The 140,448-nt window shown below is 49.8% G+C and overlaps 11 protein-coding genes across 17 annotated transcripts in view; 6 read left to right on the top strand and 5 right to left on the bottom strand.

Moving 5' to 3' along the window:
- Positions 1-5,587: 5,587 nt before the first annotated feature.
- LOC131211170 (nicotinamidase) lies at positions 5,588-58,139 on the bottom strand. Of its 3 annotated transcripts, none has more exons than XM_058204543.1 (9): positions 57,966-58,139; positions 34,851-34,933; positions 18,516-18,702; positions 12,645-12,749; positions 9,454-9,588; positions 9,223-9,351; positions 8,966-9,134; positions 7,797-7,939; positions 5,588-7,465 (listed from the first exon to the last, which is right to left on the bottom strand). In XM_058204543.1, exons 1-9 carry the CDS (start codon positions 57,996-57,998, stop codon positions 7,295-7,297), a joined length of 1,155 nt encoding a protein of 384 aa, XP_058060526.1. In that variant the 5' UTR covers positions 57,999-58,139; the 3' UTR covers positions 5,588-7,294. The 3 variants fall into 3 exon arrangements, with proteins under 3 accessions (XP_058060526.1, XP_058060525.1, XP_058060527.1); XM_058204542.1 differs by lacking the exon at positions 57,966-58,139 and adding an exon at positions 46,023-46,162 and having other exon boundaries at positions 34,851-34,936; XM_058204544.1 differs by lacking the exon at positions 57,966-58,139 and adding an exon at positions 35,657-35,694.
- LOC131211172 (peroxiredoxin-2-like) lies at positions 34,027-34,716 on the top strand. Its single transcript, XM_058204545.1, has one exon. It carries the CDS (start codon positions 34,027-34,029, stop codon positions 34,714-34,716), a length of 690 nt encoding a protein of 229 aa, XP_058060528.1.
- Positions 58,140-58,375: 236 nt separating the features above from the next.
- LOC131208250 (uncharacterized) lies at positions 58,376-62,991 on the bottom strand. Its single transcript, XM_058200903.1, has 6 exons — positions 62,820-62,991; positions 62,185-62,569; positions 61,985-62,118; positions 60,531-61,205; positions 58,802-58,950; positions 58,376-58,713 (listed from the first exon to the last, which is right to left on the bottom strand). Exons 2-6 carry the CDS (start codon positions 62,431-62,433, stop codon positions 58,559-58,561), a joined length of 1,362 nt encoding a protein of 453 aa, XP_058056886.1. The 5' UTR covers positions 62,434-62,569; positions 62,820-62,991; the 3' UTR covers positions 58,376-58,558.
- Positions 62,992-63,370: 379 nt separating this feature from the next.
- On the top strand, positions 63,371-65,658 carry LOC131208393 (26S proteasome non-ATPase regulatory subunit 11). The gene is made up of 4 exons (XM_058201128.1): positions 63,371-63,479; positions 63,782-64,474; positions 64,546-64,815; positions 64,877-65,658. Exons 2-4 carry the CDS (start codon positions 63,938-63,940, stop codon positions 65,318-65,320), a joined length of 1,251 nt encoding a protein of 416 aa, XP_058057111.1. The 5' UTR covers positions 63,371-63,479; positions 63,782-63,937; the 3' UTR covers positions 65,321-65,658.
- A 450-nt stretch (positions 65,659-66,108) lies between these two features.
- LOC131209145 (monoacylglycerol/Diacylglycerol O-acyltransferase-like) lies at positions 66,109-68,256 on the top strand. Its single transcript, XM_058202141.1, has 6 exons — positions 66,109-66,619; positions 66,749-66,908; positions 66,972-67,110; positions 67,174-67,277; positions 67,347-67,708; positions 67,773-68,256. Exons 2-6 carry the CDS (start codon positions 66,836-66,838, stop codon positions 68,079-68,081), a joined length of 987 nt encoding a protein of 328 aa, XP_058058124.1. The 5' UTR covers positions 66,109-66,619; positions 66,749-66,835; the 3' UTR covers positions 68,082-68,256.
- A 765-nt stretch (positions 68,257-69,021) lies between these two features.
- On the top strand, positions 69,022-70,300 carry LOC131210292 (monoacylglycerol/Diacylglycerol O-acyltransferase-like). The gene is made up of 5 exons (XM_058203519.1): positions 69,022-69,083; positions 69,148-69,271; positions 69,327-69,424; positions 69,496-69,857; positions 69,929-70,300. Exons 1-5 carry the CDS (start codon positions 69,077-69,079, stop codon positions 70,238-70,240), a joined length of 903 nt encoding a protein of 300 aa, XP_058059502.1. The 5' UTR covers positions 69,022-69,076; the 3' UTR covers positions 70,241-70,300.
- Positions 70,301-70,750: 450 nt separating this feature from the next.
- Positions 70,751-72,014, top strand: LOC131212481 (protein HGH1 homolog). The gene is made up of 3 exons (XM_058206360.1): positions 70,751-70,848; positions 70,906-71,640; positions 71,721-72,014. The coding sequence occupies exons 2-3, from the start codon at positions 70,991-70,993 to the stop codon at positions 71,815-71,817; spliced, it is 747 nt and encodes a 248-aa protein (XP_058062343.1). The 5' UTR covers positions 70,751-70,848; positions 70,906-70,990; the 3' UTR covers positions 71,818-72,014.
- Positions 71,866-73,432, bottom strand: LOC131212479 (probable cytochrome P450 313b1). Its single transcript, XM_058206358.1, has 3 exons — positions 72,892-73,432; positions 72,760-72,829; positions 71,866-72,703 (listed from the first exon to the last, which is right to left on the bottom strand). The coding sequence occupies exons 1-3, from the start codon at positions 73,430-73,432 to the stop codon at positions 71,866-71,868; spliced, it is 1,449 nt and encodes a 482-aa protein (XP_058062341.1).
- Positions 73,433-75,356: 1,924 nt separating this feature from the next.
- Positions 75,357-104,256, top strand: LOC131212480 (heparan-sulfate 6-O-sulfotransferase 1). Its single transcript, XM_058206359.1, has 5 exons — positions 75,357-75,560; positions 78,159-78,434; positions 88,766-89,099; positions 101,782-102,181; positions 104,118-104,256. The coding sequence occupies exons 1-5, from the start codon at positions 75,357-75,359 to the stop codon at positions 104,254-104,256; spliced, it is 1,353 nt and encodes a 450-aa protein (XP_058062342.1).
- Positions 104,257-135,816: 31,560 nt separating this feature from the next.
- On the bottom strand, positions 135,817-137,251 carry LOC131210123 (SPRY domain-containing protein 7). The gene is made up of 2 exons (XM_058203324.1): positions 137,027-137,251; positions 135,817-136,949 (listed from the first exon to the last, which is right to left on the bottom strand). The coding sequence occupies exons 1-2, from the start codon at positions 137,127-137,129 to the stop codon at positions 136,330-136,332; spliced, it is 723 nt and encodes a 240-aa protein (XP_058059307.1). The 5' UTR covers positions 137,130-137,251; the 3' UTR covers positions 135,817-136,329.
- A 502-nt stretch (positions 137,252-137,753) lies between these two features.
- The window catches only part of LOC131212216 (glutamate dehydrogenase, mitochondrial), a 10,360-nt gene continuing 7,665 nt past the window's right edge, over positions 137,754-140,448 (bottom strand). For 2 of the 5 annotated variants that reach the window (XM_058205995.1, XM_058205992.1), the window contains one exon: positions 137,754-139,031. In XM_058205995.1, the coding sequence (XP_058061978.1) occupies positions 138,760-139,031 (272 nt within the window). In that variant the 3' untranslated portion in view covers positions 137,754-138,759. Of the gene's footprint in view, positions 139,032-139,930; positions 139,976-140,116 lie in introns of those variants that run through there. The other 3 variants (XM_058205993.1, XM_058205994.1, XM_058205996.1) reach the window with 3 other exon arrangements.

Below are 140,448 nucleotides of genomic sequence, written 5' to 3' on the forward strand. Positions count from 1 at the left end.
ATTAATCAAACAAACAAAGAACTGGTCCGCTTGGTCGCCGGTTTGCTCCTCAAGCTTTAGAGTTCTTCCATCGGCCATTCTCATTAAACTACTGTAATAAAGCGGCCAATATGTTTGAGAAAGTTTCATCGATATCGGCACAAGACCTTACTTCTGCCCAATTCGACTAGCTTACGAATACACAGATGCTGGTCTTGCTGGAAATTGTCCGTCCTCGGTTCTCGGTTGCAAAACATTCTTGGCCTTTAAAATCACAAAGATGCCACGGCCACACTAATTCACCCCGAACGAGCAGCTCGCTGGCCAGCGCTGGCCAGCCATTCACTAGCTACGCCCCCCAGGGGGGTCGTGAGGCGCATTCCGAAATGAAGTGCCACTTACTGGTTGCGCTGATAAAGTGGCCGTTGTTGTTACATTCTGTTGCTACACACGACAGGGTGTAGTAAAAAAAAACATAAGCAGGACACCGAAACGATAACGTCCACCCACAGGATTGGGGGCCACCGGTTTGGCCGGACTGCAACACTTTGCCGGCAACAACCCTCCGCAAAGTGCACTTTGGCCTCACACAATTTGCCTTCTATGCTGACCCGGCCATGCCCACCGGCGACGACGACGACGAGCCCATATAAATATATATGGTACACGGTGGCAATAAAACTTTGGTTCAAAAATTCAATGCTCGGCCCCCGGGTGGCAGAGGGCGGCCAAAATTAACTGCAACATAACTGAGCAAAGGCACCGGCGGCACTAAACTTTGCGGAGTTGTAACTAATTGTAGCGACGCGCGCTGTCCCGACACGAGGGCGTCATTTGTCTTGCGGCTGCCGACTGCCGAGTGCCGCGAATGATGATGGCACGCATTAATCATTTTGAGTAATGAATATTTTGTCCCGGGGCTCACGGTGGCGGCGGCGGAAGGATTGGCCGTAGCACCGGAGCTATCCGGAGAGCGGTTTTTTTTTGCACGGTCCAGAGCACCCTTAAGGGCGAACCTCACGGAAGGGATTTCCCGCGGCGAGAAAAGTACAGCCAGATTGAGAGCTGGCACCCAGGACTTTGATCCTGGTACCGGACGGCATCCGAAGCTAGCTCCGGATTGCCATTCAATCGATTGCGGGCATCGGAACCGCGCGATGGATCTTCCAGGAAATACGCTCCCATCCAGCACGGGCGCGCACGGCCCCCATTTGCTTGATTGGGCTACACACAAACGAAGGACCTCCCGGACGACGGCGCCCGGCGCTGCTGCTGCTGGCACTGCACTTCCGGTGAGCGACCTTCTAACAGGGGAGGACGAGGTACCGCGCGGTTTGTTTTATTTTCTTCGTTAGCCCGCGCTGCGGTGCCATGCCCGGTGTCTTGCGTGTTGCTGCGGAGAACCGAGGGAAGACTTGAATCTGGACGACGCGGGATAAAAATCCACCCATCTGCCGGAGCTCGGGCAGCACCATCGATCGCGAAGGACGACGACACTGGCGTCATCATAATGGAATAAGCAACATAAAAAATAATTGAGATTGATTATCTACTTCCACCGAGGGCCGCACACATGCCCGGAGTGGCCCGGATTGAAAAACATGGTTTTGTGTTATTTTTATGTTTCTTTATGCTCGCAGCCCGCCATCAGCGGCTTCTTCTTCATCGGGCGTCTTCGGGCCGCTAAGATGCACACTGCATCACTCCTTCAGGACTCGTTCGTTGAGAGGAGCGCTCAGTGCGAAAAGAGCGCCCAACCGTTTCAAGGGCGGTGAAAGGGTAGAAATCATTCCCCGTTCGTCGTACGGGTGTCGCTTGTCGGCCGCGCGCTGCAATTTGCAACATACTGCACCGCACATATTTATTTGCCAGCCCTGGCCGGGCCGGCCGGGCTAGTTATGGTACCGAAGACAGCCGGGGCCGGGCAAAACTTCATCGACGTGCTCGGCCAGAAGGCGAGCTCGACGAGGCCGCGGTGGGAAAGATGTATCTCGCCCCTCGGTCCGGAAAGTTTCGTCGCCGATATGTTTATCTTACGGCCGGGGCGCTAGCGGTGGCGCTGGCTGGCTGGCTGGTGTCTGGGCTGGCGTTAGAAAGAAAACCCGCACAAAAGCCGATGAAAGCTGCACCGGAGCGTAACGGAGGCCCCCGAGTAACTGTTTTCCTAGCGCCGAGAAAGGGAATATCAGCACTTCCTTCCTGCAGCACCATTTCTCTCTCGCTCGCTCTAGCTCTGTTTTCTCCCTGCCGATCAGGAAAGAAAACATGTTTCCTTGTGCTACAAATAAAGTGTATCGCCGCCCACCGCCTTTGAGTCACGGTGCCGGAAGCGGAAGGCGGCAGGGCGCCGGCTATAAGTAATGAGCACAATGTGCACCACCACCACCAGCGGGTTTTGCACCGAGCTGCAGGAATTAAGCCAACAGCGCAGGCGGAATTGAAAAAGTTGGGCCCCGTTGGGCGTTCCGTTGGGGCTTTAAAATTTATTTTCTCCATTCGACGAGCGACGCCACGAACACCGGTTGAGGTGCTAGCTGGGGATGCGGACGGAGATGAAACCTCATGATGATGAAGCCACGTTTACGCTTCTCTGCTCCATTTCGTGGCTGCGTTCGGCCTATCGGGATGTTCAGAATGTTTGGCGAGCAAACATGACGCGTGCGAAGCGCAAGAAGCGCTGCCATTACGTAAACGAATGAGCGCCAGCTGGAAACGAGGGGTTCCCTGTTCCGGTTCCGATCGGCACCACGCTAGGAAAGCGGTGTTTTGATTTCTGTTCACTTACACTCCCGTTCCCTTCAATTACCGAACAAATATCCGGGACCGGTGCCCAAGATCGAAGCGGATCGAAGACTCGAAACGCCTGGAACAGGTATCTTCTGCGTGTATTGAAAGCCGTAAGTTGGTGTCCCGAGGCGTCGGCTTTCGTAGCCGAACGCCAAACTGTCAATCGATTAGATCGTATCGTCAGCCGCATCGTCTTATTGACCGGAATTGGCAAACATGACCGGAATTGGCTTATACGGGGTTGTTCAATAAGCTTTGCGCTTCAATAACAGCCTAAGCTTTTAACATTAGCCTAAATTTATTTTACTATGTTGGTACACTCGTCTTATGAGCGTATGGGAAGTTTCATTTGAATATGCCAATTAATTCCTAATTAACAAGCATCTTAGTATCGATGTGTCATAGTATTTTGTTTAAGATGGAAAAAATCAAGTGGAACAGGATTAAATTTCAAGATATAAATCAAGATTAAATTTCTATTTTTGCGAGGTTTAAAAGTAAAGAAAATTTATGAACGAGTGTAGAAAGTATATAAGGACTTTCAGTTAACTACTCAATTAAAGATGTGTTGCTGAATATAAACTTGCTCATACAAGCCTTGAAAACGTCAGGGACGTGCAAAAACATCTACAGTACATGATATCGTAGAAATAAATCAGGATATCGTATTTGTAAATCGTAAATCTCATTGTTCAGTATAACGCAAGTATTGGGTTTCAAAAAGCTGGTAGCCGCATTCGCTGAAAATGGAACAAAAACGCAATGAAACTTTCTCGGCAACATTAAGAGCTTTTTCGAAAGGAAAAGGTGGATTTTGGGCATTGAATCATCACTATGGATCCTTCCATCTGTTTTCAGACCGAAAGAAAATCATGCCTGGAAAGCGTTTTACATCAAATGGTGACGTCATAATAGCTGCGGAAGCGTATTTTGCAACCCTTTAAGATTTTCGCTTCAGGGATGAAACTCATAAATTCATCAATCTCGTTGGAACAAGTGTATTAATTACGCTCAAATAGTACTCTCAATAGTACTAAAGATAACTGCTTTCCGATTTCTTTGTCCACAGTATTGTTGCGGACCGTCGCAGTAGAACCCACCAATAGATGGCGCACCAAGCATGAACTAAAATAATTCTCTAGTCGGCTCAAAATCTCTGAAAAACTGTTACTAATACATGAAATCCCACGAAGTTTAGGAATATTTCATACATTTACTCAAACTGTCTCTAAAATACTCAATAATTGGCGCGTTTCGACCATATTGGATCGGAGATCGGATGGATCAGAATTTGCTTCGAAATCGCCATGAATTGGAGTTACTTTTGGCCAACGATTTTACCAAAATCGCAGACTCCTGCTATCGGCATTTCTCGAATAACATGAATCCATTCTCGAATTAAGCGGGATTAGTTCACTACAGGGAATGTCAGCCATTTTGGCTCAGCGTCCAGTCGGTGTTCCGTTTACCTCGAAATGCCAACACAGCAGCTCACTGTGTGTTCTCCTGTTACTTTTAGGATATTAGTTTTCAAATTGAATCAAGTGAAACTTGGGAGCAGAACGAACCTTTTGCACATTCCCAAATCCCGCCCGAAGTTGAAACAAAACCGCCAATCCCAACCCACCTTTTGCCGTATTGACCTTTCAGGTGTCACTTTCCTAATTTGGCACAAAATTTACGCTGCAAATTGTAAGCCGGTGAAGTAAAACTAATGCACGGCATACCAATTAACGTGAGCTCACCTAAGTTCGGCTTCCTATCGTCGGTCGATACGTTTATTTTGTGCATGAGAAAACTCTGTGCAACAATTAAACCGACACCGAGAACGGCCAACGCACCGGCTTCGGGTGCACCGGGGCCACTCCACATGCCGGCCGGGTTGCCGGCTTTATGGGCCGACGAGTGCAGCACCGTTTGGCCTTTCGGAAGCAATCCACTCTAGTTGCATCAATAATTTTATCAATCCCACTTCCCCTTTCGCTGACCTCCGACCCAGCCCGGGCCGGCAAGATAGATCATTGCATTGGCCTGGTGGGCGCCCCTCTTTCTATCACGCGAAAGGCCGATGACGTACCGAGAGGCCCCCTTTACATCTCGGCTGGTTGGCGATGGTGCACCCTTTGTTAAGCCACCCAGCCCCGCACCGGAGCCCAGTCCCGACGGCCGGATGCGGCTTCGCAAAGCTCTCCTGTAGGTCAAAGTTGAGCCTCCCGTCGGTCAGTCAGGCCGAACCGGGGCCGAAGCGAATGGAATCGTTCCGTCGTCGAACGCAGCGAACATGCCGCCGCCTTCCTCGGGTAGATCCGGAAAGCGTTTGGTCGGATTACACATGTCGCCAGGCCAAGGTTGGGTTGGGCTGGGTTTTATCGTTCCCCGATGGGCCGGGTTGGCCCACAGTTGGTTCCGCTTCCCGGAAGCCGGTAACCTGATTATTGGAATGTCAAACAATGCAAAACAAGTTTACGAATCATTGGTTGGCTGGGCGGGCTGTAGTTTGTAAACTTTTGCCCCCTGGGTGGGACTTGCTGGCTGGTAACGACGTGAGCCAGGGCACCGTGGGAACCTTGGTGGCTGGAGAAAACTAACACTTTTGCAACTTTCCTCTTGGGCCAGGGCCACTTAATTACTTACGCCGTGGGGGGCGGGGACCAGAATTAATCAGCCGCTGAGTGCAGCAGACCGGGCGCTACTTACGTCGTGAGTTAGTAAAACATTTTCCAGCTCCATCTCCAAAGTGGCTGAAATGTTTAAGCAACCTCCCCTGTTCGCCATTGAGCTACACCAGATGCACCGTTTTATTAGTGTTGCGCTGTAACTGTTTGCGTTTTACTTGTTTTACCTACAACAAACTTCGCCATTCTATGTTCACACTCCGTTTCCAATCAATCACACTCGGACGCTCCGACCGACCGATACCGATTCTTCATCTAAAACCAATTGGTTATTGTTTCCTGTTGTTGCATGCTTCCGCCTAAGTAACTGCTGCTAACTGTGGGGTTTATGGGGCGTCTGAAGGCAGCCGGCGCGCCTATCTACACATCGCTCCAGAATTTTACGTGCCGTGAGCCTAACTAACTAACTGGTGCTAAGGCTCGCTGGGAGGCAAATATTGAAATGAACGCGACGCAAAAAAATCATAACACACACAATCACACGCTCCACACACCCTTGCGCTGTGCACTTTGTGGCGTTGTTCTTGTCTTATGCTCTCTTGTGGTTTCACTGAATTCGCTCTCTTTCTTACCGCTGCGGCAGCCTGTTAATGGTAATTGGTGTGCCTTCTCCGCCTGGCAGCGCATCAGAGCGCGTGCCCTAAGTTTCTAGTGTAGCGAGTGCGATGCGCTAGGTGGGCCCCCCCGAGCACCACCAAGCCCTTTGCTAAGCCCTTCACCGAACTACGAACTAAGTTGCTTCTTAAAAACGTAAACACCTTAACCGGCTTAAAACTGGACTGGAGACACCAATGCACTTGAAGTCCCCAAGCATCACGCTCGCTTCGGTGGCGCTCACCACAGCGCGCTGGCGGGTGTTCATAAACCCGTCCAGTCCATTGACATTCCCAACCTGGCGACGGTTCATATATCGCAGACGGTTGGTCTGTGGTCAACCCAAAATTACCATAGAAATCGTATGAAACTCCAAATGTCGCCCTTTCAATTCAGGGGGCAATAAACATAAAAAGGATAAAGGGACCCCAAAGTCCCGGCACCGGGGGTCACCCACAGTAAATCGACAGTAGTTTACACCTTGAATCACTACCCGGTGCCGGAGGAGTCTCTCCGGTCTCTGGTGGAGCTCTCATCAACGTTCATCACCCGCACCGGACCCGGACATAAACTTCGATGACCGCCGTGGGTGTATGTGTCCGTTAAATCAAATCCCCAACACGGCAGGGCACCCCACCCGGGGCGAAGATTGCGCCCCTGGAGCGCCCGCATAACCTCATAAAACCGGGTAATGGATTTCGGAAGCGGTTTTATTTTCAATTTTTTCTGAATCCCCGATTCCCACATGCCCGGATCGGGTGGCCTATTGTTCTTGGGGCAGCAGCATAAATTGCTTCCCACCCAAGGAAAAGAGAAAGCAATCATTCGGCAGCCCGGTCGGGGGGGGCACAACTGCACAACAAGCAGCCCCGCTAGGGAGTCGCGGCAGATGTGGCACTATCGACTTCCGGTGCAATAAACGATTAAGGACCGACCCCATAAGGCGTGAAAGCGAAGGCAATAAACCACCGTTCGGTGACCGGTTCGATCGCAATCGCGACCGTCGGGCGGTCGGCTTTGAACTTGACCCTTATCTCAGCCCGTCCCGACCCGTCTGTTAACGTTGCTGGTTGTGAGAGGAATCTTAAAGGACATCTTGCGGCCAGCGGCCCCCTAACGAAGAATGGGGCACAAAAACAGGGTTGGGAATGTCACGGAAATCGAACCGACCCGTCGAAGTCGGGCCGGGTCGGGCATCGTTACTCCATCGCTTGTGGTGACGACCGAGCCCGAGCCCGAGCGTGGACGCGAAGGACTTATTACTGGGACGACTGTTGCTGTTGCTGCTGCTGCTGCTGCTGCGCCTGCTGTTGGGACTGTCGTCGGCAGGCGTTGTTCTTCGAAAGGTCCGATTCGGAGTTTTTCAGCTCCATCGCCAGCTTGTAGCCGAGCTCCGGGCGACGGTCGCGCCCTTCGACCATGGCCTTTATCTGCGGGTAGGGCAAGAAGAGTGAGTGAGTGAGTGTGCATGAGTATAGATTTCCCGAACGCGATAAGTGATTGAAAACCGTTTTCGGCCCGCCCTGCGGATGCTGCGCCGCACATTCGTTGGTCCGCAATCCGCAATTTCGCTGAGTGCTCCAGGTCCGGCTCCAAGTCCGATCCGTTCTGATCCGGGCCCTCCCCGGGGGAGTAATTAATTTCGTGTGAAGACCGTGAGCCGCCCTCGGGCAACTAAACCGGGCAGACCTTTCAACCCCGAACCGAACGCGGGGCGCAGCAACATGGCAGGGCCGCCGGGCCGAAAATCGGGCTACGAACCTCGCGCGATGACACGATGACGCCGTTGCTGGAAATCACCGTTTGCTTGGTGCTCTCGATGTCGTTCAGGTCCACGCCCCGGCAGCAGTCGTCGATCAGGATCGTCCGGTAGCCGGCCGACAGCGCATCGATGGCCGTTGCACCTGCGGGAAAATATTGAACGGTCGAAAGGTGAAAAGAGAAACACAACCCAAAATGGCCGGGCCGCGGAACAGCAGCGGACAGTGACAGTGACGTGGCACAGTCGGTCGGCCGGCCGGCCGGCCGGTCGCTCTATTAGCAGATTAATTTGGTCAATTTTCATTTATTTAATGAAAAATCCCCACACAACGCCCTTCCCGCCAGCCTTGCCAGCCGATTTCGGGCGTTTGTTTTCAATTCCCCCGCGGAATGGCTCATTATATTGGATGGGTGAAAAAACGCGTTGCGTTGCGGACTGGAAATGGTTTCGCAAACGTAGCACAATTTAAAAAATTCCACCTTCGATTCTCATAAATCTCCACTGCACCAAACAATGCACGGGCCCGGGAGTGGCCCCGGAAATGGCACTCAAAAGTAGAGCGGTAATTAAATAAAATGGCGCAGAATATTACATGCAGACAGTCTCATATTGACATAAGTCCACCGCCCGGACCGAAGGGCGCAATTATTTTGCAATCCGGCGCGATTCCGGGGCGAGCGAACTGAAATCCGAACTTTAGTTTGAGCCCGAAAAAAAAAACGGGCCGGATTTTTGTACGTTCCGTCATTAGTTTGGCTTTATACCACCAGTTAATGACGTGAAATTGAGTTCTCGGCCATTGAGCCAGCTTTACATGCAGAGTTTCCGGTTGCCAAGGTGAGCACCAATTTGTACTGGCCAAAAGCTTTGCACATAATTAAAAAACCAACTTGGTTTTTGGCCGTATGAAAGACAGCGGTGGAACGCTGCCTGGAACAGATTGAATTGGGTTGTGAAGTTACAAAAATTATGGCGAAAAGATAAACGAAAAAAATATCAACGAGAACGAAACTATCAATAGAGCGCAATGTACGAAACTATCATTCACGGCTGATTGGTGGTAAATGTGAACCGGAGCAGAAAGAAATCAATGCTTCGCCGTTGCCGGTGCTATTCCGATGGTGGCCGATGGTGTTGCCAGGGTCAACCAGCCCGGCAGCCCACTTACCAACGCACACGTCGTACGCCAGGCCGCACACGTAGATATCGGTGGCACCCTTCAGCCGCAGCTGGGCGCACAGTGTCGTGTCCGAGAGCTTCTTGTTGTCCCAGAACACCGAGTACGAGTCCACCTCCGGGTTGGTGCCTTTGTACACCTTCACGCCATGCTCGACCACCTGCGCGCGCGTCGCCATGGGAACGAGAAGAGCATAAACCGTGAACCCTACACTTCCGCTTCGCCACGGACCGGACACCGCCGCTTACCTTCAGGTCCTTGTGCAGCTCCGACCCCCACGAGTCCTGGACGCAGTGTCGGGGCCACAGGCGCTGCTTCATCGGTGGTGGGCCGGCAAAGATGACCGTATCGTAAACCTGTGCATTGTCCGCATTCAGCTGCAAGCAAAGAGCGAGAGACAGAGCAAAAACCGTTAATGTGTTTCAGCCGATCGAACCGCGGCCGCGGCCCGCCACGGTTGAAAACTACACTCGGCCTACCGGACTGGTCGGATGGATCGGTCGCTGTTTGATGTTGTCGATGAACGAAACATGATCGCTCGGGTGCCAGTCGAGCGAGTAAAACACCGCGTCAAAGTCCACCGTGTCCAGCAGCTTGTTGATGGGCTCGATAACCTACGGCGGCGCGAACGAAACGAAAACCGGATGATCAAACGGGTCGCGAAGCACGCTGACAGGCTGTCCACGTGGTGCGTTTTCTTTTGTCACGCGGGCACGCGGGTCTCAATTTCAGCTCGCCCATCAGCCCCAGAAGTAATTTAATTCGCCACTCGAACACGTCCACGGTCGGCCGGCCGGCCAAGTGACCAAAACCCACCCCACGGTCCCACGGAGGCAATCTCGGCCCTGTCATACCAGTCTGTCCGCGTGTCACGCAAGTCACGCAAACACGCACCGCACACACAGCCACACACACCTGGAGCTCGGGCGGTTCCCGGACTCCATTAAGCAAACGCTACAATGGCCACTGCGCTTTGGTCCGGGAAGAAATGGCAACTTGGTTGGTGTGTCGATAAGTGCGCTGTTTGCGAGTCGCAGCACTTCAGCCGACCGTCAGCCGGCGTCCGATGGGCAGCAGCCGCAGCGTTGGGAGCAACAGGTTTTCGGAAGTGCTTTCGTTGTCCTGGCCACAGCCACAGCCATTGTCGGTTGCCAGTCTGCCCGCAGATCCAACAGACTGGAAGGGTGACAGCTTTTATTCGCAACAACGTGGCAACGTTGGGAATAAAATGTACAGCATCAATCGATAAATTGCCCATCATTTTTCGTACAAATCTGGCTCCAATAATCCCCGTGCTTCGTTTGCATCCATGCAGAAGGTAAGGCTTTTAGTGCTAGACTTCACTTCGAAGTTTTGTGCAAGTGTCGCGATAGCAAAATTTTGTGCCACACAAAAACAGCAGAAAACCCACCAATTAGCAAAACATACATTTGACTTTGTTTCGCGAAGAAATATAGAAAATATGAATTCGATAACGGAATCCGGTGTAAATATCCGGTGTAAGCTACCCAGTGCACTGCATACGGCATATTTTCAGGGGGATTGTGAATATGCATCACGCATTGCATACCTGCAGGCGTAATGAAGAAGTTCCTCAACACTATTGAGCGAAAAATTGATTCTCAGAAGTAACGTTTCGTTGCAGCAGCAGCATATCGTGAACATTAAAAATGGCGTCCGTTTGGGCCATTCGTTGGTGCTTCCGTCTATTATTTATGCTCCCATTTAGTTGCCAATTGAAGCGGGCGCTTTGGGAAATGGAAAGCCCCCCCAAAAAAATGTGTGCGTTCATCAAATTTATCAAACAACACCGATGTTTTCTTCGACCCCGTCGAACCAAAAAGGTTGAACCGCTGCCCGCTCACTGTGGCTCCCTTGGCCCCGTTATCTGATCGGAACTGAGGGGCGCCCCAACGGGCGGGCGTTATAATAACGTTTCATTAAAACACCCCCACCTCGCTGTAGTATCATGTTTCTAACCGATTTCCATTTATCATGCTGCGGTTGCGGAAGTGCGGCGTCAATAGTGGCCCGAGTCACCCTCATCGAGGCCACTGCCACGCTGGCTGTGGCTGGGCTGCAGGCAACATCAATCTTACCTTCTGCCGCCTGCCGGTAGAGAATGGCATTAAAATATTTTCTGATATTCCGGTTTTTTCTTTTGCTGGAACAAAACCCTATTCTTCGGCCAAAATGAGGGACCTTTCTCTCTCTCGGTCGCATAGTTTCTTGCCACACGGGCCCAGGCTCGGAAGCTTGGGCCCCCCCCACAAGAAACTATCGAAAGTTTCCTCAAACAAAAGGAAGTTAATTAACGACTCTCGCCCAACTCCACCCAGGCCCAGCGTGTCCATTGTGTCCAGGCGGTACTCGGGTGCCTGGGACCCCAGGTCCGCCCCGGCCCCCGAAATAGACCGAACGGTTGCCAAGCCGACGGTGGCTCATCTTTATCTGGTCTTGCACAGGCCTTCTTCTCGGTCGGTTCACTCCCGCACGGAGGGCACACCGGGTCATTTTCTTCTCCGGTTGACAAACTGACCTCGCAGGACGCCTGAGCCATGGGCCCGGCAAGCATGCTAGGGGTGACCAGGGGTATATTAAATTTCCGTGCACGGATTGGCATCCGGTCGGGAGTGTATCCTTTCAGGGCACGTCCCCGAACACTCTGCGCCTGTATGGCTGTGTGTGTGCGTGGTGATGTGGTAGGCTTGTCTCTCGCTCCTGCACCAGTGGCAAGGTGTGTTGAACAAAAAAGACCGCCTCGGAGAGCAACAGCACATTCTTCGGTTCCACTTCTGGCGAGTAAACACCGGAACGGTGTCGAGCTGGTAACCCGAGCTCATGAGCCCGTCGTGTGTGGGTGAAGGACAGGGCTCAAAAGTAGCAAACCTGATCATCTATCTCTCGGGCCCGGCTCCCAGGGCGAGGCGAGACGAGGCCCGCACCTGTGGTGGCGCCCTTTCACCGACGCCGTCACCGCCATCGGCGTGTTAATGTGTTGACTCTATCCTCGGCCGGTCCAGGAGGACCCAGAACCAAGGGCCGTGTTTAGAAATTGAAAATAGCTTTCGACTTCCTGGCCGCCCGGGGTCGCTGGTCGCCGTCCTTGCGCCGTTGGGATAAGAAATGCTGTGCATTCCACGGCCCCGGACGTCAACCGGCCTAACGGGGCATGGGTTGCGAGCGGAAGGAAATGTTCCAGCAAATTGAGGATATTGAATGCCGTTGCGCCATCAGCACGAAGCACCGGGACCACCGGGCGCTGCATAGGCTCAACCGGGCCGTAGTGGGGCCGTCTGCCTACAAAAAAAATCCATGGTCAAGCTTATGAAGTTGTCACTCGAGCGGTCCCCACAGCGGTCCAGGAACCGCAGCGGGCTGATCGAATGCTAATAAAGCGCCACATTGTTTCACAGTGGTGCAGCGGCGTTTCCCCGAGAGAGGCCGAGGTGGGGCACCGCACCGTTTAGTATGCCCGTGTTTTCCGTTCCGTGTCTTCCATTCGGCTGCATTATTCAGCGCTGCAGCACTGCTTGGTCCGGCGCACAAGATGGCGCCCGGCTTGACCGCGTGCAGGAATGTGCTCGGCGGATGCAAATAAAATTAACTGCAGGGCCCCGCCTGGGTGTGGCGGAAAAAAGGTCCATCCAAAGGGCGCGCCTGATCTCACCTCCAGCCCGTTCTGCTGGGCGCTACAGTTGCTGATGTTGAGCGAGCCGCTTATGAAATCGTTCTGCACGTCGACGATGAGAAACGAGCTGATGGGACGGACGATCTGGAAAGAAAGTGAAGGGCAAAGAATTTTAATTACTTCGGAACCAGGGTTGAGCAGGGTCGGTTGATTACGAATGGGGGCTGCTACACAAATAAACCAACACGGAACGTTCGGGTGAGGGCCCTGTGAAATGATTAACATTCAGATAAACATCGATAAATTGACAGGCTTCGTAGCCACGTCGAGCCACGTCGAATTGTCAACTCAGTGAGAGCTTTGATTGGTGGTCAAGGCAAAGGAACGATCCATTTGACCACATGAAGGTGAATGAGAGTCATGATGGAGTGAAACAAACGATCCATTTTATGAGCCTCGCCGTAGCTTGTGAAACAGTTTAGCAGGAAAATACCAAAAAAGTGTCTCACTCCTAGAGCGTGCCCGGAACCGGTCTAGGACCGATTCAGACGCGGACCATAACCAATGGACCAACGGAGAACTTACACGACAGTACCATCGATGACACATTTACTAAGACGACATAAAGTCATATCAAGAAGTGACGAGTAATTGTTATACGTAAGACAGAGAACAAGTAAAGGGTCATTGTGTCCTGTTACGGACAGCCGCGTATCAATTCCGAGTTCCAGGTTGAGTCGTCGTCTCAAATCAACGCTACTCAGAATGGAGCCATCTAGTCTAAAGGTTCGAGTTGTTTTTTTCACAAGTTTCGCAAAGATTTTCAGTTTGCTGGCGATTAGTGAATTGTAATCGAAATTAAGGACACCTGTTAAGGCTCATTTGGCCACCTCTAATACGTAGAAATTGCAGCTCGTTCGTAAGTCATCCGTCGACCTCACGTTGGCGTTGCATACGCTTCATCGTCCGTCCCAAGAATAATAATAAAAAAATGTCAACATTAATATGCATTTCTGTTGGCCTTCGCCTTCCCCAATTTGAGCTCCACAAAAAGCACAACCAACAGCGAAAACACGACACGCCTGGGACCCAGATGTCGTGTCGCGGATCTTCGCGCGGATTTAGCTTAATGGGTGTCGGTGAAAACCCAAAATGAAGAAAAATCTTCCGAAAACATAAACCTCGCCTGCCGCCGGCCACCAGCCGCTTGCCGAACGGGGATATCAATCTTGTTTTGCATGCTCATTTCCACACCATCGGCGCAAACAGGCCCTTGACAGGGTGCCCGTCAGCTACTCGGGCTTAAGTAAATCTTCACCGGTGACGTGATGGCCGCCGGCCGGTGGCGGGCGGGTTCGTCAACGGAAGCCATCGCGCCGAAAAAGGACACACCGTTGGCCTTCCGGGGAGGGGGCTGGGGCGCAAGTGGGTGCTACTTGTGCCGCACTCGAGCCCCAAGTGTAGCGAACGCGGCCTCTCTCGCTCACGTAGAGAGCCCGTGCCGCTGCCATATATCCTTCCGGCAAAATTATCATCAATCAAAACCGCTTATCCAGCCGTCGGCAACATCTCGTCCTCAAGTGCAGCGACCGCCCATGCCATGCCACCGGGCGCCACGGCCCACTTCCTGGCCCACGGAGGAGTCACGTTGGCGTTGTTTGACTAAACGATGGCAAGAAGTCCGCTGCAGGATGAAGGCAAATTATCGTCCCTTTTTGGTGTCGCCCCCGTGGGGAAGGAAGATTCGGACCCCGGGAGTGCATCCCACTCGGGATGCGTCCCGTGCACAAGGGAAACACTTCCGCCCTTGTGAGGACCGGGCAATACCGACGGCTTGGTCCAGCTATTGTTACACATTCCCTGTGTCGCTCTCTCTCTCACTCTCTCTGGCTTCTTCGAGGTTCGGGGCAAAAAAGGCGGCCAAATGACAATCGGCCACTCGAAAGTGCTCTACATACGCCGGCTGTCTCGGGTGCCGGTGCCATAAGTCCGGTGCTAGATGAATGGCTTCATGTTTTTGGCTCGCGGCCCCTACAACGATAAGCAACGATCCTTGCTTCCTGATTATGTGACCCATTTTGCGGGCACTCGGGGACTGCAGTAACACCCTGGCCGGAGCGCAACATAATCGGCACCATCGTCATCATCATCATCACCACCATCGTCGTCCTCGTCGTCCTCGTCGTCGTCATAAGTAGTCAGGGTGTTATCGTGACGCAATCACCAGCCCAGCCGATGGGAACCTTCCCGGAAGTCGGCCACCAGCGTGACGCAGCCTTCGCAGCCGGGGCTGGCAGGTTGTTCATTTCGAGCCCGGCGTGTCGACGTTCCCACGGCGGACTTTGATACAAACACCGCGTAACCCCCACTAGGATCTAAAGGGAGTTTAATACCCGCGTTCAATTCCTTCGGAAGGACCCTCCAGAAGGGGAGCTCACGTTCGATATCAGATGGCCGCCCCCTCACCTCAAACTAGGGCCGGGGATGGAGGGGGCGACGCTAAGCCGAGCAGCCGGAAACGTCGTCAGCCAGATATTCCCGAACGTGCGCTTAATCGCGGCACGGAGCCCACTCACGCCCCGGCACAGGGTGGCCATAAAGAAATCGATTATTGAGGACGCACACAGGCACACAACAACAAAAAAGCGGCGCCAACATCGGAAACAATCGGAAGGCAGCGGCAAAGTTGAGCACAGGAGACTTCGATTGGCATGACACAGTTCCTGTTCCGGTTTGGCGTGTTTCGTTGCCCGCGCGCGTGTTGTTTGCCAACAGCGCCTCGAGGCAACGAGTGGGCGGCGGCTGAACGCTGCTGAAGAAGTTAGTTGCTTAAACGGTGCCTAATGGAGCCAATGGATGGCTTCATCAAGTTATGTGATTCCACTTCCTGTGCCAGTTCCGATTCCCGGGGCCCGGGGAAGCCGACCAATTCGTGTCGGCGAAGCGCTTTTTTCCGCTTACTCGGCTCGCCTGGCTGGCTGCTGATCGTGTAGATTTTAGGCCGGAGCTTAGGGCAGTCCATCAATCTAATCTGTTTTGCGGGGTGCCACTCGGTGCCGCTTCTGTAGCCTCGGTGGCCAGCCAGCGCCGGAAACTAGTGCCAGATTCGTCAATCAATCAACAATCTGTCAATGGCGGATTGTGTAAGTTATGTTGCGTCGGCGATGTCTGCGCGAGTCCCCATCCTTCGATCCGTGCCCGGTGGGGATTAGTATTCAATTTGGGAATTACAAAACTATTGAGATTAGTGTTCATGTGTCAATCTGGGGAATCAAAGCATCGTGCGGCCAACGCAATTCACTTAAGCTACGTACATAGTTTCAGGATGGTTGTTCGTGCTTTTTTTTATTAAACGGCCAATAATTCAGGGCTCGTTAGATGGAGAACTTAGGGCGATGGTCGAAACGACCGTCAGAGAGACTTTCAAAAACATTCCAAAACTTTGTTTCGAGATCATTCTCCATCATGATACATTTTAGCCAAACTTAGCTTTTCTACAGCCGTCAGGTATTATTTACCAGATTATTTTAATTAATTGAGCTGATTTTGTCAAATTACCCGAGGTCTCCTCAGATAGTGCAAGGTCCATCAATACCCGAATGTTCTCAATGAAAACTATAGAAAGACTAGCCTTAAGCATTGATATTATCATCCTCGAGAAGATGCATGAATACGAGAGCTAATCAAAAATTTTCGCCACATTTGAATTATCTCGGGCTACGTTTTCCGATTTCTTTTTGTGGCGTTAGGTTGCTATACATGTCAGTATGGTGTGGTGAAAAGTTAGGTCATTTTGAGTTATCAGTCAATTTTTGACAGCTGTTTTGCTTGGACGTGTTTCGGCTCATCGTCGATTTTTGTCTACTCCAAAAGTAATTGACCACGAAGCGGTAATTTGAGTTTTGGAAAAAGATATAAAAACAGGAAAAAGTCACAGTGGGCCAGATCAAAGAAATAAAGTGGCTTTTACATCACTAAAGTGTTGTTTAGGCCAAAAATTCTGGCAGAAACAACGATGTTTGAGCAGGGGCGCGATATTCAATTTTGGGTTTCCTATAAATCCGGTCATTTGTAACGGATAACATGCACAGAACGGATATTTATACCTATTGGTTGCAGTTTTTGATTAATATTTTCGGGCAATAAATTTGAGGCTAAGATATTGACTAGACGTTTATCGATTTGTTTTGGTGTTATTTTCTAATTATCGCAAGCTTGATTGAGCCGAGCTATCCTGGGATAAGGGAGTCCTGCAGTGGACGAAACGCCACATGTTCTTAAGTTAATCTTGTTAAGTTAGAATAAGTTAATTATTAAGTAAATTTAATCAATACTGCCCGGTCCGTTCTTCTAAGACTAAAACAACCCTTGATTCTTCTTCTTATCAGGCCACAGCCGACGAACGATGGAACGAACGAACGATTGGCCTGCATCAAAGCCAATGATAATCTCTGTTTCTTTCTGTAACTCTTCTGTTTGGTGTGTGACAACGACAAGCACTATCAACTGCTCTATCAACGGGGGCGATTATCCCCTTGATTAGTTAGCCCATTCTTGCCTATGAATAATCGAAAGTTTGAACCGGTTCCAGCACACAAGATTGAATCAAATTGTAATTTAATCGTCATTGCTCTTAGAATGTTAAAATAATGCTTTGAATGCTTCTTCGTCCCTGTTTCAATCCGTCAATCGCTTTTACAAAGCTAATGTAGAAAAATAATCGTTGAAAGTCAGTCCTGGTGTTTGTAACGATTGCTCAAGTCCGGTACGATCCACAATACAATCGTTTTTGCCATCTTTACCGTAATCTTGTGTTAGAGTGCAGTAATTTGCTAATTTGAGCATTAATTTCATCACACTTTGATTTGAGACGTGACACAATGAAAGAACACGTACGGAATAGTCAGTTTGAGTTCGCGTCAGTTCGCGATGAGTTTTTGACCGACGTGACGCAATTAAACTGTAACTGACAATCTTTAAAGCCATTTTGAAAAATTGTTTCTAACTGTTTTGTCACATCGATTTGTCCTAATACCGAAGACCACATCTAGATCAGAACTATTCGGTTACCCACCAACTGCATAAAGCGATGCTTCGAAGGTTGGTTAGTAGTTTTCCCGAAAGAAACCGTCAACATAACCCATAATGCAAAACCGAAACACGGTACGGTGCCCCTGTGCCTGGAATCGGAGCCAAATCGATGCAACACAGCGGGCCACGGTGCGCTCCAAAATAGAAATTTAAATTTTACTAACTCCACCTCCAAGCGCGGCAAACTCGCTGCCCGGCGCTTCGCACGACCCCCATGAAGGGTTGTTTTTCCAACTGTTTTTCCCGCAGCTGCCACCTTGCCGGAAGTGGAACGGAACCGCCCCCGGGTTCCCGGGGTAGGAAATGTAATGTTGCAATCTTGCAACCGTGGCCCAATCCCCGTAATGATTGATTTTCTTCCACACGGCACCTCGGTCCCCGGCACCGGCCCGGCATTTCACGGCGCATTTCCCATTTCCCGTTCCGCTCCGGAGCGGAAGCTCCTTTTCGCTGCCGCTGCCGCTGGAACCTTGGTACCGCCCCACCTTGGGCGGCCTTGGAGTGCGCTGGAACGTACGATTGAAATCGATTGCCATTTTTGCACGTTTCCGGTTTGCCGGTGCCGGTGGGTTCTTCGGAAAATGCTGTTCGCGCGATTTTTCTTGTGCCCTAAAAAATGTGTGCAAAATTTTGAAACAAAGAAGTACCGACCAAACGAATGAAGAGGATGACTGGGCGGCCCCAAACCCACCCCGAGAAGGGCACGCGAAAACTCCAATCAATTAAAGTTGCAAGTTGCATTGGAAAACTTGGTGAGGAAAACAAAGGCAAAACCTGTGCATTAATCAACACACGGGTGCAGGGGCGAGGGACGCTTACCGTTTTGATCCACTGGTTCCAGCAGAACTGGAACTCCTCCCGGTCGATGTAGCCGTCCTCGTTCTTGTCGAAGACGGCGAACATTTGTTCGAGCCGGTCCGACGGCACCACGTAGATGTGTCCCTTATCGTTCCGAAACAGTGCCCGGCAGATCAGTGTGAACTCGTTCAGCGACAACCGATCATCTCTGGAAAATGAGAAAACCGAAAGGGGGAGGGTGATGAAAAATACTATCAATTTTCCGCGTACAAAAAGCTTCTCGAGGCACGCTGACGGTGAAAGGCCTCGAGCTCCATGGCCGGGCGATTGGCAACTTTGGGCGTCGAAGGTTTTGGTGTCGACCTTTCGGTGGAAAACTTTTCGCTGCCCCGAGCGGGAACAGGCTCAAGGCCACTCTGTGGCATGGAGGGAGGAGGGGGTGAATCTTTTACGGGCGTGAAGCGGGCCGCTAGGTGAAGGTTCTCCTTCGCGGTTGGCCGATGAGATCCGATGTGAAGGATGCAAATTAAATAAATCAATACGCCACCCGGAGCCCTTCGAGCGACAACCACATCCGACAGTTCGTTCTCCCCCTCTCTCTCTCTCTCTCTCTCTCTCTCTCTCTCTCTCTCTCTCTCTCTCTCTCTCTCTCTCTCTCTCTCTCTCTCTCTCTCTCTTTCTCGCTTGTTCCATGCGGGGAATCAAACACACACACAGACTCACCCACAATGCACCTGGTGGCCACAACCAGGGCCAATATGCGAATAGTTTTGTGTGAATTTCCAACCAAAAGGAGTGGAAATTTAAAACCGTAAAAACCGAACGGAAATCTTTCACATCTTCCTGACAGCTGTCGGACGTCCAGCTGACGTTCGTCGACGAGCCCGTTGGCCACGTGGCCAGGCTCTCGTCGCCGTGCGGAGGCGAAAGGGGAATTCAATTTTTATTGCTCACCATGAATATTTCAACTTTATAACTTTATTAGCGTCAGTTTCCCCGGGATGTTGACGGCGGATCGTGTTGCCGCATCGCCGGATCGCCGTGCCGGACACATACCGACCGTGGACGGTCCCGGTCCCGGTTTTCCCGGTAATCCATCTCCGAGCCCGAGCCACAACCACAACAACAATGTTTGCAATCATCGCCCCCGGGTTATCGACGCAATCCGGTGCCAGTGCCAGGCCCACAGCAGCCCGTTCTTCGTCGTCGGTGCAATTTATGGGTTTGATTTACATATTTTTATTCGCTTCACCAAGCTCAGCGACACCAATTACAGGACACCACCCCGGGACAGGAAGAATTGGGAGGAAGCGTGGTGCGTTTCCGATTGCGACGGCCAGAGATAGCTTACTTTCTGATCCTGGAACCCACACTTTGCTCTCTGTCTCTCTCTCTCTCTCACGCGTTCGCTCACTCGTCAGGACATAAAACACACCATTCGACCATAAACAAGGCTTTGGGCGTTTTTTTTTTGGCCCACCGAACACACCACAAACGGTTCGACATCTCATAACTTTCGGGTGGCTCTTCTACCACCGGGTGACACGACACGGTTCGAAGGAGCCGCGCGCGCCAACGTTTGAAGGATGACCCCACCGCACTCGAATAACTTTGGCCAACAAGTTGCGGGTCACTTGAAACGGTGCCGCGGTTCCGATCGGGTCACCGCGACCCACACCAGTGACTAGATCCCGGCATCGTGCTTGCCAACTTTTTTTCCGCCTATCAGTTCGCAGAACAGCGGGCAACCGGGGAATCGATAAACTCGGAGTAAGTAATTAAGTTAGCGACAGCGCCGATTTAATGAATTTTAAAACTTGATTACACTGTCTCTCTCTCGCTCTCTCTCTCGCACTCTATTGGTCTCGTGGCTCGATCTCGTGGGGTATTGATTACGGTAGTAAAAGTTTATTATTATTCTCAAGACGAATGGTTCGGTGCGTAACTAGGACGGTCTTAATGAAAATTGTATTAAGTGATTAGGAAAGTAAGAACCGAAATCGATATTAGGTGGCGGATCGTGACGTCGTCGTGACGTGGAAGGTGGAACATGGCAAAAACGCTTGCGGCAGTCAGAGTTTAACCAATGGGATATTATTGGAAAGAATATTAATTAACATTAATATTACAATTTGTTTGCGACAGGTTTAGAAATCGTGCAGCCAAATGGCAGTACGAAAAGGTTTAAGTTGGAAAGAGAAACGGGAGGATAGAACACACAAATTTGCCGGGCGACTTGCACCATACGTGTATTTGACACATATTTGAAAGAAGTTTGTGGAATATCAAGTTGAAGTTCTCCAGCGTTCCCCAAGGAAGCAATTTGGGGCTATTTGTCAATGATCTGACACTTCGATTTCCTTCGAAATATCACTTACGTTTTGTAGACGATCTCCCGACGGGTTTATAATCCTTAGTCTGTAACAGTTCTTCAGTTCAGTTCAGTTCTCTTAGGCGTGGTTGGTTCGTCGTTGATCAATTACCTCATTATAAGACGCATTGCTCTCTATTTAGTCTAGGGTTTCTTAAGTATCGTAAACGGTCGACTCAAGCTGTTTTCGCAGTCAAGATCTTGACTTCCCGTACTGACTGCCCTGAACTTGATTGAAATTTTTCGCTCCTGCCTGATGTTTCAGACGACGACCTGACTTGGAACTCGGAATTGGTGCGCGGTCGTCTCTCACCATACATAATGATCGGCTATTAAGCTAGAACGATTTCTCGTCACTTATTGAGTTTGATATGTCCCTTACTCAGTGTCGCAGTGTATTTAATTTCATGCCTTCATAGGTTCTTTGTCAGTCGTTTATGAGTTCCCAAACCGGCTAACTGCTTTCATTTTCGCCTCTTTAGCTGCTATTAGTTGTCTTATTATTTCACAGGTACTCCTGTGAACTGCCAATTAGGCTACGCAACCCGCTGACTCAGATTTTAAAATCCAAAAGTTAAATAAATAGATATGTTAAAAAAAATAAATTAAAGCATGACAGACAAATATTCGCAAGTTGAAAAGAAACCTTTCAAAAGGCAATACACAAAGGCAATCGAAAAGAAAATGGAAGCCACCGCTTAAAAATCATTCGAGTTGAAGACCAAAAGTAATCAAGAACCAAAAATTAAAAGATTAGAAAGAATTAAGAAAGTAAGCCAAAAACTTCGCACTGAAATTGAAACCCGAAAAAAGAAATTCAATTTGCGAGTTTCACTTTGGCAAGCGGCAAACGTACATCTACCATTTCCCCATTAAACGGTGAAGTATCTTCATCAATCAGCTCGTTGCTTGGCGTGCCGCTTGCCGAATGATTTACCGCATCCGAAATCCGGTCGCGTGTCCCACGTGCGGCCCGTGTGCGCCACAATCCGATAGCCCGTTATCAGACTCGGGCAAAACCGGAGAAACTCTTTCAGAACCTAAAAACAAACTCCCGGGACCCGGGCAATTCTCGGAACCGAGTCGTCGTCGTCGAGGTACACGTGCCTCTGACTTCGCGTGGGCCTCACATTGTGTAATTGTGCCGGCCCCTCGACCGGCCACGGACCGACTCCCGACTAATCTTGCAAAAACGCCGTAAATGAAAAGAACGACAAACGAGCAACATAAACGACCTTGTGCTTCGAGGCTTTTTTCCGTTCTCTGAGTCCGGGCCGGCCGTGCCCTGCGGAGCAGATTTGGCCGCACGATTATTGCTCAATTATCAAAGCTCAAACTCGTATAAATCTTAGGGTCCACCCCAACCCGGACCCGGCCCCCAGGGGGTGCGTTTGCATGTTCAGCACAAATTTAAAACTATTGCCACCCGAACGCTCGCCCATCGCGCAGCGTTTTCGGAGTTCCACTTTTGGCAATCTCAGCATAACAGAGCGAGACATGAAGGGGGGGGGGGGCACGGGGTGGCCAGCGGCCCCGTTCCCTCATTCCGCCACTTGAAACACTATTTTGACGTATCGCTAAAAACGTCAGACTGCGGAGCGAGCAGATACTTCATCAGCAAGAATTCAATATTTCACATCCGAGAGAGAGAGAGATAGAGAGTAAATGAGAAAGAGAGAGAGAGTTGTTTGTCGGACGCTTGTTTCTTCGCCGGCGCACTTCCGTCGTCGTCGGCCACCCGCTTTTCCGCCCCACTGCGCTTAATCCCACCCACTCCCGTGACGTAAGCGTTTGTTTTATTCTTCCTCCGGAGCAGGCAGCACTCACTCTCGAGAGCTCGAGAGGAAAGATTCGGAAGGAAGAAAATATGAAGCTCCGAAGCAGCAGCCACCCGACACCCGATATTCCATCAATATCATCGGATTTTCATCCTTGTTTTGCGCCACCATTCCCGCTCACCACGCTTGGCACCACTTTCGCGTCCACTTCGCGTTCGGTGTGCCTCCCTTCAAGGGCCACCGCACCCCGCAACACAGCGGCGGCACGTTTCTCATTTTGCGTGGATTTGGCCTAGTCATTATTGGGTCCGTCCCGGTTCGCGTGCGGTGCCGTACCTTCATCGGGGCGCTTCGATCTAATACACGTGCCACGTGGACGCTCCCGGGTGGCGTGCGCTCCACCGAACAACACCAAAAAAAACGGGCGTTTAATTTGAAAATGGACGCCTCGCGGGCCAGGTCGGTCGAACGATTTATTTTCGGACACACAATCACCTCTATTCTATTTTCCCCCTCCGCCGTTCGCGTTATGGCCTGATGGAGGCGCCTGGTGGCGCACAAAAATAAAAGCCGCTCTCTACCGAGTGGAGCGTGGGCCGTTAGGTTGGATGACAAAATGTAATTATTTTAAACATTGTTACAACTGCACCGGAACGGAATGGAAGCGGATCACAGAACACGGAATGGAATAAGTCACAAAAAATATCCGGAGATCTGAGGCTCCCGGTTTATGCTGCACTGGCATTCATTTCAGTGGCAACCAGCAGCGAGCTTCAAAAGTCGCCATTTTAATTAGAAAATAATAGACGCTCAATCATCCATCCTTTCGCCTGCCGCACGTCCCGTGCCGTCGGTCGTCGGGAGGGATTTCTTTGAAGAATTGCGACCAAGCGGGTGGGCCAGAGCTGGGGTAAAAGAAATATTTAACGAGTCGTATACATTCCCCATGGGGCTCCCAATGGGCCAGTTAAATCCCCGCCAACCCCGTCGGGTTTCGGGTTCCGGGCCACCGCCGGAGACACACCCACCGTAACGCACTCACCGAAGGCGCACACAATGCATTCTCCCGGCCGGCGTCGGCATTCTGAGCTGAGATGGTGGTGCCAAAGAAAAGTTTAATTGGATTTACCATCCGGCCACAAGACTTGCACGCCGTCGGAACAGCCCCTCGGATCCGCACCACCCCGGCGCCGGCCACTGGCCGGGACGACAGGGCACGATGTGAATGGATGTTGTTAATTTTCCCGTACTTTACGCCATTTCCATTTTACTTTCCTCGTAGCATAATGCGAAAGCATAATGAATTGTTGGGTAACCGGCCCGGCCCGGGTCGGGGATGAATAGTTGCTCCCAAAGGCCAACGCCACCGGCACTGTGGCGATGAAGGCGCGTGGTACGCACCCCCACACCTTGTTTGTAGTCGTCGCTCCCGGTCGGGGGTCGGCTTCAAAGGCCCCCAAAGGTTGAGTGGTCCTTTCGAGCGCCACTCCAGCGGGCGCTGCGCGAAAAGCTTGATAATTAACGCTATTCACACCACAATTATGCTGTGCGCACACAACAACTACAAAAGCTGTGTGCCGACTCTGTGTGACACGCGCGTGGAAATCCGCCTCCCGATGACGTCAATCATCGAGGGCGGCCCAAATCCTAATAACTCGCGGTTTTGCCATCAAAATACCATAATCATTATTGTCTGCGCGCGCTGCGGCGACGCTATCGCTAATTACATTCGAATTAACCTCCCACGGGGCGTTGTTTGGGCGGCCCTTTCGAGAAAACTGTGTCCCCGCCCCGAAAGCCGATCGATCGATTTCCTGCTGACGATGACGTCTCACGTTTTGCCCCGGGCGCTGATTAATGCCAGACAATTGTTTCCGCCATCGACACACACAGACGACACTGTGCTCGGCCGTGTTTGGCGCGCTCCGAAACAATGTCTTCCCTCGGGCCCACCAGCCCGTCGTGCCGTGTCTATCAGCCCCGTGACATGACAAGAAACTGTAACATACGTCGAGTGCGTTGCGAATGGCAGTCGCGGAGCCGACCGACGACGACGACTGACGACTGACGACGAGTAATTGCATCCGGATGGTATCGACGGAAATAAACATTGATCTAATAACGGTGCGCTCGGTCCGTTACCGAGGCTGTAAAAGTCAACGCGGAGCAATGATTTTCGAATCCCTCGGCGTTGTTAGTGTCTTCCGAGTGTGCTTTACTTTAATACACTTGTAAAACGGGATCAATGGCGATAGCGAACAGCTTTGTGGTAGAAATCGGTCGGCGCTCTTTGGAACTTTGACGTCTTCAAAGTAATGGGGTCTTTTCCCCTTAACTGCATCCATTCCAAAGCGAAGAATTGTTTCATAAAAAATGACGACCCAGTGCACTATCATGTGCAATACTGTGTAGGATTGAGATGTCAAATGGATCTTGGGTTCTTCCTTTCTCTAGTAAATTATTTCCTGAATTCAGTTACGCGATCGTTAGCCCTGCTACTTAGAGCTGTAACTCGTGTTTGCTATTCGAAAACCTTAAATTGCAATAAAAATTATTGTTTGTAGGGTTTTTTTGCACCATTTGGAAAGAGTTTTGTGACTATTTGGCATCGTTTTATGTTGAATGTAGTAACATTTTAGTTCAAAGTAGATGCCAATGCCACTATACCACTACTATAGTCCACACTATGAGAAAACTGGGCCAGTTTTTTTGCTACGCTGGCGTCCACACTAGCAGCTTCTAGGTGAGCTCCAGTGAGTGAAAAGACAGTTCGTTTTTTTTTGTTTTGATTTTTCAGTTTCCTTTCCTTCTCCTTCTATTGCTGACTTTGTCATAATCTGGTCCGCTGTCGAAAACCTGTTCCTTTTATTGGACAGCGAAAAAATGTGGCCGAAGTTTGGCTCCAACGGTCTACGCGTGAAATATTTCATAAACAGAAGTACAACTCAAAGTAGCTTACGGCACTCCAGAAAAAGAGTGACAGTTGTTGGGCCTACCCTACATCTTTGTCCAGTTTCTCATACTGTGGACGCCGGGTAAGACTTCTGAAAAAGGTCGTGGAAACTGAACAACAACAAAATTCAACGAAGACTCGCGGATCAGGCCAGGGGAAGATACGGAAGGTCGAAAAAAGGATGCCGCAAAAACTGAACGAAAAGCAGCAGGAAAACCCAAAAACCACACGAGAAATACTGCAAGGCAGATACCAAAGGAAGAACTTTCTCCATCGAATTGTGACAGGTGATGAAAAGTGGATTTATTTTGAAAATCCCAAGCGTAGAAGGACTTGGATCCAATCCTGGAGAACCTCGAACCTACTATGGACGGCAGATCGCTACGGACGGAAAGCAATGTTCTATGCTTGGTGGGATCTGAAGGGTTTAATCTACTATCAGTTACACAGACCTGGTGAGACGGTAGAAATGGTGGAAATCGCCTTTCATCAAACGTACCCCAGAAAATAGTTGTTTCAGTTATTGACACATTAATCAAGCAAGTAACAAGGCACGGCTTCAGCGTAGCAAAAATAGAGAGACGCATCGATTACAAGTGACGCACAAACCTCACTGCGCGGTACGATTTATCGTTAAACGCATACTAAGAACCGGTAAAAAAACAAGAATCCTCCACAACACAGTCTTCGGGCGGACCATCATCCATCAGCGGCACATTATCGTGGCCCGGCCCAGAAACATGTTCACCATAAATTCATTCCGCGCGTCCATTCGGCCGCGCGGAATACTTTACAACACGCCTGTTTGTCACTGACAGTGGTTGCCCGGGCGGGGTTGACTACAGTGGACCTAAACATCGTGGCCCCACCGTGGGGCCTCATCTCAACGATCTGGTGGGCTGATAATGTGCCCTATGAACCCCTGCCAAATTGTTGGCGCGCAGCGATGCTCGTTTATGAGTGATTTATGCTATCGCGCCGTATCGCGTAGCTCGAAAACTATTTCCAGCACCAGCCCCAGCCCCGGGGGCCGGAGAATTTTGCACCATCCTACTACGGTCAAGATGGAAAACGGGGGGCAGGACGCTTCGGTAAAGCATACTTTCCCCGGCCTGGCGGTTAATCGCTACTCATTCGCTACCCTAACCGCCGAAACAGAATGGCGACCCGAAAAGGCCGGCCATTTACAGTAAATAACGAGCGAGTTCATCTTTTCGATAATCCTTTCCGACACAAATGGCAACCCACCGGAAAGGAAGCATAATTTTCAGGTCACGCAATACACACACGTGGACCCACACCCATCTTGGTGGACGTGAGATGCGAGCCGAACCGCAATAAAATGCCTGCTGTAAAATTTTTCCGGCACCCAGGGATTTTCCGGCCGCCCATCGCCGTGGGTGGTGCGGAAAATTTTCCTCGTTTGAGCAAGAAAAAGGCATCGAACATAATGCCCGGTGGGCGGCAGAGGATCATAGACCCGAGCAGAAGAAAAAAAGCGGACAAACAATTGATGCGAAGATCGATGAAAACTAACGACGGGGCCTTCGCGCATAACCGCAAATGAGAAAACATAACTCGATTGCGATTTCATTTAAGTTGTTGCTCCGGGATAACGGGTGGCCGGTGGGGTCCACCCAGCACCACCGAAAAAAAACCGAAATGAAAGCGAAAAAAGCACTTTCCCTGGGCGATTGCGGTTAAGTAAGGGCCCGTCCCCGGCCCTTACTCGGAGCTGGCGCTTTTTTCTCCTCGCTTCGGGCGCCGGCTCCTTGCTTCGTTCGTTCATGAATAAATTATCCAGATGACGTTCGATACGTCACGGGCCGCCTCACAAGAGTCGTCGGAGCGGAGCCCCTATCGGAGCGAGCTTCCCACTCGATATCGGTTTATTTATTTGATCTGATCACCGGGCGCTACGAGCTGACGGATGGTCTCCAATAATACCCCGACGCAACCCGGGGGCCTCGTCGAAATCTCAGGTGTGGTGTGACCGTCCGGACCGGACCCAAACGGGCCAGGGAACCGGGGGACGAAAAAAGCGAAAGGTAAAATCGAAAAAAAAGGGCGCACCTTTCCAACCGTGGACCGGGGTTCCGGTTCGGTTCCCGTTCCGAACCGAAAGGACCATCATCGTGGGCAGAGACAGGTCGTGCTTGCTCTGGTTGCCCGCTGGCCCACGGCCCGCATCGAACGAAAAACCCATCACCAACGCTACCGAAATTTATCAACCGACGTCCTCAGCCAAGCGACGTCACGAGAGCCCAGTCGATCCACTCCGGTCCTGGTTGCCGCCCGGTGCGATGGAAGTGGCAGAGAAAAATAAATTATTTCGGATATCCGGAAGCACTGGCTGGCTGGCTGGCCTCTTCCCGTGGCGCATCCGTGGCGCACCGTGCGATGCGCTGGATGCGGTTGATCGATCGATCGATTTTAGAGAGTGTTTACGGGTGGCTAGGCCAACAGGCGAGCGGGGCGGAGTCTCAGGGGGCTCGGTCGGAAAAGGTCGACACAACCGACCACGACCCGTCCCATCCCGACCCCGGTGGTTGAGTAATAATTGAGATTGTTTTTCATTTCGGCCCGACCGGTGTGAAAACCCATCATCTGCACGCTCCGTACAAGGTTCTGCGGGCGGATTCGGCAACAGATTGGCAATATGGGACGATGCACAGGCAGAGTAGTGATCACTTTGTCCTGTGTAAGAGCTCGTTTTATCATCTGATAGAAAACATTATAAAAAACATCAACTTGCTGGCGCAGTCTTTGGCTGCAGTGGAGAAAGTTGCGCTTAGAAGGATGTCTCTGAGGGCCATCATTCGGTTTTCGTTTGAGAATGAAATTAGACCAAATCAGTAATGGGATTTACAAAAATAATCAGTAAAGGAGTTTTAGGGAGAGGGAATGATAACAGTAACGAATCTTGAATATAAAAGTACAGTGACTAGCGAAACAAAATTTACTTCAACAAAACAAAAGGATTTGGTGTAGGAATCGGAGTCGATTATAAATAATATTTCTGCTTTGTTTGCACATGAAACGTGTTGGCCATATTTAGCCATAAATTACTCGCGCTCAAATGCGCTCAGATAATATTTGCCAAAGCGCATAACATATTCATGCAGTCCTTTCTACAGCCCGCACGTATTATTATTAACGAAATTGCTTTTAAGGAGTTTAGTTAATTTGGTTAAATTACGTAAGGATTTCTCAGTGACTGCAAGGTTCGCCAATGTTGGTGATGATAGTCTGAAACCTTAATATCATTTTCCTCGAAGCACTGCATGACTACTTGGGCCTTGTCGATTCATGCATTATCAGTGTCTATCGGGTAAAACGTTGACCCGAAAGATGTTTCCGGTTATGAAAATATTTTCCTTTCATCAAGCTTTAGTAAGGCTTCCGAATCCGATCTACCTAGAAAAGTCCCTAACATGCTCTGAAGTCACTGGTGCATAATGCCGTTGTAATTATTGCTGTTGTTGAGCCCTATCAAAAATGCACCACTCAAGAGAACCCAGAATAAGGGTGATTTCAGAATGTCGATGGTAAAATACCATTCTTTCAACATGGTTTACAGGGGTTCTAAAAAATGTTAAAAGGCCAGATTTACCTGCACGTATCACAAAGACTACGTCGAAAGACATACACAGCAGGACTTATTTACCTTTTGATCGAAATATTTGTTGAGTATTTTTGCCGAGTTCTTACGCCTATGAGCTTTGAGCATTGTGCCCTATATTTAGAATGACGCGTGTTTCCAACACTATTGCTGATAACACGCATAGACAACTACATGCCAGCTTCTCAACGAAGGTAAGAAATTATTATTATTATTCAAGGCCTTACAAGGGGCCTAGTGTTGGCCCAACGATACCAACGCATACAATATAATAAAGTAATTTTTATAAAAAGAGTGAAATAATAGATAAACAATCACAGAATGGCCTAACAGATTATGAGGTGGATTACAAACAGCTAGCTTCACGTAAGTTCGACTACGTCCAGTCTCACAGGCGAGAAAAGCAGTTCATTCAACCACTTATAAATGCTTTCTAAAGCTGCTATTTCAATTAACGAATCTAATTGAGTCAATTTAAAGTCAAGTTTATTCCAATGTGGCCAATGTGATGAACATTCACAATTCTTCACAATTATAGCGGAACCGGAAGATTGAGTTATCCAACCGAATTAAAGCAATTCAACTTCCGTCGAAACGATAACGGCACCGCCATATTCGATGATGTGCTAATTTTATTCTTTTTTATTGCAACCCTTTCGGCACACGCTTTGACGAACGGGGGCCCCGATCGCGTGCGGGATTTTCCGGATGCAAAAACAAACGGGAAACTATATCGCAGTGCTCGCCGTGCCTGCTCGGGGATACGATTTCCCACCGAGAAAACACCGTCAAACACACGTACCGGCACATTAACATGTGCTCCGTGTCCTAGCGCACACGCTAGCAGCCGGGGCTCGTTGGCCCCACAGTTTGCATGTGCCGAGGGCTGCGAAAAACGGGATAGAACCGGCTCCGTTCCGGCCCGTGGGCCGACCGAAAATTAGTCCAAAAAGGCCAGTCCCAATTCACGCCACACGCCAGACTACACGTTGGCCATTGTTCGCCTGGCTGGTGTCAGTGCTGCCGCCTGTCAGTGCTTGATGTGTGTTCCTCGGAGCTAGGCGGTGGTGCGGGCTTCACTATCTCACCCGAGTAAACGACATTTCGGCCCGAAACGCCCTGCCTGTCAGTGTCACTCTTTGAAACCCCCGGACCCGGCACTCGGGGAGGCGGCCCTACGCCGGGCTGCCAAATCTAGCCACTTCCGGGGCCACCACACGCCGAAAAACGCGAGCACCGATGTCGGTGCAACGATCCAACGATGCTTTTTTCTCCCTGGGCCGTCCACAACTTTCTCCAAATCATTGCCAGCGCGAGGGAAGCAAATTGTGACGGCAAATCGAGTGTCGCTCGTTGTTCCGTCCATTGTTGTTGGCATGTTGTTGTCGGCAGCGTTCACTCGGTTGCCGCCGACCGTTCCCTCCCGAAGGGCTCCTTCATGGCAGTGCGCCAACACCTTCGAGCCCAAAGGCGGTGGGCATGTTTTTTTTTTGCAGATTGTTGCCCATTTGTCGCCCGGCTTTCCATTAGGACCCCGAGGGGCAGCGACAAAAAACAGTAACCAACGAAAGAAAGAAAGACGGAAAAAACAAAAATGGTGGACGAGAAAATGGAGGTGAAATTATCGAGCCATCCGCACTCGGGCAAATGCAAAAACGCGCCCGGAGATGCGCCCTAGCGCCCTGAGCCCTGAAGAGGATGCACCTAATGTATTGCTACTACCCTCCGCGGGCAGCTTGGTACAACAATAGAGACGTAGGGGATTGCCTGGGAGGGGGCCAGCCCGAGAGGACAAATATAGAGTGCGATACCGGAAGCTTGATGTTGACACCTCTCTCGAGAGATAGAGAGGGACTCCACCCCAGCCAGTGACATCTTTTTACCGGGGCCCTATGTTGCGTGCTTTTCCGTGTTGTTGTCGGTGAATAATGGCGGACCACGCTGAATCGGCGGCAAATGAGAAAACCCTGGAACGTTCCTCTAGACGGTGGCGAATTTAATGAATCTTGTTAGTCAAACAAAAACTAAAAAGAGCGTCGTGTACAGAGCGTCACAAACAACCGTGGATTAAGATGATCCCACCAGTACGTGGAAAGGATCATTTTAATTTGAAATGCAGAAATTATTGCTTCATTCTTTTATCCAAGGTCGTCCAGTCTAAGGTAGAACTTTATTCAGTGGTTTATAGTTTTAATACAATCGAAATATTGTGTACAAAGTGTTTTGAAACTTTGTGTTAAAACTATTTCCATAGTACTGATATATTTGATAAAAAGCTTCCCACTTCATGTAGGAATCTCAGGCCAAATTCCTGATCCATAGTATCGTTCACTAACTGTTTCAAACGGCTCTGATTTCTAAGACAAATTTGATACCCCTTGGTGTACCCAACAGACAAAGTTGATCCTATTCACTTGAAACGCTTGCATTTTTTCAACATCCATATGTCAAGCGATGCAGATACAGCAATAAATAATTGATGAGCTATGAACAAATGCGGACGTTCTGGTCCGTCGCTTTAAGAAGAAGAAAGCACCTCTCTACAACACACACTAAGCACAAGGGACCATATTGAACACACCGTTTGAGAGCCAACCAAATTGAAACGAATGAAAATCGGTAACGGCTAACACAATCAAATCAGCATCAGCGATATTAGTTCCATAACCGGTTACGGCTGCAGCGTCTTTTATCGCTCGCAAAACGGAGCTTCCGCGGATTGTTTCGTTACAATAACGATAAAAATTGATATAATCACCGTGGCTAACCGCGGCCCCGGTTCTACTCCTGCTCGGTGCATCGCTGCACCGCGGTCGAGGTCGCTGCACCAGCCACCGAAACCAGATTAAAGTTTATCTTCCGGACGTGTCACAGCCGAAAGACAAGGGCACTGGCGCCGCTCGACTATCGCGGCCACCTTTTATGAGCCGGAATGTACAATCAAAAACTCCGACCTCCGGTCGCGGGACTATTTGATCCGGCCGCACCGTGGCGCGCGCGGAAGAAGCTCGTAAAAGTTTCCCTGCCTACCTCTGCAGCTCCCGGTATGGCTAGCTGGTGCCGACCCTGGGCCATGCCTGTGCTGCCACAAGCCAAGACGAAACCCGGAAACTTGTCGTTAAAAGTCTTTTATAACTGCGCCCCGGGCGAAGGCGAATTCCCCGTGTGTGCTTGTGTGTCTGTGCATCCGTGGGCATCCGGATGCATCCTGCATCGACGCCCCCGTGGAATGGGCCATAAATTTTGCGCCACCGTCACCACACAGCATCCACCGGTGGGGGCGATTGTAAGAGCTGTAAACTTTGTGCAAAACTTCGACAAGTCGATTTCACGTTCAAGGTTCACGGTTCAGATGTGCGGGGCGCTCCGGAAGTCAGCGACAACGGCGCCGAACGGTGCCTTCTCGCCAGCCGACGCCGGGTTTAAACTGTGAGAAAATTTGAAATTTATTGCCCGATCAAAAGGTAATACATTTTGCCGGGCGGGCGGGCGGCCCCCGAATAGTGGTGGCACAGGAGACGTGGCACAGGAGACGTGGCACCAGAGACAGTGGGGACCGTATGATTCGCACCTCTTTACCCTGGGTGACGCGAAACCCGGACAATTCCTGATACACCTGATCGCTATCGGAACACGCATCGCGTTGGGGTTCCGTCGCGATTGTATGCAGATGATGTAGTACGTGCCGAATCGGGCCGCTCCATACAACCCGGGGGCCCAGCTTATCACCATTGGCCCATCGAGCATAAATCGAGGGGCGTAGCACCCACACACACAAAAGAGAGAGACAGAGAGAGTCCCATAACACGGTCCGTTATCCGTAAGATCCATCGGCGATGACTCCATAAATCACACCGAAAGCCAGCATCGTTATGCTATCGGAATCGGGTACCGGATCTCCGGAGTCACAGTCCAATAAAAGGCACGGTTTTGAGTGATGGGCTTTAAAATTTGTCTACATTTAGGCGCAACGTTTCATCCCAAGCCAGGCAGTTGAGTGTTTAAGGAGCGAAATAAACCGGAGCCGAATGGAATCCGCGTACCGACTCTGGTTTATACCCTTTTAATCGACTTCCATTTAAAATGGTTCAAAGCAGTCAATCAAGGGGCGCGCTGCTCTATTGCCTTTTAATATCTGCAGCCCACATCAGCGGGACGTGCCATCTCGGCACCAGCAACCAAGCGCGGCGCTTTATGGCGCCTTCGGGAACGCAAGGATAATAGCTACGCGAAGGCCAAGAGAACTCTCTGCACACACGCTCGCACGCACGTGTACTGCGCCATTGTCATGCGAGCACCATAAACCGGGTTGTGTGTGGTCTGAAGGACACGCGCACCGAATCCTGGGGCCACACCACACCGGTGTGGCCTCCGGGGATCGATAAGCAATAGTGCATTTTATTGAATTGCCGTAAACGGATTTATTTTTATCCACTGCGAATGTGTAGCACAGCAGACAGGCTGCAGCATCGTAGCAGGCTGTGCCTAAGCCCACTGCAAACCCATGAATGTTGCGGTTGTGTTGGCCGGAAAGGAAATTGCTGCGGCGGAAGTGAAGGAATATTGTGTTCCATCGGTTCGCACCAAGCAAAGGCAACGAAGCGTTCCACGGGGGAACGGTTCCATAATTGTCTCCAAAGCCTACGGCTCGCCCGGCGTGTTGCTGTTCTGTCAACTGTCGATTTCTCCAGCTGTCAGTTGGTACACCGCGGACCGCGATTGAAGATACGAAACCAGAGACCCAGACTGAAAGCGTAACCAGCGTGAGTGCGAAAGGTGCACAGTGAGTGTTTGCGGTCACGCGCGAAATGGCATCACTGGTGCGTGGTTTACCTCGGGCCACGGGCAGACTAGGGCACGCCGTGAAGGGTGCGTCACCCAGCCTACTGCACACCGGGCGCCCCGTCTGGGCGAAGGTACAAAAACCGGCTCCCCCGTTCCAGGGGAAAGCCGTGGTGAACCACGACTTCCGGAACATCGCGCTCGACGATTACCGGGGCAAATACTTGGTGTTGCTGTTCTACCCGCTCGACTTTACGTTCGTCTGCCCGACGGAGATCGTGGCGTTTAGCGATCGTATCCAGGAGTTCCGAGCGCTCAACACCGAGCTGGTTGGTGTGTCGGTCGATTCCCACTACACGCATCTCGCCTGGATCAATACACCGCGCACGGCCGGCGGTCTGGGCCCGCTTAACTATCCACTGTTGGCGGATCTGACGAAGAAAATCTCCTCCGACTACGGGGTGCTCCTCGAGGACGGCATTTCACTGCGCGCATCGTTCATCATTGACACCGGCGGTGTGGTGCGTCAGATCACCATCAACGATTTGTCCGTCGGACGTTCGGTGGACGAGACGCTACGGCTGATCAAGGCGTTCCAGTTCGTGGAGCAGCACGGTGAAGTGTGCCCGGCCAACTGGGACCCGGACAAGAACGCGGCCACCATCAAGGCGAGCCCGGTCGGGGCACGCGAATACTTTGCGAAGCACCACAAATAGGCAGCCGGCCGGGCGATGATCTCCTTGTCATTAATAAACTGCATCAAATATAGCGGCTATCGCTCAGTGTTCTATTGCTTTCGAGCTTTTGACATTCATCAAGTTACCTTCGAATGGAATGCCCAGCAACTTACCCATCCTTGTCGAAAGCGGTGAAGCAAGCGTCCATGGCCAGCGAAGGATTCGTCATAAAGTCCTCGTCTGGGAGCTCCGTCGGCTGCTGGGATACGGTTTCAGGGATACACGTTCGGGATTTGCATCGGATTTGCGATGAGATTAGTCCAGCCATCGTCGTAGCAGAATGTAAGTAGAATGAAGAACAACGGTTAATGGAGATAGGACCAAGCGATACAAGCAAGGGCTTAGAAACAAAAAAAAAACATACAAAAACACAAACACACTTCTTAAGAAGCACACAAGAAGAGATACGGCTGTGACAGGTCCTAATAAGGGTGGATGGGTGCTAAAGAGTTGCTAATCTGTGGGAAGAGAGAAAAAACTGGAAAATGGTTCTCAATCGACAGCAACAAGAACAGAACTACTTCTGCGATACAGTCGCAGGAACTTAAGGCAGACATTAACGCAAGTGCGGACATTAAACGTAAGGAAACAAGCAAACGTGTGTGGGATGGTGGCCAAGGCCAAGTCAAGGTAACAACCATAACAATCGCAAATCGACGCAAGTTCGAGATGGAACGATTTCGTCGCCGCTCTCCTTCGGAACACCGCCTTCTTTCACACACTTCAACCACTCGCCGTCGAATGTTACGGCCTTCTGGTTACAGGTCTAGTCCACTTGCGAATAGATTGCGACACGCGTCCGGCGATGAGTCCTATCTGGAGCACCTCCGGAGTACCAGACAGCTTCCTGTTATGTTCTTTCCGTCCAAACGTTAGACACAACCACCAAAGGGACAAAAGAGCGCCGTCCACTGCGTACCGTGAGCCACTGGAACGAACACTCCGAACAACGCACAACGCACAACACTAGCCACACCGGACGACGACTCCTCACACGCTTCGGGTCACGGTCGAAACAAGAGCAGACCGCCACCAGCCACCAGACGGAATGGACCACCTTCAGGAAACCTTCCGTTCGCTCAGATCCTTTCGCTCGAAGGGAAGCGGTGCAAATGCAACTCCGACGACCTGCCGTCCGGATGGGCACCGTTGTTTTGGCGGAGAACTGGAATCGGTTCTGGCCGCAAGCGAAAAAACAAAAATCAACGGTGGATCCACACGGTGGAGCAGCAAAAATGGCAGCCCCGAGGGCCCGTGGCAACCGGGCTTATTGAAGAAACCTGGGCCCCATCCAGGTCCCATGGCAACGGGGTAAACAGCGGTCCCGGCCGTTGCTACCCGGCGCGGGTTGGGCGCGCTGAGTGACGCGAAGAACGCGACGTCGATGACGTTAGCTGGCTCTCAACACAAGGTTCCGACAAGAAAAGGTTGCGTTTCCTCAAATATTTTCGGCCGCCAGATTGACAGTTCGGCCGCTGTGCTGTGTGCTTAGAGTAGGTCAGGAAGTACGTCACGGACGGTGATCCCGGACGGGGACGGGTGTGCCGCGGAAACCGGGAGAATCAAATTACTATCCCCGAGGGCTACCCTCCCTGGGTGGTTCCTGGGGCCAGGTTCGTGTGAAGTGCGATTTCAATTCCGCACTCCGGTGCGTTGGCGTAATCGAAATGGCAAACGGAATCAAATTATTCATAATCTTGGTCGAAGCAATCGGTACCGGCCAGGGGATAGATATTTATTTATTCTGGTTTTCTTTTCGAAGCACTTCGGATCGTGCATCAAACGATGGAAAGGTATTCAACATGAAAAAACGGTTAGAAAAAGATTTTACAATATGTGAGAATAAGCTGGGGATTTCAATAAGTTCGTAGCCTCGATAACTCAGCGCGTTGCTACGAGCCTAATTTTTTTGGTTATATTGATACATTCTTTATATGAACGTATGAGAAGTTTCATTTCAATCGGTCACCTAACTTTTTTACAAGCCATTAAGTATCGACGTGGCACAGTATTTTTTACATAGAAAAAAAAACTAGTGTCATGCAGTGATTTTTTTTTTGAAAGGTTTAAAAGCAAAGAAAAATTAAGAATGAATGTTGAAAGTATCGGATGAATGTTGGAGCAGGTAAAGACCGCTCGGCGGTTGTAACCGGATTAAGTAAGTAAGTAAGTTGAAAGTATATAAGGACTCTTCGCCTTCAGTTAGTACATTACATGAGGGATTTATAAGTTTTAATGTGGTCGTACTAGCCTTCAAGCTACATGCACAATGGGTACAGCATTCGCAAAAATGGAACAATGCACCCGGTCACAATGGCATTTTGAAAATGACAAAAATCCTTGAATCAAAGTTCCAATTGTTGCAGCATCCACCGTATTCACTAGATTTGGGTCCTAGCGACTACAATCTGTTTTCCCCAGACCTAAAGCTATTATGCATGAAAAGCATTTTTCAATAAAAGATGACATCATAACGGCTACGGAAGCGTATTTTGAAGCCCTTCCAGTTTCTCATTTCAGGGATGGAATTTACAAATTGTCGATCGATCAAGTGTCTCGATGGATCAAGTGTATTGATGTTCAAAAATGGTGACCATACTGAATAAAAAAGTGTATTTCAAATAATAAAAATGTGTCTTATCCAGGCTACGAACTTATTGAGCAGCGTACTAATATCTCAACACCTGTGAAAACCTACGGAACTTCTGTTGGGAATCAAAGTAGTCCCTTGTGAGATGTAGTTTCTCATCTCACACTCATGTGCTCGCCAGCCAAAGTTCGATCAAAGCCTTCTTCAATTGCGATACAATCCCGATGTGATCTGCCAAACGAACCGAAGTAGTCTGCAAAAATTCGAACGCCAACTGACATTAGAATATTTCACACTCTTGAAGCTGGACCCGTTTTGACTAAATGTCTCCACATAGAACGCACAGAACCACAAAGTTTACCACAAATTCCAAAAGCAAGGCCAGTATTCGAACTCACAACTTCGGACCACATAGCAAAGATCGATGTAACCTGTACGGGTGAGCTGTTAGATGGATGCTCTTTGGATGGATCCTTATGCCTCCAGCATCCATAGAACCCGCTAGTTGCATACTCCGCTCCTCCGAAAGCTTTTCCGACTCCTCGGCCAGCAGACAACAGAAAATCCGATGTTCGGTCCGTTCGAAAGCATAACCAAAATCAACCCCCCATTCTCGCCTAACCAATACTCGCCGGCAAATTGCGGATTACAGCCGGAGCCGAAGCGGAGATCTTGTAAACAGCGAAATTAGTGCCGAACAGCGAAAATCCGTTCACGTCTCGCCCGAACTTCCACACCGGAACGCGCTGCAAGGTAAATTGCGTTTTGATTGCGTGTGAAAATCCACAACCAACCACCGGGCACCAACGGCTAGGCCAGACCAGTCCAGCGGAAGGTTCACACAACCTTCACACCGGTTACTGTGGGGCGAGGCGATCGAGCCCAACATAGCCCACTAAACAGCGGGGCCATGGCCACAGGACGCAGCTGCGCCCGGTCGAACGGAAGTACCGCACTCCTACGGCGGCGGCGACAGCAGCCACGGCGTTTCTCGGCGTAATCCTTTTAGCATTAGCGCATTCTGTGAATTATCCCGACTCAAGAAGGTTGCCCGGAAGTGCTTTCTCCAGCCAGCCAGTCAACCTCCAGCAGCTGCCGTACAGGACACAGCCGGCTCTTTTCTCAAAGTTCTCGAGTTCTCAATCCACGGGCGCCCCACCCAAGGAGATCGGGAGCCGGGGCCGGAAGTTTCTCATTGGGCTTTCTCGGGGTGCACGGCTCGGGCCTGCCAAACTGCCGGCACACCGGGGCTCGGAATCGTTTCAGAAAATTAAATACTCCTTTAATGCGCGCCTTCCTATAGCTGCTGCTGCGGCTCGTGAAGCTCTCTTTCGGCTCTTTGCCGGGACTTAGAGCCCCGGCACTCGGGTACTTCTTCACGGCCATGTGAGTGGATTATGTGCAGCGCGACCCCACCGGGACCGGCAAGCGGTGTAATGATCGGCGTCTGGATCAGCGTAATGAAGTCGCCGATGTAACGATACCCTCGTCGCCCGGTGTCGAACGGTGTCTACGTGTGTTTCGCACAAGGCAAGTGCCGAAAACAAAATCGTGCCCCAAGAAGAACCTCGAACCGTACAAACGTCGGAGGCGCTGATACCTTGAGCGCTAAAGTGTTGGACTTTTCCCCCCACATACACATCACACAGAATACAGGGAAAACTCGGTGTGAGCGAGTTGAAAAAAAAGACGGAAGCGAAAGAAAAAAAACAAAACTAATTTCCATCACACTGTGGCGTACGCCGGTGGCAGCGCCGCGGCACTCACCGGTCGGTTCGGTGACGCTAATGGTTGCCACTGCAAAAAGGTGATGGGGGCCTTAAAAGGTTGTGCTCTGGGCTAAAAATATTCGCGAACCGGCGCAAAAGGGTTTGCGCCAAAGTTCGATGGGCCCGACGCCGCCGCGGCCGGGACCTGATTGAAGGGTTTTTTGTTGGATGTAATTGAAAATATTTGACACGCAGCTGGGGCGCAGTCGAACTTTCGGAGCGCGTTAAAAATAACCTACGGGACTACGGACCACGGTACGGTGAGTGCGTTCTGGGCGCGTGTATTATTATTTTACTCTCGAATCACCTGTTTTCTTGTACTATTTTGTGGACGTTTAATTACTTGGCGAAAGTTAATTACTACGAAACGTTAATGTGGTCTTCTTTGTGGTTGTGAACGGGGCATCATCAGACGGTACAATGCATTCAGAGCTCGAGTTGAAGCTTTAAAATCTTTTTTCAAGGCTCGTAGCAACGAAGCTTTAAAAGGTCCGAAGCTCGAGGGAAGTCGATGTGATTTCTAGCGACTATCACCTAACCACCAAAATTTCAGCGAAATCTTCGATGCACTAGGAACTGACTTCGATGCAATAGGAACTCGTTGCATATTAAGCAACGAACTCAAGATCAAGGCTTTGCTAGTACTTAACAGCTACCACAACCGTACGGCACGGCAAACAGAAGTACGACTTAAATCAGCAAAGAAGTTGCAGCGTTTCCCCGAAAGTGATGAACTCTGTGATGAACACAATTTCCCAGTGCATGATCTTGCTGGCTTGAGCCAACGTATGATCCCTTAAACATATTGCAATATTGACGTCGTTGAGCACAGTGATTAGTCGTAAATAAATCCAAACACCACAGGATCACAATTGTTCAACATGTAGCTCATTTTCTGACATGCGACAGAGGGAGTCAACTCAAACGACTTGGTCTTTTAGTAGTCATTCGTAGTCTATCGTCAGCTAGCCGAGTTCTGCTGCACACAAGAAATCAGCTTTTGAATAGTTGTGTTGACTACTTATTGGCCGACCCTCTGAGTACCAAATCTCCTGGACCAAAAGCTAGGATCCGTTACGTGGCATTCTAAATTTAATTGGGCACTTGGCCAACAATAGATTGAGCCTCGAAGTATGCCACTCAGTGCACTGAATCCTAATTGTAACTCACGTCTGAGCATTGTAAATTTCCACTCGGCACGAAAAGATGAGCCACAGTCAATGATGCCATATTAAAAATGATGTCTATGTCTACCGCAAACGAGACACCGGGTACCGTTCATCGGTGCGCCATAACGTGTAAGCCGCCAACAAGACCCGCAGGACCGCAGGCCGCCGACTGACACAAACGTCGTACGTCAACCGTGACGGCAAAATGAAAATAAACTCATTACATAAATTCGCGAAGGCGAATCACTGAACCGTGCACGATGAAAGACGGCGCCCGGACCCGGATCAGTACACGTTCCCTCTAATGATCCTCATTGATTCCGGGAAATCTGGGTGCCTCGCAACAGGACCAGAGCAGCAGCAGCAGCAGCGCGCGCGGTCGTCGTCGTCAACCTGCTCAACATCAACTACTACTATAAATACACACCGGAAGCCGAACGGAATCGGGCGGGTAGGGATTGTTTCGACGGCGGCAATTAGCCAGGCAAATTGGGAAGCCAGCGCAGAAGGATCTGTGTAAGGATTTGCCAGAGCTCGGTCGCTTACGTCACTCATTTGGCATCTGGAGTAGCAGGCACCGCCGACGCCGGATTTGGAGGCGACCTAAATCGAATATTTCACTTTCCGAAGCTCGCCGGGACCCGCGGCCCCCGCACGCAACACGTCAGCGGTGGCTTGGGTGGTGGCTTGGACGGCGGTTTTCCGGCACTGGCGGCAGAGAGGATACTTTGGAGAGGATTTTCCATCAAAATGGAATCGGAAGGCTGCGTGGCGTGCGTGGCGGGCGAAGAGCGTAGACCGAAACGAATTGTGATTGCGTTCCATATTTCTTCCGTGATTTGTTTCTGGAACCTGTGGGGTGCGGGGAGTGGGGGTAGCGGGGAACTCCGAATGCTGGGCTCCTGGCGCTTTTCTCCCCGGGGACCCTCGGGCTTGCCATTTGCATCCCGTTCGCCTGGGCGAACCCCCGGGCGAGGGTTGAGATTTGTTGCTGTTCCAGCCAGCCAGCCCTCCAGAGCAGTCCCGGTACCCTCCCCCGCCGATAGCCCAACGCGTCCCACTCACCTCCCCCTCACACTCGGTACTGCTGGCAAAAGCTGGGAGCTGAAAAGTTATTTGCACGATGAACCCAAACTGCCACCGCCATGCATAATTTATGAGGTCTGAGCTTACGACGGGGCGCAAGGATTGCAGCTTCCAATTCCGCTTTCTCGTCGCTCGCACCGCCGCTCAGGGCCCCGTCCTGTCCCCGTGCCGGCCCTCCTCTTTTACGTACTATCATTTACCAGCGTAGCGCCCGACAGTTCGACAACTTCGCCCGCCAACATAGCCCACCATCGTTTCACGGCTCAGTGCGGTGCCAAATTTGGTGGCCTTCCCGGGGCCCACAAGGTGCAAAACAAGAAACAAAAAACCGTAGAAGGAGCACACAAAAAAAACTCATTAAAATTCATTAAGACGTCGGCCAGGCGGACCAGTGCTCGCCTGCGGCCGCGTGACCCAGACCAGCGCAAGACGATCACGGGGCCCACCGATTGTGGTTTGCAGCCACTTTTATGCTGAGGTTTTCTGACGCATTTGACCTCATTACCACACCCGGCGGCGAGCGGCGGCCAGAGCGAGCGAGCGAGAAGATATTGGCATTTTCCGAAAAGTTGACACGTGAAGTGTGGTTAAACAGGTGGCAGATTAATTAGCATAAAGCTTGCCGGAATGGCCGGCAAGCCGGTACTGTCCGATGGCGCCGGACAGTACCGTTCGGGACGATTTGAGCCGTTTTTCATAATTCAATGTTTCCGTGTGGCGGCTGGAAGTTGTACATAAATTGAAATGAAAAAGTTGCCCCGTAATGTGAATGCCGCCGCCAAACCCTGGGGTCCCTGAGGTTATTGAAATTTATATTGTAACCAAGGCAAGCCAGTGGGAAACTGAATGCTTTCTCGTAAATCGCTTGAGACACTGTTGAGTGTCGTGTGCGAAGCAAAACTTTCAACCTGTTTCGTTTTTCATTGTTTACTTTTCATTTTATACTTTTAAGTTTTTATTTTATCCAATTTATGTTTTTTTGAACATTGGGTCCATTGGGAAAACTCTGTCGTATGCAATTACATTTTGTTTACGTTTGTTAAAAAAACGGAACAAGGAACAAAGGACGAAAATTAAGTAAATCGCAGGTTGGTCAGTTCACGTGAAAAACAATCGTATAACTAATGCAGGTAAATACGTTTTCCTTGCTGTATTTTGTAGAAATTTTCACATTACAAACCGGTTATTATATTTTAAATTATTGACGTAGAACGGAGAGAATCGTTGTAAGCGGAAACCTAACGTTTCCTTTTCAAACTATGCACTGTCACGGGTTAAACTGACGTCTTGTAGCGCACAAGCGAGCCAAAAATGGTTAAGGGCACATAAAACAATGTTTAACGTGAATCCAAATTTAATTTTAATACACGCTCCATGCACAAATCGCTTAACAATAAAAACCATGGAAAACGGTACATGGAACACTTCTATAATCTATTGCTTGTAGTGACAAGTTATGTGAGCAAAGTAAAATATGAAAAAGGGCCATTATGCTGCACAAAAAAATACCAAGAAACGTTCTAAACTAAAATAATGTACATTAGGCAAGGTGTGTTAAATAAATGTGTTTCTATTACTTGAAAGTGTCTATGTTCTATGCATTAACGTTAAACACCGGTGCCGAAAGTTAGGTTTTTATTGCACATTAGGATTGTTTTGTAAATAGTTTTAAAAAATTTCTTTTCAAATCAACAACCGTATTAGGTCATATCCTTCTCGCACATAACACCTTATCTATAAATCGGTAAAATGCAAAATTCCACAATTTTTTTTAATTTTCGCAACAAGACTCGAACATTCCAACCCAACATTGAAGAGAAGGTGCATCATCGTCCCCCAATTATCGTCCAATTTTCTTCATTGGCCCGTGTGCTCGTAACTAGGAATGATAATTGTGCGGCTCACGTCAACAGTCACGGCTTGAGCTGTGACTCAACAACACTCCATAAGTATCCTCCCCGGGGTGTGTAGTAAATGGCCCCAACGTTGCACACCGGCCGCTGCAGCACGTTGGGGATTTCTAACACTCTCGACGCGGCGACGTGTCGATTGGCACCACTCGTCGCACATTAAACACAAATTAAGTCACTGCACCACGAGTGGCTCGCCGAAAGAGCACACCTTCGGGAGCAACAAAAATCACACTCCTCACATCTAATGTTGCGTCGACACGCATAAGCCAGGGGGCCAAGCCCGAAACCCCCGGCGCGGAAAACAACAAGAAAAAAATCAAAATCAACCCATCGGGAGTTGCATGTCGGGCACGGCGTGTTCTCGATTCGAGCACCCTGCGCCGGCAATCACTCGCCAAGGGGCAACGGCGACGGACCATTCCAACTGCTAAACGGTTGCATCGGTCCTTACGTCAACTGCGACGACGGTGCAGCATAACGCAAGGACAATGGAAGGAAACAGGCGCGCAAACAGGCGCTGCACGAGGCCCTCCAGAGGGCTTCAGCGCCCGGCAGGAAGCCGGAATTACAATAACGAACGCAAACTCCGAAAGTGCTGCGAAAACTGTCAGCAAATATGTGAGCAAATATTTATCAAGCAACTCGAGTGCGGCCAGCACGCGCGCGCGACGAACCGGCAGAGCTCTGGGCGCGCTGGAAAAGAAATAAACGGCGGCCTTCTTCCGGTGAGCCCCGCGATTCTGCCGCCTCCCTTCTGTTGACTCAGGTTTGATTGCACTCAGGTCCGGGCGAAACCTAAACCCTAAAGCGTGTGCATGTGTGCCGCCGTGTGGCCCACATCGTCGTCGTCGTCGTCCTCGTCGTCAGAAGCTAAACAATGTCCCTTTTCGTGCTCGTGACGGCTCCAACGGAGCTCCAACACCCCTACTTCGACGCTCTGATGGCTCTCGGATGGTGCCTACTTTTTCACGAGGTTCCTCCAGTAATGTTGCCTGTCGTTGTTGCCTCGTTGATGGGTGGTGCAAAACAATAGTGGCCAGCCAGCAGCAGAACGTCACTTTCGGTAACGAAACACGGATGGCTTCAACGAAGGTTTTCGGTAAACTTTTCGGGCATTCCATGGTTTGCCAGGGCAAACCCCGGGCAACGTTACACCCGATTCGGGCACACATTGTGCCATTCAAACCCGGTCCTGGCCCAGCCCAGAGTGGCAACCAACGGAAATATATTTACATGCTTTTTTCCCCACCGATACAACTTATTGCCACACAGGAGATGGTGGTGCCCTGGTGCCGAGCTGAGGGCGCTGATGAATGTGATGATTATTACCCGTTAAGACCGCCCGAAGGCCACCTTCCTGCCTAGTCACAGCCCTCCCGATGATTGCCATTCCCCGGCGTCGTCGTTGCCGAGGCAGAAGCCAGGGCCCCCGAAAAAGCATAGCCCGGCTTCTGGTGGCTGCAAGATGGTGCACAGCAGAACAACTTCACCACATCAGACCAGAGCAAAAAAAAAGCGGGCAAATGAAACTTGAAAGCAATTGCCGCATGTCGAGAGAAATTCATTCCGAATCGTTAGACAACCGTTTACACAACACTCCGCGTGCAGGGCGGGTGCCCACCGAACCGGTGCTAATGTGTGAATATTTAATAAAATTCCTTCCAACAACTCTTGCGCAACGTCACCGGAAGCGATCACGGCCAGGGGCTAAAAATTGTGAAAGACTCATTCCGGAAGTTCCTAAAATCAACAACCATCGAGCACTAACGACTCGAAACCTCCGTGCAAACACAGGCGCGGCCAGTGTCAGCAGAACCTAATGAACCGTACAGCTCAATTAAGTCGCCCAGCGAGAATTCGCTCCGGGGACTCCACGGCCCCTGGAGCGAATCCTGCAACTAATTGTGTGGGAAGCAACCAACAACCAACAACAGCAGCAGCGGCGGCAGCAGAAAAAAAGACGCAAATAAACCAAGCACAACAATACCTCATTGGGGGTGCAAACATTTGCAATGCAAATTATTACCGAACACGATCAGTGTTCGATGCGCCGGGGATGCGTTGTTGTTGACACAAAGCGGTGCAACCGAGCGAGTGGCTCGGCAACTCTCTGGCCAACAGCAAACCACAGACAATGGAGATGTCCCTCCTCGCCCGCTCGCTGGGAGAAACTCGTCCCTTCCCTCAGGCCGGGTCGGACCGGGCTGTAAATTTGCAATTCCTAATGATATCCTTTCACCGAAAGCACCGGAAGCGTCCCCAATCCCCAGGAGTCCCTGGGCATTCGATGGTGGCCGAAAAAACAAAAACGCCCCCGCCGTAGGGGGGCGTCCTTTTCCAGCAACTGACGCCGTTTCCGGGCGGGGGGTGAGCACATCTGAGCAGTTCACGGGCAATGGAGCACCACGTGTCCAAGTTCTCGGCCAGGGTTGAAACATGGGTCTACGTGTTTCAATTGCGCATATGCCACAGGCTGCCTGGGTTGGCAATGATTAATTGGCTGATTGGTCCACGCGATTGCATGCAGAGGGCCACTTTACGGTAGTGACGTAATCGACGTCAAGGGTTTCGTCGACCAAAACTAAAACTTCATTAGAACGGTGCAAATTGGATAAAGATAAAATCATGGCGAAGTCCGATGCTGTGGCACCAGAATCGTCGCACCGATTCCTAGGATGCTGTCTCCAAACTCGATTCACACTATTTAAAAGTCTTTTCTTTGAACCACAGCTACCGGACACTGCAGATAGTAACTCACCTCAACCTCGACAACGGGACTATTATCTGCGGAGGACATCTTGATGTTTCCAGACGCGGGTTTTATGTTGATTACGCCAAACAACACTACGGAAACCAAAACACAACCGATCGCACTCGAATGTCTCTAATCGATGGCGATTGATCGGGTCGACGCCGAGAACTAAGAAGCGGTCGAAAACTATGCCGCCTGTTGTGTGATGAGTAACACTCTGAGCTCAGTGGAGTATAACGCCAGAGAGGTAGAGAAACCCCCTAGTGGTCGGTGAGTCGGCATTGGGAACGGTATTGAGTTTTGATTAAACTACACAACGAAACACGAACTCGATTCATTTTGACACAGCGTGGGGTCCCCAAAATAAATAACAATTGTCAAGTCAGAGTGCTCATATCGAGTCCATCCGCTGAAAGGAACAATAAACCTCAGCCCAATTTCCCGAAAATGGCAGCACACTCTGGATGGCAAATTAGATTCTATGCCGCCACCGATTATCGTTGCACCGTCGATGTGGGCTTTTGGAATCGAATTACACATTCAAGCGCATTCAACAAACGCACACGTGTGGCGCGATGAGTCGATAGTCGATATTGAAAAACGTGCACGCCACGCCGAGCACGGTCAAGGCACAAAGCACACATCAAACGCCTATTGTGGCAACTTGGTGAAGCTGCAATGGCGCGGAACAAAGTGCAATCAACGGGGGTAGCGGTGCTAGTGGTGGTGGTCCGGACTCCGGAACGGAGAACGGAGAACTTCAAACGTACATTTCCGGTGCACGGCCAAACCCACCAGCCCCACCGGGGAAAAACAAATCGGGTCACCGAAGAGTTTTCCGAGAAACGTTTCAGGCGTCGAAAAATGGTTACAAAATGGTCTCCGTGACCCATCCGAGAGAGTGGGGGTGGGTTGGCGTGCACGGAGGAACGGAGATTCACATCAACTGTCACATCCAACGACCGCCACGATCGCAGGAGCACGCAAACGGCCAACCCCTAAATCAAAGCCATCAGGTGGGTCGATAAGTAGCGAAGCAGCGCAAAAGTAATACGAGAACCTTCAAACATCTATTTGTTTTTCTTTATTTCGTTATTGGTGATACTATTTTGACTAAGTTGCAATTAATTTTAATGAGGTTCAACACACATAGAACCGTTGGGGATTGGTGTACTCAACTACCTTAGGAACATCGGAAATGATGGCTTTTGAGGTGTTGGCATACTCCAAAGAACACCATTTCACGGGACGGTGAACTTGTGTTTTCCTTATTTGAGTATCATTGGCCTTTTGAAAAGAAATAAACCAAATAATAAAAGGGATCAAAACCACCTGGATTAGTTTGGAAAGTTGGAGAAGGTCGAAATCGAACCGAAGTCACTGCGAATGAAGCCCCATGCGGTTCCTTTATGACGAAATGCAAGACCGCGATGGACTTGGGACTGCAAATAGACGCTATATACACCGATCTGAAAGCGGCCTTCAATCGTGTCTCACATGACATCCTAATCGCAAAGCTAACAAAACTGGGACTACCCCCGGATCTATGTCAGTGGATACGCTTGATACGCACAGCGGATTGTTGTTTGGTGTCCGTTCTCTGTCTGCTGGAGTGAGCGAATCGAGCGTATCCAGAAAAACATTTTAGTGGTAATAAGTGAACATTTTAGCCATCTCTTTGACATTTTGTGGAGACCACACCAAAATTAGTAATTGATCGTAATCATGCAACAAAATTTCTTTGCTTGTTACCTTCTTTGATATTGTGGCCTTTATCCATCCAAACCTTCCTTCAAATGGGTAGCGTTGCGTATCTACCGTTTCACCTCAACTTTGAGTAGCTGATAGTAGATCGAACCCTTCCGCTCCCACCAACCACAGAACATTGTTTTCCAGAACAGTTTAAACGGGAAACCGATGTTGATAGTTAACCAAGATCCGTAAAGTACATCAATAATGGTTGGTAATTTTAAAACTATTTAAAACCAACACACTTCACTACTTATCGACCACCGTCCTGCAGGCAACGGCAGGAAACGGTTCACCTGCAAATGGCGAACGGCACGGAAGTTTAAAATTCCAAAATAGGTTACTGTGCATGAGCTTGCGTGTGCGTTGTGTGCGCTGTGGCCAAACATCCTCGATTCCCGATATTGGTTCCGGTCCCGGTGGATCCCGGTAGCGGTTTCGTACGTGTGCCAGCAGCAGCAGCAGCAGTGTGCCACTAGGCCCAGCAGGAGTCAGTGTGCCGCTCCGGATGGCGCTTATTGCAGCCATAGGTCACGCGTTGTTATTATTATTTATGGTCCCGTGCATCGATGGCTCGCTGGCCACGGCGCAAACCCCCGGTCCAATCTGGCAAAAACCGGGCGGGGGACCGATTTCGCGAGACAACCTAAACTTTACGGGCCCACCACCACCCGGGGGGCGGATAGATCAAATTAATTATGCACCGGAGTGCATGAAATCATAACCTTTTTCCTTTTTTTTTGTTTTGGTTTGTTGCCGTATCCGATTTTGCCGTTTCTGTACGATGCACCCTGTGCGGGAAGCGATAAACACGAACCGGGCGCTCCGACTCGGTCCGACTTTTGTCAATAAAGTGTGCCTCGGTGACAAAATGCGTGCCAGGGATGCGCTAGCGTGTGTGGGTGGCAGCATCGAGCATATGGTAATTACATTTTCATGGCCCCAGCCAGCCACGGTGCGGCCACGTTGGCGTGTGCAGCAGTAGTGTATTTTTATGTACTTATTTATAACCCATTTTTCATGTCCAGTAAGTTGGCCGTTCTGGAGGGGATGTTGACCGTTCGACCACCCACCCCCGGGGGGTAGCTGGATGGGGAAAATGAAAATTAAATGAAGATTGATATGAGCATGTTTGATTGAAATGGAGTGCATATTGGCTGGGCTGGGTGTCTTCACAATGTGTTCGTTTTTTATTGGTGGGGTTTTAATACAGTCCCGCTGCGCTTGTTCCACTTTGTCCCCGGAAGATTACGGTGCGGGTTGTAACAGAATGTTAAGCTTGTTAGGCTTCGAATTTCGCCCCATAACACTGCAGATCCTGAGGGAGATTCTTTGTTTTCCGTCGTCGACCAAATGAGTGCCGCACACTAATCCCTTTTCTAATGTCGAAAAATCTCTGCGTACCGATCTCGGTCCGGGGACTTAAAAGGGGGCCGGTTAGCCCGAGCCATGTCCGCCTGTCACGGTGGACAATGTAAACCTGGCGTGGCGTGCGTGACCTGTAAGGATGGATAAGACTCCTGTCGGCCTACCCTATTCATGCTTCAAACTAGGTAATGCACACACAGTAACGAGCTCTGCACTATGCTGGGTTGCGGCTGCGGATCCACCCGGATGTCCCACGATGCCCCAGTGCGGCCCGATTGCGATTGGCGCAAATGGCGCATATATTGATCACGGCAACAATGGAGAGTCCCGTGCGGTCCCGTCGACGATGCGTACACTCTCCATTCCGTCTGACAGCTTCGGAGCATCCGAAGCAACCCCAGGGATCGAGGTGGCCGCTCTCAGTGCGCACGAAATTAAGTACGGCCGGCGCCCGAGGCTTCGAAGGGCGGCCCAGCTCGATTACGGCCGTGGTGGGGTGTGTCGTGCGAACCGATGAAGCGAAACCGGGTTGGTCCGAAACGGATAGCACTTGCTTCGCTCGGCGGTCTGCCGGAAGGCAGAAGAAGAACGGGTCACGTTTGGCCATTGTACGCCAAGGAAGAATGGGGCCCCGGGCTCAAGGTACACTGGGACGCCGGGAGAGCAGCGGGCATTAATCTGCATAATGCAGAAGCACTGCCCGCCCCGAAAACCCTCGGCCCGGCCCTCGGATATACATATTTTATTGATCACGAATATGCGTGTGCCGGAGCACGCTAGCAGGCAGCGGCGAGCACGCCAGGCGCTAGTGCAATGGGCTAGAAGCGAAATAGATTCCGGTAGAAGTTTATTGAATAATGTAGCCCGCGGTCGCCGTCGCCGCCGTGGTGAAACTGCGCTGCAGAAAGCTTCACCATAACCGATTTGCCTTTCACGCGCCGAATTAGCTTCCTAAATTTTGCACTCTACGACTCAGTTGTCGGTGGTCGGTGCGACATTCGGAGGCCGTGGAGAAACTTTTGGAAAAAATAAGACACAAAAAGTAGAACGAAAAAAGGAACCGTAAGCGTTGCGCCTAGATGCAGACATTCCGCGCTGCACGGGCCAATCGATTCGATTGCGCCAAAAATGGCTCTTTTTAAATAGAATCAATCTCGTGCGTTGGTCCTACGATTCAATGACTGTTTGGTGAACGATTAAATTGTGTGCCAACACTGTTGACCCCCGGGGTGGGGGGGTTGGTGTCCGGGCCGGGCTTGAGTGAGAACATTTCACGCCACACCCGCCGGGACCGGACTTTTGTCGCACTCCGTAGCCAAACATACTGCAGCCATTCGAGCAGCAGCGAGCCATTATTTTCGATGGCTGTGTCGCTGCGTCACCCGCGGCCGGGGGGGCCGTGAGCATGCAAACAAACACGTGGCCTGAAGTACCTGAATCAACAAAGTTACAATGGTGCGCGAGGGCGCCGCCAGCGCAAAGCCCGCCCATCTTGCGTGTCACCGTCACCGTCGACGAAGACACAGCGCTTTTCGCACGTCGTGTGACATATTCGCGAAGTTTGCCGATAAAAATACCGAGAGGCCACAGTAAAAAAACAAAAAGAATGTAAAACAGAAGCAGCAGGTTGCAGCCCCACCGTATTCGCACGCACACGGGCACAGGAACTGCTGGGCGCGATTTGCGCCATTCGCATTCAATTTGGAAAGCGGAAAATCGAATTTTCCTTGCGTCATGCCATAACGATGGCGGCTTTCACCGCACCGGTGGTGAGCCGGCTGTGCCACTTTTGTTCCTCTATTCGATACAACCTGCTGCTGGCGGGGGGTGGCCACGTGACACGGGGTGGTTCGATCGCAGCGCCACACTTCCGACAGCCCGATTCACACTCGACCTTTCACATCGCTTCATCACCTCGTCCTAAAATCAGGCCCCACCGACGTGCGACCACGTGTATGTGTGACAGGCACACTCAATGAAGGGACCAAGTGGCCCAAAGGACGCAACCATTTAATCGAATTGTATACGCAATTCAGCAGCATCCCATGTGTGCGCGAAATAAAATTAATGCCACTGGTGACGCAAATAAATCGTTTTCTTTGACAGTGTGCCGGCAACTGCGTGTGTGCGGCACCCTTGGTGACGATTTTCCCCCGGGGCAAGAAAATGACGCATAGAAGGACAGCGTGACAGAGAGAAAAGAATAGAGAGAGAGAGAGACCGGACGAATGGAAAGCATCTCCTGAATGTGTGGCGCTTGAATGGAACGCGTCTGAGTAATGGGCTGCCGGAGCCAAAATTCCTGCACCAGGCGAAGACTAGGCCCCCGGAGGCTGGTGGCCAGTAAGTGTGAGTGTGTGTGTGCGTTCGAGGACCACATAAAACAATCGGCACCGTACGAAACAATCGGACGTCTTGAAACTCCGTCAAACGGACGGGGTATTTTGACAGCTGGCAGACATTCCACATGCCCCGGCCAAGAACTTCTTCGAAAGACAGAAGATCGAACTATCCGAGAATCCGGTGGTATCCTGGGAGCTTGGTGCTGCTGTTCTGTGGCTGGTTTGCCGGGAGGCCTTCTAGAACCGCACAACGCAACGCACACCCGGGGACTTGTAGAACGTCGAACGGGGGAATATAGAATCGAGTTTAATCTGCTGCCTTATTCCAATTTCCCAATAAAACCACCCAATAACTATACGGTTTCGCTCTCTCTCTATCTCTCTCTTTCTCTCTCTCTCTCTCTCTCTCTCTCTCTCTCTCCATCTCGCTCTCTCTCTCTCCTCCCCTGAGATCCGCTGGACTCAAGCATTATGTTTGAAAAATAGTGAAACTTTAGAATATATGAATGTTTCTATATTTCGAACTTCAATTTCACAATACATTTTTTTAATTCACAATGGAATTTTCTTTAATTTTTAAAATGTTCAAAAGACAGTTCCTGACATTTAACAAAACACCAACAAAGAATACCAACATTGAGAATACCGCCGAAAGCCTTTATTGAACAAGGCTCGAGTATATGAAAAAGTTTAAGACTGGTAGCGTCCAGAACGTCTTCAATTTGTCAACAATTTGTTTCGACACGTCAACTAAATCAAATAATTTGTGCAGCGAAAACCCTTGAACGACAGTTGAAGATCAAAATAAATTTATTGAAGTATCAGAAGGATCAGTGATTACGATTTTGAAACATCATTGATGACTGGGAAAAGGCCCCTTTCGTTTCACAGTTTATCCTGATTATTTCAACCATAACTCGATGCCCATCGTGCATTCATTCACCTCATTTGGCAAAATGAGGCTTGAAACCACTCAAGACTTAAGTCGTTTAATGCTGATAGAGGATTACTTGGCAAAGGATGACACAGACCTCGAAGAATAAAGATTTTCCTAAGTTACGGCCGCCATTTATTGAACACAGTAACGATTGTCGGGCGTATGGTACAATCCGACCTGTTAAGTGAGCCACAGCGCGACTGACGGAGACGCACGGAACGGAGATAATCGCCAGACACCATAAACGATCCGATTCTAAGCTTCTGTGGGGCGAATCAGCTGCCGAAGGACGAACGGCGTTCGACGTCGAGACGCTGACAACGCGTGCACAAGACGAGATTCGGCCTCGGGCCGTCGCTGACGATGATTGCCCCGAATAAAGATTGATGGACGGCCAAAGTTTACTATTGGATTTACTTTACGGTTATGCCGGCAGTTCCACACCGAGCGCGGCTTGATCCTTGACTGGCGCACCGTAAAGCCCGTTACGGGAAGGTGCAAATGTGTCCGGCAGGTGACACAACCGCGGTCGAGCGCCTCCCAACCGGGCGCGGTATCGAAAAGTCACGGCCGAACTGAACCTTGACCGCGGAGAAATTGATGGAATAAATTAAAAAAGTAAATTATCTCATCCTTTTCCGCCACAGGGTGGCGGTGCGTGGCCATCCCCGTCCCTGAACGTGACCATAAGCCGTGGGGCATTTTAGTCGTGTGCCAACCGAACCATTCCACACGCGACACACGATTGCCGCCGAATCCTTGTGTGTCCGGTGTCCGGCCGGCTACATTATTATTCCGGGCGGTTGTTATCACGAATTTTCACGGATTTTCATCGGTGGCCTGCGGTGGATAGCGCGATACAAAAAAGAAACAAATAAACCGCGTGGTCCGAACGGCAAAAAAGGCGCACCGAATAAAAATGAAGCCCAACTTGAAGTGACAACAGGATAACCATAAATTAAACGGCACCCGGGGCCCTGACCCGGCCCAGCCCAGGACGGTAAACAAATTAGCAATCGTTTGATTAACTTTTTTATAGCACTGCACTGCTTAATTATTTTGGAGACCCTCCCCCGTAGAGTGTCTGGGTGTCCTTCTGGGAGCCTGGCGAGGAAAAAGAACGAGAAGTGTGTCGAGAAGGGCTCGAAACCCTCCGACGGGACACACGCGTTGTGTGCCATTCGAAAATAACACAACACAAAACCCATTAATACCGGGGAGGGCAAGGGATTCGACAGCAACGGGATTACGGGCTAAGTGCACGACATCCTCGACAGCGGATGTCCCTTTTTTGGTGCCGTTCGCCCCGCTCGCTGACGATCGGATGATGGACTGTGTAGCGCGGGTGCAAATGACAAACAGAGTTATCGTTAATGCGAGGTTCTCCTCGGTACCATCATCGCCGGTGCCGTTTTTCTGTAAGGACCCCCGAAAGGACCCAACGCAACAACCGTCGCGAACCACGCCGGTTCTTGGAACGGCGGGCAAATAAAGACGCAACATTGTACACGTCTTGCCGACGGCCGACGGCAGCACAAAGCCGAAAACTTTTACGACATCGTATCGTAAAAGCACAAATTACTTTCGCCTTTCCGCCGGCCGCAGGGTGCGGCCCGCGTAGCCCGCGGCCCACCGGATTCGGGTTGCAAATTCAAGGATTGCGATTACACGATTGCGATATAGCCTCAAACCGTTGACGGCGTTGTCCATGACCGCGTAACGGACTGAGCTGTTTTGTGCAGCGCCGAGCACTTGCCGCGTGGAGTTTCCCGGGAAGTCCACCGGTGTGCTCTGCTCCAAGACCCTTGGCGGTGCCCGTAGTACCGTGGCAGCAACCGAACACCAGGCCCGGGGGAAGACGGCTTTGACGGGCTCAAATTATACCGAAGCGATGGGGCTCGGTTCAATCACATCGCTTGATGGATGGCGAACCCGGCTTTCGCTCCGTGGTGCAAGGCCAGCAGCAACAGAACCGCTCCGGAAAAAGAGAAAACGAGAGAGAGAGTGAGAGAGAGAACGTCTTCAAAATCCACTTAGCGCGTGCGAGGCGCACGAAACAAAAACCCAAAATCCCCATTAGCTCGCCCTGGGAAACCGGCGACGGTCCGAGGATTGGCACACGTTAGGCTTGCCCTTGGGGTGCCTTTGGCAGGGCTTGGGGGAGAACTTTTGTGCCACTAATTGATTGATGGTTTACCCCATCAATCCGTGCACTCGCGGACCCGCGAATTCGTATCCTACGGGCAGCTATCCCGAGGCCACCTTCTCGCGGTCAAAAACAATCGATTAGCGGCGGAAACTGATTGCAGCGCTTCCTCTGGGACGATTCAAAACAAACCCGGACCGAGAAGCGCCCCGGTTCCGGTCGGCTCCGTCACGGTCAGGTCAGTCACTCTCGGTAGTTAAAATTCGGTATCTAGCGAAGATAAATGATGTGCGAAAAGTGTTGAAGGAGAAAGTGGCCATGACACTAATTAACGATCGGCTTCTTCGTTTCCGTCGTCGGTCAAGATGAAACTCTTTTCCTATTCGACCCATTTGACACGATTTCAGCCATCTTTAAACAACGTAGCAACCGTTGCGGACTTCGTAGTAGGCACTGTCGATGCTGTCTCCATCGACGAGCATAACTCAAAACCGAGAACTGAATCCCTAATTTTCCGCGGATTTATTCGGATGCCTCTAAAATGATGATAAGTTGGTGCGCAAATGCACTCACATTAAAATCGGTCCCAATCGCCTTTCTGGGGGTGCCTGCAACCGCGTACCGTTCGTAGGTAGGAACGGCACACTCCGCAGGATTTATGACGCAAACTAGTGCAGCGCCAGTTTATCGTTTCACCACCTTCAATTTGGTGGCATCCTATAAAACGCCGTCCGTTGCCCCGGGAACGCGGACAGTATGCTCTGCCAGCAATCTGTGCGGTCTCTCTGTAAATAAGCGCTCCGCCACGTGGCTTACAGTTTTGTGCGATTTTTCGCCGTTTTATTGCGATTTTCCATCGCGCGCGCACCATCGCTTCAGCTTCGCTTCACGCAAAGCACGGTGCGGCAAAGAAGTTCCTAGACTCGCATCATTCGAATGTGATGATGATCGTTCAGTTTCGGGTGTGCTAAACCTTAAATTGACCTCTCGCTACTGTGCAAACTGTGGCGGGAAACCTTCATAGACACCGTTAGAAGGGCGATAGCTCCTAGTCGGTAGTTAGGGATCTCCGGTCTCTGAGGAGTCCGGACCTACCCACTAAAACCCTCCCTACCAATGCCTTGAGCCCCCTTCGGATCACCTGCTCGCTATTACCTTCGAAGGAGAGGCAAATCATCTAATGCTTCCGATGCCGAAACCGATGTTTTTTTAAGCTGTTGAAGAACATCAGACAACAACGGAATATTGGCCATTAAAAAAAGTTAGTGGGTTTAAGTTATGGGCCAAATCTCACGTCATATTTCTCGCACTGTGCCCTTGCATCGAAGCGCGAAACTGGCACCGCTTTTTTGTTCTATTCGGCAAAACTCCCGTGGAAAGCTTTTCCACTTTTTTCGCATCTGCGAAGACAGAAGACCCCGTTCCCTAGCGAGCGTGGTGCAGATGGTTCCCGGGCTCCCCAGCTCCAGCTGGCCCGGCTTTGCTCGCTCTGCGGGACTTAGCAGGAGTACCTTTTTGGAGTGATCAAACATAATCTTTTCAACTACGTTTACACACGCATCACCGAGGGGTGGCCCACGTGGACGCAAAGAGCTGTGGCTGTGTGTGAAGGAGCACACCGTAAGTTGACATTCTCTCCCGTCCCGTCGCGCAGTGATCCTGTGGCCACTTTGTACGACACACCTGAAACTCTAGAAGAAGGCGAATCAGCAGCGGGAACTCGGATTGATGCCACGGGGTTCTGGGCTCGCATGCAGGGAGTTATGATGAAATATTTTTCGGGAGTCCCTTTTTCGGTGTGGGGCGGGTCCTTGGGGGCACCCGGGTCGAGAACGGATGTCGGGTTTACCCGAGGTTGGCTGGTGGTTTGGTTTTTGGCGATAAGCACCATCACTCACGGAACGGATGCCGGTGTGCAGTTGGGTATGTATGATGTATGTTGGGTGATTTGCCAACTGCTTTCCGCGCGCCACGGCAACCTTCCGCTTCGCGAATGCTAGGTTTAGCTGAGTGGAAAAAGGACACGTGCAAACCACACACACACAGCTCGTCGAAAGCGGAATGGCTTAACGTCAGCCCGAGTCAGTGTGACGCCTTCGGGAGACAAAGAAAATTATTATTTTCCGCTCCGTGCGCCCGTAGTTATCCCTGCTGCAAGGCAGGACACTGCTTTTGCGTGAACCGCGAAACGTTTTCTTCGTTTATTATTTTTTTCTTTTCGTGGGAAAAAAGGAAAAGGAACCTAAATTTCGGCTGCTCTTCAAAAAACGAGCCAACACGTAAGCTTCTTCACGCGGGCTTCATTGCCGTTAAGTTTGACGCACTTGAATGCCGAAAACGGAATTGAAATTACGAAATTAGTTTTTGTTAAATTTAATGCAAATAAACCGACCAAAAACGAAGGGGCAAACTGCGACACAAAGTGCCACCGTTTCCCCGCTATTCTAACCCATTCTAAGCCGGGCACTGGGTGCAGCAAACAATCGGCCAGGGTTATAAAATGTTCTCTTTCCATCCGACAGTGCACATTACCATGAATCACGGGGGAACCGTAAAAGTGGGCGAGGGGGCGGCCATAACATCGCCATCAAACGTGAGTTCTACCATGCACAAGTGCGAATAAAATCGCGGCGTATATCGTCCTAGTTATTGTACTCCCCGGGAATCGGCATCACCTCTTAGCGTTGCGTTGCATGTGAGAAGACGATGCTGGACATAAAGTGGCCCGCCCCCCTGACCGGCGGTAGACGAGCGGCCGTAAAGCGACGACGAACAAAGATACCGACACTTTGTGTGGCTTTATTGTTATTCTTGGCTACCATCACCGCCGCCATTCGGATCCCATTTTTCTTCTAATGATTCGCAATTAATTAAACTTTGCTAATACGGCCCAAAAATGGGGCATCTAAAAGTATTGCCCCGTTGCAGTAATTGAGCAGTAAAAAATCGGGTTACATGTTGCCTACCTCTGTTGGTGGTGAGTAACGTTCCAGTCACTGCTTTCTGATAACACGGTGACTAATCGCCATCGATGGTGCGATTGTCCGACAGCCAATGGAATATTTCCATTACACATTTATATAATCTTCACGCCCAATGCGTCTGACTACCAAAACAAAAATTCCTAACCCCCTTAACGGTCAGAGTGCAGTGAATGGCATTTCATTTACGTTCGCTGCACATCACCGTGTTTCAAGGCCATCTGATATGCAGCGAACAGATATTGCGTCGATGGGGATCAGCAAACTTTTACCTCTATTTGTAATTAAAAGCACAATCGGTGGCTACAATGAGTAGCTAGCAAAGGGAAGGAATTGGGACTTCGCACTAAAATTTCGTTCTACAAATAGCATTAAATAGCATCCACAACATCAACATCGAGAAGCATATAAACAAATGACACTGACCTGCGCTCCATCGACCGCAGCGTGCGTTGCCATTGGTTACCGAGTTAACCACGGGAGATGAATTCACGACGAACTAGCTATAAACTGTTCCCCAGTTCCCTTTCCTCGTTCCGTACGCCAGAAGCACCGTCGTCTTGGTTCTATTTCGATTCCTTCGCCGACAAGCGTGACCGTAACCGGAATATTCGACGTACCACGCACAGAACGCTTTTATCACTCCCGGCATCGGTGGCAAACTCGAGTGACAGCGATTGTCAAATGCTCGCGCTATGCCCGCGAAGCAACGCGCAGGGTCAAAGTGCCGGGGCTGATGATAAACAAACCACACTAGACGCGTACGATAAAATTCCGACGTTTCTTTCGAATGCCGATGTGCATTTTTGCACCGATATGTATAAAGATCGATGGGGTAGTGTTTAAACATTTATTGATAGGTACTATAAAATAGAATCATATTTACAGTTCAAAGAAGTTCCTACTAACTAAGGGTGATTAGAAATGATAATGCCTCACACTAAACGCGAGGATAGTGTTCGAGTTTGATGAATTCAGATTTGAAGTTCAAAGTTGATTACGCTCTTCACTCGTGTTCATCAATGCCTGCCTCCGATACCATTCATGTACTCGTCCATTTCCCTGTCAAGACAGGACTTCGTGCTGGCCATGTACTGATCTAGCTCGTTGTCCAGTTCCTCGCGGCTCTTGACTTCCTTCGGCTGCTTTGCTGCTTGTGTGCGTTTTTTCACCACTATGGAAAAAACCAAAAAAGTGTTTAAAAAAGGTGTTTTAGTGTTGTTTAATAGCGATTGATTTTCCTAAAACATCCTAATACTAACCATTGCGTGCACGCGTGCGAGAATTGACACCTCGCGACCGAGATCGAGATCGTCCTCGTTTGCCCGCCCCGTTGCCACCGTTCTGGGCCCCGTTCTGGTTACCACTCTTTGGCGTACCCCGGCCAGTTGCTGCCGTCACGGCTGCTCCTCTGTAAAGAAAAAAGAAATTTGTTCGCCGTTCCATAATGTTGATCGTGTTACACGCGTCTTGTTGCATTTTTGGGTTCGTATTTGAAGTCGCTTTCTCCTCAGCAGCTCACACTCCGCCATAGAAGTTTCCACCCACGTTTATGATGGGCCATGCGGAAGTTAACTGATAGTCGGTCGGGAGTAGGTCCGTTTGTTTCGATTATCAAGATGTGTTCCCTTCGCACTGTCCCGCAGACAAACAGCCTCGGTAGTTATGTTTTAGAATGAAAAATCTCTCGCTTTACCGCTCTCCAATCATTCGAACCAATTATTGGTGAAAAGCTTGAAAGAGCAAATGGTTTTTCGTTACACGTTCTCAATAGTCTCACCGATCCAGCATAGTCCAGGGAGGGCTAACCAAACGATAATAGAGCGGCACAGCTTTCTTCCCAAATCGCGGATCACCTTCTTCCTATTTTAGCGCCAGATGATCGCGCCACAGCTCGCACCACACACATTTCGTCTTCATCGATCGTCCGCAAAAAGGATGGCACAACTGGGAGTGCGTGTGCTTTTCAACACCTGCTGCCAATAAAATTCACACCTCATCTCATCCACATATCGGAGAGTGCGACTGTCGCGGGAAGACGAAGGTTAACAAGCGTTGGCTCTTTGCGCTTCGTCTCTCACACTTAGGGGAAGTCCGGGGAGAAGAAAGCCTTCGTTATTACATCCGTCCCGGCCTATAGTCCTTTCTCAGCACAGCAATCATCCAGTGTTGTGAATGCGACGTGTCACTACTGGCCTCTGGAATCTCTCGGCGGAGTGCATTGACAGCATTGGGCTAGTGAGAAACGTCGAATGGGTGAGCAAGAGGCAACCCTGGGGTGTCCGGTCACGTTCTGGGTGGAGCGTAGGGACGCTCTGACACCACAGTAACAGTCCTCGAGTAGATGCATCGCCACAAACCACTGTGCAGAGCAGGCAATACCACTCAATTGCACTTGGCCTACGATTGCATCACCCGTCGATCTTCAGGCCGCCCTGTCTTCCGCCTCCGGACGAGAGTTTTACTCCATATCTGCAGAAAATAAGGACTACAGTGCAGTGCATCGAGTTTCGCGTTAAGCGCCTTCGCAATTCCGGACGTCATCGACCAGGATTGATCTGACGGTTGAAACACTGTCTCGATGATTGGATGTCTTATATCGTTGACGACAGCTACTGCTGTTAGATGTCGATCTCAGTTAATCTTCCGGTTCGGGGATCGCTTCTGGAATGCATCACTTGCATACGGACGAGCGGAGAACGAACACGAACCAGTTGAAGTGAGGAGACGAACAAGTTGGCAGTCATCGGAGTATTGCGCTAATAGACCGCATGTCGTCGCAGGTCAGTGGATCTCTGCGACTAAAGGAGCATACGACGCTGAAGAGAAATGAGAATGCTGCCGCGAACAAATGCTGATCCCTGATTGGCTCTTTCTTGCCGGAAGTCTCGATGCCAGTCGGACAAGCCGGTCTCATTCAGACATTGTCAGCAGCATTAGTGGTAGCAATACTTAAGAGTTCCTCACGTGGCCACGTGGAACTGTTATTACCTCTTCACCGAACGACCGGGGCGCGTGCCGGCGACGACCGTTGCGCCCTGTCCACCACGTCTGCGTCGGCTTGTGCTTCGCTTGGCCACACGGCCACCTTCGACGCGAGAGACGGCGATCGGTTCGTTGGTGCGATTAGCGCCGAGACGACTGTTTACACTTCCGGCGCGTGACTTCATCCGTGAGCCAGCCCTTTTGCGTGGCCGAGCGCGACCATTAGAGGCGGCCGCGATGGCGGCGTTGGCGGCAGCGACGGACGCAGGTGTAGTACGGAGTCGACTGCGGCTACGACTGCGACCACGAGTGGTTGTCGCCACTGCACCATTCCTGACGCCAATGCGTTCGGCCAGCGTTAACTTGGTGCGATTAAGACGGCGACGAACCGGTGCTCCTTCGTTGCGGATTGTATTTAAACCGGTACGGCTACCGGACAAGTTGGCGTTCGATCCGGAGCGACGCAGATCTGCAGAATACTGACGGTTGCGCGATGCACTTCTTGTGCGTGATGCGCTTCGAGTGCGCGATGCACTCCGAGCACTCGATGTTCGTCGGGTGCGTGATCGTCCGCGCTGAATCGTACCCGTTTCCATGGCACGTGCTTGACCCAACCGGGAAGCGAGTTCATTGGCTATTTTTCGAAATTTCTGTTGAAACTCAACTCGATCGGCGTTCATTCTGTAAATAAACAGGAGTAATGAACGAAGTGTCAATTGAGAGTCACTTTGTTAACAATATAAAAAATAATTTAAACAATACACTGTATTTTTATCTTGTACAATGTTCAATATATTTGTCACAAACGAGAACAAATGTCAACATTCCCCTAGTCTTCTCGTTATACTGTTGCTATTGTTCCTTGGCTAATTAAATCGCTTTTCAAAGTGAACACAAAGCACATATTAACCAACAGACAAGAAGAAATAACCTTTTCCCGTATTGAAATTCGTTTGTTCGGCATCTTCTAGTCAGGCGGGACTACTAGAAATTTCCAACCATCAACTAATTGCCGAGTTTACTCTTCCTTGAATAATGACGTCGAATTCGGAAGAACATCCAAAAATGACGTTAACCTATATTCAAGGTTATCATTGGTCTTGTAGTTTTTGTTTTGACTGCTTTGGAGAGTGTGCTATTCAATATTAGTAAAATAGAAGGAAAATTTCTCAAATTTTATATTTTTCTGCTGTGTATCGTAGAATTGATCCAAATGAAGCCATGAAAAGGCGCAAATCTAGATAATCCTTATCGATTATTCTTTCCCTTGAATTATGACACCAAAATAGCAGTACAGGCCAGTAATGGTGTTAACCTATATTCAAGGAGATGCTTAACTCACTCGAAAGACTAAGATGACAAGGACAATTACTAAGATGACTAAGGATGAATAAAAACAAGGAGATCCAGATTTCTCCACAGAATATTGTTACAAAAAAACATTGATAAACAATACTTACGTCGCAATATTTCCAAAGCTGTTTGATCGCTGCAAGCGTCCAAAACCACCGGGAATGGCTCCCAGCGTACGCTTCAACTGCGACTGCATGTTATTGCGTTGCAATCTTTGTCGCCCTGAGCGAATCGTAGAAGTCTACCAAAAATTATGTGAAACAGAGCAATTAACAAACCTTTTTATTCGCTGTTGAATTTTACTTACATTTTTCAACGCCATGGCAGCAGCACTTTGCACGGAACGATCCCACTGACTGATGAGCTGTCGATTGGTGTCCGACCGGGACAATGAGTTTGAACGGAGGCGAGGTCTGGTTGGAACGGGCAGTACTCGGACACCAGGTCCAGTTGCTACGGCGGCTGGAGGGTCGCCGATCTTAGCCATGATGGTGAACCGATCGTTCAGCGACACTCCCGTACTGTTGCTGAAGTGTATTTTCATGATGCTTCCCATTCTGCTATGCGTTTTTGTCCAACTTCAAAATTACGCTTTTTTCAATGCTTCACGCACACCTGCACGCACGTACAACGGAACGCCCTCAGAAATGGCGTTCTGAGAATTGATAGTACTTTTGATGAAAATGGCGAATCTGCGAAAGGCAAGCGAAGAAGAAGAGGAAGAAGAATCACATCTCCGCACCCCATAAATGCTGTTCCGTGTGCGATTGTAGAAGGGCAAATATTTCTAATAATCTATGAAACCGTGATCTATTTTTGGTCATTTAACCCGCCCGATGACGAAACTAGGCGGCTCGGGAAAGAAACTGCGAGGGGCGAGCAAAACCCGAAAGAATTTTTCCCGGGATATGATGCAGCAGCAAAAAGGATAACCTTACTTACTTTAAGGAAGCGCTCGAGGTAATTTGCAGATAGCTTTCACTTCACAGTCTACTGTATTAATCTACTTTTCAACTGTGCGCTAATTCGGCCAGGTTTGGAAGCGATGGCACTTTGCAAATCAGCTTTAAAACGCCTTTCACAGTAGCACATACGTGATTCCGTTCGCGAGTCTATGCGTGGTCTGTCACGAAAAAGCGAGAATTTGTTCTTTTTCACTATGGCGCCCTTTGCCAGGGCTGCCTCGCGACGTATAGTTCGCTACCCACGGCGAGAACACATTCCTACCTACTTTCCAACTGTTCCAATTTCCAATTTCCAATTCGGGAATTTCCAACTGAATAACATCGGATTACCTGTGGAAAAATACTTAGAACGCTGAAGTGGCCTAAAAAATCTTCATTAAGAGGGTAAAAGAATGCGACGGTAATTATGGAAACCTCTTTTTTCAAACGTTGAATTGTCAAACGACTACCCATTAAGAGGGTAGCCGTTTTGACAGAAAGCAGTGCTGACAACCTTAGCAACCGAACGGAGAATGACTGAACAGAATCGAACTGTCGCGCACCGCTCGCATCGCAAGACGACGGCACTCGGGAGTAAATTGTTGTGTGAATTTCGCTCGAAGTAACCGATAACTCTACGCCAAATCATTCGTTTGCGGTAAGTAGAAACAATGGTCCGTGAAAATATGCCCAAGTGTGCCTTTTACCATCCATTGTTGGCCGGGAACGAACCGAATTGCATTCTTGTTGACATCTGCTTCGGCGACCTAGCGTTTCGATGACTTGTGCGATTTGGAACGTCATTGTCCTCGGTGCGGAACTGACGGATCCTCCGCGCAACAGTGCCTTCCCCGCAACCTACTCACACGAGTAGGTCACGGTTTAGAGGCTAGACACGGCCTTCGGGGTTTGAAACCAGCAAGATATCGAGAAATTAAGGTGTCATTTGTTCTTTCGCAGCTACTGCAAAACGCCCAAGAGGTTCGCAACAAGAGAACGAACGAAAACAAAGCACCGTCTTACAAGCGTTCCATCGGCGGGTGACACAAAGAGATCAGCAACCTAAACAGGAAACAACAAAGCTAGGTGTACTCCGGAGCATCAGCATTCTCAAGGATGGCTGGCGCAATGTTATTCGATCGTGCCGCATCGCACTCGCTCAACCGACAGGACATGAGCACGTTCGCGCGCGATCTAGAGGTGGACGAAAATGACGAGGAACAGATCCGACAGAAGGAACAGAAAATTCTCGAATTGGGCGAAACGTACAAGCGGGAAGGTAAGGCAAAGGAGCTGGCTGACCTGATCAAAGTGACCCGCCCGTTTCTGAGCTTCCTGAGCAAGGCCAAAGCGGCCAAACTGGTGCGATCGCTGGTCGACCTGTTTCTCGATCTCGAGGCCGAAACAGGTATCGAGGTGCAGCTATGCAAGGAATGTATCGAGTGGGCGAAGCAAGAGAAGCGCACCTTCCTGCGGCAATCGCTCGAGGCGCGCCTCATTGCGCTCTACTTCGACACCAGCATGTACACCGAAGCGCTCGCGCTCGGTAGCCAGCTGCTGAAGGAGCTTAAGAAGCTCGACGACAAAAATCTGCTCGTAGAGGTGCAGCTACTGGAGAGCAAAACTTACCACGCGCTTAGCAATCTGCCGAAGGTAAGGGACGCGATAGCAGACAAAGGCATACAATGGCGAATAATCATTTCTTTACGTTCTCCCTCTCGCAGGCTCGCGCTGCACTCACGTCTGCTCGTACCACAGCGAATGCGATTTACTGTGCCCCGAAGGTGCAGGCGACGCTCGATCTTCAGTCCGGCATTCTGCACGCGGCCGATGAGCGTGATTTTAAAACCGCCTTCTCGTACTTTTACGAAGCTTTCGAAGGATTCGACTCAGTGCAAAGCAGCAAGGCGCTGACCGCGCTCAAGTACATGCTGCTTTGCAAGATTATGCTCGGACAGTCGGACGATGTAAATCAAATTGTTAGCGGCAAGCTGGTAAGTTGCACGGATACCTTGCTCTGGTTTGTTTTTTTTTCTACCCTCTTTTCGCTTCCAGGCCATAACGTACTCCGGGCGCGATATCGACGCGATGAAGGCGGTCGCGGAAGCGTCGCACAAACGCTCGCTGGCCGATTTTCAGGATGCTCTCAAGCAGTACAAGAAAGAGCTCGAAGATGATGTAATCGTGAAGGCACATCTAGGCACACTGTACGATACGATGCTTGAGCAGAACCTTTGTCGGATCATCGAACCGTACTCCCAGTGCGAGGTCAGCTTCATCGCCGATCAGATCGCGCTACCGATCGGGCAGGTTGAGAAGAAGCTGTCGCAGATGATACTGGACAAAAAGTTTAGCGGCATCCTTGATCAGGGCATCGGCGTGCTGATCGTGTTCGAGGAGACCCCGGTCGATAAAACCTATGAGACTGCACTTGAGACGATACAGCACATGGGCAAGGTCGTCGACACACTTTACCAGAAGGCGAAGAAGCTGACGTAAAACCGACCGAATGTAGTGAACACTTAGTCCGTAATGTAACCAGCACTTATTTGCCACTTCTTCCACCACTTTGCTCCCATTCGTTGCTTTCCATTCGCACCACTGATGCTCGCTGCGGCGTGGGTTTGATCAGTGTGTGCCGGTTCAAAATCGTGTTCGTGGCCTAGCGCAGGCCTTGCTTGGCATGGCACATAAACTACACACACACACACAACAAATGAGCCGGTATTTGGTTTCAGTTTAAATTTTCATACTCCCCCGAACTGCAAACATAGATGATTAAATAAGTTCAACCCGACAGAATGTACGCAGAAATATAGGTCTAGTAGGTCGCGCAACTGTTTTCTGCCGAAGCCGTTTGTTGGGTAAGCGAGTGCAAATTAAAAGACTTGTAATGATCCCATTTCCCTATCTTGAGAGCAGATTCCCCCTCGACGTTGCTGCGAATAAATTATTTCCTGGAAATTGCAAACTTAACACTAACGATTCTCATACCGATTGGTCTAGACAAACATTTGGGACATTGTGATAGATCACTGGTGAAAGTAAGAGCCGAATGTTAGGCGATTACAGCTCAAAGTTTATAATACGAAAGAAAAAAAAATTGGTGAAAGTAGCGATCGAATTCTTTAAGTAGAAAGGCGCCCATGCAGCAAAAGCGTTCCGATCTCCGCTTTGACAGCATACAACAATTGAAAAAAAAAATAAACCAAACAGCTGTCAAAACAGTGTCGGTGTTTATCATTTTTTTTATTGATTCTTTTTCAATATCACGTTTGCATATACACAAACAGCAGGTCAGGTGGCGAAAGTGCTTTGATCAAGATGTTCAGCATTTGATGCTCTCATTATCCTGTAACACTCCGGTCGTCCATTAAAAGTGTACAAGTGCATTAACAGCGCGTTTGCAAAGCCAGATTAACAAAGAGAGATTTACCAAACACAAAGTAGATCATTGAAAGTCATTGTGTCTCGGAAAGTACAATGACACAATGCCCGTCGTTCTTGCTGACGGAAAGTCAATGAATCATAAACAGCCCGTGCACGATCATCGGTAGAAAGAAAATCGTCGCAAGCAGTAAAACATCACCGGTCATTATTCGGATCGAAAAAAGCTTGTAAGAGCTGATCTCAGTCGAATCAACGGCACAACCAGGTTACCCGGGACCGCGAACGTTCATCACATTCCAGTCGCGGCAAAGCGTGGCCCCAAATGCACAACCGCCACAAACGCAGACGGTCAGTGCGATTCGCCATTACCGCCTATTCGATCCTTGACCTCCGCAAGCCGGCTAAAAGGTAGGCACGCAACCCATTAAGGAGCTCTCGTTGTTTAATAGCGTTCGTCTGGAGCTGCTTGGAATGGCCACAGGTTAATTAATCATTCTTCAATGACCTCCGGTGTCAACGTGTGTTCCATTTGTGCAGGTTCCACGATTGAGCCCAACAACGGAATAGGAGAACCGGTGAGGTAGACTTCCGCAAGAATTTACCGCCGAAGGCCAGCGTCCCACGATGAGTGCGGCCGACGATTTGCTTGTGTTAAGTAATGAGACTGTGAAAAATTCCACCTTTTTTGCATATATCGGTAAGCTTATTCCGTCCGCGTTGTACTCTGCAATCCGCTCACGTTTGTTGTGCGTTCCTTTAGAACAATACATTGACTTGGACTATTCCATCTGGCTGTACCGGTTGCTGACGCCGATATTGGTTACATTCCTGCTGCCTTGCGTATTCGTCCTGCTCATTTACTGCACCATATCATTTCTTTACATCTACAAGTTGCACAGGTAAGGTCCACCACTAATCACGGTTTCCGGCCAATTGTGATGAAAATGTCATGCGACGTCCAGTCGCTTCATATTGCAGGTGTACAATGAGGGCGACTTCGACTTTTGGGACGTGGCCCGTACGCTTATTGCCGTCGTTTGGGACGCTCACGGTTGGATATTTCATGGTAAGAGTGCTGCTATTGCTTCATTCTTCTAGTGGTGGTGCTTAACATGCTTTCTCTTTTAACATACAGGATACGAGGTTTGCGGGCTAGAACACCTTCCCGAGTCCGGACCGGCCCTTATTATCTACTATCACGGCGCCATCCCGATCGATATGTACTACTTTACCGCACGCGTCTACCTCAAGCGCCATCGGTTGATCTACACCGTTGGCGATCGGTTTCTGAACAGTGTGCCGGGCTGGAAACTTCTGGCGCGTGTCATGAAAATCAGCCCAGGTACTGTGCAGTCGTGTGCGAGTGTCCTGCGTGACGGTAACATGCTCTCGATCGCACCGGGTGGCGTTTACGAGGCGCAGTTCGGTGACAGCAACTACGAGCTGCTCTGGAGGCATCGGGTTGGCTTCGCCAAAGTGGCAATGGAGTCAAAATCGGTGAGTTTGCACAGTTGACGTAATTTTTTGCTGAAGAACCTTCGTTTACAATCTGATCCTGCAGCCTATCATTCCGATGTTCACGGAAAACCTGCGTGAAGGCTTTCGCTCCGTCGGATTGGCCAAACCGTTATTCATCCGGCTATACAATGCCGTCCGGTTCCCAGTGCGCCCGATTTACGGTGGATTTCCGGTAAAATTTCGCACCCATTTGGGCCCCCCGATCCCTTACGATCCGTCGCTAACGGCCGAAGAGATACAGGAGAAGGTGGCGTACGCGATCGAAGAGCTTATCAACCGTCATCAGAGAATACCGGGCAGCATATTCCACGGGCTGCTCGATCGGTTCCTCAGCAAGAGGAAAAGTCAGTGAACCAGGACTATGTTGTGCTGCAAATTCCTTCTGAAGGCATTTCCATTTCCTTACGCTTCGAGCTGAGCTAGTTTGTTCCACAAAGACACGGTGCTGAACGAAACTATTGTTGTCGCAAGCTAAAAACGTTAGCAAACAAGATGTATTTAATAAATCTGTACTTAGTAGCAGTAAAACTGGTTAAACGGTAGTCTCTCGCATGTGTTTGTGTTTACTTGGTTCGAGAAATGTTTGTTTAAGTTCAATTCAATCGTGATTTTGCAGCTGCATTTTAAAATGAGATGCAAAAACTAATATTTTTTACAATTGCCCAACTCATTGGCGAATATTACGATCATTACACAATCATGGGATCAGACCACTTGACTCGATCATGCGTAGCGCAGACAACCGTGAACATGTTTACGGAAATGGAGCTAAATTAGATTAACGTACTGCATGCCAGCTAATTCCTTGTCCCATTGCACAATAGTTCCCAGTTGAACACTCTTCTTCTTTCACCAAGGTTTAACCCTCGATATTCGCGAAGTTTTAAATGAAGTAACGAACAAGTGTACCGCTCTGCTGTATTATTGCAGAGTTTCGCTTTTTTACACTGGCGTGAAAATCGACCTGTTGAAACGACAGTTCGGAAGCAAACTCTATCAAAAAGGGCCGCCGTCATCAAAAACCGGTAAACGATACAGTTAGACAGAGACGGTGCTAGCTGAAAAGCAACCGAATTTGTGATTACAGGGATCAACACACCTCCGATAGGACCAGGAAAGACGACAGGAAAGCAAAATTGCAACAGCTCAAGACGATGTGATAAGACCTACAACCGTTAGGTAACCCTGCTGCGATTGGCATCGTGTCTGGTAATTTCTGTATGCCTCACCATTCGATGCAACCAACTCGGCGCATGCCAACGAAACCCCATCACTTTTTCGGGTAATACTGGTAGTGTGTGGTCACAGCGTCGGTCCTTCGTTGCGTGCTTTATCGCCGGAAGCGCAATGATTGGTGAGCTTGAAGTATCAGTTGGGAGGAATGATTGCGAATTAACCTTTTCCCGACACCGCATTAGAGTTGCAGTTCAGTTGGATGCACACTTTATTGATACCCTTGGCGATGGTCTTCACCCTTCCCTGGTTTTACGTGCTATTGATTTTATCGTCCGTGCCTTATTTGCATCTTTGCAATTTTCTGCGGTAGGAACGGGACACTGGATACTTGGAGCGAACTATTGATTTTATTTCATTTTAGGTCACCCTGGGCATCGAAAGAGAAGGACGAAGAATTTTGGAACAACGTCCGTTGGTTGTTGGCACATGTTTGGAACCTTCACAGTAAACTTCTGCATGGTGAGTCCGCGATGAGGGCGTAATTCGAAATTGTTTAAGGTATGGATTGTGGTTGGACCGTCCCACTCCAGGATACGAAGTGACGGGTCTGGAGAATCTTCCAAAAGACGGACCAGCACTGATCATTTACTATCATGGCGCACTTCCCATCGATATGTATTATCTGACCGCTGAGACTATGCTGAAGCGGAATCGTCTGATCCACACGGTCGGGGATCGCTTTTTGGACAACATTCCCGGTTGGAAGCTTGTTTCGCGAGTCATGAAAGTGACCGCCGGGTCAGTTCGTTCGTGTGTCGAAACGCTGCGTGCCGGAGAACTGTTGTCCATTGCACCAGGCGGTGTGTACGAAGCACAGTTCGGCGACAATCGGTACGAAGTGCTTTGGAAGAAACGGACCGGTTTCGCACGCGTTGCATTGGAAGCAAAGGTGGTAAGTTTTAGATGAAATCTTTTTATCATTTAATAAGGCCATTTCATCATATAATTCCAATCCTCCTGAAGCCCATCGTTCCGATGTTTACTGTTAACATTCGTGAATGTTTTCGAACGGCATCGTTTTTCAAATGGCCGTTCCTACGAATATACAACGTGCTGAAGTTACCGATTCTTCCGATCTACGGAGGGTTTCCTGTGAAGCTGCGCACGGTGCTGGGTCAACCGATTCCATACGATGCGACACTAACACCGGAAGCACTGCAGGACAAAGTAGCATTGGCCATCGAAAGCATAATCAAAGAAAACCAGCACGTCCCCGGAGAAATATGGCGAGCCATAGGAGATCGGTTTGAAACGGCGCATAGTTTAAAAAACTAAGAATGAATTGTAGGAAGTCGTGTTAACAAATTTAATTCAATTTCTACTATGGAGGCATTTGCTAAGGCTGCATAAATAATAAAGCGGAAAGCCGATCAAAATATCATTTTATCAAATTCAAAATTGCTAATGCGAGCTTTGCTACAAGGGCACGGTTTTCGACATGTTTACATTTTCAAACTGACAACCACGTGCAGCTGATGGCAAGCACAAACACATTTGTTCCGTGTTTTATGATCCTCCTCAACGAGTTCATTATTTTCTGTAGTGTGCAGTTTGTATATTAGAATAGAAAGAATGGAAGAAATTATACCCTTCCTATCGAGAATGGCACGATTTGACCTGAAGGCAGTTTCTCTTTCAACCATTCTTGGTTAGCATATCTTGGGTTGGAACTTACAATGAAAGAATCTACTTAGCTAAAGTTTAACTCTACAGGATTTACACGCTCAGAGGACGGTATAAGTATGCTCATCGAAAACGAAACCGTCCTCGAATGCCTGTTCGATCTAACGGACGATGCATCGAAAACGCTTGCAAAGGATGCTGTGTTATGCTTCGTAAACATCACGGCGGAGGAGAAAGGCGCACAAGCGATCGTCGAAAAGGTACGATCGACATTCGGCACGAGATTTTCTTCTATTTACCGATTGACATGTTTTAAGTGTTCTGCAGCTTTCGGCTCGTTTGGTCCCGGCTGCCTACCGGTCGGTGTTGGACGAGAACTCAAACCTGAGCGATGCCTGGTGTATGGTACTGTGCAATATTAGCCGCCATGAATCGTTGGTGGAAACGGTGGTGATGCATTTGCTTTCGATCGAACATTCCATCGATAAATTGACGACCTGCTTCACCCGCGTAAACTACAACAAGCAGAAAGGCCACCTCAACTATCTCGGACCACTGTTTAGCAATGTTTCGCAGTGCGCGAATGGTCGGGCAGTTTTTTGCAACCGGACGACGGGGCTGTTGCGTCGAATTTTACCATTCGTACACCACACCGAAAGTATCGTACGGCGTGGTGGTGCCGTTGGTTTGCTGAAGAACATTTGCTTCGATTCGACGGTTCACGAGTGGTTGTTGAGCGAACAGATGGACATTCTACCCTTCATTCTGCTGCCACTTGTGGGTCCCGAAGAATTCGATGATGAGACGAACGATATGTTACCGACGGAACTGCAGTATCTGGGGCCCGAGAAGAAGCGCGAAGAAGATCCCGATATACGCAAGATGTTGGTGGAATCATTGGCGCAGCTCTGTGCCACACGCAACGGACGGGTTTATCTGCGAAAACGAGGAACATATGAGATTCTGCGGGAACTACACAAGTACGAATGCAGCGAGCAAGGCGATAAATCCGTGTTGGCGGCCGTCGAAAATGTGGTAGACATTTTGATAAGGTAAAAGATTAAGCCAGCAAACGATATGAATTGGTCATTCCTAAGCTTCATATTTTCTTTAATGCTTCATACCTTTTCAGAACGGAAGAGGAAATCGGTGAGGACAATCTGAAGGAGTTGGATATTCCGGATGATGTTAAAACTAAGATTGAAAATTTGAACAATGACCAGAGCTAAGAAAATACACTGCCATAAAAAAGCAATGCAAGCATTTTTAACGTCAATTCATCTTCGCTTTAATCTCACCATATGGCCGTTAGTAATTTTAATCGTTAGCTCAAGTTTCATTACCAAATCTGCGAGCTTTAAATCCGTTTCAAGCCGATAGCTGGCCAACACCTTCAGTAGCATAATTTTCATCGAAATCAACGCGTACCGTAATCCGATGCAATTTCTCGGACCCGCGCTAAAAGCCAAAAATGCGAACTGGTCGTAGCGCAGCGTCTGAAACCGCTCCGGACGAAACTGGTCGGCGTCGGGTCCCCAGTACGCAGGATTTCGGTGAATGTTGAAGATATCGATAAAAACATCTACACCCGCCGGCAAAACGTGTTCCCCAAGGGGTATTTCTTCAGTTGTCTTTCTACCGATAACCAGTGCGATGGGAAACAATCGCATTGACTCCTTGAGAACCATCTCAAGATAGACCAGCTTCTGTAGCGTTTCGTAGCGAACGTTCTCCGTTGAGTCGCCCAAGTGCTCCCGTAGCTCGGCTACCAATTTATCTTGCACACTCGGATACATCGCCAGCAAAAGAAGTGTGTTGGCCACAGTTAAGGCACTGGTTTCATTTCCAGCGAAAATAATCGTATTGAGCTCGTGCTCAACAACCTCCAGATTCGGCTGTCCATCTTTTCTCATCGTAGCGTGTAACAGCTCCACGAGACTGTTGGACTGTGACTCGTTGTTATTGGCGCACGATTTTGTAAGTAAAATGTCCTTCGCTGGTCGACAAAATTCTGTAAATGCCTTTCTTTCGGCCCGATACACCGACGTCCACCGGTACAGCCAATCCGGATGAAGGAAAACGTTTGCCGCGCGGATTGTAATGAGGTGAAAGAGTCTACAAAGCAATCAAATTATTGTACAAGTAATCCTTTGGCAAGACTGTTCACTTACTGTTCCAGATACTCCAAGTAGCTGCAAGTGGGCGCTTCCTGAAAGTGCATATCGGTGCCAAGAGTTGTAGCTGGAAGAAAATGGTTCTGATAAAATATCTTTCGTAAAGGAAAAGATGCAAACAATATTTACCACAAATCATATCCAGAGTGCAACGAGCGGTAAAACGGTAGACATCGAACGATTTCGTTCCATCTACATGTGTTGCCAGCCTTTCAACCATCACGTTTGCCTTCTGCTCAAACACAGGAATGAAGCTTTGCAAGATGGAAAGTTTGAAACTCGGTTGAATCACTTTTCGGTGGGGTCGCCATTGGTGTACCGGAAGCGAGAAGATACCGCGTAATGGCGTGAAACGGTAGAAACTTGCCTTTTCCATGGAAGCTTGCGAGGACAGTATGATTCTGGCGTGTTCCGCACTGCTTACGATAACTACCGGCATGGGCCCAAGCCAAACGCAGTAAGGCGACCCATACGTACGGGTCAGCTCGAGCAACACCCGGAAGTACAAAGTTGTATTGGTACCGGGAAGGATGTAGACGGATCCGATAAGCGGAAAGTTGACTGGACCGGGAAGCCTCTTCAGAAGATGCCATGTTCGCCGGTTACGCCAGGCTCGGTAGCAGTACAAGGTAAGGAAAAATAGTACACACTGCACGATCGTATGAATCATTGTGACTGTCGCTTGGGAAGAGGATGCAGGTTTTATTTTATGAAACTTGCCTGTGACCGCGTGTAGCGAAGGTGGTAATTAAGAGGAAGAACAATGGCCGGTTCGTAACTGTCGCATAATTGGCGCGTGCATCTCTTTCGGTTAATCGGAGGTTAATTGGTCACATGCGTTTCAGTTTGCGCATTTCCACGCGCAGGAAATAGATCCGATTCTCCGTACCGGCTTGACGCAAATCGAGCCAAGATACATTGTTGGTGGATCATGATTGGAAATGTTTACAATTAACACAAATCGTTGTGCCAGCTGAGCGAGTATGTTTTAGACACATTTGCTAAGACTATCCCGTAATTATAGCGATAGTTTGACTCACCGACATTTGAACTCACTAGCCTCTCTTTTATTTTATCGCCAAAAGGCTAGTCGTTGCCGCCACAAGGCTAGTAGTTGACGTCGTTCAAATAATGATTCTGACTTGCTTGACAAAAGTGCAGTACCAGTAACTTTCTTGGCAATTAAATCCAGGGTCTATGTGGCTCTCTCACTCTCTCGCATACGACCGACTAAGTAAGAGTAAGAGAGCAAGCTACTCGCCACGGTCACAGAATCGTCCATGGCGGGTTCATTCGAAGCAAAGTGCGAGTTCGGAAATGTTCATCGGAACTTCAATCGTTTCCCGAAGCAAAGTCCGAGTTCATCGGAACTTCAATCTTTCTGTCACCCCGAAACAGACAACAAACAACACAGAGATGATTTGGTTCTCACGGTAAGAACTGTTCAACCGCAAAGGAACATGGAACGGACGGAAATCGCTCGCCACTGTCCGCCACCGTGCAAACCGTGTCCGAACCAACAAACGGTCCCGTGTCCGTGTGTGTGCGCGCGTGCGTGTATGTGATCCGGCCGCCGAGGGGTGCTCTGCCAACCGAAGTGTGTAGTGTGAAACAAGAACAAAACAAAGCCAATCCAGCCGATCCTTTGGTTCCAAGTGTTGGTGGTGTTTGTGTTTGAGTATCCCGTTTTCCGGGAACCAAAAGGCCAACACGGCCCCACTCGCCCCACTCCTAGCGTGTCTGAAGGCCACTCGAATGGCCTCGTCGCTGCTCCGCCACTCGTGGATGATGCAAACCAAAAGCGTGGCCCACCACGGGTTGCGGTGTTGAATAACGCAGAAAGAAACGGAGCAAAAACAAATCGAAACCATGCCGCGAGCCAGACGGATTCGCTGACTTTCGCCGTCCCTCTACAGGCACTGCTCGGTGGATGAAATTCTCATAAAATCGATTCGCCCAAAAGGTAAACACACGGAACGGCAACAGCAGGCAACGCCGTGGAGCAGCGGCGATTAGTTCCCTCACACCCAATGACAAGTCGGCTCATCGATCCGGAGCCCCAACCGCGACTCGTATGCCCCCTCGAGGTCGCAATCCGAGAACGCAGCGCGCAGTGTTTTTAAACGGTTCCTGGAAGTTCACGAGAATCCTAGCTCGGGTTTTAGTTTTCTTCGACGCAGCGGCCCCAAGGATGGATTCGGACGATCCGTGAGACGATTTTCTGCAGCCGCTCTCCACTATTAGATTCTGTCCTTCTAACGGCATTTGAAACATTCTTCCATCGCCCTGTACCTAACCCAACGATCGCAGCCGTTGTCGGCATAATCGAAGTAACCATAAAACGTATCGCGATTCGCGAACCGAGCGCGCGCTTCGGAATATGAAGTAATCCTCCGTTTGACGGTCTGCCGGTCAATCGTGAGCCACTTAGCACCCGGCAAGGCCGGCCCGTATGTCTGTGTGTGTGTGGGGGGCGTTCGTGTGAAAGTGAAAGTGAAGAGAAAAGGGGCCGGGTGGCGTGCGTGGTGGCGAAAGGAAGTGAGAAAAAATAAGTAAACGGAAAATACAGGAAACGAAAACAAAACACGGTGCAAATGAAGAAGGTAATGATCCCTTCGTTGGATATGAAAAAGAGCATTTCCGTGAAGGTAGATAGTGATCTGACTTTACTGCTGTCCAGTGGAGTGTACGAAATCAAGAAGATGGAGCCTCGCCGGCGGCTCCGACCGATCGCCTACGTCTGCCTGTTTCTCGCCATCGCCGGCATCATCGGGTTCGGGTACTTCTGTCCGGATCAGGTACGTGTGTCTTATCATCGTGACCCGCTTCTTCGTCAGCCTACCGCTTATCGCTCGCCATCGCCGGCAACCGGTGCCGATAAGGGTTGCCGGTTGTCGGGAAATTAAACTTTAATTTTAGGAAGCCCAGTCACATCTTTCTGTTCTGTTCGTCGGGTTTTGGTACGTAGCTGGTTGCTGCAATCCGTTGGGGGAATTCAGAAAGCGTTCGGCAGAAAGTTCTGTGTCAGTGCTCTGGTCCCAGCACCCCCAACCGGCGGACCGCTAGTTAACTCATTAAAATCTCTGCAAAGCCGAAGCATGGGAGCGCTGAGGAGCGTAATGGGATTACGTTCGAATTGACGGTAGGCAAACCGCACGCAGTTTGCGGTCCGAGCCGGCCGGAACTTTTCCACTTTTCACGACCCGCGGTTAAGATGCTGTACGCGAATGCCAAATGGCTCAAGTGGCTGCGGTTTGCATGTCGACGTCGGTGTACGCGCCTTTGATGATTTGCTTTCCGCTGGCTGCTGAGCAGAGAAATAGCAGCAACCCACCCCACCGGAATCGGCCCCTTCTGAGAAGGGACCACGGTTCCGCGCGGTCGGCCTGTCGGTTATGGTGGTACAACGAAGGACACTTCGGTCGCTGAGGGTTGTTATAGGGAATTTCTGAAGCTAGAGCCCGAATGCACTCTCTTGCCGACCTCATGACAACCTCCTTCGCAACTCACTGGACCATCCGTTTCCAAGGACGTGACTTTTTGACTTCTTCTACTTCTTTGTCAAATGCAGCGACGTTGAGGGGCGTGTTTTGTGTGATTTTGGTTATTTCCTTCAATCCGTCGCAAAACGAAGGCAAACGTCTCAGACTGGCAGCGGCCGCCACTTCGGAGGCAGCTACAATTGATCCCATGCTATCGCTCCTAATTCCTAACACGAGGCAGCAGTGGCGATCCATCTTGTTTCTTGCTGGCATTCCATCGTGATACGGTAGCCATCAGGGGCAACTGGGGACCCAGCCGGGGCCAGAAAAGGTTGTGCGTTTCAAGTGGGGCAAGAAGCAGGATTATGATCTCATTTGTGCGCCCTTTTCGGCGGATTCCGATCGTTCCCACGCTGCAGCTGGAACGTCTGAACCAAATAGCGAAATGTCTCATAAAGTCGTCAAGGGAGGCGGCGGCATCAGCGCGCTCGATGCCGTCACATGTTTAATGGCAAGTCGGAGGCGCCGGCCAGAAAGGGTGCTTACACATTGCAGGGCAAAAGCCGAGTTTCGCTAGTTCCCGGCGTCTGCTGGTGGGCCGCTGACAGAGTGATGTTCTCATATCAATCACAATTTCACCATTCTTGGCACAACATCGCTCAAACGTCCACGGTCGCCAGGATCGTTTCGGTTCGTTTCGGGTACGCGGCATGCTGCGGCACTTATGGAAATGCGCCCCTCGTTGTGAACTATCAATTTTAATCTTCGTAAAACTTTTTTATGACCTACGCGGCGGCACGGCGTGTTCAGTTTTCAATTTGATACGCTTTTCCCGATCCTCTCGACCGGGGCGACGATCAGACGGCCGGCAGAAGCACTGGCCGTCCCGGAAGCTGTTTAATATTCCGTCCGCCACAGTGTCTTCCGGAGGCCAGTTGATGTGCTTTTAAATTTGTTTCCGACGCCGCGGACGTGTTGGTTGCGCCACTGTCACCAACGTGCTCTGATGTAGCTTGAAAGCGACAGGCTTTGGGAAGCTTTTCCCGTACGCTCGTCATGCTAACGATGTTTTGATAAAGCTCGTGATCTGTTACGTGAAGAGTTGCGCGAAGGAAAGTCTTAAGAATCTGTTAAACTTTGCCTGGCAGACGGCGTCCACCATCTGTTGCTGCCGAGCCGTGCCGGGCCGAGGAATGATGTGTTACGAGGCGACCATTTTTACGTGTCTTTGGCACTCCGAGAAGATTTGAAGATTTACGATGTGGCATATTGGCGCAGGGAATTGCAGCGGCAGAAGCAAAAATTATGAGCTAACTTTCGACAGGCTCGTGGTCGTCGCACGTCGTTGCTGAATTTTATTATCACAGCGCGCGCCCGTATGCCTTAACCCTCTCGTAACGGTTCGCGTGTGTCTGGTTCCGCTGATTGATTAAGTCTCGCTCAATTACACCCTAGGTTTCGGCAGATTCGGTCAGATCAAGCACTTGGTTGATTAGTGGGCCTCTCCCATGATGTGGACCAGTCTTGATTGGTTGGTCAACGAACCTTAGCACCAGACGGCAGATTATAATCGTGCCAAGAAAGGTTGTTTAAATTAAATCCAACGAGCAAACGATGAAAGTGGCATTAACAAGTGAGCTGAGAACCCGATGAAACCAGCGCGTAATCTTCTTCCGGCGCGGCCGTATCAGTGACTTTGCCAACAGTCTTGGCTTCTCGATTAGTCATCAAACAGTGGCGGGGATCAGAACACCCGTGGGGTTATTTTAATTAGTGAGCAAATATTTAGCTACCGAGATTACGCGTTACGCTTTGTTTTCCGGAGAAAAGTGCCAAGGGTCGGTTGTTTGCCTAGAGTACGGTAGCTTCTTCCTTTCGTTAGTCGACTGACGGCTCCTTCGTTTTTCCTTGCAGGTGTGTGCCTTGTCGCGGCGGGATGTCACCTCATCGGCAGGTCTGGGCGCGTCCGGATCCGGTGGTCTGGAGCTGACCGGTGGCTACGAGCACGACAATCTCGGCAAACCGGTCCAGCAGAATCTGCTGGCGAACCCGGGCCTCAGCTACGAGGAGGTCCTGAACGATGACTTCCAGTTCGACATGAACGCACACGACGTGATGGTGTTCCTGCACATCCAGAAAACCGGCGGCACCTCGTTCGGTAAACACTTGGTGCGTGATTTGGATCTCAAGGTAAGAACGGTTCTCACCGTTTTCGTGTATCTGCGCCGTCCTAGGTGCGGGGCCGGTGTAGTACTTTAGGTTCTCCGGAAAGTATTGTCACGTCTGGTTCCCCAGCGCTTTATATATTTCTATTTTTTCTGTCATTTTAAGACACAATTAGGGCTCCACCCAGCGAATCTCTTACATCCCTTCGTAGGGGGGAAAAATAGCAGGAATCATCCTTTTGTCGGAAGCTCCCGCTTTCGGGTGCGCTTTTCATGGTTCGTGCGGACCCCAAGCACTTCACAGGAAAAACCGGGTGGGGATAACAATCGAAATGTGATGCCATTTCGGAATTGGAACCACGTTCAGGTGCAGCTCAGCTCAGGGCCTGCGAGAGGCTCCGGTGGAACCACCACAAAAAATGCCGCGTTCTTGTACAACTTGGGAGAACAAGCAAGCAGGCAAAAAAAAAACAATAGACAAGAAAAACGGAATACACGTGGCGCGACGGATGCTTCAAGTGCCCAAGCGAGTCTTTCGGTCGGACGATTCTTTCGACGGTGTTAGAGAGAACGAGAGAGCGAAAGAGAGACGGAAAGGATGCTGCACAAAGGACGCGAAGCTCGCGTTCCGGTTTTTCGGTTCGGCACTCTTTCATCTCGAGTGGAGCGTACAAGAGAGTGTCCTTTTTCCGGTGCTGCTCCGCTCCAGTTGCCGTTTACCGTTTGATTCGCGCGGCCCATTCGGTCTCTAAAAACCAACTAAGCGTTGCTGGGCCCCGGCGTTGTGCAAATGTGCTGAATTTTCACTTCTGCCGTTGTCCAGGTGGGTCCTTCCGTTCAGCCCGTGGGCGAAAGGATTTGTTTCAATTCCGCGGTACCCTGGTTCCTGGTGACCAAAAACTGTCATCCTTCGTTGGTTTTTGCTGTACGGGAACGCTTTTTACCGAGCGCCACTGGACCGAAAGTGGTCGTTCCTTCTCGATCTAATTCTTTCACTATTCGTTCTCCGGCTCTTATGGGTTTAGGAGGGCGTCTCGCACTTGGAGGCCAGTTTCAAATCAATCGAGCCTCTGAGCCGATATGTGTGTGCTAAGGGATTCCTATATCGGCCTAGTCAGCACATCGCGTCTCCAAATAACGGTGGTGGTCCACCTGTCCACCGCTGGAGGATGGCTTTCGCAAACGACATCCTATCGTTAGCTGCTATAAGCGGTCCAATAAACGGATCATTGCCCAACGGGAAAAAGGAGGATATCCGCTTGCCAGTCCCCCCAAAATGCCTTCTTGGTATGTGTTTTTCTTATCGCTTTGAAGCAGTGGAATGCAATAACCCGGGAAAGGAGAGCGGCTTACCGGAAGGCCATTCCATCCCCGGTTTTGGGACATTCACTTTAGCGGTACTCACGGATCCTGGATGGGGCGAGCCATTGAAGAGAGATATGGAAAATAAAGACCGATTACACTTTAGCCTATCAAAATAGACGGAAACGTTTGCTGGGCTGGGCTGGTCCCTATTAATGCGCTTCTTGCAACAATGTTTCCCGTGGTGCCAACATTACTACTCCGGACTCGGGTGAGAAGTGTGAGAACTTTTGCCGGCCCCACCATCAATCGTTCCGGCGTCCTGGGTTTTACTTTATTTACGACCTTCTTGCACCGTTCAGTTGCGGCCAGCAGAGGGTGCAGCAGCAGCAGCACCAGCATAAACCATGGCGAAACATTGGTCCGGCCGGTCCGGTTACTGTGCCATTTGTCCGTCCACCCAGCCCAGGCCCCCGCATCAGTGACACGCTGGGTCGGCGTATTTCGAACGATAAAACGTTTAACGTACGATTAAATGGCAGGAAACATAAAAAGTCCTGACCGTTCGGGATTTTATGCTGCCCCAACGTAGCATGGTACCGCACACACATCACCTTTCCGGATAATAACCCCTTCCCGGTTTTGTTGGCGTTGGGTGGTGTTTATTATGCTTGGGCCGTAGTATGCTGCAAGTGCTCCCGATGTGTCCGATGTGTCCGGTGTGTATCGAAGCCAGCCAGCCCCCTGGATACCGGAATTGCTGGAAGTAACTAACGGCTCGAGCCCGATGCACTGTTCCGTTCTCCGAAGAAGGGTTCGTCTATTTGTTCTGGGTGTGAATGAATGATCTGTTTGGTTTTGATGTGCTGCCGGGCCTGACGTGGTGATAGGTTTCCTGGAACCGGTGGTAGAGTTGCACTTCGGACACTTTCAAATACTAGTTCGATTCGTCTTTTCGACCAATGGTTCCAGGAACATGGATCTGTGTCTCGTTGACCCTTGCGGAGGCCGTATTATTGTTCGCACCGCGAATCATGCTCCTGAAAGTGACCCCCGCAGTACTTAACTTAATAAAGCCCGCTGTACTCATCAACTCCATCAAGTTTGCCAACTTGCCGAAGGAGTCTTTTGGAGTCCGGTAAATAATGTCTCGGGTGCAAAAGGCTCAGACCAACGTTCGAAACCAAATTGAAACAGGTCCCTGCTCTCCCATCCCATAACCGTCTGGTGTCTGGGCCACGCAGTGTCTGGCCCAGAATCGCTGACTCAGCGGCTGTCTGGGTCCGAAAAAAACAAAAATGCCCATTGAAGCAATTTCGCCACCGCGCGCGATGGCGCTGCACCCACAGCAAAATGAGCCTTCATTCATTATTCGCGTCGCTTCGTGACCAAAAAAAAAACCGGACCAGAACGTAGGCAGATACCCTACGACCGGCTTGGGCTCACAGGAGATGATGGGGCCCCGAAGCCAACCGACCGTGGAAAGGTCGAACACCGCGAACGGTTAACGCATCCATCCAGGACTGGGCCGCGCTGGGCCGCGCTGGGCCGCGCTGGGCCACGTCAGTTACGCTCTTTATGGGGATGTGCGCTCGTTTCGTTGTTTTCGGCACGATACATTACCAAAAGGCGATATCGGATCGGCGCGGGATGTCTTTAGTTGCGCGACCAGAGAGACCAGAGACAAAGATGTCGCTGTCTTGTCACGGTTCAGTGACAAGAGTTGGCCGAACTGGGGTGGTCTCCATCGTTGAGACGTGCCCGGTCAATGTTCGGGAGGATTTGTGAGGTGTTCGCCTTCGCGACCTTCGCCCGACACAGGCAACACGGGTAATGTGCGTCCACGTCGTAAAAGGGCATCCGTGAGCGGAGTCAGGCCAGGCCGTTGGAGCGCTTATGGGATTTTCTGTTTCATAGACGAGCTCCGAAGACCTGGGTGAAGGGTATCGGAAACTCCCGTGGGAGCCCTTGGTTTGGTCCATTTTTCAGGTTTTCTAGTTTTGCAACTTGTCCAGATTAGTTACACCTCTCGGTACGGTGGGATTATTGTAAGTTATATTTAGAAACGTCGAGGGCCAGCCACCGCCACACAAAGTCTTGCTCCATATGGCATAAGCCTCTTTGAAGGCGTGCAATGTGGTGGAAGGCGAGTCACCCGGCCAGTCAGCCAGCCTTCCGAGCGAACCAGAAGACCTACACCGTTCGAACGGATCGGTGTAACATATCCGACGGCTTACGCACACACGTTCCCGTCTCCTTCGTTCGTTATTTGATTCACGCTGGTGACATTTAAATCAGGAAACGGCCGAAAATCTATTTTTATGACGTCGTCCCATACAGAGGCAGGGAGGCAGTAGCGCCAGCGGTCCACGAAACCTGTGGCTGCTTCTCGTAATCCCCAGACAGACCGTTCGACCAGGCGTGAGGGTGGTGCTAAACAGGTGCTAAAGACCCCACTTCCGGGGGGGCCTTGGGGGTGTTTTGGGTGTCGGCTACTAATGCCAGCGGGAGCGGCGGTTCGATCGAGTCTTTGTTTTGATTTTGGTTTACACATTTCCCGTCGGTCGTCTCGAGCGAACCAACCCTCTCCCCGGGGGGATGGTTCGATTTGGATCGAAAATTCGGGTCGGGAGGAACCATCGGGGGATCCACTGGGAAGCGGCTTACGAAAGCAAGATGGAGGCCATGGGCAGGGGAGGTTTGTTGGTTTGGAAGGCAGAGACCCTATTTTTGGCCGCCATTACGAAATCCACGCGGGAATCGAAGGATTGACCGTTGCCGTGGACCGTGTTTTTTATGGGCCGCGCGGCTACCGGAAACGGTGTGGGCCACCTCCCTACCGGTGACTTCCTCTTCAGTAATCCCTGCACGCACACGCACGTAGCTTCCCGTTTTACCGGCGCCAACCTGTTGTTGTTGTTGTTGGGTTCGGTTGATGGAGGGCGCCATCATTTCCGTTTCGTAATTCGATCGCGCGCGAAGGCGAAGAAGGAAGGGATTCCGGTGGCGGGGGCCCGGTCGCCAGGTCGTTGATATCGTTGGTCGGGCCAGGTCTATGCGGACCTGCACTGAATACGTTACCGTTAATTAAACCCCAGGACCCACTGGGGCAGGGCAGCCGAATTAACACCTTCTTTCGAACGTCGTAAGCTAATCATTCTATCGGAGACCGATTGGTAGGCACTCGCCGCCATATGTTTCAACCCGATCGGTTTCTTTGGTGTATGTCAAAGAAATGGCCCCGCCAAAAACGGCCATAATTATCGTGGCAAAAACGTGGCACCGCCTGCCGAAGCTCGCGCGCCGAAATTAGGAGGACAAACAAAACAAAAAACCAACAAATTAAGTGTCGTCAGCCCGAAATATGCGCCCCCGACCGGCCAGGGGTCGATGGATGAAATTTTCCGTATTTTCTCGCCCTGGTTAGGCTTCACCGCTCGAGGGCTGTTGGAAACATTTTTCACGGATTAATCCACAAGTGCGCCAGCCAGCGGGGACCGAGGCAATGCTGATGCGCGGCCCGGGGGGCGAGATTGGCCATTAGAATGAAAAATAGTTATTGTTTGGTATTTTAAAATTACTGCCCAGCTCATCCCAGCCCAGCAGCCAGCCAGCCAGCCGACCCGGTTTTTACGTCGTGTTGTCGTTAAATTTGACTGGAAACTGTCCGGGCGCGACGCGAATCATTTGGGCGGCTACCGAAATAATTACGCGGCACCCGGTTTGGCCGCGTTTTGGGGCCATAGGAAAAATATTCGAACCGGGTAAGGGCGCCATAATTTATAAGCTGGATTTGACGTTGGTAACGTAATTTTAATCCCACTGTTTGAAAGCACAATCGAAAGGCGAGGCGTGTTTTGTGGGTGGAACGTGGGGCGCGTCAGGGAGCATAAATTATGTGCTTCGTTTGATCATCAAGCCGGCCGTATTAGAATGTGCTCTCGGCAGTCGCTTCTGTAGACGTGCTCACTTGTTGGTCGGGGAAAGTCATTTTATTGCAAAGCAAAAAAAAATACAAGAACTGGCCATATCAACAGCATCAGCTTTCTCCCACTTGTGAGGGTTTGTGGTGGTTCGAGAAGTGATCTTTCAATAGGATTTAATGTGAAATATTTCAATGATCGCATGGAATTGGAATTCTTTGATGTCGGAGTTACTCATAGTAGACCACTCCGAGCGTGCACTACCTTCTAATTCTTTTTGAGATATCTTATAGAATTCTTCATTTCATTCCCGAATGGAACGGCTAAGAATGTACTCAAAGACAGCCAATGCTTGTTCCGAGAGCTGTAAACAGACTAAAACAAATAAAAATAAAGAGAACACCATCGCCATAAGAAACAAAAATATATTAAAAAACTTCTGCAGCATCTTGCGGAGGAAGTTATGAAAACGTCAATCCATTTCGAAAAGTAATTGCAATGTCATCCCAATGCTACCAGCTCAGGGCTTCTTTCGTAGTCCGTGAAGTAAGGAATCCATACGGGCATCTGTTCCACATACTGCACGATAAATAAGAGCCCAGCCGTGTCGCGTTCCATATTGATCATAAAACATTATTCAATTGTTAGTTGCCAGCCGGTTTTAAGGTTGAAATATTCTCGGGCCCTCCCCCGGATCGTTCCCGATGGCGGTTCGGGATAGTGATTGTTTTTTTTTTACTAACTTTTCTCCCACACTGTTCATGCCACATTTTCACCGCTACAGTGGAACCAGCAACAAGTACCGGCCGGCCACACTCAGGAGAGAATCGAAGAGCATTAAGAACCATTTTTTCCTCACGCAGGCCCTCACTGTTTACGTTTTTCACACTGCGCACCGTTGATTTGGATATCCAAAGGGGGAGAAAAAACGTTTCCCCGAGCATGAGAGTGAAAAATGTTCGGGAAAAAGCCGTAAGTGAAAAGCCCGCGCTTGGAATGGAAAATTTGGGAAGAAAAAACCGGGCGAAAAGATTGAAACCCCGCGCATTTTCCTAAATGTGGTGGGAAAACCCTTTTTGGCCGGTTTGGACACTAAACCTCAAAAGTGCTCCGAAACACTCCCTGTGCTGAGTTAGAAAAAAAAATCTACCTTCTGTGGTGATGCCACAGCAACAAAAAAATGACGCCACCATCGTCGTCGCGGCCACGAATATGCTGCGTGCGTAGAAAAACATTGCGCCGTTTGCGGGAACATAAACGTCGGGCGCTTCAAGTGCCTATTCCCGGTTTTTGTTGGCGTTGTGGTTTTGTTGGAAATTATTTTCGGTTACGATCCGCCAGCGCCGGGTACTTTTGAATGGTACTGCAACGATTCCTGCAGCACGGTCGGACGCGGTTATTCGAGGTCCCACTCATGAATGGGCCCGACGGTTCCCCGTACTGTAGTGAAGACCTGGTCAGATACACAACCGCCAATAAAAATCGCGACGTCGCGACTTTGCATCGATCGTTTTTCGCAACCGACAGCGCACCGTTTGCCACCGATGCAGCGTCACGTTTCGTTGCACTTCCTTTGCCGGGTGGAGTCCCATAATTTGGCCGCGGCAACCGACCGGGTGTCGATGGTGTAGAGTCGCTCCCGGTCGCGAAATTGATTAGTCGCAGCATGTGCGCGCCGCGAGTTTTGCGTGAACATATTAAATCCTTCGTTAATGCCCCCGGTCAATCGGGACCGCGGCCAGGGCCGGGCGTCATCCGTGCCGTATATGAATTGCGTTCCAAGTGTTCCTTGTTCTAGCGGATGTTACCCGTCACTCGGTGGTGCATGTTTTGACGGACATCATATGGTGCAGCGCCGGACGAATTTTATGTGTCTGTGTCATCTGGTCTGACGCGATTTCTACATTTCCGGCACCATTTCCTGGTGCACCGCATCGGACCCGCACCACCCGTGCTGGTGCTCCCGAAAGTGTTTTGGAGAGGTCACTTCGGTGCTGGAGGTCGTCCCGTTCCACTGTCAGAACCTCTGTCGGTAAGCCGGCTTTTCCGGAGGGAAAATGTAATGCGATTATGAACGGAATAGACCGTCCCAGGGCCGCGTTTGGACAGTATAACAATAAAAAAAAATGATGGCAAGGGGTTCGAATTTTTCGCAATATCACCACGTTCAGGGGTTGCGATTGTCCACAGCGACACGAGGCTCTGTCTGTCACAACGACGCACATCACCAGGCCCAGGTCCCAGGTCAGAAGGTCTCAGTGGACAGCGATGTTCCAATTTGGATCAATTTTCATAACTTGTTAATTGATTTCTCTGTCGGCTCCTGGAACGCAATCTCACACTCCCAGAGAGGGAGAGCCGCTTCAGACCTATGCTTTGTACCCTGCCAAAATCATACTGCAACGTTCAATATTGGTTGCCCCGGACCTCCTGCTGCTGGTCAGGGGTTGCTGCAGAGTGCTGATATGAGCCCTGTTTTGTTGTAGACTTTTTCTGCCGAAGTTCTGAGGCCGGTTCTCTGGTCCAGTGTTTCGCAATTTATACTCTGCCTTGCTCTGCGATGGCATTCGCGCCGCACGAGGCAAGAATTGTAGTCCGCATCATTGTTGGGTCTATTTTTGAAAACACGGCACGGCAAGACTCCATGGGAGCGCCATGGGATCGGCACCAGGTTCATCCAGCCTCCCGTGGGATGATGTAATGTCTTTCATCGACGGCCGGCTTTGCCGCCCAACCTTCAGCATGTTTTAGGATTTCACGAAGGAAATGGTATTCGGTTTTGGCACGGGCGGACGTTGCTGTGCTGTGAATGCTCAGCATAATGACTTAAGTTTGACAGTATCTGCTTAGTAGCCGGGACTTAGGCAACACGGGCGAAATTTGTAAAGTTTTCACCGTTCATCGACGCTCAGAGGCGGCTGCCAACATTCTTTCGGTAAACCTTGTTTCCTGGGGACCATTCGTTGAGTGTCTGTCTGTGTGTCATCGGGCACCGTTCTCTAAACTAGTCTCGCTGCACCGTTTTGATGAGGTCTTGGAATGCTTCCTTATCACACCCCAAATCTCCCATCCTCTCGGTCTCATCTGATGCTCTCTCTCTCTCGAGGCCTACGGCAGCTGGCAGTGTTTGCAGAACTCGATGGTGTTCCGTTCGAAGAAAGGCGGGCCACATATCTGATGAGTCGGGATTTGAGATTCACCTTTCGATAAAGCACCGACACGGAACCCGCGTACGGTGCGGCTTGAGGTTAGTTCATTCGTCATACCGTCAGGCCGTCAGGGCTGCCGGGCTGGCTTCAAACAGACTCGTCTGCGATGATCCACACGAACACGCACCGACGACGGGTGTATCATATGCTGCCGGGGCGGCTGCAAACGGATGTTGTCATTTTTAATGTACGTCTCTCTGCTGGAATATTAATACACGCGCGGATCTGCGGGAAGCTCTTGCGGTGGTGTGGTCGGGAGTCGCGACACTGAGGTTCCAGCCACAGCTGCACGCGGCCTATGCTACGAACCGTTGACCCACACGGCGATCGTCGAGCAGTAAACCGATCGAGAAACGCACACACCAAATGATGGCCCCCGTGGTTGGTAGCGAAGGCGCACGATGCTGCTGAATGTGGCGAGTGACATGATGCGCGGTCTAAAGGCCGTTGAGGACCTGTAACGAACGTGCTGTTATGCTATTTCATGCAGCTCGAGCGGAACAAACGATGCTGTTGATTCGGATTCAACAGTAATCGAATCGATTGTCTCGGCTTCGGAATCACTGCTGGGAAGACACCGACCGAGTTCCGAGAGCATTCAAACGTCGCTTCCTTTTTTGTAGCAGATCACGTCTCATACCCTTCTCGGTGGTGGACCGCGCTTTGCTTCACTTGTTGTTTCAGGCGAGAACAATAAAGCAATAAGCATTGTAAACAAATGTTTCCGGCCATTCCAAGTACGCAGCCCCTTTGGCTCGGGAGCCTCCGAGGAGTTCACCTCGGAGAAATCTCGTAATTTTCCAATCATATGCATCATTCCCCGGACGGGTCATAAATACGCGTTCGATGTGTTCGCTTTTCGGGACAGGGCTCCTCTCGGAAGCATCGCCGTCGTCGTCGTCGGCTATCGTAAACATCTTCAACTTCTCTAGCCGTCGGACCGGACAATAAAGCAATGAAATTATGCACTTATTGTTAATTCAGAAATGCCTCCGCCTGCCGCGACCCGAAACCCACGAGCCAAGGGTGGAACAGCGGAAGGAGAGGATCTGGGAGATCGCAGGCCTTGGACCGCCATGCACACGCCATGCACTAGAAATGGAGGAACCTCACCCAAACACGGAGAGATGAATGAATTTAAATAAACTTAACCCCCAGCCAGATAGCTGATCCGTCCGTCCGACGGCTGAATCGCAGCCGCGCATGTACCCTGGGGTCGCTCCCTTCCCTCCTTGCGCCCAGTGTAAATAAACTTCACGCGCGTCGGATCTTCGGTCCACGCAACGACGACGACGACGACGGAAACGTGCTTCGCCGTCGTCGCTATTTTTACTCTACACTCCGCGGTGGTATTCGCACTTGCGGCCAAGCTCAATTGAAGCCAAACGGCGCACGACGACGAAAAAAGGGTAGGCCATGGTTTGGTGATCGCTTGCGTCACTTGCTGCAGCTTCTCGCTCGGCAGAGTCTCAGTGCATGGCATGCTGAGATAACAGATTTACTGCACGAACGTACGACGAATGACATTCCGCCGTATTGGGTGGTGGTTTGGGATGAAGAAGATTTTCGTGGACCTCACCGAGCGAGGCCTCCGTGGTGTGTCGTGATGATGGCTACTTCGGTGTTCGGTGTATTTGTTCAGATGCTCACCAAACATCCTTGTTTCCTGTTTGTATACTGTGGCTCATTTATTTTACCTGGCCGTCCCTGTAGCCGTCTGAGATCTACGTTAGGTTTGTGACACGTAAACCGTGTTGATCTTTCAACAAAATAAACATTATACTTTTTGATCCAGATTAGAACTTCCTTCTGCTACAAAAGCCAGCGTTTTGAGTGGAAACTCACCCAAGATCGTAGCGTCGGCTGGGCTAAATCTCACAACAAGCGCTTCTCACTTTCTACCCCATTCTCCGCTTCCACAGAGGCCTTGCACCTGTCAGCGCAAGAAGAAACGCTGCTACTGCTTCCGGCCGCACCGCAACGAGAACTGGCTGTTCTCGCGCTACTCCACCGGCTGGAAGTGCGGGCTGCACGCAGACTGGACCGAGCTGACCGGCTGCGTCGACCAGGAGCTCGACAAGAACGAGGGCGAGACGGCGAAGCGGCGCTACTTCTACATTACGCTCCTGCGGGCCCCGATCGCGCGCTACCTGTCCGAGTTCCGGCACGTGCAGCGTGGCGCCACGTGGAAGAATGCGCGCCACTGGTGCCTGGGACGGCAGGCAACCGCCGACGAGCTGCCACCTTGCTACGACGGTAAGTACTCGCTTGTGGGGCTACATTCCGCCTGGGGTGTCCTTTTACAGACCTTTGAGTGTGACCTTCTCCAAAAAAGCGGGCGAGTTGCCCTAAAGATGTTTCGCCTTTTTTAATAACCACACTCTTTTGCTGCTGCTGCTGTGAAAGGACGCCGCTTTCCGTTACTGTCCCTTTTGCGCAGCCCCAAGGACATTCCGTGGCTCTCCTGCGTTTCGTCTTCGTTCGGACTCGGGTTTCGTGTTTCGAATGGTAATTAGGCAACGCGCATGGAATCGCAGTGTCTCTCAACAGGCCGCCGGGGAGTGAGTGAGAGAGCATAAAGAATCAGTTTTAACCCAAAATTGAAATCCACCGAAGCTCGCAGGCTAGCAGGGTGATGATGACCGGCACACGGTTGTCTCATCATCGGTCGGTCGCCGCTGACAGCGTTTTAATGCTGTGCTTACTAATGGGAAGTAACCATTTGTTGCGCACATCGTCACCGCACGTGACCACCGATGTTGGGACGTGCTCCGCCTGAAGAGAATAAAATTTTATGCAAACGTTTGCCGGATGACCGAAGAAAGGACTCACAAGCCGGTAGAACGAACAGACAACGCGACACGCGCGGGACGACGTGTTCATAAAGCATACATACCGAGGCCCCACAACTGACAGGGCTCTCCTCCCTTCTTACAATTTATGCGAATCATTTTTGACACTCATTACCTCGCAGATGAAATGTTGAAGCTCTTTAACATGAGCGCCCAAAGACAAAGTCACCCTAAAAATAATAAGGGCAGTTGTGTGGTGCCGCTCGGCGTGAATGTGTCTTGATCCTTAAAAAACAAACTAAACGTCCAAACGAACTGCATTTTCTGGTGGCTGTGCTGGAGACACCGTAGTTTCGTAATTAGTATTCACATCCTGTCAAAATGTCATGTCCCGATAGCACCGGGCGAACTTCACGATGGGTTCTTCGGGGGGAGCCCAAAAATGGCAAACAGTGCAGTGGCGCAGTTGGTTGGTCCTCCGTTTGCCATCGGAACGGTGGCGCTGAGTGCATGTGTTGCATTTTAGATAGCTGTTTCGGTGCTGTTCTCCAATTTGCATATTACACTAGCAGCAGCAGTGGAATACGAATGGCTCCGGCGATGGATTGACAGCCGAAAAAATCGGACACTTCACGGTTTCAGAGGGTGATCAAGGTTTCAAACTGATGAGCCACAAATAAAGTATTCATCTGTTGGACCCGGTTAACCAACAATGCTGGGCGGAAACATCAACACGGTGTTCCACACATGGCTTGTATGGTTAGAATGTCGATTTCTAATTTGTATAATGGGTTGTGTTGGCCACTAACACCGGATGGCGAAATATTTTTAGAACGTTTTTGTTATGCTCATACCAACCGAAAGGGATTGGATCGCTAAAATGTTTACTTTCAACAGAAACTGATTTTTTTCCGACTTCCCCAATCATCGGCCGCGGTACAAGAATCGTTTCCAATTAATTCACACAACATAAAAGCATAAAAACATAGCCATCGAATGCAGCTACGGATGGGGCGGCTTGCGAGGGCGCCATGCTGCCATGCTGCTACGGTGTTGTTAATCGAACCTCAATTGGCACTCGCGATCGCAACAAAGTCGAATCGAAGTATAGCTAGTTTTGTGCGCCACAGAGCTGTGCAAACTTGAAAGAGCAGTTCGTTTCGATTTTCGATTACCACCACCGATGTGATGCTCGTAGTTTGATCTTAACATCAAGTGGCGAAAAGTGGCAGCAGCAGCTGCAACATCAATGGTGGTGGAACATCGATTCGGTCCGTTTCGGTGTGAATCAGTTTCATTTGTTTCAACTCGTCCCGATTCATTATCGTGCAGCTGGCAAACGATTCACTAATTACGCATATTGAAAAGGGTCGCCAATTGATCCGGGGCCAACAGTACGGGGGACAATATTGGTGTGTGGCCCCTTATTGAAATAGATTTAATTTTTCCTATTTCCCGTTCTTTTCAACTCTGACCTCTGACCGAGACCTGTTAATTGCCGTGTTTTGTGTGAATGTTTGCTTCATTCATCGTGATGACTTCAGCCCTTCGCACTTTTGCACCTTTGTTTCGCAAATGAGCGTTTGTGAGGGTTTTTCTGGCTGAGCACTAATTTAATTTTGCATTTCTTATTAAACTATAAAAACTCCGTTTACTTCCTGTTCTGGCATGGCTTCCCATCCTGCTGGCTTTAGCTCATACTACAGTATGCATCCTTTCGGAAAGCTGTGGGAATTGGAGCATAAAATGGTATTCCTTCATCATAATCAATGAACGTTTTATGGGCAGAGTCCTGGCAGCCTGTGCCTACCTTCCAGACCGTTGGGACTGAATTACTCTCCGTGGGGCCTAGAGAAAGAGTTGTGGCTTACAAGCGTGGATCCGATATCCCTGCCACGCCACCCGGTCGTGATTAAGGAACGGTATATTGGTTCTACAGTCCACCGCTTTTTTTTATTTGCTCTGCGGCATAATAAAGCTCAACCTTCGGGAGGTTGGGCTCCCTTCGAAGCCAATAATGGCCGGGCGGCCCAAGGCAGGCGAGCCTATTTTCCGACGCCCCAATAACTGGGGCGCGCCATCCCGACCTAGACCTGGTATTCACTCTCTCGGTGCTGCTGTATGGCGTAACATAGAAAAAAAAGTAGAACTAAAACGGCGAGCAACGATTTTCCTCATTGTGTTTGGGGTGCTTTTATTGCTTCTGGCTCGATGTTGCTGTTGCTACGACGGGTGCACCACGTTCGCGCGCCTCCCGGTCGGTGGAAAACAGCGAAGAAAAGCGCTCGGTCGGTGGAAATTTATTGATTTCAGAGAACACCCACAAATACACACTAACCTCGCTCTCACACAATTTGCATCCATGCAGGTGAAGCTGAGAATAAAGAACAAAAATCGGCGCCAGCGATTCGTGGTGGGTGTAATTGGTTCTTATTTTATTTGCCAAAGTTTCGATGGCTTTTTTTTTACAAATGGCTTTGCATCGATTGAATCAAAATGAAACACAAAACATGCAGCGGCCAATTTATGTATGAGCAAATCGACGTTCGACGGAGCCCACGGGTTGTGGAATTAATTTATTTATGAACGGAATTAAATGCAACATGAAAAGATTATTATCCTTTCTGATGGATGGGGCTCTCTGTGTGTTGTTGGCATGTAAATGTTGGGCTTTCCTACAAAGATATATCTTAAAGCAGCGTTTGAAGTATTGATAATTCAATCTTTGGGTTTGGAATCCTGGCCTTGAAACCTTAAACCTTTAAACGCAAAGCTTGATCATTGTAAATGGGATGAAATCATTTGAATTTTCACTACCATAAAGCGATGGCCGACCTTCGTCGTCCCGTCGTCGGGCACCGCGTTGGCAATCGTTCCAAGGATATGGGACAGAAGCCCGTTAAGCATTGGCTGACGGACGGGAACTTGCCTCCGTCGGTGTGTGTTGGTTTTTGGGACCACCGACATTTGGGTTCCGTTCCTAATCTTACGTGTAGTTCCCGTTCGCATTCGCAAGCTTTTTTATGAAATCCTGTACTCTCTTCCCTGGTTGTCACCATCCGGCCCCGAATCCGGATGTGTGTGGTCACGGTGGGAGCTTTGGCACAAAGGAGCCATCGGAGAGGTAGAGATCAGCCGTAGTTTGGTCCTAGAATCTATGCTTCCATGCTGAAAAAAAAGGACAACCACGTTCCTCGCTGTGGAACATCCGTCCGACGTCGGATGAATTTGCGTTCTACGTTGACCGTGGCCTGGTCAGCCTGGGGTTCGGCTTTGGGGGCCCATTTGCGCCCAAGCGTCCGGAATTAATACCGGAAACGGGCAATCCATTTAATGTCTCCCAAAGTCATCGGTTTCAGGCCAGCAACAACCAGCCGGTCGGACGGACGGTCGATACCCCCAGCCTGGTGAGTTGACGGGAGTCGACTGATGTACTGAGTGTTTTGGGGGTCGTTTTTTCGTCCCTTTTTCAATTCCCTCTCGGACCGACGGTGTGCTGTCGTTGGCTGGCCAACCGGAAACAGGAAAACATCAATAAAATCCAACAATTCGGTTCGGTGGGTTCACCACCAGCACCAAATACAGCACAAAATGTTGTGGAAACGCCCGCGCAGAGCTTTATTTTCGACAACCTCGACGACGACCGAATTGTGCGGTAGTAATGATGATGGTCCGAAGAAGCGAATTCTATTGGACCGAAAGCACTCAAATGTAGCAATGGAAAGTAAAACAAAACCCATCGAAGTGGATGAATGCAAATGAAAATGGAAAGACACATTCCGTTGTCGGGCTTCGCCGAAACCCGGGCGGGACAAAAAACAAAAACATCGAATTCATTTTATTCGTTTCGCTGGTTATAATCCACCCACCCTTGGGGGCGAGGCCTTGTTTCCGGGGTGCTCCCGGTAAGTTCAAACCCTCGGCAAAAACGAATCACTCGCCACAGAGCCATTAAACGATTTAGTTTTCTTGAGCCGTGAGCTTCCCCGTGCTGCCGGCGGCCTTCCCTGGCCCACGTGCGATGGGCAGAAAGTCAGCCCTGGTGTAATCCTGGCGCTAAGCTGCGTAGAGCTCTTTGGATCCGCTTCCGGAAGTCGGGTATCGAATGTTCCATCCCAGGCCTTGGTGTGTGGGCAGGCCGATACATTTACAGTTCGATTTTTTTTCTCCAATTTCCCAACAGAGACTTTCTCCAAAGGTTAGAGCGATCGCTTCTGAGAAAGTGGCGCGCAGCATATGTGAGATTTATGTGCCAGCGGCCGCCATGACCTCGGGGGTCGTAGATCTTGGTCGAACGGTGTAAGAAAAAAAAAAGGATACACAGTGGATCCGCAACGCAACGCAAAATGGGCAAAGCCCGAACCTGCGGAGCGAGGGCCGCGTGACTTCGGTTCGACATCCGTCCCTCTGTTGTTCCTACGAATCGGGACTTGACGGGATCGGGCCACAAGGGACAGCCCTCGTCGCGCTGGGTTAAGTGATGCTTTTCGTTGAGATCGGATCCATTCCGATGATTGCATCGGTCGTTCGTTGGCATGCACCGCGCAGGGTGCCCCGTTCTCGGAAGGACATTTCGAACCTCAAGCTGTATGTGTGCGTGCGGGTACCGTTACATCGCTCTTGTGGCGGCCCCCGGAAAGGAATAAACTTACCATAATTTTTTTGTTATCCCCGATTTTTTTTGCCTTCGCTCACCCTCGTACAATATTTTATGCTTCTCCTGTCGGTGTCCCGCCGGCATATAATACCTTTTGGTTTCGATGGCGCTCCCACCGATTTCTCCGCTTCTTGATTTGCACAAATCCAATCGATTGAGCCGGAGAGGTTCGCAAAATAAGCCAAACCGAGCAGAAAGAAAAAATAAAAGGGACGAGTCAAAGCAAATCTTGTCTTAAGACGCCGCCGCGCTTCTGTGCGCGACGCTGGGAGATGACCGCCAATCGTTTCGGTTTTATGGGGCTTCCGTTTCTTTTATGTTCGGCGAATCAACTCCGTGCGACCCAACAATGGGCCCGGGTTCGGAACTCTGAAATACCACAATCGAAGCTTGAGAGGAAATCGATGAAAATTCAATCCCTCAATTTTGGGTTCCTCGCAAGCCTCAAGGTTGGATGGCGCCAGGCTTCCCCAGTCCAGGTACCGGCGGAAGGCACTCGAATGAAATAATTTCAGAGGATCAAAAAATTGGACCCAATGTTTGGAGAGATTGGTGCGATGATGATGCGCGCCCCGGAAAGTGGAGTTTATTTTCGAAAACTATAAATCCACACCGATCAAGGATCATGCGGATTTGCGGAAGATGAGGCCCACCAGGGAGGGCCACCGACCGACCACAGAAATGTTGCGGAAAATCATGATTTTCCGGTAGCGCGCTTCTGCACCGGTGCACCGGTAGCGCTTCTGCTGCACTGTTTACAGCGCAGGACATATTTTATCCTTTCGCGGCTTTAATTTAGGGTCGCTGCCAAGTGTCCAAACGCCATTCGGTGCCGGCACGCTCGCTCGTTCGGGGACCAAGGTTTGGGTGGAAAAATTGGGTTTGGGAACCAAAGCTTTAACCACATTTGCATGTGCAAATGGAACCGCTATGCTATCAGTTTTGGGTGCAGAGCCACAACGTAGCCACTCCGAAGCGCCTTTGTTTGCTTATCTGTCCGGGCATTAAATATATATATTTTCTCGGCTTCCCGCGTCCTAGGACGGAACGAGGTGTTTGTTGGGACCTCTCGCGCCGGAAGCGATAGTGGAAAATGAGTTTTCCATGCATGGACCACTATCCCGTCGGGTGGATTCGGGCGGGCCCCCGCGAAGAAGGATTGCCAGCCATTCTGGCCGCGCCGCCACAATTGGATAGATTTTTCAAGTGGAGGCGGCGAACAGCGCGAAAAGATGCACGCGATGGAAATATTTTCTCTGTAAGTGGCACTGATTTGAATTTCCAATTGTCGGCAATGGATCGTCCGGGTGCGCCCGCCCTTGGTTGCGTCCCACTGTGGCCGAAGGTCTTACTGGGTCAGTGAAGGATGCAGCGAATGGTTCTCGAAGAGTGGGTGGCTTGAAGCATATTCTATTGGATTATTCCCAGACAACCAATCATCGTGTCCGTGGAACACAATTGACTTTGCCTCTTACCTGTGGAACTCTGATATTAATTTGAATCTAATTATCGCGGGGTCATTATCAATATTTAATGAAGCCCGAAATGGGCTGGCAAATGAAGTTGGTTCACTAGAGTGGCCGGGGATTTTATAATGCAACGTGATTTTAATTTAGTTGTAAGCTTAGCTGATCGATTGCGATCCGGTTCAAATGTAGACCACGAATCCAGCTCAGTGCTTGGGAGTTTTTATTGCCAAGGCGCAGGACAAAATTGTTGGGTCGAATTTGTGTCTCTATTATTCCGTTCTGTTTCGTTGAAGATGGTACTTCATTGAAATACTTTGATTAAAACAATGAAATTGTAACTTTGAAATATTCATTATTGCAAAAATGCTTCGATATGAGAATTTTGTAATTTTATGTTAAAAAAAGAAAGCATTATTTCTGAATGCAATTAAAAACTTTATTTGAGATGTTTCGCCATGTCCGGAGTCGATCAAATATGCATCGTTTTGTTGTTGCCTATTTTAAAGGTAACTTCACAATGTCCCTCTCATAGAGTCCATTCTTATTATCGTAAATTTCTAGTAGTCAATTTTCACAATCTTCTCGAGACCCCAAATTTCTTATCACACAGGAATCTCTGCAATGCGAGAAAAACGTGTTAATCGCTTGGTGCCAGATCCGAACTATACGGTAGATGCATTAAAACTTCCTAACGGACAGTGGAAATCTGAATTTAGTGTTTTCGTGTTTCGAACAATATTGTCGTATGTGACCCATTATCGATTCCCACCTTGTGACTCGCAACAGCACAAACAAAAAACGGCACAAGAATTTTTTAGTGTTAGACATTTAGACACCTTGACAACGAGCATAAACTTGAAATTGTTTGATCGATACTCTCCTAGATATCGATCACCATAGCCATCTACCGAGAAAACAATTTCTTTTTCCTCAACCTGATAGATTTCATTCTAATGTAGCTTCGGAACATAGTGGACCTTCAATAATGGAACCCACAGTGTTGATTGTAATTTAGCGAAATAGTTTCTAGTTTGATGCTTCGGAGAGTTCTTCGCACCGCTCAAAACTCACCTCGTCCATATCCTTTGGCAGAACGAGTGCAGCGAGTCCTTGGCCGGGAAAGTCTGCACCCTGCGCCAATAAGCTTAGCTCGCCTTTCTTCAAATCTGAACGGAAATATGAAGAATATGCCCTCATTGTGCCCTCTTCTCCATTTTCTTTGTTATTTCCGTAAACCATCCGCATTTTCCGGCCGGGGAAACGATTGGCGGATAACAACAGCCACGGGAGCAGCTGCGCCACTGCTCATTATTTTTAATTGCAAAAAGTTACCCCAAAGAGGGACGCGTGGCGTGCTGTGGCTCTCGCCGCGCTCGATAACATCCTGCGATTTCAGCACGACTCTCGACGACGAGTATCTCCTATCGTAATACATTTCCGTAACCATCATAAATCATCCTTTTCGCCTGGTGCGTGTGTGTGTGGCCGCGTGTGTTTAAAAAACCAAGAAAATTTGCAAACTCTTCCCGAACGCATAAAACGATCTCATTTAAATTTTACATATCCCGCCTTCGAGAGCACCGGACGATGAAGGAGCAACTCTGGGCCGGGCCCGGCCGGGATCAGCCAGCCAGCCAGCCAGCCATCGAAACAGTGGCGTTAGGGAGTTCGCCGCTCTTTGGTTTGGAAAACCGATTTGAATTTCCCAATCCGCGGCGGCGTTGGCGGTGCGAAAATGTTGGGAATTTCCCACGGACGGCCCAATGATGAAGAAGGCAGGCGCGACAGGCTCAACAGGCTCAACGCCAGCGCGCCCAGCGATGGGTGTTTGTCACAACCCCCAGGACTCTCGACGTGCGTGCGTGCGTGCGTGTGTTGGTGGCCCAAACACGCGCCCACTCCCAGCAGAGCGAGAGAGAATGGAAAATGAATAATTCATGTTTGGAAGTTTTTAATCTTCCCTAACATGCATCTATTTGCATAAGAAAATAATCGTGCAACGTCACTGGATTTCCACACTTTTCTTTCCACGGGAAAGCATAATGCTAGGTGTGCGCCGGTCGCCATTTCTTCGGTCCGTCTGGGTGTGCGCCCCGATTTGTGGTGTACCGGGGCCCCGGGTCTCCCGTCTATTGGTATGTTACTGTGGGGCTGTTCCGGCTTCGTCAGCTTTTCCTTCCCGCCCCGGTGGCATGTCTCGGGACGACTCTCTTTTGGAAGGCGCTCTGCTGTCCGCCCGCTCGGAACGGAAATTGGGCTTTGCTGCTGCTTTTCGTTAGCCATCGCCGCCCCGGACGACGACGACGACGACGACAAAAGTGTGTTCTGTAATGTTCGTGGAAAATCTGTCAACTTTTCCACTCACAGAGGCACTTGTGTGTGCCGAGCGACGAGCGTCACGTTTCGATGAGGTTGAAGTTCGCAATATTACAATACGGTTCCAAATTTGTTTCCCGGAAAATCCTCCACAGACCCGGGGAGGGTAAAGCGGAGCAGTGGGTTTTTGTTCGCTCGGGAAAATTCATTTCCATTTTTCTGCCGTCCACCGACTGCTTGCTTTTCACTGGAAGGAAATTATTTGTATTTGACGAGAGTTTCTTTCTTTCTCCCGCCATACACCGCGCCTCGTCCCGGTGGTTTAGTTTCGGAACCGGAAGTCCTTCTTTTTATGGTCGAGCATACTTTGCAGCATAAAATTTTGCATCGTGCACGCAAAGTAAAGTAAATGAAAGAAAGCAAAAACAAAAGTTTATCTTATCGCTTATTGCAATGAACTGCTTTTCTTTCGGCTTCAACTGCGACGCTTTTACGATGATCGATGCAAGTGATGTTGATATTCGCTTTCCCTTCCGGCAGCCATTTCCGCTTTTCCGGGGTCGAGCCCTCGCGGAGCTTTGAACGGTGCCACACAGCACAGAGGTGAGTGCTTCAGCCTGTTTTGCTGAATACTTTGTGCACTGTTGTTGGCTGCTGGCTAGCGATTGGCTTCGTTACGTTGTTGGACTAGGTACCGCACAATTCAAGGAGTCTGCGGTGCTCCGCGCGCTGCAAAGAAAGGTCCTGCGGAGAAGCAAAACTTGGGTATAATTTTCATTTCCTGCTCATGTTTCGCGTTCGCGTTATGGCGCAGCGTGGCGGCTACACACTTTCGCAACATCGGAAGACCCTAGACCCCAGACCACAGAGAATGGCCGTCTTTCTCTTTCCCGTGGCGGTGAGACTTTTCCTTCGTGTCTTGTAGTGGCACCCGAAACCGAAAAGGGATTCACCGCTCGCTGGTTTGGAACGGCAGTATTAATTGTTTTTGCTTGCCGCGCTGCGCTTTGTCGGAGGAGCTCTTGACAAGCTCAAATGACACCACCCATCCACCGACCGACCGACCGTCCCCGCGGAGGTCAAAGATTGTTTCAGACATGGGAGACGGGCCCTAAGTTTCTACAGGAAGCTCAAAGAAAGTAACGAATCCGAAAGACGAGGGCACGCGCGCGGTTTCTTCGTTGTCTTAGGATTGGGTCGTAAGACTCCGAAGGGGGGTCTTCATTTGCTTGGAGATGCCTGATATCGCTTGATGGTACACCACCTAGTACCTACCGCCCGCAGTGAGCACACAGTAATACGAGTGATTGTAAATTTGCATACGAAACATCTCTCGACCCTTGAAATTGGGGCACGCGCAACATTCATTTCACTGTCGTCCCGAAGCGACCCGAAGCCGGCTCGATTACCTCGACATGACAGGCTCCGATAGGTACCCCGACCGACTGTGGAGGGGCTTACAGCGCAGAACATGAAAATGTAGAATGATCCTGACAAACCCAGCCACGGGACACTTCAGGCGAGGTTTCCATCGAACACGGCACTCCTTGAAGTCCTGTCGTTCGTGTTCTTGGAGACCTGTTTTTCGAACCCTCTACCAGCGTGGTCTAGTACCTTCCTTCGGTTGTAATCGACCTGTGAAGAATCGTCAGTTACTCGAAGATGTGTGGCCATTAAGATTAATCGCATCCTCTTTGGCCGTGCCGCGTGGAGGACGATCGTGTCGAGGACGAGGATGATGACATGTCGCGGCGTCGTGGACTTGGACGGCCGGTCACAGCGCAATTCCTGTGCAATCGGCGGGTGCAATCAATATTTATTGTGTTTACGCTGTCTGCTGCCATGCAAACATCTTAGCATAAACACGCTCGGCGCTACGTGTCGGGAGGCTCCGCAATGGCCGAGTTGGCCAGATCGGCCCATCCGCTCGAGGAGACCGCAATTACTCGTGATTTGATTGATTTGATGTCGACCGGCAGCTGGGGGATGCACCCGGCGGTGATAATGCTGTGAGGCCGCCATTGACGATGTCGTCAAAACAGTCGTTCGCTTGCCCCGGACGTCTACTATCTTGAATTGTAATAAAAGTTAATGTCTGTGGTGTGTGGACCAAGATGGCAGAACTACGGAGACGATTAAATCTTAAACTTTCACACTTTATTGAGCTCAGGTTCTGCTCGATTTGCTGCTCAATTGGCCCTCCATACGTGACTTATTAAGTTTTGTATTACATTCATGTATCGTGCAGCATTCAGACTGTTGAATTAATGATCGTCATGACGATTATGCACAACATCGTAATGAGCGTAATGATTATGCACAACATCGTAATGAGCGTAATGATTATGCACAACATCGTTGATACTATTTTTGGAGTTTCTCGTACGCGAACCCGAGCTAAAACATTGCAATGAATTCGAATATTAATGCTAGAATTGCAAAATGTTGTCTAAAACCTACCATCTTCACACCGAGCTGCTCTCATCATCCCTTATTGTTTATGTTTTATGGTGAATAAAAGGGCGATCCAAATTTAGGACGCCCGCCATCCAGCGAGCCTTCTGTAAAACGCGAAGTTCGAAACCTTACCCAACGACCGTCAAGCGGGTCAAATCAAACCAAAACATTAATGTTGTTGCTTTACGCGCGCCCGCGCTTGTGTTACAAAATCACTCTGGCTTTGGCCCGACCGTCACCCCGATTTGGCGGAAGCTCATTAAACTTGTGTTTGTTCAGTTCAATCGATCGGCGACGGAGCGTCCGAGGCCGGAACGAAACCCCACCGCGGTGGAAGGCTGGAACGGATAATAAATTGATATTTTCGATCATTAATTTCCGCCGCGCGACGGCGATAAGACGGCACGGGGCACGGCTCTGGCGGATGGCGACAAAACTTGCTCCGGCCGGCCTCTGCCCGGTCCGATCCGGAGAACGCCTGGCTGAAGGTGGTGATTTGATTTGAAGTCACAAGCACCCGTAGTGTCCACAAACGGCGACCGATCGGCGTGTAATTGAATCGAATCACCATTAATTTGTGCAAATTGAAATACTTGTTCCTTAGAGAAGGCCTGCGAAGGCTTCATGGTCTGATGAAGTGCGCTAGCATCAAGAGGGAGGTTCGATTTGGCCCGTAACCATCATGACTGGCAGATGAGAGGAGTTTTAAGAGGGTAGCTCTCAAGAAAGAAAGCATTTTCCTATTTACGCAACATTTCCAATCTCTTCTGGTAATTGAGGGATACACGTCGGGCGGATCGTGAGAACAACGGGCCCGTGATTGTCACGATCTCGAGCGCAGTCAACCGAACGCGCTCTGCTGATCAAACATTTGATGAATAATATGTTGGATCTCGCCCTTTATGAGCTTTCGTGAGAAAACGCCAACGCCAGTACGGTCTTGCCCCGTGTGAGCCGCCTTTTGGACCAAAAGACGTCAACAACGAGACGGGCATATATTTACACAAGACGACGTGTAAACTAAGCGAGAAGGACCTCAGCACGAATGCGCTCGTCGGCACCTCGGCTGCAATAGGACAGCTCCAAAATCTTTGTCCGGGTCTGGGATGCGTTTTGGGGAAAGTGGTTATTTACACGGTTCTCCGGGTGTCAAGTGTTCCCGGTGCTCCGCTCCTTCAGCTGCATTCTGTGTTTTGTCTGCGTGTTTTCGAAATCTAATATTTTCCGATGTCTCTCCTCTTCTGCAGGTGCTAACTGGAACGGCGTGGCGCTCGACGAGTTTGCCCGGTGCGAGAGCAACCTGGCCGCCAACCGGCAGACCCGTATGCTGGCTGATCTGGCGCTGGTCGGGTGCTACAACAAAACGTACATGCCGGCGGCCGAACGGGACCGGATCATGCTGGCGAGCGCGAAGCGCAACCTGGCGGCCATGTCGTACTTCGGGCTGACCGAGTACCAGAAGATCTCGCAGTACATCTTCGAGGAAACGTTCAACCTGCGGTTCGCGATACCGTTCGAGCAGCACAACACGACCGTGTCGACGGTGACGATGAACAGCCTGACGACGGCCCAGCGGGCCCACATCGACCAGCTGAACGCGCTCGACATCGAGCTGTACGCGTTCGCGAAGAAGCTAATGTTCCAAAGGTACTACTACGGCCAAGTCCCACGGGTCCGAAACGATGAGAGTGGCAACGAAGTCGGAGCACGTCTGAACGTTAAACTAGACCTATAAAGCTGCGGCAGTCGGAGCTGGGTTGAACTAATAATTGGTGGACGATAAGTTAAAAGTCCATGGTAGAGTCATTCTTCAGTGTTCTCCATTTGCAACCTCAGTTCTTCGGATACACACATGTCCGTACCGGTCGGGCAAATCAAAGCCCAGTACTCCACTATCTGCACACTACACGGTGGCAAGTGGCTACTTCCGGTGGTGTATGCAATCGGGTGCTCGACCGAAGGACCTCGCGTGCCATCGCCCACGTTTCGTTGTTTGCTGCAGATGCCGAGATTGGGGTGTCTAGGGGCGGGCTGCAAAATTGATCGCTACATCACGCCCCGAGACACCAGACTCGGTTTCGCTTAGCACTTTGTATCGCTTCCGGCTCGTGCCCCCCACCCTGGGCGTTGCAATCCGGGACAAGCGAGGTCACTTCGAGGTTATTAATTGAAACTGGCCACACCGCTCTCGTGGAGGCACGTGGAGCAGACTAACGAAGGAAAAACACGGCCCCACGACCAAGAGTAAAGAAAATGCTATTGCCCATCCCGCGTCTAACGCCGGCCAGACATGCAATCCTCGCCAGGGCCCTGGTTCGCGTGCCAATTTTACGGCTTCTTTTAGTTTGGGCCGCCGGTGCCGAGTGTGTGGATGGAGTCTTGGAAAGTGAGAAATCGCCCTTGCAACGGGACCACCGCCACCGTTGATAGGTTATCTTTTCGGGCGGCAGCGGCAGTGTCGGTTCAGGGGTCTATCCGTTACATGCATGTGTCAGGAGCATCCTTCACCGGCTGGAAGATGGATGGCCTTTTTTCGACTGCCGGAACGAAGACGGCGACGGCGTTCGTTACCCCGTTCGGGACCACCCGATGAGGTTATGGTTATGTATCCGTTACTAAAAGCCTTCGCAATCTGCCTGGCCGGACGACGAAGGTCCGCTTGTAAATCATTCCGCGTGAGAAAGACACTCGCGTCGACGAAGGCTACGATCCGGAATAGTGTGCTTCTTCCCGGATACAGCCAGCCAGCGTGACAGGTGGCAATAAGCGGCTCGAATCGCGGGTTCCCGGCGGAAATGTTCTTTTATCGCTACTTACCACACACTCTCGGCCGTCTCGGTGTCGTGCGAAGGCCGCGCCAGGATCGCGTGGCCACACGATTGGCGCAATAAATGTGGCGAATTATGACTACGCCTGACGTCCGTCGTGCCCACACGGCGGGGACACGTCGCCAGCTGTGTAGCCTGCCGTGTCGCATCGGTTCGATGCGTCGATGAGCTTCGCCCATCGGTGTTAAGTTGCTTATTCCCCATTTTACGAGCGTTCCTTCGGGGACACGCGGCTTTATGATCGTGACGCTCGGAAGGTAAACCACCGATTAGCCCCATTAAAGTTAAACCCCCGGTGCTAAACGAGGAGGTGTATGTGTTGTGTCGTTGTGGAGTGGTGGTTAAGTTGTTGGAGCGACCCATACAGTTTATGCCGCCGCGCAATTGCCACCGCGAACTGGACTGGGGTCCGAGCAGAGGAGGTTTTTATCCTTTATTAGGTTAACAGTGATTTGCGTTTGGCCACCGGCCTCTCCAAACAGGGTCACCACACCAAGTGCTGTTTGTTTCACGTTTCACAAACGAAACGCGACCTGAAAAAAGGCCAATAAACGGAACAACCGCCCGGAATTGGAGAATTTAGACATGAAACGGGTGATATCCAAATTACCCGCCGGCTGGCCATTAAGCACCGCGGGGTTGAATGTCCAAAATTAAATTTAAATTGCCCGACATAATAAAGAGCTTTATGCTAGTGCCAATTTTATGCAACGATTCCCTGCTAATGTCTCTCTCTTTATCTCTGTCTCTCTCAGATTTGAACGGCTCAAAGCCAAAGATAACGACTTCGAGGTGCGGTTCGCGCACTTGGGCAACCTGGGCGTGCGGAACGGGGTGACGGAGTTCAACTGGGACAGCAACATTGACGACATGCCCAGCAACGAGCATCACTGATACCGGCCTCCGCGGGGCCGTGCTCCCGGCGGGGGCGTGCCGGTGGCCCCAACGGCGGCAAAGCTTCCGTGGACCACCGCGGACACCAATCGGAGCAGTGCAACCACGCAGGAGGATGCTCATCATCAAAACTCAATCAATCATCGCCGGAGCGCCGGAAACAACACCAGCCGAAGGAAGGCCCAAGCCCCAGCCGTTGGCGGCCTCACCGTTGGCAACCCCATTAGTGTTAAGCCCGTTCCGCCGACTAGTCCCGGTGGAAGTCGCGAGCAACGCGACCCGCGTAGTAGACGTAAGACGAGCGTACGGAAGCGGCCTCAGCTGCTGCAGCTTCCACACCATCGCAACCTCAGACGACGGCGGCGTCAGGACGACTACTTTTCTCCCCCAGACGGGTCCGGGAACGTTAAGCTGCTGCGGCTGCTGCAGCATCCCCCCGAACGATAGTGTGCTTCCGTGTGCCGCCCGGAATGAAGGAACCCGCGCTGCCACATAATGCTGCGCGGCCATTGATGAGTAATTGGTACCGCGAGCAATAGAGACACGCACAGGGCGGTGCGTCGAAATCGGATCTGATGTGAGCCTCAAAAATGTGGAACGACCTCAATCGGATTACTTCTCGAGGGCGAGGCCGAGGGCTGACAGTGACAGAGACGCCTTCGGTTATTATGCTAATAACACAACAATACGCGATACCAACAGCAGCGGATGGTGGCGATGAAACGCGAAACGAAACGAAGCAAAGCATCACCATCCCGCGGGTGGCCACTTGGCACGCGTAGACGCGACCAGTAAGGTTGTGTGTTTTAGGACCCTGATACGATTACGGAGCTTTCGGGGTGCGCGCGTTCCGGAATCGGCTGCGGATGACGCACCGCGAGTTAATGTAGGAGCGGCACGTGCGAAGTGCATCAATCTGTCGGCTTCCCGTCGAGTTTTACTGTGAAGGACCAGAAGAGCGCGCAGAGCACAAGAGTTATAAGCAAAGCTTACGTCAAGATTCGCACAAAGCGGTCCCACGAGGTGTGAAAAAGCTTCCGCCACCGAGTGCGCCGACGAGGCAAAGTGTTAGGTCCTTCCCAACGCGGGCGCTTCGCGGTCCCAGGCTTGCGCGGGCGTGTGTGCCGGAAAACGGCCGGAGCAAGTCATGAGCAAGCGAAATGCCGGCGAATGTCCTGCCGGCGCGAGAAATTATGGAAACCATTTTTTTGTTGGTGCCAGCGAGGATGGCAGGAAAATACTTTCCTTCCTCCGGGCGGGTGTTTCTGGCGCGCGCTGCCCGTGCCGCGTTCGTCCCGGTTACTTCGGCTTCCGGTGACGACTGATGACTGTGATACTGCTGCGAGCGCGTACTTGGCTGCGTCACGCTTCTCGCGCGCCATGACGCAAAGGAAAACAGAAGCCACGTGCGAACAAAGGCGCGCATAACGCTCTCTCTCTCTTTCCGTCGTGCTGCCTGAAGATGTGCCACCGTTACGCCTTTTTCTGTTGTTGGAAAAACCTATATCGCAGAAAGTTGTACGGCCGCTCGGGCCGGCGACAGCCAGCATCACTGGTGACGCGATACAAAGTGAAACGTGTGAGAAGAAAAGCGAAATGTCGTGTGCCGTCTCGGGGTAACGAGTTAATGTAACCTGTCATCACACCGTGCTCATTGCCGGCCCCAGCGTGCGTCGACGCGTCTCAATCATCGTCACCATCGAGACCGGCATCGGAAATGGATCCACCAACTCGTCCGTAAGTAGATAATGGAATCTCATTTGACAAATGCTTTTGTTGCTTCTGACACCTCTCGCAAACAGGCCCCCGCGAAGGAAGGACCTCCTAGCTTGGAAGCGGTGCCTAGTAACAGAAAGGGAGGGTCTCTGCCCGAGGCAATGGTCGCAATCACCGACTCTCTATTACCTCTCTGGCTAGTTTGCTTCTCGCTTTCGGAAGCCTATTCCAGGGAGGGGAGAGTGGATCCCTTGACCTTTCTTTCGGGTGGGCAGAGAACCCAATTTGAGAACCAACAGTTTCCAGTGGAAACAGAACAAGTGAAACACTACGTCCGCTCCCTTCTAGTAACGAATTGATTCTGATTTTATTCTAACATTTGCGTGCTTTATATACAGATTTAGTTTCTTACGTGTGAAGGGCGTCCGGTCCCGATGCGGATGCTTTCGCGGTGATGTTGTGTTTTCACTGTAGCTACTGTACTTTCACCTTTTTTGCGTCGTGGTGCATAATTTATTTCCGCGGGTGTGTTATGATGACGTTATGTTATGATGACGCCCTAGACCTTTCGACATCTGGCTGTTGGGCTTGTCCGAGTAAACTTTTTTTATTTAAGCCATCAACTGCCGGGTGTCGAGCGGTTCACAATGTTTGTTTGTCATATGCGCCGCGCTGCGCGTCGCGCTGTTTTGGTTCTTTCGCGAGCGGCCGCGCGCCGCTTGTTTCGCGATGTTTTTTGGTTGGTTGGTCGCGCCCGTTCTGCTCGTGCAGCAACAGCTTTCAAAAAATGTTGCTCCTTCCGTACGTTGTAGAGACACGTGGCCATTGTTTTAATGCGCTTACTCACTGATGTTCACTTATGCTGAGGCGTGACGGTGAGATCAGTGTGCACAGGCTCTCAGCAAGACACGCACGCAATTATTAGGATGATGATGAGCTGGCGTGACGGCATTCCGCACCCGTATGGAGCTCCCCAAAAAGGCTCTCAATAGTCGTTAGCATTCCGCCGTACAGACCTGCCTCAGCTAACCAATTCCGTAATTGGTTCTACCTTTTATCAATTAACTACGTCAGATCAATTTCAGTTTCAGTAGCTTAGAGTGAATTTCATTATTGTTAAAACCTGGCCCGGTGGGATCCGGCAGCCGGCTTCCTAGTTCCCGGCAGTCATTTGTGTCCTCATTTCAGTGCACATAATCCTCGCGGCTCGCGAAACGCGCGTGGGAGGCCACCATCATTCTTGCCACTCATTGTGGCCAGCGAATGAATGTAATCCAATAATCGAGCCGGCCGGCGAGACGGATTCGTTTACGCTCGTTATGTGTCGTCGCGTCGCGTTTCCATCTCGGACGGAAGGCTGGTGTAGATTTGAGCGGCTTCACCAACGCGTGGAACGGGCATCCCCTTATTGTGGGATGCCCTCCGTACTTCCGGGGAAGGGCTTTGGCAGCGGCGAAATTGGCGTTGATAAAAGAAGTTCGAACGAAAGTACGGATTCTGGTTCGGGTGCCGGACGAAAGAAGTTAGGTCTTTAGGCCAAACGAAGGCCAGCCAGTTTGGATTAGTTATCGATAGGAGATGAGCCCGATAAGATCGGGGCCACGGAGCAAGCTTCGCTCCAAATTCCCATCACGTCACGACATTGTGTATTGTAGCGACCGGGTCGGGCTTGGTGGCCCGGTCTATAAACCATTCATTTGGAACTCTTGAGACCGTTCGGTTGCGGGCCGCTGGGAAGTCGCAAACGGCAGAATATTGCCGTCCACTTAATTGGGATAACATGCGGCGGACAACGCCTTCTCACAAACCGTGTTGTACCGTCCGGTTTGTGTCGCACCGCCTAATCCCTTACGGTGGCCTCGCAGATGAGCTTGTTGTGGAGCGTTGTCCGACAACACTCCGTGGCCAGTAGCAACCGTTCCCGCTCGATTAGCAACCATGTGGCTGTCAGGCGTGCCTGGTCCGGTCGTTGTCCGGAGCCCGACTCGAAGTAACTTAATTTGCCATCGACACCGTCGTCCTCCAGATCCCGACCGCAACGGGCCCGGGTTGGGTACTCTCGTCGCCCTCTTCCGGAGCAGTGGACCCATTCGGCCACCACCACCAATCGACTATGTCAATTATTTCTCATTCCGCACGGCGAGCTGTGGCTGCTGCTACGCGGCGCGCCTGCTTTGTCGTATTAGGATGTGCGCCAGGTCTGCGTTGTCGATGTCGAAAAACATTCGACTGGGCCACCGAGTGGGCCGTGGATGCCACTTGGCAACTCTGGCAACAAGAAATAAATACAACAAATGATGCCAGGGAAGATCCGGGGCGGCGCCACCATTAACACTCGTGCACAGCGTATTTGATTGGCTTGCTAAATGGCATCTTCTCGGCCGCCAACAACACGGTACGGGGGACAAAAAGACCCGTGAGTGAGGGCGCCACGCTAGACATTAGACCATAAATTCATTAATTTAACAACTCTCGCTTCGACGGACGCTCCGAGTGACGGACTGTGGCCTGTAAACAGCGCGTCCGGGCCTTGGACCGACTCAATTCTAGTGATGCACCGTCTTCCTGTGGATGGGAACGCCACCGCCAGGCGCGAGGTTGACGTGTAATGATGATGACGAATGGCGCAAGTGGCCGTTTGTGGAAGGAATTAGCCAATCCAACACCACACGCGTATGCTGGAGTCACTGGGTCGTTAACGTACGACACTTACGCTATCGACGATTATTTAAATGGTGTTTGGTAGTTAGCGCGGTCGCGGTAACCCTGCTCCTTGCCGACGAACCTCACGGTGCTCGAGGTATTTATTAGTTCGTCAAACTTGGGTGCAAATTGAAGCATCATGAGACTCTGGGTCCGTGTTGTTGGAGGTTGGGTTTCGGTCACGCCAGAGGGTTGCCAGGGTCGAGCAGCGTACTGCAAATACCAGTGTTTGATGTGCCCCATTCCTCCAGCGTTGGCCGTTGCGTAATCTTCTGCAAGGTTGTTTGAGCCACTTGTTCGATGCTTGATGGTGATGAAGTACGAGAATCCGTTTTCTTCTTCGCTTCGCTGAGCTTAAAAACTGCCTCTTAAATGCCTCTCGATTTACAACTGATACGTGTTCATCGATAAACCCGGTTCGGCTTTCAGAATAAAATCCCCGATCCCCAGTTCATCAGTGACCGAGTGTGCGAACACTCGGCTTGCATTTGATTTACACTCCGGGCGCCGGTTTCATTTCATTAAAAGCAAAACGGTGTTGGACCGTTCAACATCGCAAACAGCAGCAAGACAGCAAGACCCCCGGTAAGGCTGTTACTGAGCCCTGGTGATTCGAGGGTGGTGTGTGCTCGGTTCTTGGCTCCGGGTTTCGATTAGGCTTCTTGAGAGGAAACACCTTCACGCCCGACACACTCGCTCTCTGCAACGTGTGTGCGATAACATTATTTGCATAATTTATGGGAGACGCACACGACTCGTTGCCGCTGATTGCGATGCCGTTTTTCTTACGAGCCACCCGTTAGATCGCTTGCTATTAATCAATCAATCCACAGGTAAGTGGGTGCTTCCGGCTTTCGAGTGGCTTTGATTTTCGAATCAAACACCTGAGATTTGTCCAATTTTATGAAGAACTCTCTGGAAAGTGGCATCTCCAGACCACAGAGCTCTCTCGGCGAAGCCGAAAAGTAGAGCGAGCGAAGAAGGATGTTCCAAATATTTTTACAATACTTACTAAGAGAGCCTTGATTAGTTCACCATTAGGAGCCATAGAGAGGTGTCGAAGGCCAAACTATCGACTAGCGACCCGTCCGAAAAGCCAAGACAAGCCCATAAAAGTCACTCATTTCCATTCTCGATTGCTTCATTGCGCCGCCAGCCAGCCAGCCAATCGCCATAACGCTCGCCTGTTTATTGATGAGGGCAGTTAAGAAGCTCCGGCTTACTCCTGGAGCTAGGCGACACCAGATGGTGGCGTCGGTGGTGGTCCTCTCCCAACAACCGGTCGATCGACTCGGACAGATGGATCGGCGTTGTAGAAGAATCTCTGACCGAACGTTTTTTGGTAAACACAGGCTCGACCACGGCCTGCCATCTGACATCTGTGGCCCACATGGCCCATACCAGGGTCCATGAGCCCGGGGTAAGCTTTTACGGCTGTCGAAATAAAAAGACCCACAGGAAAAACCCCGGCAGCATACCGTCCATCGCGGCAAGGACGATTATCGCCTAGCGCAGGGCACGACGCTCCGCTCGGTGGTTGTTAAAGTAAATTTCGCCCTAAACGCCGGGCCGGTTAGTTTGATGCTGAATGTTTCATTGCTGCCAGGAGGAGGTTTGCCGATTTGTTGACCGTGGGCGCCCGGACGTCCAGCCGGACTAGATGGCATAGATTCATCATTTCCGTTTCGCCGCGGACACAGTTTGCGACCGTTTGACAAAGGGCCCACAAAATCTAACCCCAAAACCAGCTCGCGGACTGGATACCGATGTTGATTTGGTTCTGATGGTTTCACTTTTTCACTATCTTGGACCCGTTCGCCTGTTCGCTGCCCTTTCGATCTGTCACATTCGAAATTCCGACATGCCGTTTCGGACGATTGGGCGAATATCGCCATCCGACTGTCGTGTCCCCTAAACCGAATATGATGATGATGATGATGCCAGTGGGGCGATGATAGTTGGTAGCTGTCGCGCCTGTGTCTTTTACGGTGGTGTCGGGCCCATTGGCATGTTCCGGTTTATGTCCGCCGCCGGTTGCCCGAATTGGACATCGCCACTGGAATCGTTCCGTTTTTGGCGAAATCGGTTTGTTTCGGTGTTCTGTGGCGTTCTTCTTTTTTCTGTTGGGGTGTCCAAACGCGTCGGTCACGTTCGGGACGGACGCAATACGATAACGACTCCAAGACTGGCCTGGCCTGGGCTGGCCGGCCATCATCATCGTAATGTCATTATTGGTTTTATGTTAGCAATTAGTTAAATTGGACGAAAGGACGAATGATGACGGCGACGAGGGAGATTGCAGATGAGATGGCACGGAACGATGGTAGTAAAAAAACTTCACATTGGATTGGCCAACACACACAGATCGGTTGCCCAGTGGATCCTTGCAGTGTGTCGACGGAACTATTGGCGATACACACGGGCCCAAGCAGGTTTTATCGAAACGTCCTTTTGTCGTTTACAAATGGCTGCAGTTTTGTTGGGGCGGATGGTATCATGTCCGTTCTTGTCTGTACCGTGATGTAAAAAAACTAAGGAATCCGAACCCGAAAAACGAAAAAGCACGCCATCTGCAAGTTTGCCAAAAAAGCACCACGCCGTCCGGCAAATACGGTGGGGTTCGAATGGTGGGGAATCTGTAAAATACATTCCCTGCATTCGAAGTGCTTCTTGCCCGTTCGTTTACACTGCTGGTGATCGCCCAATGCTCACCGACTGTTCACGATCAACTACTCTACTACGGAAACTGGCTTTATTTTGGTTGCATTCAATGCAATTAAATTGCAATCCAAATCAGAATGATGTTCACGTCACCTTAAAGTAATGTGATATGCATTTTTTAAAGCTGAAGATGAGAAGTAAAGCTGCGCATAATCATATGAAAGTCTATAATCTTCCGGCCACTATTCCTCGGGAAAACCTGATCGTCGGTCGATGCTATTACTTCTCTTTTTCTCAAAAAAATCTTCTTTCGTACTCCGATATCCCAAGATGTTTATTGTTTCAGTTTAGTCAATAAGGTTTGCCTACCTTCATTTGCATAGTTTCATTAGGCAAAAGTGTCGACGTAGGTCTTTCGAGTTGAATCTCACATCACGAACTTCACATATGAATCTTTTTGGAAATTTAATTTTGATGGATTAGATCGAAATCAATTAGTACTGTGCATTCGATAAGGGGGCTTGTTTGTAAGGTGACTCACAATGTTATGAACAGATAGACATTTCTGTCAATGCTTTAAAGTTTTAGAAGAAATGCTGGAGCAATTTGTCTCATTTGGTAACACAGCCTCTTGAGCGGACCTCAACCGGTTACATAAATTATGGCTTTTGGTGTTTTGATGGTGACTGATCGCTTATGAAATGTGTTGAACTTTATCGCATTCTTTATCGAATAGCAACTCGTAGTGGCACACACTTAGATGCTGCCTAAGCAGGATCACTGAATAATATCTGAGGCTATTTGTTTACCTCAATCGATTCAGTAGTTTGGAAGCCAAAATGTTAAACAGATTGTCTGGTAATTTTACATTTTCTTACATCACCAAAAACTAATCGACAATGGTAAAAAGAATGAATCTAACACAATAAAAGGTAACACCACCCAGGTAACGGGCGGCATACAATATTTTCAGAAACAGTGCTCTAATGTCAGTTCTTAGTCTTTGGACCACCGTGGGTTTCGTCCCTCGGTTTTTTTTATAACAAACTTTACCATTTTACTCATTTATACACTTTCATCCCAAACTGCTCTCTGTGAATCCTATTTCGATCCGTGGTCCGCATTTTGTTCCGAGTCGTTAACGCCACATCCTTTAAGCGGGTGCTTGTTGACACTATTCACTACCAATCCAACTGCTGGAGATTTTCACGGACGTTTTCTTACACCCCAACACCCAACTGTGGCCATTTGGTGTCCCCACAGTGAGCCCCGGGCGGGCGGTGCTATACATTATTTACGGTGGGTGCGCATTATTCTTCACGTCGTACACGGGCAAAAATGGCATAAAGTGCTATTGGAAGGACCGCGCACGCCACCCATTAGAGGCGCCAGGGGAAACCAATAAAACTGTGAGCGGCCACCACTATCGGGCGACAGAAACATTTGCAATAATCATGCCTCATGATTTACCACTGCCATCGGGCACCATCGTCTTGGCTCCTAGTGTCCTGTGTCCCTGTACTCGGCCAGCGCCATTTACTGTCATCAATTGTTGTAAAAGTTCACTTTCTCACGGCTTTATGGCGATGACCGGAAACGGACGTTGGCGGATTAGTTCCTCCGGTGTATCATAACTTTGCATGAAACGTCCACACCGCCCCGGAGATGCCTGCCCCGTTAATGGTCTCACCAAAAGTGTGTTTAGACACACCTAACCTCAACCACAGCACGGCGCTTCGTCGAGCTGTGATGTGCTGTCGTCTTGGTTTACTGCCTCCAAGCACACATACACACAAACAACGACCGGCCATGTCCCCCTCCCAGGAGAGTGATGTTGTTGCCGCCGCAGGTGTTGTGGACGCGGCGCTGTAAATAAGATTTATCCCGGATGAGCCGCTCGCCGGCGACCCAAGACGACAGCACCGTCAACAACAACAACGGTATATCCATTGCGACAGGTCTTAGTGGTCGCCGCAGGACACCACAGGAGCACAGCCCGCGCAACCTTTGTCTGCCGGCGGACGAACGAGGATGTCTTCATTAGAGGATAAGCTCGCTGGTCTAATTTTCGGTACCGGCCGCTCAGAAAGTCTGCCTTTTCCTCGTGGGTCCTTGGAGATACCGGCACGTCAACGGCAGAGGTGAGTAGCCAGGCCACGCCTAGAGTAGCGTATGTTGCTCCGGCATCGTCGACTTCTTTCGCTGCCATTGTGTTTCTTGCGGGTCTAACTCCGGGCGGCCGGATGAAGAATCTTCCGCGAGAGCGAAGAGGTGAACATTATTGGATTTACGCTCCCTACGTGCTGTCGGTGGCCGTCACCCGTTTCCTACACTCAGCTCGGCTGGCACGTCCTGAGCAGCGCGCAAACGTGACGCCTGACGACCGGGTGCGTGCGTGTGCGTAGCATGGTAGCCAAATGTTTGCCCAACTTTGTCGACCCCCAACCCGAACTCGGAGCGAACTCCTCTAACAACGTCAGGAGCCAGGAGCCGGAGCGCGTGAAACTTTCGGAACAGCGGAAAGTCAACGTTCAACTTCGCAAGACGCTGCCCAAAATAGGATCTCCCACACCGACACCAACAAGGCGCTGTTGAAGCGCCGGAATGTTCCGTTCGCTTATGATTGTTATCATCACCATCGGGAGATGTGAACACTGGATCCCGCGGGGGACTGACTGTGGACCCGCTTAATTCTTGGCGAAAAGTTTCAAGTCCTCCGTCAACACGTTCCGCCGGAGGAGTGGAGACGCGAGCGCGGACTTCCCTGCTAATGGCAGCGAGATCAGTGCCCCCGTGTCCCAGTCCTTTGTCACGGTCTGAGGATCGGAGTCCTTAAACAAAACGCTACACTAAGACAAGTGGGCCCGAGTTCTGGGAAGTCCTTTTTGGAGTCCAAACCCTCCAAAAACCCGCTGGCAGTCAGCCAGCCTCGGCGGCGGTGGCGTGCGTGCTTATCGGAAAAGAGGCGAATGAAGCCGAAAAGGATACACACGCCGCACCGATGAACGCTGAAGTCACGCGTCCTCGTGTCACAATCATAAACTTCGTGACGGACTCTCTCGCGTTCGTGTTCGCCGGTAGTTGTTTCCGGCGGCCAGACGTCATCGCATCGTTGCATGCCGGAAAAGTTCTCCCATACTCTGGGTTTTGTTTTTCCCACGAAAGGTATTCTGGTCGAGCCTTTAGCCGCGCCGGGTGGCTTAGCACGTCACCGTTGCCACACAACATGTCCCACCAGCCCGCGACGTGCCGTCAGACAACTCCATCCCCTTTTTTTTGCTTTCTTCTTGGCAAGCCCGGAGGAACTTCCAGGCCAATCGAGCCGAGCTTGGCGCCGAAAAGAAAGGATCCGTCTCTTGAAGAAGGCACCTCGGGTGCGCGCAACTTCCGACTTCTCGGCTTCGGCCGGGGACTTTGTCAACTTTCCGCCGGCAACATTATCTAATGGAGGCGAGAGTGGGACACCCAAAAGTGAGGATAATGTCGCGCGTGGGAAACGAATTCCTTCCTTCGACGAGCGCGACGACGACGACTACGGTGCGCACGAAACTATCGCTCGGTGGAACTTCATGGACCGCGAAACGACGAGAACCAGCAGTGCCAGTCAGGCCCATTACCATGCTTATCGGCAACATTCCGGCCACAACAGAGAGTGGAAGGAAGCTCCATTTCTTCTGCGAGTTATATCATCATCGCCAAAACCAATAGCCGCCGGTAGCCATGATAAGGATAATATCACGCAGCTGACACGAGCCAGCCGGGGAAGCGGCTCGAAATGGATGGGACGGAACGGAACGGAACGGCTTCTCCCGTTCGTTTCGCCGCCCGCGATCGATCGCGAAACGAAAAATGTTTTAAACTACGGCACGGAAGCTACGCAAAAAAAAAACGGAGAAGGAAACGAGAAATTTTTTCCTGAAATTTCTCCAGCAAATGTTTGCGGATGGAATTGGGGAAGTTTCTTTTAGTTTTTTGGTCCTAATGATTACGCCCCGCTTTCTGGGACTCTGGGGCACAGCGGCAGGGCCAAGCGAAACTGTGTGTTGATTTTGGGCTTTATCGGGTTTTTGGTGAAAGTTGGTGTCATTTTTTCGACCACTGATTTATGGCCCATTCGTTTCGAATTAGTACAAACAAGGAATTTTAATTGGCGTTTGTTTTCAATGGAGAAGGAACAATAATGTTCCTAACCTAAATTTAAAGGCTCGTGAAAATATGAAGAATTAAATATACTTAACAAGTTTCAGCTCAGGTCGTGAAATCACGAACTTCAATAACGAATTATCAATTTCTATTTCTAAAGTCACTATTGTTGGGTTAACGTTTTATTTTTCATTGCTTGTGTCTTTCCCAATTTTGTCCGATATTTGTAGAAATTGAATGCTTTAACATTTTCTCCACTAACTTCTTCATCGCCAGTATACCTTTTGGGGCTTTTTCATCGCATAATTCAACTAATCCGTCAGTTGTGGCGGCATTTGGGTGTCATCTTCGTCCAAAAATGCTTGGTCCTCGACTTTTTGCGGAGATCGTGCTTTCATGCTTTACAGGTACAAAAGTCGAAATCCTCCTCAAACGTAAACTGCAGACTAAAACTTGTTTTGGTTTAAATTGAAATCCTTTGCCAGATGTCAAAACAAGTCAGTGTTCCCAACAAAGCACTATGATGAGGGTTAAAATGACAGCTAGAGCCATCGGTTAGCAAATCTTGGTTTCACGCTTGTTCAACTTTTGAATCGCTTCAATTTTTACCCCGCTTTAGTGGAATAATGAATCCTTTACCTCATAACATAACTTTCTACTCACTTTTTTATCGCCGGGCCATGAATGATTGGTATACCTTCAAGGGATTGCTTTCATAAATTCTTCAAGAGATTAGGCCAAGAGATTATTCATAAATCATTATCTTTATTTATTGTTTAATGGCGGCGTAATATATTCACAGCCCATTTCAAGCATGGCTTACCAGAAAGGTCGAAGTCATTCAATTTCATGTTTCTTTTGGCTTTTTGGTGAAAATTAAAATCATTTCCTCGTACTCCCAAAATGTTTCTACACGTACTTAGCAGTTCACAAGCATTCCTGCAAATCGTTTCAAGAGTTTCAATCCCTTATTGTCATAGTTGTAACATTTTTACTTCAGGTAAACTTGTAAACTTGTATTTTCCATGGAAATGTCATCTTTTTTACTCTTTAAAGATAATGCCATTTCAAAGGCACCTGCCAATTAATATGTCTTTAAAATTAGATGCTTTATCCGCCAACGCTTACCTTTCTTCATGTGTCGTCAGCTCAGAATTGTCTCGCTACCATGGAAAATCTGTACAAAAAAACTGAAAAGAAACATCCCGCATTTTTCCACCCCGAACCAGTCCACCGTACCGAATGGGGGTGGTTATCAGTGGGTGGGTGGGTTAGCATTTTGGCAAAGATTTTATGTATTTGCACACAACCCCGCCCCGTGCCGGAAAGTCAAGTTCTGGGGGCGAAAGTCCTCTGACCGTCCGACCGTCCGTCCAACTGATTAAAACATTCAAACCCTTTTCGGGTCCTGGCTGCTGGCAAGAAACCGAAACCTTACCTTCCGCGTGTCTTGGCAGCGTCTTAGCCAGTGAATCGTCCCTCTCTCCCGATTTACCCGCTTTAACCTCGCCCGCACCGCCGGTATGTGCCGGCGGGTAATTCGGGAAAACTTTTCGACCCGTAAAACTTTTACGAATCTGCAAATGGGTTCCACTGCGTTTTTTTCCTTCTTCGTTCTATTCATTTCATACCGAACGGCACGGGGTCCTGTCGTGGAGCCCGCCGCCTCTCTCTCAGGGAGTCCCTTACAGTCCCTTACCCTCTGCAGTGTTGGCCATATCAATCTCACATCTGTCTCCCTTTCCCGCACCGCCTCCCTGGAGCGGAGGGTGAAAAACTTAGCGTGCTGTGGCACACCGGGTTCAGATGAACCAACGCCCCCCCCCGTGTGTTTCATTGCCCGTCGCACCACTTTTAGGTTAGTTTCGTTCTGGGGAACCTTTTTTTGGCTGAATTTTTTGCCCGGCGCGCCCATCCGGAATGCTGTCTGCAATGTTAAGATTTCTTTCACCGCTTCGTTCCTCCACTCGCCGGGGTGTTTCGGAACGTCCAACATGCTCCTTTACTCGGTTTGTGTACCGAAATTCATTCATTTAACCCTTCTGCTCGGCAAGGGGTTGGGCGAGCAAAAGGATCTTAGAACAACATGGAAAGTTTCGCATTCGCTTGTACACATCATCAAAAACATAATCGCACGTGGGCCCCCGTGGTGTGCCTTTTATGATTGGCAAACTAAGCGAAAGAAATTTGAAAGAAAGTTGTAAGCATGCATTTTTAAACGTTCATTTCATTAGAATACACTTTAATTTCATCCTTTTTTAATCCTCCTCCCGTGTTCGGTTTCTTTTTTTTGATGGCGCAGGAGCATAGGGCCGAGCGTAGGACCGGCGCGACGGAGCAGCGAAGACAGCCGGGTACGGCCTCGGCAAGCACTCTCTCCACGAAGAACTCTCAGACGACGACGGCGACATGCTGAGTATGTGCGAAACCCCCGGCACTCTTCAGTTCAAAGGAAGACCAACCCCGAGACTGGCCTCCGGTGACCCCGTTTGAGCATGGCGCTGTGTCGGCCTAGATTAGCCCACCAGCCCGGCACTCTGGAGCAGCCGCCAGCCAGACGCTTGTTCCTTTTTTGCTGCCAACGTCTCGTGCACGCTCGTCTACATGTCCTGGGCTGCCGTCGACGGACCGACCCAACCGATGCAGTGCACTTTCTTCACTGAGTAGTGTCCTGTCGGTTGTTGTTGTTTGCTGGTTTTTTTCGGGTGCTGTTTGACGCCATTGTTAATTGTGTGATGGTGTCGCGAAGGAAGCAGCGCACGAACGCCTCACACAGTGGCGCCACCGCCGCTCTTGACGCGCCTTCCGGCGTGTGCGGACAGGAAGCGCCTGCCGTCGGAGCGGAGGATAATGGAGAGAAGGAGGACACCATCGTCACCATCCAGTGGGCGTCTCGCCATGTCCTCGCCCTGAGCAGGTGACGACGATGGCGGTGGCTTGCTGAGCCTTGCCGGTCGACGTGGGTAAGTGGCCTCTCGACGGAGCCGTTACTTGTGTGTACCCAACCGGGTTCTAAGGTTTATTCTTTTGATTTAAGCTCTCCCAAGAACGTAATTCTTCGCAACATGAAAGAGGTTTCACCTCCCATCGTGTGGCGCACGTGTCGCATATGGCGCCAGGAGGCTCAGTCGGGGCCAACAGGGCTTGGCGCAGGGCGTAGAGATTGCAATACGACTCCATTTCGCCTTCGCCTTTTTATAGCTCCGCGTGCTGTGTAGTAATGCCCGGGCGACGCGCGTGCCTTTTGAAGGCGATGCTCCGACTTTGGGTGAACTACATCTTTGATGAGAGTTCGCCCAGAAACGGGCAACGATTGCAATCGGATTAAGGAGCAAAATTATTCTCGTGGCCCTTTTTTCGACTGCTGCTACTGCGCCCTGCTGTGTGTGTGCGTCTTCCGTTCCGCGTGGAAACGTTTATGCCTGCTCCAAAAACCCATTCAAAGACGAACCCCGAACTCTTTGCGACCCCTGGTTTTTCATCTCGTCGAAAGCATTCACAAGCAGCACAAACATCACGCCAGGCCCGTTCGGTTCCTTGTTTGATCCACTTGTTTCCGGCTTACGTGTACCCGGGCCAGGCTACAGTACGGCTGCTGCCCCCCAATGGTGCCCTTTTTTGTTCGAGTTGTTTGAGAAAAATCTTGAGCACGTATCGATTCTTCGACTCGATCCGGCTGCGGCACGGAAAGCACGAATTTTCCAGCACCCTGGTCTCCTGGGAGCACCGTCGTCCCCACACCGTGCAGGATTCGTGGTGCACCGGCGCACACACCGCAGCACCGGAGTGCTGCTGCCGATCGGAATCGATCGATTGGAAAATGGCAACCGACCGACCGGGTTTGTTTAATTTTGCACCGTGCGCTATAAAACCATCATCATCATCATCGGCCATCGGGTGAGCTGGAAAGTCCGTGGAAGCAACCGGAGCTTGGCGCTGTTCATAAATTGCCGCCAAAAATTATCTTTATCGTTTCGCGAGCCATCTCGAATGTGTCGAATTGCACCATTAGCGCGAGAAGCGTCGGAAAATGCATCATTTCCCGGTTCCCGGCACGGCACTGCGTGCACTACTTTTGGGCCCGAAAAGCAGCTTTCGATGATGCCTTTCTAGTCGCGAAAGCTGGCTTAAGCACTTTCGTTTCAGCAGCGATTCGCGGGCACCCGAAATGAATTTCTTATCATACAACCTGCACGGTGAGGAAACTGGTGGCCCGAAAAGCGTTAACGGAAAGGACAAGGATTCGGGTGCACCTATCGGGCGCGTTGCGGTTGGCAACGATCGTGGCTACGTTTTCAGAACACGTGCCCGAAATTGGAGCGCCGCCGATTCGGTCCAATGGCGAAGATTCAGGCGAATGGTGCGCACGGAACATGTATCACAAAGCGTGCCCCGGGAATGGATGGATGCGAGTGAAGCATGTGACGGGTGCTAATTGAATGAACCCGACTCTCCCGCAAACATAGCATCCGGGGAAATTTATCGCCATCTTCGGTTGGTGACATTATTTACGACACCTGAGCCCGAGCCGGGCCGGGCCAGTCCGGGCAAAGCACCTTCGCGATTAAGCCGATTGCTGTCGCGGGCGACGAGTCCTTGGATCGCGGGCCGACGGGGCACAGTGTATGATTGCAATTTCTCCTGGCGACCATTATGCGAGAAAAGCCGCACGACGCCGTTCATTGTTCGCTAATCTCTAGTTGCCAGACCCAACGAACTCGGAACTGATGGTGGTGCGTGAGACCTGCTTCCCGGTTCCCGGATCGGTCACGTCGACTACTACGTGTGGCCATAATGTGTTTTCGAAGGACGTTCGACGATGCGAAGGCGTGACTTAGGACGGTGACGTCGTGTTCCATTTGTCCTTCTGTTATTCAACGTCGTAGTGGAATAATTTATGGAAACCTCTATGTGCCGATGTTTAATTGTAAAACCAAGGGGGGCGAGATGATAGGAGCTCACAGTGCTGTTGATTTCACACATGGGTGTCGTCAACCAAAAAAACGGATTATCAATCCCAAAGGGAAACCACCGGTCAGCAGAAGGTCGAAAAGTGAGTCCATCTCATCAGCTCTTTTTTTTGTATGCACGATGAATGTTTAATGGTCGGTAAAATGCCAAATGCTGTAAGAGAAAAACATAACATATAACCAAAGGCCACCTACATAGGAGGGAGTTGCGTATCCCAAGCAGTATTTGCGACTTCCGATGAAGCGCCTAGGTTTCTCGTTATGTTTGTATCCTTCAACGACGTTGCTCCTCGTAAGTAAGTCCGTATAAGAGCAACGTCACTTGCTGTGACTGCAAAGGACGTTAATCTAGGACAGCACGAGTGCATTCTGCGATCGCGTGATCGATAACTTCCTTGGAGCCTTCGGTACCACAAATATTCTTGAGATATGCACTTAACAACGTGTTTTACCGATAGCTTAAAGCAGGACTGGACTGGTTAGTAATAAACTCTTGCTCTGTACATCACAGGAGAGTCGAACGCCTCAACCCAAAATGGGCGCTCAGTTTTCGTCTGCTTTCGTCGAACACATTAGCATTTCAATCCCTGGCCAATCTCCGGAGGGAGTACCCCCTAGTATGCGAAAGTAACTTCTGTGCAAACGAATGAATTTTAACATTCCACTCTCGACTGCGAAAATCTCGATCGGCAAGGCACATCAAGTAAACGTTCGGACGTTCGGGGCGCGCACACCACGCACATCGAATCCGAACGAGAACGGGGGAGAGGATCGCCGTTCGGGGTGCCGTAAACATCGCTGATGTAGTGGCAAAGTTTGGCAAATTTTGATGAGCTCTCTTTCGCCAGTTATGTAAAGCGATCCGAAGCCGAGGCCGGAGGCGTCCGGTCTGCTCGCCGTTTTTGCTGCCTTCCTCAGCCACGCTACGGTTCGAGACGGACTCGAGACAGACACAGAACGTGACGGCATGAATACGTTATGCTCGAAAGCCGCACCGTCAAGGGGTCCTGTCCGTCCCGGTGCGCCATTGGCCGCAAGTTATGCTCTCGTAAACTCTACTCCAAATTGTGCAGCCCTCCAAGAAAGTTGTGGAAAGTGCAACGCCACTGTTTAATATTCGCCCCCGTAAAGCGGCACGATAAATTCGGCCGGTTTTACACCAAGGGGGCATCATTCAATTTGTCCGACTTTGGGGCGGCAGCCTGCCCCGTCTGAATGGTGAGATTCGGGTTTACTTTAATGTGTAAAGAAAGGGAGGATGACTCGCCTGCACCGGAGAGGCATCGTAATAATTTTCCAAACGATATTCCATTTTCCACGGAGATCATTTTCCAGGTCCATCACACGTCCAGTCCTCTCCCCCAGCGTGTGTGTTTGCGTTGGATTGCAGCATATTCGACGAGCCCCGGAACCGGAAGCGCGCAAACTCACTGCCCTGTCCGAATCGGAAATGTTGCTGGAATTTGATGTATTCGCGCGTGTATGTGTGTATGGAGCATCCTTTATTTGTCTGATTTTAATTGCCATTCCTCGGTTGCCCCGTTTCCGGCACCGGCCGTCGGGCGTTGATGGGAAAACTGTGCGGGAAAATGCACCGTCCGATCCTCGGCCGACTCGAAGGAATTGCGAACTTTAGATTGATTAAATAAAATGGGTTGGTTATGTGGAGAGCGGATGTTCGGGACGAGAATGCTCATGAGCGTGAGGCTAAATTATCTTCCATGGTCATCGCGGTGCAGAGACACAGAGAGGGAAAGAGGGAGCGATAGAGGGTGGGTTGGAAATAAATTAATTTGAAACATTTCATTCTCGGAGCATCACCACGCGTCAGCGTCGGTGATGGCCACTGGTACCACCGAGTTATGGAGCACCACCGGATCATAATCATCATCGTTCAAACAATCTGGAACATCTCCGCCAAGTCCGCTGTGCATGCTTTCAAAAAGGGATCGATTGAGGCCCTATTTTTGCTTTACTGATGCGAAATCAATATGTAAATTGCCACTTTCCGGTGCCCGCTGAACTTTCCGGTCCGTTCCATCGCTCCGGATAATGATGTGTCAATAATTTCGCATTATGCATGTTGTGTTGATCAGCGCCCGTCCGGCCCATTTTGAAAAATTCCAATCAAACATACGGCCACTGGCATCTCGGGTTTCGCTTTCGTTCCCCGGGCACCCAAGGGAGAAAGCGAGTCGAAACGCGAGTGTTTGTTGGACGTTTGTCGCCCGTTTAAATCCGCCAGTCAACGTGGCACGCCGCCTAGTAATCTCCGGGAAGTTCGGGCAGCAGCCAAGCGAGGGGCGTCATAAAAATCGGTTTTACGACCACTCGCGACGGCGGACGGCACAACAAATAGTCCTGCGTGAAATAAATAATGATGCTAAATAAGAACGCCAATGGTTGCCAAAGTGAACTGGGAAGGACACCGAACGATCACACAAAGCCACACACACGAAACGATGATCCGTCGTGCTTGTGTTGGCCCCACAATTTATGTGAATGCGTAAACAGATCGTAAAAAGTGGTGCAAATGGGTCTGGCTGGCGGCCCGAAAGGATTGGATTTCTCGGCAAAAAACAATGGATTTCTCGGGCTTGGCCTCGGGGCTGCTTCGAACACACTTAATGACACACAGCAATGCGCAGACCTTAGGGCTGGCTGGGTGGTGACCCGAAGACTCCGGCGGTATGCAAATCCATGTCCTCTCGCTGCGCTCCATCCGTTCCATCTTGGGACCGGCACCTTCCTGCGGGAAGGGTTACGGGCCACACACAGATGAGCAGGATGTTAGCACGGACGTATTTCCGTTGCTGGGGTCGAGGTGCTTGTTGATGACCTGGAACAGCGACTGTTACGTCCCCCGGGAGAACAGCTGACTCGCCGTAGGCTAACAGATTCCAATGTTCTTGCTGTGCCTGCTGCTACCCACCAATTACAGTAATATGGGACAATTTGCAGGTACTGGAAGGTGATCATAAATACGCCATTCTTTATCTGACGACGTAAGGATTTGAGCTAAAAGAAGATTTATATCAATATTAGAGCTATTGAGAACAGTTTAAGAACCTATTAAGAAGCTATTGTGCCATCCGTTATGGTGTTGGATTTGGTCAGTGCCAAATGAGCAATCTTCGTTCGATGTCCGTAACTTCCATTCGATTGGCGATCGTCACCATCTTTTGCTGTGGTACGCTGTAAAACTGTTAAACGGTAAAGTTACTAACTTCGGATGCTCATCTGACGTGATTTTATCAATGTTGAAATTAGCATTCGTTTTGCCATTCTCTCAGTTGACTCAAACATTTATCGAACGTTTAAAATGTTATGAACAACTTCCTCAAACTTGTGCTCTGGGTGTTATGGTCAGCGTGTTAGTTAACATCGTTCAATTTGCCCAAAGTCTTTTTATTGGTAACCTTTTCCGTGATAAATCTCCCCATTTCGTCTTTGAGGCCTTTCACAGCTCTATTTGCAAATTGCAATAATGAATCCCATTACGCGAAGGAGTTGAACCACAACACCTAGACTTGATGGCATCAGTGACATTTGCAAATTAGTCCTTGGAATCGTCAAAGGTCACAGGCCACACGATTTTTGAAACAATAGATTTAGCTCTGCCTGAGCGAATCTTTCACATACTTTGTGAAAGGGTCTAAAATCTCTCGAAATGCCCACAGACTGCTCCAATTTACTTGGCCCAGATGGCAGATAAGTTGTGGGCAGTTGCGTAAAACCTTGAGAGATCCTTGGCGTATCTCACTAATTGTGCCTCAAGGTGCGATACTTCCAATTAGCCCCACCACAACACAGCACTCCCTATAATTCCCATTTCTGTTATGTATGACACTCCTAATCCCCGCTCCGTCCGAAGATGTTCCCTGAAAACGGTCCTCGCCGCAAAAAAAAAAACACTATCGATGGCCGGGGGTGGTAGAGTATGCTCTCGGGCTAGGGGCAAATACTGTGTCTCGTTGTGCGTGTGGTTTCCAAAACCTGACCTGCCCCTGCCCCTTTGCTGTGTACCATTTGCGGGCCATTTCTGTCGCCCCAAACAGAGGACGCTTCAGAGAAACTCGACCGACTCGGTAAAGGTTCGTTTTCACCTGCCTACAAGGCCGAGTCCTGTATGGATGCTACCTATCGCCTCCCTTCTGGTACAATTGAATCAATTTCTGGGGAGACGTTTTAATCGGAGAGCCACCGCCCCCAAAAGGGTACGTTAGTGTGGTGCTCCTGCTCCTGTGGCAGTTTTGAGCGGCGTTCAGCAAGCGGATAAAAATGGATTACGGGTGTGGAGATTTCGTAAACACAATCAAGCATTGTGAAAACCCTCCGGAGTCTCCCGAGCCCCAGGCCGACGCCGAGCCGGACGTCGTTATTGAGCTGTAAATCTTTGGTCTGCCATGTCTGTCGTGCGCTGCCTGCAAACATGGGCCCATGGGTCTTTTATCGATTGCTTGTCTTGCCATTGTACTGGCCGTTGCTGGCTGCCGAAGCCGGCCGAGAAGATGGCAGACGATACACCCTTGACCTCTACACTGCACCCGAATTCTCTCTCTCTCTTCCCGGAAAACACTGGAAATCCTGGTCGCGGTGATAGTTTCACCAGTTGACTGTCGTCTCCGTCGTCCGTCGTCAGGGTGTGCCGTCACTGACACGAAACCATTCCAGAGCGGCAACGGATGGCAGGATCGGATTCACCTGGCTGGCAGACCCCGAGTCCCGGTTTCGAGATGCAATTCAACCAACCGAGCTCTCCGCTTTAATCGCTACTACGAAACCCCCCGAGCGGTCATTGTTTTTAACCCGACCCGACGACATCAGTTGGAGTTCCCTTGCCCATTGTAGCGCCACATCCTGGTAGCGCATGTTTTACGACTGTTAATGCAATCCAGCTCAGAATTGTGCTGGAGTTGAGAAACGAGTCTCCATTGTTCGCGATTGTGGCCCCACCAGTGCTTGGCTGCGAACTGCCTTCCCCAACTCCGAACGGGATGGAAGTCCCGCGAAAGCTGGAATCCCGGCCCCGGCTCTTACTGTGGATGGATATGGATTGTGGTTCGGCGGTTCATCATTCAGCAATGCTTCGGCCTAATCGACCGTCAACAACGCTTCCGTAGACGGAAGTAGACACCCGCCCCAATCGACCTGTGAAGTCAGGCGGCGTAGAACCTGCATACACAGCATATTGTTGCCCGCGGGGCCAAACGAGAATCGGTGTCGGAGGCAGAATGCGCTCCACCGAGCGTGTAAAAAGGACTCGCGTATGTTGCCTCTCGCGAACCCCCCGCGAATATCTCCCCACGAACCCACCGTATGTGCGCCATTCAAACGAGGCTGCTCGCTAAAGGGGATGGTTCTCAGGTTCGGAATAGTTTTACTGTGTTTTGTTTGACTTGGTGGCAGCAGCACCGAGCCAGGCGACGACGACGAGACTCGACTGTTGTCGGAACCGCTGACAACCCCTGGGTATGAGGTCCTTCTGCGATGAAGCCGTGGAAGTCAAATGTCAACGGTCGCGCCGGCATTCTCCTGGGGGCATGCATTCATGGACCGGGGACGCCGCCCCGTATTTACATTTCCCGCTGCCTCAGTCTCAGTGCCGGTGTCGATCGACGCCATCCGACGCCTGTGGTTGGTTGCAAATCTTGACGTCGTCGTCATCGAGCTCTCGCCGGTGACCTCATTCGGCAGCTCTTTCCGCGTTGCAGTATGTGACGGGAGGGTTTCTTCTGGAATTCGAAATTTGTCCCCGTCACCAGCCACCCAGCCATCCAGCCAACCCAAGTTCTCCTGTGATGCGAAAGTCATTATGCGAAATGTGTGTCTCGCCGCCAAACTGTCGCACGAGAAGAAGGTGGGGAAGTTGGCCGCTCTTCCGTCGACAGCCGACAGCACCATTCGGGGCACTGCTTCTAATCGCACCGAGAATGGACCAATTCATTCGGACGCCGCCCGGACGAGTGTAGAGCCGGCTAAGTAGCTGGCATCAGCATTCCGATGGTTCTCGTGTGCCCAGGCATTCCGGAGTCCTTTCCTCCTCCTCTCACATGCCGGTCCTGTGGTGAACGTAGAGAATCGTCGAATCCGTATTTGCGCTGATACTTCGCAGATTAATTTCCATTCACCGGTGCGCCGTGCGGCGAAGAGGCAACGGATGGACTGGTCTGGTGTGCGAAAAAGTGTGTTGACGCTTCGTTAAATCCGGTCCGGAGTAGGGAGGGACACGCGGAACGTGTCCTGGGACGGACGTTGTCCGGATGTCGGAGCGAAGGTAACGACGGGTCCCCTGAATGAGTTTTCATATTTTGTGTGTAATAATCCTCGAGACCCGCACCGTCGTCGTCGTCGTGGGCTGGGTGCTAGCTCGGCTCCTGGTGCTCCTTCTGCGCCAGGCAAACAGCAGCAGTTGGCCTAATTGCGCGTCCGCTCGCGCCGAGTTAATGGGAGGGATTTTCATTTCAATTTCCGTTTCGGGAATACCTTTTTTTTTTTGTTGGTCCTCGTCTCCGGCAGCTCGGCGGCAACTCGTATGAATGTTACACGCTAATTTATGGACATCAATTCAATTTGCCGGCCCACTGTGTCCTCCTACTGAGTCCCGGCAGCGCTCACCGAGAGCTTTCCGCCAACGCCTGACGATGGGTTCCGTCGTGGGCTTTTGAGGGTACGATTAATTTCGAACGGAAAAACGTTAATGGCGGAAGGCCAGACGCGGAATCCGGGCTGACGCTTGATGGGCGATTAGCATTATTATCTATTTTTAATGTTTATGGTTGAAAGTTTTTTTGCAAAGACGAAAAATAGGCCTTAGCCGTTAGTCCCGATTTCAAGACCCGTATTAGGCGGAACGCAGCAATGGACTGAAAAACTGCAAAACTGACTCGTAGCTTTCTTATAATTTTTGTTCTAATCAACAAGGAAAATGGCTGCAGAGATTCGTTCGAACGTAAGAGTGGATGAAGCTGTTTTTTATATGTCCACTATAGCTACTGGTCGGCCACTCCGCACCGCTTAAGGACCTGTTTCCTGACGGTAGCTCAGCTCAAAGGATCATGCTGTTACGGTGTAGATCCGTCAAACACGATAGTTCGCCGAGCACCAAAGCTGTGCGGGAGCTCGAGTTATGGATTCGGGTATGGCCCGGATGCCCCGAGTGGGTTGGCCGGTGTGTTTGCGAAATGCGTTTTTGTCTGTGAATACCACATATCCGACGGATCGGTACGGAAACCGTACACCGGCTCAAGGGTTAGCCCCAGCATCGCCCGGTGATGATAGTGTGCTTATCGCTCGCCGAGCTTCCAAATCCTCTGTGACGGACAGTTAATTAACCGGCAACTGGCAACCAGACCGGACACCGGTGTGGAGGAGATCCGATTTCGCAGCAACCCTTGAGGGTGTTTATGGTTTCAAGTTGAAACGATTTGTTAAGCACTACATTTTCATTCGCTCGGCAGTTAATTAAATATCGGCACCTTGTTTCGGCCAATAAAAATGTGCACCTCAAGTGAGTTGTTAGTAGGATTTTTGAAATACGTTTGCGCCACCGCGTTTCGTTGATATTTAGTCCGGCTGCATTTCTGGAACTCTGCGGCGGCTATTATGTATTAGGCTATTATGTCCAGATGGTGGCCGTAATCGAGGGAACTGAGCCAGGGGCCTATGTCAAGTACCAGCAGAGCGTGTGTCAGCTGGACCATGATGAACCCCGCCTGAGCCCAGGACCGCTAACAGCCGCTGCAGGGCGCATCGAATTGAAGTTAACGTTATTACCGTGAATCCGGATCGATTGCTTTCCGCGTACTTCCCATTGCGTGCGTCATTATTTTTTCAGCCCATCGGGAAAGCGACCCGAGGAGGCCATTCATTCATTCCACTTATCCAATAAGTTGCGATTGACCGTTTCGAATCATCGCTCCGACGGTGCGTGGGGGTTGATTAACTTTGCGGTGTTCCTTTTTTGTTCTGGTTCCACATGCGACGCTTGATTGATGATGGTTACCCTGGATTTTTCACTTTTGGTTTACTTCAGGCCAGTGTTCGAATGGTTATCAACTGGGTTTCCTTTTTTCCGTTACAACTTTTCACATGTTTTATTAAGTTTCACTAAGATCCCTTGCAGAATAAGTTAATGTTTAATATTTCATCAACGGACGTCATCGTCCAGAATGTACTGTTCAATTCGGCTGCCACTTCTTCGTAAACTTCAAAAATATTCAAAATTTAACTCTGAAACTATAGTCAAAATTGCAACTGATTTCTTCGTAGAACAAACGTTCAAGCTGATTATGAAATATTTCACGATCGTGATATTCATGAAATATTGCTTCGGCGAAATATTTCAAAATATTTTCATGTAATATTTCGTGTTATGTTCACTTCGATGATACTAATGAAATATTTCATTTGCTTTTGTAAAAAAAATTACTATTTTTTTGCAGAACAAATGTTTAAACGTTGGCTCATCTATCAGCAAAACGAATCGAGTTCGTTTTCTGGTTCCATCAACGTCAATACACCGCTGTATAATGCAATTTGTGTTGCTATCATGTTTGCTGTGTTTCCATAAATTTACCATTATCGAACCACTGGGGAGGGCTTCCCTTATCAATCATTTCCGCTGAATTTATTGTAATTTATTCATGGGCAACATCCTCTCGTGGTGGGTTCGGGTGTAACGGGCCAGTTGTTGCTCGATCGACAATTGGCATCACCACCAACCGCCCGGCTCCTAACCGAATAGGCGAACGAATAGTAAATAGATTTGGGCAAATAGTTTGCCAACGCGAAGCGAACTGGTGATGCTGGATAATTTTCGGTGGACCGAAACCTGTCCGTGTGTTTCGGTTGGACGCACCCCCACCACGGACGTGTGCACTCCGGTTGTTGATGATCTGTGAAAGTTGATTCTGGTCACGTTCCCGTGGAAAGGCGGTCCCATCCTGGCACCGCCGCGCGTACACGACAAATCGCGTCCGTCAAACCGAACTCCGAGTCAAAACCAGGAGCATAGTTTTCGTGTTTCGATGTCGTTTTATAAATGATGCTACTCTGGATGGATGGAGTTCAGTCGATAGTCTATTACTGTCATTCGATGGCTCGGCTATGTACACCACTTCGCTAGAGGTTAAAAAAAATAATTTCTTCTCATGTTTCTTACTTGATGTCTGCTGAAGGACTTTACTGTCAAACTTGGTGTTTCGTTGCGTTCTGTGTGGAAGCTTCCTAACTTTGAACGCCTTTTTGCATTACTTTCCAACGAAACTCATATGTTTCACTTGTTTCACTCAACTTTGTTTCACTTGTTATTTCATTTCCTGGTTGTTATTTTAGTACCGTGTCAATACAGAGCCAACTCCATTTTATCTGGCATTCGTCATCAGCAGGACCTTTGCACCGTTACTGTATTCCCGGTTCTGCGACACAATGTAGCCACACTATCAACAGACAAATCAGCAAACTGCGGGCCCATAAAAAAGAATACACCAATTCCTGGGGTTCTTTTTATACGTATTATCCGTGTTTTGTTTTCTGCCAGCGAAAACGGGATCTGACCCCTCGCGTAGTTGCCTGGCCTGGCCTTTGGTGGGTTTTTCCCTATCATCTGTTTTGTGGTCGTGACGAGAATTGGCGCGTGTCCGTTGTCGCCTTTAGCAAATTCATTTTCGCTCCCTCGCTAGAGAGAGAGGATATTGTAGGTGTTTTTTCCCCGTTCCGGAGGCGTAGCCTTACCGGTGGCGGAGTCCTCGAAGGCATGTGTAGTTTGATGGAGACAGATATGACGTGTTGCAAACATTAGGTAATTGATGTCCCTCTGTGTCGCTGTGCTTGCTTTGTGGCTGCTGTATCGATCGGATGAACGTTCTGTTTTTCTTGCTGGTCACCGAATGTTGTTGACTTCCGTGGTGCGGATAAGGTCCCTCAATCAGCGGATCATGCACAAGGCCGCGCATCTGAAACGGTGTTTCTTGTATGGATGCTTGTCTTCCATGTACTTTGCCAACACACTTAGGTGATTACTAGCATCAAACTTTGTCAGAAAACATTGGCACCACAATTAGGTGGAGCACAAGAAATACTTTCATCGAAATGAGCTTCCGGCATGAACCAACATAATGTAAATTAGTGGTCCACATGTTTCCCTGGTTTAGCAGCTGATTCCCTCTCAAAGTTGATTCTTTTTGCCTGAAACATTCCGCCATCATCAAATAGTGAAACTAGGGCAGCACAATCGTTGCATACTTTCAGGCGAACATGATTGAAGTTTTCTGCCGATTGCCTGCATTTAGGCGCACTGTGTGAAATTTATGTTAGAGTTGGATTGCTTAAATTATCAATTTATTTATCAAATAAGGTAAAGCCTAAAATCTAAAGTGTGTTTTCTTTGGTATTCTTTTTTCAGGGACTCACAAGCGGCTATTGGGGGCTCTTGATTGGCACACTCGTTCCTGGCATCCACCGGCGCCACATCCGATCTGCAGTGTTCCGGCTTCGCAGCGCCACAATCATTCTGTACATAGTTAGTTGTAAGCGTTCTAGTTTTATACCGCAACCACTAGGCGGTACACCCAACGCACACACACCAACTAACCAGGGGGTTCGCGTGAAACCCCCAAACACCGATGAATCGAGCTAAGCGACGAGCCATCAAAAGCAAGCGAAAAGTACCAAAGAATTTAACGTGCTGCAGCAGACGAGCAGGATTATATGCTCTTTTATTACTCTCCTACTCGCGCTGAGTAGAGTGAAAATTACGTGTCCGTTGATGCGGACGATGCGGCGCAGAGGTCAGAGACGAAACCTTTAATGAGTTGATCTCCCCAACGAGCGCTTAATCAAGTAAATTGATTAAAATGATGACGATTGAATATTATTCCTGAATTGGAGCTTAATTCCAGCGTTAATTGAACTTTGTTTTACGGCACCACCATGAGTAGCGGGTTGTAGTAGTAGTAGTAGTAGTAGTAGTAACGGCAGAAGAAAATGCAATAGAATCACACCACACTTAATTTGCAATAGCGACGCTACATCATCATCAAAAACATAGAAAATCAGGTGCAATAGAGAAGGCAAGACAATGCAAACACACCTCATAGCGAACTAGAGTAAACGTAAATATGCAAACAAATGGATCAAGTACAGGATAACATAACGAACCATGAATCATATCAAAGCCAGTGTAGAGCGAGAAGCCCTAGAGACACGACAGCAGATGAAAGCAACATTTGATAATAGAAAAAAAAACAACAAGTAAATGGGTTAGCGAATAAAAATAAACAATAGAAACGAGAACTAATCAGCAGAGAGAGAACGCGAAACTCACAATACCAAAAGATGGCACAACAAAACGAAACTTTTGACGGCTAATTATTGGCTTTTTTATTCCAAGTTGAACTTGTGCTCGCATAACTTGCCAATTTTTTACGGTCGACGGACGCCAAAGTGGCAAATCAACTTCATTATTGAGCCGAGCTTGAAGCGTTGTGATGAGCGATGTCCGAATAATTAATATCCGGCGACGTAGGTTCGACAGTCCACTCAGTACCACCGACCTATATATTGGTTCAGGATGTTCCCGTTTGGACCGACCGAACTGAGATACATTCGTTTTGCGCTCGCTTCCTTCTTCCCGGAGGCCCCGGATGTGCGCTGATTTGGGGGAAGGATTCGTTTAATTTTTTCCGTTTCTTCTTCCCGAAGAAGGACGTCAGCCCGGAAGCAGCACACGCATCGCGTCGGTCGGCGGCGTCATACTGGAGATCGATAGCGCGTGCTAGGAATAAGGTTAATTTAATGTTATAATTCTTGGCTCTTTTCTGTTTTATTTGCTTTACCCACCCTTTTTAAGGGTGGCCTGGGGGTTGTGTTTTTTTGGATGCTGCCCGGGTCCATGATTCTCCTCGCTATCGATGGGTCCGACTTTTCCTCTCAATTCCTTCGACCTTTATCTCGTCCTCCCCTTTTTGGGTTGAGTTTAACGATGCTTAAAGGGGCAGCCCTTTGCCGGATGAGGGAGTTTTTCTTTTCGGTTCCCGCGCCAGGGACTGTTTGGCGCGCGGGGAACATTTGCCACGATTTATTGCGGTTAACGCTGTCGTCCATCGTGGTCGTCCATCGTCGTCGTCCATGGTCCGGCAAAAACCGGATCCCCGAATGACGGGAGGCGAGGGAACGAGAATGACTCAATCATTCGCCGCCCCACCGCCGTCTTCAGGGGTTTTCTCTTCGCACACAGGAGGACTAATTTTGCGCATTTCCTAGCGGGAAGATAAATTAGAAGTGGCGAGACCACCCACAGGGGACTGGAGATCGTTTGTGGGGTTGTGGAGGGCTTGAAGCTACTACCGAAGATGATGTGCTTGGCGTCGGCGGCGCCGCGCCCTTCACACAGCATGAAGCAGATAAGCAGATTTTAAGCTCGAGAAGAATTTACCCGTCGGGTGTTGTTAGGAGCAGGGTCCCAAAGTGTAATTTTAATCTTAAAAACTGACAAAAAAGAACTGGTGCGCCCACGGAAAGATGGTACGCTCGCGAGATGCTTCAGAGAAGCACGTGCAGCAGCGAGTTTATATTTTTCTCCATAGGGAAACACGACAAGACAACAAGGAAAAATCTTTAAAAACACGATAGGCGCGTCTGTTTGTGGTGGGTGAGCCGTTAAGAAAACATTAATTAAAAACATTCATCGTTCGAACGAACTTAGCCCAAGCGCAAGGTTTGTGCTGCACCCGTTTGGAAGGATAAGGAAAATCAAGGATAGACATCTAAGTGGAAACCAAATCAACACACACGATTTTCACGCCGCGAGCGAGCGAGAGGGCGCGAAGAGTGATGAAACACAGCAACTAGAGAGTAAATATATATATTTCAGGTAAACAGGCCATTTGTACAGAGCATTTTGTTAGAACGATAGGCTTTTAAGGTAACCCCAACACTGGCGCGTGAGTTGTGAGATGAAAATTGCAATGAATGAGTGAAAGGCGCTGCGCAAAACTCAGTAAGCTAAGGTATGAACCTGATACACAACAAAGATACACATAATAAATCGTACGAGACAGAGAATGAACATGAAGTGGTTGGTCAAGTTTATTTATTTTACTACACAAAAACGAAAACTTTAAAAAATTTAAGGTAAATGCAAAAGATTATGACCGCACACAAAGCAACTACAGCCCAAAGTGTGGCGTGCTCCGTGAATGCGCGCCACGAGTGCGAAAGAGACCGCGCGGTGTCCCGACGCTACCTACGAAACGCTCATGATGCCCTGGTACTTTGGTTCGATTTCAGAGAACGAGAACGCACGAATTATTTCGACACCGAAGTTTGGCACAGAGAGCTACTTTTAGCACCGGCAGAACCGGAATTAACCCAACGACACTGCTGCAACTAACTGATTTCAAAACGTCCGTTGCTACGTCGCAGTCTACTCACCATGGACGCAGGATAGTGGAGATCACCGTCTCGAAGACCTTCACTGATCGCGTCTATTGCTTTGCCTATCAGCCCGGCCGCCATGTGATTCGTTGTAGGTGAAGCCGTTTTGATCGTCGGTAAAATGTCCCCTCGAGGATCCTGGTGAAGGTTCTGCGAACGAACAGGACGGTCCCCCAGGTGGTGGGTTTGCTCGCCGCTCGTCGTCACTCTGTGTTGCGAATGCCCGGGACACCATTTTGAAAGCTTCAGCCGCCCTTATTTTTATCCGGGTGTAACCGACCAGTGCACAATGGGAAAAGGCGGTCATAAATCAACTTCAGTCAACAAAAAAACTGACGTTTTTAGTTATATTAGACCGGGAACAAGCGAAGCGCAGCGAACAAGCCATCGGAACCAACACTGAACGTTGACTACACCCAGGAACAGCTGGACGTCGTGAAGCGAGTCCGAAACTGCAAAAACTTTTATGAGGTGCTGGGCATTTCACATAAAGCACCTGACTCGGAAGTTAAGAAATGCTACAAGAAGCTAGCTCTACAGCTTCATCCGGATAAAAACAAGGCTCCCGGTGCAATCTGGCAAAGGCGGAAAGGCTGCTCGAAATGTCACAAACAATGTATCCGCTGCCAGAGGTGGAACTAGACGTCGTGAAGCTTCCATTACATCCACTATTGTTGAGACGATTTCCAACCTAGAGTCACAAGCAATAAACATAAGCCAGTTCTATTATAAGAATTTTAAAACGATCGGTCCGCGCCATAGAACAAGATCTACCGAGGGGTCCTAAGAATCCTAAACCAACGAACCACAGTGTGGGTCCAGCATGCATCTTAAAAATATCCTGGAACCGCTTGAGTCCAGCTTGCTTCTCAAAATACATGAAGACCAGTTTACATGAATGTAAACGATACGACAGATAAGCGTAGGAACTACATGGTCACCGCCTAGGACCTAGATCAATAGAACGAAAATAGACCCAAAAAGGTAGACAACCACCGAGAATCAATACATGCATTGAAAAAGAGATAAAAATATTAGGTTGGCTAAATCGAAAATTGGAAAATTTGTTGTCTTCCCATGGTGACAACGGCATCAACCCATGGTGTTTGGGTTCAGAATTCGGCTCCATTCCGATCCAACGAGTTCTTCACGAAGAGATTCTGCCAGCGCTAAAAGTAGCTCTCCGCACAACCTGGCTTCGATTGCAACAACGCAAATAAGGCAATAAGGGGTGTATAACATTTTGTCGGACAACATGTTCTCAGTGAGAGACAGTGAATTCTAAAACGATTGGTCTGCGCCATCTTACAAGAAAGACCGAGGGGTCTTAAGCATCCCAATCCACCAAACCCACCTGTTCGGTAAATGTTGTATTTCTCGTCGCCAGATGTTATATCTTTATCTTTTTTACTAAGTAATTACGGCCTGGTATTTTAGGATACAACACACAGCACTTAAAGCAAGTGCGCACAATTGCCACGAAACAATTGAAAAGTGCTTTGCATATTTTAGAGTAATTTGACGTCTGATAGCGTTAGCGTTCCACCAGTGGGCGCTGGTGTTGCAAGAAGGATCATTGGCTACTGTCACGCTCAGGAGCGAGCAACCCTTGATTGCTAATAACACCATCTTGAAAATATCTTCGGACTCGGGTTTAAAATAACATGCTTAAAAAACTTCAACCGTAGTAACGTCCTTCAGTATGTTGCAATACAATGCAATGCCCCGAAGTTTGGACGGCATCATACCATGCGCCCGAGCAAGGTATGATGAAGCCGACCCGTGGGAACGACGATGCTGCAGGAGACTTCATCGACCGTAGCAGGCGAGCTTTTTCGGCAATAAAAAGAGAAACCCAGGTCTCGCGTTGATTCAATAATAAATATATATTTATATAGACATTGTTTCGTAATTTGTTCTCTTTCTCGGATTAGACCATCGTTTTTTGTTAATAATAATACCTACACGGTCAGTACAAAGCCTTTGGGTTTCGGGGTAGATGAGGATGAGAGGTTCTTCTCGTGTTTTGGTACCACGTCGCGGCCAGGGGAATGTTAGAGATACCTATTTCTTCTGATTGCTGTCGTCCCATAACATTCACACGGGTTGGGCGTTCGTTGGAGGCTGGCGATTAAGGATACAGATAGGTAGCTGAGTAAGGCTAGAGCGTTTTTTTTTCGTTGTAGTAGGCTTCTTTCTGTGAAAGACATCCGGTTAGGAAGAAAGTTTCGCAGTGGTCCTTCGACTCGACTCGCGCAGACTATTTAACAATCATCATCATCCAATTGTGTACCCTAGCAACAACAAACCGCGAAAACGATTGTTAACAAGTGAAAATGGAATAAAACGGAACCTCACAGCAGAGAAAGAGAGAAGGGAAAGTTGGGCCAACTTCGGCGCACAAATGCGGCGTTACCGTGGCAACGACGGCCGGAGAGACAACTCAAAGCAACGACTGTTCGATCAAGATCCGCTCGAAACCGGCCGGTGGTCCGTAGGAAAAGTTTTCCAGTACGATATCGAGGATCGCACCGTCATCGACAAAGAGGCAGGGATGGACGGCACCTCGCACGTTTAGCACCGGTACGTTCAGATTGCGCCCGTTTAGGTAGAAATTGAGCTCCACGTGATCGTACGCCACACCTATCGTGTCCCCTTCCTGCGGCACACCGCTGCTATGGCCGGGCCCGGTGCCAAGTGATGAGGGTGCAGGAAAAACTGGGGCCGAAGCGGGTGTCATCAGTTCGATCGATCGATCACTCGACGATGGATCGACGACGTGCGTCGGATCGGTGGGCTCAGCGCTGCTGTCGACTAACCGGTGCATAATGTCACCACCGTGAAGCACCAGATGGTTGGAAGTTAGGCACCACGACTCCTTATCCTGCCCGCCAACATTCTGATTGAGGTCGGCATTTGGTGTCGCCAGGCCGACTGACCAGTGGCCAGACTGCTGGAGCTTGACCTCGAAGTACGATTTCGACTGTACGAGTGGCGCATTCGCCAAAACGCCACCTGTTCCGCACGCTCGCAAGCCGTTCTTTATTATCACCACTTCGTGGCCTGCAAAGTAGCAAACAGAGAAACGGACCGGTGAACACCAGAGTCACAAAGAGTGCCTCGGTTGGAGCCTCGCATACCCATGTGTGCTGTGTCGAGCTGGACCGGATTGGAAGATTTCTTGATGTGAACTGCTTGCGCTGGCAGCACTCCGTTGAGGCAGTTTTTGAGACAGCAAAACATTGCACCGTTTGCTAGATTCGTTAGTACGAAGCTAAAAGGAACCGAGAACTCGCCAGTTTATCCCAATCTTTCTCCTTAGAAAAACAGCTGCACCGACCAGACGGTGACGATGTTTTCATTCCGCTCGGTTTCTGTTTCGTTTTGCTGACAGCTGTTCGGCCTGTCGTTTGACAGCTCGCTCCTGCTGCCCTTCGGGAACGCAACGGCTAACTACGGGCAAAATGAGAAGCTAGGGCCAGACGAAGCGTAACGCAACGTTTTTGGCATTTCATATTAATGCCAAACTGCTGTTGCTGCGCTTCTATTAAAACGTTCATGTGTTGGGTGCCGCGGGTGCGGCATTTGGTTCAGCCGTTTCGTCGAAAACGGAACGGCGCAAACTCGAAAAACGAAGACAAGATCGTACAGCTGATGAAAAATTCCAATTTTATTCGTTAGCCTATCTAGTTTTAGTCGCTAGTTCGATCAATAAAAGTTTTCTATGTTGTTATGGCTCTTACAAAAAGGAATGAACCGAACGAAACCGAACCGTAGCGGATCTGAGGTCCATTTAAAAAAAAACAAGTAAAGGAACATTGATGGTAACATTGTCGGATAAACCATGCATAAAACACTAGAACATAATTGGGTTTTAAAATTTTCGCTTTACTGTTTTCTTCATTTCTTACGCCGTCACTTGGTTTAGCTTGCGTTATAACATGTACTTGCACACCATAAGTTGTAGATCGCTGATGCACCTTTCTGTCCTATTAAGTCACCGAAAAAATTGATCGTAATTCGTGCTGTATAATGAGCTTTGTAGACATTTGTTGCATGTTTTGTATGGAACACAATAAGTTTTTTGCAGTAGATCACGGATTTTTTCACTATACTTCTAAGATACTGCTGCGGGCATCAATCTTCTCCCTCTAATGGTTCTGTGTGAAAACCAAATTGATCGACGATTTGGTATTAAGTTTATATTGTTCTTTTTAAGTTCGCCGTTAATGCCTCATGTACCTATTTTTCATCCACCGAGAGTTCGTTGTGGGGATCGGAAATAGAGTAAGTACTAACCACAACACAAGGATAAATGCTACATTGGCTGCTCGCTAAATCACTGATTCTTGATACGCGTAAAGTAACACTGCTGGTAATGCATGGCCAAGAAAGCGTGCATTACTAACATAACTGGAATGTTGCCGTATCACGACAGCGCACGGCCGGTAACGTTGACGTAGACCAATGGCGCAGAGTTAAACTTTATTTCCCTACAGAGCACGCTGAGGTAGGAGAAAATTAATCTTTAAAATGACAAAGATTTGTTTTTGCCGCAGCTTACACCGTCATCCTCTTCGCTAACGAGATTTAGTACGACCTGCCTATAGGTGAGCCGATCTTCGAGGAGACAATGGTGTCTTTTAATGCGCTGAATGAGTACCGAGTTTTCGCGTCAACTTCGTACGTTAATCTAGTTACGTCTTTCGCCGGTAAAAAACGATCACTTTCGTTTGTAGCAAAATAGCAGGAGGGCTTGTTGTGTAATAGTTTGACGTGGTCGTGTAGCGTTACGCTAGGGAATGTATAGCAGTTTTTGTTCTTGTTTTTCTTGATCGATTCGGGTGTCCTGATTTCCTCGATTCGAATGTGTTTAGAAGGCTAAACCAGCATCGCGATACGTCTGGAAGATCTTCTCGATCGAGTTGACGTAAGCAGCGGAACGAAGATCTAGCCCCAAGTTGTACTTCATAGCTGTCTTCATGATGGCACGAGCTGAACGCTCCATCGTGTAATCGAGGCCGGAGTGGACGATGTCCTTTTCCGAGGCGCCTGAGATACGCTTCTGGAAGGCTTCCGATGGCGTCACCGGGATCTTACCGCCAACATTACCGAAACGTCTTTCCAGTGAGGCTTGAACAGATTCTGCGAAAAAAAAGGTTAAAATGTAAAAATTAGAACGATTACGGAACACGATCGCAACCGGTGGAACACCAGACGGAATGATACAGTTGTCTGTTTAATGATTTTCAAATGATGAAAGGTGCAACTAAGGTGAATGTAGAACAAAAAAATCCTTCATGACCCGTTTGTGATAGCCCGTTTTGCAGATCATGCAGTTAATTTTTGTCCACGTGATTTCGTGAGCTCACATTCTGCCATTAGCCAGCCGTTTTCTTCGAGGAACGATTCGTTCTTCTATTGCTTAAATGTATTTGTGATATAATGTTTAGTAGCACTCCTTGTGTAGTGAAATATTAAAACCACACATGGCGCTGTTTAACATGAAACAACTAAATGTGGAATAAGGAGAGAGTCAAACTGCTTAAATGATTCGACAAGTCATGTAAAGAAAACATTATTAACTCTCTTTCGACAACAAATGATTTATAACGTCATTATGTTACGAGCAATACGAGCATGTGTACTCAAACAATGGCTTTCGGTTTCAGTGTAACATGCTGTAAGACGACATCCAAAGACTTGTGCTAAACGAAACACGATTGCAACCAATGACTGTTGTATGTTGCGATGTTGTAAGATAGAAAATAGAGAAATTAGGCCAATAAGTAAAGTATCTATAATAGATAGCAGAATTATTACATAAAAGAAGAAAAGGTTCAGCTTGTACAGTACACGTTCGAGAAAGCAAGAAAGAACAGAAAAGAGGAAAAATAACAATTAAATGTAAGTTTATGAATCAAACCAATTAGCACAAGAAGTTGGAGCACTGAAACAGAAATAAAAACGAAACTTGCGGTGACGAGAGTCAGTGGGTTTGCAAAACAGTTGAAGTAGAAGCCGGGAAAACTGGGATACTTTACTCTCATCGCTGCTTATGTGCTTTTCGAGCGATTCCTGCACGGATGCTGTAAATTGATGCGAGTTGACACACGAGAAGGCGAAAAATGAGAAAAAGAGAAAAGAATAGAATAGAAAATATGGTAACCCACGAACATTTGTGTAAAAATTGTACGTTTGAATGCATTTGATTTGCAACGAGGCACATTTTTTACGTCCGAAGCTAACTATGGTTCGAGAGTCATACGGGTTTTAGACGCATGGAATTTTTGTTCGCGTTCAACATTTGCATAGGGATACAGAAGTATTTATTAATTATTTCAAATGCCCGTACTTAAATTAATTGGAAAAACAAACAACGTTGCGATTGGCATACGTTTCTCGCCTTAACGTATGTTCATGGCACTTTGGGGACGACGTAGGGAAAACAAAAATGTGGAGGAGATAAACACACAGGAAACGCGGGGAGCGCTTGGATGTGACTCTTGGCGATGGCGGCCACATTTTTAGAAAGCCAACCCAGCGTCAGCGTACGTCTGGA

The sequence above is a fragment of the Anopheles bellator genome, chromosome 2 (genome assembly GCF_943735745.2).
Source record: "Anopheles bellator chromosome 2, idAnoBellAS_SP24_06.2, whole genome shotgun sequence".
Lineage (NCBI taxonomy): Eukaryota > Metazoa > Arthropoda > Insecta > Diptera > Culicidae > Anopheles > Anopheles bellator.

Coding starts and splice junctions, on each gene's coding strand:
- LOC131208393 (XM_058201128.1), top strand. CDS start 63,938: ATGGCTGGCGCAATGTTATTCGATCGTGCCGCATCGCACTCGCTCAAC. Junction 64,475..64,545: donor CGCTTAGCAATCTGCCGAAG/GTAAGGGACGCG, acceptor TCCCTCTCGCAG/GCTCGCGCTGCACTCACGTC. Junction 64,816..64,876: donor AAATTGTTAGCGGCAAGCTG/GTAAGTTGCACG, acceptor TTTCGCTTCCAG/GCCATAACGTACTCCGGGCG.
- LOC131211170 (XM_058204542.1), bottom strand. CDS start 46,061: ATGTCCTCCGCAGATAATAGTCCCGTTGTCGAGGTTGAG. Junction 12,750..18,515: donor GGAACCAGTGGATCAAAACG/GTAAGCGTCCCT, acceptor CTTTCTTTCCAG/ATCGTCCGTCCCATCAGCTC. Junction 9,135..9,222: donor AGCTGCACAAGGACCTGAAG/GTAAGCGGCGGT, acceptor ACGCGCGCGCAG/GTGGTCGAGCATGGCGTGAA.
- LOC131212480 (XM_058206359.1), top strand. CDS start 75,357: ATGAAGAAGGTAATGATCCCTTCGTTGGATATGAAAAAGAGCATTTCC. Junction 75,561..78,158: donor GGTACTTCTGTCCGGATCAG/GTACGTGTGTCT, acceptor TTTTCCTTGCAG/GTGTGTGCCTTGTCGCGGCG. Junction 78,435..88,765: donor TGCGTGATTTGGATCTCAAG/GTAAGAACGGTT, acceptor CCGCTTCCACAG/AGGCCTTGCACCTGTCAGCG.
- LOC131210123 (XM_058203324.1), bottom strand. CDS start 137,129: ATGTTTTGCTGTCTCAAAAACTGCCTCAACGGAGTGCTGCCAGCGCAA. Junction 136,950..137,026: donor GCTCGACACAGCACACATGG/GTATGCGAGGCT, acceptor GCTACTTTGCAG/GCCACGAAGTGGTGATAATA.
- LOC131209145 (XM_058202141.1), top strand. CDS start 66,836: ATGAGTGCGGCCGACGATTTGCTTGTGTTAAGTAATGAGACTGTGAAA. Junction 66,909..66,971: donor CACCTTTTTTGCATATATCG/GTAAGCTTATTC, acceptor GCGTTCCTTTAG/AACAATACATTGACTTGGAC. Junction 67,111..67,173: donor TACATCTACAAGTTGCACAG/GTAAGGTCCACC, acceptor TGCGACGTCCAG/TCGCTTCATATTGCAGGTGT.
- LOC131212481 (XM_058206360.1), top strand. CDS start 70,991: ATGGTACTGTGCAATATTAGCCGCCATGAATCGTTGGTGGAAACGGTG. Junction 71,641..71,720: donor GTGGTAGACATTTTGATAAG/GTAAAAGATTAA, acceptor ATACCTTTTCAG/AACGGAAGAGGAAATCGGTG.
- LOC131211172 (XM_058204545.1), top strand. CDS start 34,027: ATGGCATCACTGGTGCGTGGTTTACCTCGGGCCACGGGCAGACTAGGG.
- LOC131208250 (XM_058200903.1), bottom strand. CDS start 62,433: ATGGGAAGCATCATGAAAATACACTTCAGCAACAGTACGGGAGTGTCG. Junction 62,119..62,184: donor CTGCCATGGCGTTGAAAAAT/GTAAGTAAAATT, acceptor AATTTTTGGTAG/ACTTCTACGATTCGCTCAGG. Junction 58,714..58,801: donor TCGCACGCGTGCACGCAATG/GTTAGTATTAGG, acceptor TTTTTTCCATAG/TGGTGAAAAAACGCACACAA.
- LOC131212479 (XM_058206358.1), bottom strand. CDS start 73,432: ATGATTCATACGATCGTGCAGTGTGTACTATTTTTCCTTACCTTGTAC. Junction 72,830..72,891: donor CACTCTGGATATGATTTGTG/GTAAATATTGTT, acceptor ATTTTCTTCCAG/CTACAACTCTTGGCACCGAT. Junction 72,704..72,759: donor TACTTGGAGTATCTGGAACA/GTAAGTGAACAG, acceptor ATTGCTTTGTAG/ACTCTTTCACCTCATTACAA.
- LOC131210292 (XM_058203519.1), top strand. Junction 69,272..69,326: donor CATCTTTGCAATTTTCTGCG/GTAGGAACGGGA, acceptor ATTTCATTTTAG/GTCACCCTGGGCATCGAAAG. Junction 69,425..69,495: donor TCACAGTAAACTTCTGCATG/GTGAGTCCGCGA, acceptor GTCCCACTCCAG/GATACGAAGTGACGGGTCTG.